The 144,179-nt window shown below is 42.2% G+C and overlaps 1 protein-coding gene across 1 annotated transcript; it reads right to left on the reverse strand.

The window, feature by feature from the left end:
* Positions 1-8,893: 8,893 nt before the first annotated feature.
* Slc7a11 (solute carrier family 7 member 11) lies at positions 8,894-74,368 on the reverse strand. Its single transcript, XM_070022098.1, has 12 exons — positions 73,865-74,368; positions 70,165-70,291; positions 67,703-67,818; positions 62,101-62,226; positions 57,988-58,087; positions 50,793-50,837; positions 29,220-29,343; positions 27,231-27,334; positions 26,358-26,454; positions 24,416-24,565; positions 23,080-23,257; positions 8,894-15,834 (listed from the first exon to the last, which is right to left on the reverse strand). The coding sequence occupies exons 1-12, from the start codon at positions 74,139-74,141 to the stop codon at positions 15,767-15,769; spliced, it is 1,512 nt and encodes a 503-aa protein (XP_069878199.1). The 5' UTR covers positions 74,142-74,368; the 3' UTR covers positions 8,894-15,766.
* Positions 74,369-144,179: the final 69,811 nt, after the last annotated feature.

Raw genomic sequence — 144,179 nt, forward strand, 5'->3', positions numbered from 1 at the left:
CATTAACAATTTATGGGCTGAGTCCAGCTTAATATTTTGGATATATTGTGCTAAATGAAAGGTTATTAAAATTCATTTCCCTATTCGTTTCTAGTTTGTAAAGGTGACTGTTAGAACACTTGAAATTACAGATGTGGTTTATGTTTTGTGGCTCTCACGAATGTTTTACTGGGCAGCACTGGTCTAAAGATATTCTACATCCAAAATGCTTGACCTATAGGAACTGAAAGCCTCTGTGATCTCTTCAGATTCTCAGACATTACATTTTCATGGCACTTTCTTCAAATATTTACTCTTCACCTACTGTGGCTGCTTTGCTCCAGATTAATGAAAAATTCAGAACCTCTATTAGTTACTTCAAAGAAAAGAATTTGCATGTGTAGAAATGTTAATGACAACATGTGAGTCTGGGCATTGCATCCTAAAACCTGCCTGCGCTTCTCCTCTGTCACCTGCCTTTCTTCTTTATTTATTCTTCTCTTCCCCTCATTTCTCCCCAGGAACAAAGCAATTTCTCTCTCCCTCCCTGTGGTGGACTGGTCAGCACCATCGTTTGAGCCTCCTATGGAGAGCTCTCTATCTTCAGAAGACAGACACTTCTCTCTTTAAGAGGAAGGTAGGGAATAAATTTCTCCTTAACTTTTTACTCTTGCAATACAAAGAAGAAAGTCTCTGGAGAGATTTTTTTTTCATGTGCTCAGTCTACACAAGGATTCAAAGAAGTTAAAACAAAACTGAAGTCAGAGCCTGGGATGCCCACCCCCTCCCCGCCGGGCACCACAGCAGCACCTCGCGGTGGCTGCAGCAGGGTGGGCATGTTGCTTATGTGTAATTGGGGAAACTGAGTCTCAGGATCAGTGGCTGCTTCCTATGGTGACATCCATAGGGCATGCCAGCCAGCCACCACAGACAGGGGTCATTTACCACACACCAAATCCTCTACTCAAGAAATTAAAAAAAATAAGTATAATTTCGATCACAAAACTTTATTTCATTACCCTAAAATCTATATTGATAACTCCAATAGGTCTGGGTATTGATGGTGCTCACCTGTCATCCTAACTACTCCAGAGGCTGAGGATCAGAGTTCAAAGCCGGACGGGGCAGACAAATCTGAAAGACAACACAGAGGCCTGGAAGACATAAGGAAGAGGCCACGAGCCAACGAATGCAGGAAAACTGAGAGAGGTAGCAGAACGGATTCTCCCCTAAAGCACCAAGACGAAATAAACATGCAAGGCTGATTCCCTAGGCCAAGTTCAGCATTATGATCTCCAGAACCGCAAGAGAATGTGCACATGGCAACTTACTATACCAGCAACAGGAAACGAACTCATCTCCTCTCCCACACCCACAGCCCTTGTTTGGGCTCGTTAGGTTTTGCCTAGAACAGCATCCTCCCGTTGTTTGAGCTTCACACAGCAGCAATCATATGGAGACTCCTCCTTAGGACCTCCACGGTCCCTGATGACATGGCTTTTGTCCTCTGAAGCAGCCGGTGTTTTCCTCCTGCCTCAGCCAGTGCACTGCACATGACTTCTTCCTCCTGGGCACATTGTCCCCTCTGGCTGGAAACCAGCTCATAATCCCAGCCCGCAAGGGGTGCTTTGCATGGTGAGCCTTGCTGGTCCCCATGGATTGGAATCTCTGCTCCTTTGGAATAAGGAGAGGCTATCAGACACCTCCCTAGCCCCCAGCCCAGCCTTTGCCTGGCCCTTTGACCACTTCTTACATCGTGGCTCCTTCTCATCACACGATTAATTGCCTGGAAAAAAACTTTGCTTTCTCTTTGAATGCACAGCCCACATCTTGGCATTTATTAGCTACTGCTTATTTGTTGAATGAGTTAAATCACTGAGTTAAACGATATTATTTTGTATGTATTTTTTAAAAAAGATCTGCTACTTGCAAAGGGAGTTACTTAACAGTAAATTGAAAGAATACCCAGAAATTGCTGGAAATACACCTGACCTGAGAAAGAAATTTTAAAATATGTTATAAAACATCATCATTCAGTTAATGATGTAAGAAAATAAACATTCATTTCTAGTTATGTATGTTTATGTAACAAATATTGAGAAAGAGAAGTCTATCCTTGATAGAAAATACATAAATGGAATGAGAGCTGTAATAGGTGACATCTAGATTAAAAGTTTAAATTATCAATGTGTTTGTGTGACTCAGCTAAATCCATGTGTGGTAAAGGAAGTAAAGTATTCTGTAGTACAATCCAGTGGTTTAAAATTCATATTCATATTGGAATTAAATGGAAGTCCCTATAACAATCTCCCATTTCTCCATTCATCATCTGGCGAAAAGGTTAATAGGCTCATCTTGAGGATTCTTTTTGTTGCTTCATTTACTGGCGAGTTAACGGTAAATTGTGGAGAATATCTTACTTGAAGATTATACCCCTTGCCTGGCCAGTCACAGCTGGCCAGATGATTGGATCACAGCTTCTAGCAAAGAAGACAGGAGTGCGAAGCTTTCCCGGGATCTGCAAGGCACAGGGGATTCCCTGCCCCGGGAGGCAGGGTCTCAGCACACGCCCCACGACACAGACGTTTCCTGCTGAAATAGCAGACCAGCTGCTCTAGCTCGGATCTTCATTCTTTCCTCTTACCTTCTTCGAAAAAGTTATGGAATTCTGCAATAGTGACAATTTTTTTTACTCAGGTGTACATTTCTAACAGAGGTCCTCAATAGCATTTTTATTTGCTGTTAAATACCTTACTTTCCTTCCAAAGCAAAATCCCTGATTTTGGTGAAGCACATTATTATTGCATTTATTTCATTCAAATCTATTGTCTTCAAAATAAGGAAATGGTTATGCAAACTATGTTTAACAATATGGCTCTGGGTCCTAATGACTTGGGAGACTGACATCTGCAGGATTATAGCTCAAGGCCTACTCCGACAAAAGGATCACAAGATTGTATCTGAACTAATCAAAAGTTGGGTGCGATGGTTTATTCCTGTCATCCCAGCTACATGAGAAGTGCAAATAGGAGGACTGCAGTCCAAACCAGTAGAAACTAACTTTGACCCAAAAACTAGCAAAACTCTAACAAAAGCAAAAAGGGTTAGAAGTCTGGCTCAAGTGCTAAAGTACAATTCAGTCCCCAGGACTGACATCCATTTTAAGCACCTCTTTGGCTCATAACACTATGTCTTGTAGAGTTCAGGTGCATTGCTGCATTGTTGTCTTCCCTGCCAATACCACCTCCATTGCCTCTGTGAACTGGTTTATCTGTAACTTAAAAATGCTAACTTGTGGGCTGGGAAGGTGGCTTCATGGTAGAGTGCTTGCCTAGCATGCATGAGGGTTTGATCCCTCAGCCACCACATAAGCAGAAAAAGCCAGAAGTGGCACTGTGGCTCAAGCGGTAGAGCACTAGCCTTGAGCTAATGAGCTGAGGGACAGTGCCCAGGCCCAGAGTCCTATAATCCTACCTACTCAGAGGCTGAGATCTGAATATCTTGCTTTGAAGCCAGCCCAGGCAGGAAATGTCCATGAGACTCTAATCTCCAATTAACCACCACAAAAACCCAGAAGTGGAGCTGTGGTTCAAAGTGGTAGAGTGCTAGCCTTGAGCAAAAGAGCTCAGGGACAGCACCCAAGCCCCAGGCTCTAAAACCGACAAAAAATAAAAATAAAAAAGCCAACTTAGGGCTGGGAAGGTGGCTCAGTGGTAGAGCGCTTACCTTGCATGCCTGAGGCCCTGGGTTCGATTCCTCAGCACTACATAAGCAAAAAGGAAATAGCCGGAAGTGGCGTTGTGGCTCAAGTGGTAGAGCACTAGCCTTGAGCTGAAGAGCTGAGGGACAGCGCCCAGGCCCAGAGTTCAGGCCCCACGACCGGACCAAAAAAAAAAAAAGCCAACTTACCATTTTCTATAGTATCACGTACTTCTAGGTATTTGGTAATTTTCTTTTGTCCATGGGTTCCATAAAATCTTCCAGCTATGTGTAATTCTGAACTATACTTTGTATTTGATTCCTAATTTTGCTATATTATGGACATCATCTCCATGACACTAGTTGTGTTAAAATCTCCAAATAAAATTGACTGTTCGGGGCTGGGAAGATGGCTCAGTGGTAGAGTGCTTGCCTCGCATGCATGAAGCCCTGGGTTTAATTCCTCAGCACCACATAAGCAGAAAAAGCCAGAAGTGGCACTGTGGCTCAAGTGGTAGAGTGCTAGCCTTGAGCTGAAGAGCTGAGGGACAGCGCCCAGGCCCAGAGTTCAGGCCCCATGATAGACAAAAAAAAAAAAAAATCTCCCTATTACTTTAGCCACTACTCACCTCTCTTCTTCTTTAATAGGAAAACTTCTGAAACCAAGGAACCAAGGGGAAGCAGGAATGTGAACTAAAAATAAAATCTTTTTTACTAGCTGTGACCTCCTGTCAGGACTAAAGAGTGACCCTGTGGTTTGACTTGAATTGACTCACTATTTGCTGAATTCTACAGAGGTCAGAACACCTCCCAAAATACACTTCCATTTTCAATGTCATGCCTTTGTGCAGATAAACACCAGCAGGTCCACAGCTCAGTGGCTATTCTGAGCAATGAGGAGTAGTAATCATCAATTCTTGCATGAACAGAGGTTTCTTCTGCTTTTATCCAAAACAAAAGATATTACAATATTCAAAACAGACTAAAAAAATCAATCATTTAATGGCAAGGGAATAGGAATTATTTTTAAAATGTTTTTAATTGAAGGCATCAAATTTACATATTTTATATTCTACTTATATAATAATATATATAACATATATGTTATATTCTTATATTCCGCCTACTTAAGCAGTGTCATTGGAGGCTCTACTGAATTCTATTTGGGGTTCAACTTGAATACTGTATTTATGACCAATGATTTGAGACTCTGAGCCCTTCTCATGCCTAGAAGCAATGTATGGCATCAAGCATTATACTGAGAGATGAAACCATGGAAGAATAGCAATGAATGAGATATCCGCACAGAGATAAAATGGAATCCATCTTCAGGTCAACCCCTTTGCCTGATACACAAGGCTGTCCCACACGAGGACATAAACAACCCAGCTCTCGGGTTTGTCACCTTCTGCTCTTCTTTGACCCAGCACTCTTTCATGCAGTAAAAGCATGGAACCCTTTTACTCGACAGCTTTATTCACACTATAAAGAACACGAACATCATCATCAACCCGAATCGTGTGCTATCCAATAGTTCATGCGGAGCCTAACATCTCCTGGCTTTTAACACGATTCTACACCTATTGCTGTTTCTCAGTCCACTACGTGCTGTAGTGCTATCGTGGCTCATTATAGCTTCATCTTTACACAGTGTGTCCTCATGGCTGAGGAGTCTCAGCCTGCTCCCACATCACAAAACTCTTTGGGAATCATATAGTGCCTGGAAACACCAATGAAAGACTAAGTAAGGCCACTGTCATTGCTTAAGAGATGATGGCTCAATTCAAGAATCTAAAATTCGAGTCAGGTGAAAACCGGAATTTCCACTCTGACCTCTTTGACTTTCCCTGTTTGCTCTAGGCAAGCTACTTTAGTGATTTTGGACTCATTTTCTTAATCCAAAAGAGAAAGTCAGGCCTGCCATCTGTCTTCTTCATGTGGAGTGAGGAGGAGTGCCGCAGTCAATGCGAAGAACACGGCTAATACAGAGTTTAATAAAAATGATAAATAACATCTATTACAAAACTGAGCCATTGTTCAATTCCCTCTGCCCTTTCAGGCCTTTGATTCAATATTCCCTCTCTGAAATTTGAGGACTTTAATTTGATGAACTGTTTTTCTAATAATCAGAGACTTTCCACATTAACCTTTTCTTTCATTAGGTACACATGGATGATATACAATTATTCTCTTAAGGAAATCAATATATCACTATAAGTGCATTAAAATAAAACACCTGATAAAGGACTTCAGGGGAGAGAAGTGTGACTCTGAGCAGGCTCTGAGAATCCTGTTTTCCATGTCCTAGCTCTTTAATCTCAAATAGTATTTTGTCTCTATCTCTCAAATTCCTTAGGCAAAACTCTTACTCTCTTGTAGTAAGAGTGAAGTCTCTTTCATTGTGAGTTACAGAGTGAAAAAAAGAACAGTAAGTTCATTCTTTTCACTTCTAAAAAAACAAAAGAAATAAGCAATATTAGTGTGTTGAAAATGTTGACAATACACTATCAGAGTCACTTGTAATGACATGCTATCTATCAGAGTTAGATAAAAAAATAAAAATGTTGGTCGTGAAGGTCAGATTTCAACAATTAAAGCACCAGAAAAAATATGTCTTAAAAAAAAAAGAATCAAAGCTGGGTGCTATTGGCTCACACCTATAATCCTAACTAAGCAGGAGGCTGAGATCCTGGGGACCATGGTCAAGGCCAGTCCAGGAAGAAAAGTGCAGGGCCTCTAGCACCAAAGCCACTCGCAAAGAGCCAGGCTAGCTGTGTGGCTCAAGGGTTAGAGCACTAGCTAATCACGTGCTAGGCACTGAGTTCAAACCCCAGTAGGCTACAAGAAAGAAAAAGAGAAAGAGAGAGAGAGTGTGTGTGTATGTGTGTGTGTGTATGTGTATGTGTATGTGTGTGTGTGTGTGTGTGTGTGTGTGTGTGAGAGAGAGAGAGAGAGAGAGAGAGAAGGAAATACAACTTTTACTTTAGCTCAGTGAGACTTTGGTTTGGAACCATCATTACATCTTTCAACTTGCTGGGATGAGTTCAGAAAGACTTCTCCAGGTAACAAAGGAAGAATGTAACAGATTACCAAAAGACTATGGCTGGTTGGGTGCTGTTGGCTCTCTAATCCTTGTTGCTCAGGACAGAGAGATCGCCAGCCCTAGAAACTCTTACCTCCAATTAACCAACAAAAAAGCCAGGAGCAGAGGCGTGGCTCAAAGGTAGGATGCTAGCCTGAGTGAAAACGCTAAGGGACTGTGCTCAGGCCCAGAGGTCAAGTTCCACTACTGACACACACACACGCAAAGGAAAGGGGAATAAGAGGTAAAATAGAGGAGTTTGAGGTAAAATGCAGAAGCTGTAAAAAAGGTTTATACTGTCATTAGATGTTAACAAATGGGACATGTGATAAAAATGATATGCAACGTAATGGCAATGTTAATCACTATAGTAAAAAGTAAGATAAGTATTTTTATTTTAAACAAAAACTTCATCAAAAGAAAAACACCTGCCCTGTTGCCTATTCCTTAAGGTTAAAGCTATTTATATTTATTATTTTATTGTAGCTGGAGGGTATTTTGATTTTTGTAGTGTTTGCCTTGCATTAACAAATCCTCTTTCATGCCATGTCAGAGATTAACAAATGTTAGAAGCTAAAAAGTTTAAGGACATTGAATCCTAATTATATTTCATTTTGGAATATTTCCAAACATCAAACATTTCTTAGATCATAGTTTTAGGCAGGGCCTGCTGGTGACCAGGTGTTCATTCTTGAGCTAAGACCATAAAAACAAGAGGCCTTCAAGAGCCTGGCCTTCAAAGTCAGATCTCCAGGGAGTCTGAAAATATAATCTCTAGGGCATGTGGAGGCCAAGCAATGGTACAGTTACCAGCTACAACCCACCCCATCCCAGAAAAATCCACTAATAACTTCATCAACTGGAGCTGGCCTCAGAGTTGAAGTAGAAATCACTGTATACTTTCCACTCGAAGGAGTTATCCTGAACCTATATCTGGCATGTTTAAAAGCAAATGATGATTCCAAAACAAAATACCAGACATCCTGTGATTTTACCAAAGACACGGTCAAGTCCTACACAGTAATTCAAAAACAAGCACAGCCACACATCATGCTATTTCTATTATTTCCTTTCAAAATGTGATACATTTTGCAGGTGTCACAGTCATTACTCTCCCTTTCCATTTGTTCTCCCAAAATGTGACAAGGAAAAGGCTGACTTCATCTCCCAGGCTGATTTTAAAATGAATTTGATCATTCAATATTTAAGACTTTCTTCTGCTCTATATTTAAGAATCAGACAATTTTTCAAGTTGTTTTTATTTAAAGTGTATGTTTGTCCTAATATATAAACAGAATACCTAAACCAAACCCCAATATCTTTTTGCAGGAAGAATTCATAACAGCTGAGACGGTGGAAGACAGAGAGACTCCCTTCTCAATCTTTGTTGAAGGTAAGAGTTTCATACTAATTTTGTCTCCTTAGAGGCCACACAAACTGCTTCTAAGCAAAGTGTATCAGGAAACAGTACAAATTCCTTCATTTTTATAAATTTCATAAATCTAACTGAATACCTATGCTTCCTTAGTCAATAAAAGACATAATGGGGAAATCCATAAAGAAGGGTCTGGCAGACCAGTTACAACAGTGTACAATGACTTGAACTAGAAGGTGTGTATGTGCGTGTGTGCATGCGTGCCCCAGATGATAAAGGACAGGGATCAGAAGTTTCCAGAAGGTGTGATCCTTAAAGTCCATTGTGCATGTTGGGTAGTTTGGATTTCACCCAGAAAGAAATCAATCAATATGTAAAGGTAAAACCATAGAAAAATCTGACCTCATTCGTGTTCGAGGGAGAGCATTTCAGGTAAGCAATTGAAGGTTGAACTAGAGAGAAGCAAGGGATGAGACTGCTCTCAAAGGCAAGAAGTGGAAGGATTCTGAATGAGCACACATGAAAAATAGAAAAGCTGTGCCAAGTAAGCCAGCCCTGCGGCCATGGATGGTAGCTGGAGGGAGAAGTTACAGAAGGCTGAATCCATCACCACTTTCAATTGCTTTTTGTTTTTTGCAGAAAAATAAATGTTTAAGACACAAACTCACAGAATCCAACCCCTAAAACCCAGATCTTTGACTTGAAGCAACAGACACGGCTTTAAAGAGAACACAACACATCATGTTTGATATGTAAACTATCAGAGGTTTATTGAAAAGTTCATTTAAAATATTTTCAAGTAAAAATATGTACAAAACAGTCATACAAAGATTGTTGCAACTGGAAGCATACAAGGCACACGTATACATAAATACCGCTCAGTTAAATGTGATTCAAAATGGAATGACATCACAGTACACCAGCATTGACTCCGTACAGAGCCCCGCACGGGCGCCGGCATCAGATGAAACACGTTTACTTCACTGCGTCTCACCACTTACACAAATAGCCCATAAACACCATCTGGCAGCCCGCTCACCGCACCAGAGCTCTCCCCGGAGGGAATCACTTCGTTGTAGACGAATCCATTTTATTTCACATATAACATACTAGCACTGGCGCCAGTGCTACCACTTCTAAGAAACACAACCCAATCCACAGGTGCAAGTCTCCCTGTGCCATTGACGTTTCCATAGCCTAAGATCTTAGTTACTAATGCGGCTGGAATGTAGATGCAGAAAAGCAATTTTCCTCTCTAGGAATTTATGACCGCCTCGAGTAAGACGTACGGAATGTACACAGAGATACACCATCACCTTTACCGAGTTTCAACCTCACCCCCCAGAGGGAAGGAATCCAGTACCTCCCAGGACATGGGTCTTTCTAGTCCTGTATTTTAGAGCATGGCACCAACCCCACAGAACTTGCAGGATGGGTAATGACACAAGGTCATGAGGCACATGTCCCACATCCCACAGGAAGATGACTGATCTATGCTCAAGACCTAAGCACAGATCAAAGGGACAGACTGCACCAGGGCCTCAAGGGTAGCTGGATTGCTTCTTTCCTGCCGTGTAAACCGCCTTCACTGACACAGGCTAGGGAGAAGTATATATACAGTACCTAATGCTATGTTAATATGAATAGAGCAATGCAAATAAGAATTTTTCTAGCCACCGACAAAGGAGGAAAAAAAAAAGAAGTTACTAGGAAAATTTTTAAACAAAGTTCTACAAAACCAAAAGAAATCTGGCTAAAGTAAATCCTCATATACTTAAAACATGCAAAATTCATCACGGAATGAATTCTAAATTCGTATCTAAAACCCCTTTACCAGTGCACCACTACCATGCATTCCATCCTATGGTAAGTTAGAACAAAGCTGTAATGGAACATCAAGTTCAATGCATGACAAAAAGATAAGACAAATCAGGCTTACCAAGCATTCAGTACAAGGGCCGCTTCCCTGGCCCTTTCTGACCTGTGATTATTATAAAACTACAGGCAGGCAACAATTCACCCTCAGCACAACACAACCACATGCTCATTCACCTGTTTGACACAGGGAGAAAACACACATGATGCATACATTTTGCAGAGCTCCAAATGTTGAAAAGTGGCATTGAAAACGTATTATTACTGAGCAGCTACTGAAGAGAGAGAGAGAGAGAGAGAGAGAGAGAGAGAGAGAGAGAGAGAGAGAGAGAGAGAGAGAGAGAGAGAGAGAAATTGGGGTGAATATCCTGTTTAAAATAAGCAATTTTTAAAGCAACATTTATCCTAATATTGCTATGGTTCCTGTCAGCTGTGGTAAAAGAATGAACTGTCAATTTTGTCTGAACATCTGAAGAAGCCAGTTTTCAAGATGCAAGTATTTAAAGCTTAGTTCCAGACATGTAACAGTAGTTGTAACAATTCAGAGGGGAAAATGATAGAGAACATATTTCTCCAAGCAGAAGATCAGATCCCTGCAAGTTGTTGGAGGATTCTGGTAGCTGCTGCATTAAGCATAGGTTTTTGTTGTTGGTTTGTTTTGTTTTCCATTTTGGTTTTGTTTTACTTTTCAGTTTCAGAGCAATAAGAAAAAGTGCTATGGAGTAGTGTTCAAATAATTACAAAACCTATAGAGTAGTGTTTGAAGCAGCTAACCTGCACAGCAGCTTCCTCGGGATCATTTCTCATTGGTTATCAACACACATGAATTTGAAATAATGTGTTTTATTTATCCAAAGTATTTTCTGCTTTAAACTCATATTTTGTGGTGTAAAGGAGCTGGTGTAGGGAGTAAATTAATCCAGGAATCACAAAGGAGCTGGTGTAGGGAGTAAATTAATCCAGGAATCCTTTGACATGGGGCCACTCACATCGGGAAGCAGGAAAGCACGTTTTATTGTCTCCCATGTAGCCGGCCCATCCTCCAGCTGGGAAGGAATAAGGCTCATTAGTAAGAATGTGTGAGGTCTGAGATGGACCACACGCAAGCTAACCATATAGCTATGGCACTCCAAGACCTAACACATTTTACCACAAGGTGCTATGCAAAATGCTCAGTTGCAAAAGCCCTCAAAATGTGGCCAGTACTGCAAGAGAGATAACTGTGCATTGGTGCATTTTCTTTTCCCTTCTGGCTTGTTAACACATCTTCAGCAGGAGGTACCAAAGACTTTCCTAGCAGGTCTTTAAACCAAGAAATCAATTCACCTGAAAACTATGCCTTTAAAAACAGCAGTAGTGTATGTGGTAAGGGGAAATAAGTTTCCTTTGAATGCGGGCCCCCAGGTGCCCAACGTTCATGGTGTCTTGGGAACTGTACAGCTGTGACATGTCCTGAAACTCAGCCTGCAGCACATAGACGGGAATCCACAGTTAGAGACTGGAGACCAGACGATCCCCTCTGTGTTTTCAACTGATAGGAACATAGAAGACAGAGGGGGAAATAGCTCAAGAAAGTAAACTCATATGATAGGGGTACATACATTAAGAAAAGCGAAAGAACTGTATAAAAGTAAATGGAGTTTCACCTCACTTCCATAATAATTGTATTGTAATATCAAAAACGAGCAAGGAGAATCATTCATCGACTGAAAAGAGACAGAGAAATGATCTGAAAGATCGAATTAAGATTGTCACCAGGTTGTAAGAGACAGACCAGTATCTCACAACATAAAGAAAATTGGCAGAATTTCTGTGAGCCCATGACAATTTTGTGGATCTGTATGTAACCTAAAAATAAATAAAGCATTTTCTTTTGATACCAATTCATTTGAAAATGCAATAAAACAAAGAAAGGATTGCTTCCAAAAATTAATTGTTAAATTCTTTTTTAAGTACAGTATTAATAAACTATGGCTTACTTCAGTATCATACTTTAGGTTGTTACATACATCAAAATAGACTTTTTAAAATACTAAGCTAAAATGCAGATATATATATGTAGATAATAATTACTTTACCTACATATATATATAATATAAACAGAAGCTATGAAAATGACTTATTCTATATTCTAATTTATACCCATAATGAATTTATCACCAGTTACGCACTGCCATCATCTAATTCCTGACTTTCATGGTTAGGAAAATGTAACTCTGTAAACATTGGCAACACCACACCCTGCATGGCATGTGGAGTAAAATGAAGACTATATTCAAGTTAAATGTCTTGAGTTAGCTTCACTCATATCCAAATCTATTCCTACCTACACTAAGAGAAAGAACTACAATTAAAATCCCACTCATTGATGTTCTAGCATTCAATAACCAACACATAAAGTGTGACAAAGGTGAAAATCTTTTCTTATATATCACATAAAAGACCAAATGAGAAAGCCACATATATACACATATATAATATACACTCAATTAATGCATAGCTTTAATAATTTTAACAATATATCCTATAATTGCCCCCATGTTTATGTAACAGAGAAAATAATAGAAATTATTTTACTCAATTCACAGATTTTGTGGAGCCGGAAGGATATCTCATTTTCCTGATCTGCTTCAAGAATCTTAAGATAAGATTCCTGATGCAAAGTGAAGTATGGGATCTTAGCAGGTGTCTCAATGAGCAGCTCTGAATCTTACATTTCCTTGCTTTCTTGTGGTATCTCCTTATGAACAGCAGGTGATTAATTCTTAATGTTTCTGTGACTACACTGCATAGCATCAAAATATGGCTATCTCTAACCACACAAGCCTGCTCACTTTCTAATATACTGACCTTCACTTTCCTGTCTTTTCATAACTTACACTGTGATCATAAGGCCAAAATCATGCCCTGTCTTGGAATTCCTGTCTTCAGTTGAGATCAAATAATGTGTTTTCTGGAGACGGAACACAGTGCATAAAGAATTCTGTTATGTAATTAGGCTCCTGTGAACCATCTGTTGATATAGCCAGTAGCAGTGGGAAATGAGCTTCAGCAAACACATAAGACAATTTGGGAATTGGCTTCTAGGTATATATTTTAGTGTTAGAGAAACTGCCATGCATTGTTAATGAAGCCCAGTAACTCCGTGCCAGCAGGAGTGTAAAGCATCCTGTAACTGTACAGGCGTGCAGTGACACACTCACAGCCATGCACGTGGAACTGGAACTGGCCATCTTTCCTAGAACAAACTTTTCACCTCATTAAGAAAGACAAGAATAGGACCCACAGCTGGCTCAGAAGCTGACCATCAACAACCTCTAATTGTATTCTTGTAGTCAAAGGGAAATAACCCAAAACTTTTAGAATCAAATTGTGTTTCAGCTTTGGAAGGTATTGATCTTTTAAAACCACTATTATTTGAGACTATTTACTAAAAGAAGAAATATATGAAAATAGCACAGAATTTATCTTATGGCCCCTTTTGCTGCTTGTGTTAGAGAAACTATGTACATTTAAACACTGGACTGTGAACACTGATTCAAGTATAGCCAGTGTCATTACATACACACCAATATCAATTTAAAATGTAAAGAAATTTCTACTCTGTATACAAATATACAGAGCAGGAGAAATGCTGCACTAGATTCTGATGGATACATTAGCCTTCTGGGTAAAAATAATGAATGTGGATTCTTTGTTTAAGGGATCCTCTCGTCACATATCCTGAGAATAAGCTGAAAGGCGATTCAATCTCCATCCAGTGAGACACTTACTAGCTTTCTGCCTGGTTAAAATTATATCAGAATGACATTATAAATTTAACAATGTAAAAATCACCTTGGTGAGGAGGAAGAATAAGGTATTGGAGTTAGCACACAGATACATTCAGAGAAACCTTTCAGATAAAAATAAATAAATAGATAGTAAAACCAATCAATCTACTGTTGTGGTTATAAACACAGTAACCTCAGAAATAAGCCAGAACCAAACAGGCAGCAACCAGCCAGGGAAATCCCAACACTTATCTGCCTGCTTACATCCTATGGGCTTAGACAGTGTAAAAATAAGAATATGAAATTACTTTTTTACCTCTAGCAATGCACACTAGAAAAAATGTGTATAGATACACAATATCTTTTTTGGAAAATGTAAGCGCCGATGAAATTTTGAAAACCCTGTGCTAAGAGTACACTAATGGAAATATTACAAATTTAGGCTGAGGTACTAGATTTGGCTAAAAACATGGGGAGGGGGAGTGCTATATTAAAAAATGCTATCAAGAATAAAACTGAATTGATGAATAGGAATTGGTCCTAATGATAAGTCATTATTCCTACTTTGGGCAATTTTGTCTATAAACTCCACTTGTCTTAGTGATTTTAAATGGTATAATTTTTGAAAATGTCTTATTTTCAAATAGATAAAAATTAAAGGATGACACTACCATGGTTATGACCGAGCATTTCAGAGTAGATGTACATAAATATGAATTGAAGTTTTGTCATTACAAGTATACAATATCGTCTAGTTCCTCCAGAGCAGCCCCTTCCTGAACACACACATTCAGGCAGTTTCCATTCACTCAATAAGCTTAATATCATTTTTGCATTTTGAATGATAATTAAGGTAAGAAAATTACTTTGAAATCCAAGGTTGAAAAATGGAAATCTTAAAAAAAGAACACACATTAGTTGCAATCTTATTTAGCAGTAACATTTCTTCCTCTATTTTATGTAAATTTGTGCCTTTAACCAATTGATCTGGACAATTTTGTCTGGAAAGATAGCTTCACAGACTATAGAGTATATAAAGGAGATACAAAAACTGTCAAAGTCCATCCCCATACCAAAACAACTGTAAAATAAAAGGACAAATATTCAGATTTACTAACGTTGCACATATGTTATATGACTGTAGAAGTGAGCCTAATATGTTGGTTATTTTGTCATTTCATTCATATTTATAGTGTAACTTGAATATTTTTAAGTTCATGTGTTTAAAGAATTAAATTATTAAAGAGGTGGACACAAATTTTTTATCATAATGACCTGAGGCGAAAATCCAATAACCATAGATATTCCTATCATCTGACATAATAAAGGATTTTTACTCAACCATGATCCCTGGAATTACCTCAGAGACAAACAACAGCTCCTAGAGAGTCTTTAACATATTGGCTAAGTTGGTAGAGGCCCCTCTGCGCCATGCATAGAAGCCATTGGAATATGAGTGATGCTCAGGTTGCTTTCTAAAGGAAGAAATGCATGGCAGCAGAAAGTAAGTTCCTTTCTTTCCACCTTGCCATAATCATCAGACCTGTGGTCTTTTTCTTTTCAGAAGAACAGAAAACATTTTTCACAGTACAGCCACCTACAGTAGGTAAACCACGTGTATAAAACCGTATATACAGAAAACATCTCAGTCTCCAATTTGAAGGCTCTTAGTCAGGACAAGATCTGTTAGAAGGAACAGCCGCCGAAGCTGTGGGCCACTCCCTGAGTCTTTTCCTAAAGCCCAACAGGAAAGCATGAGGCACGAAAGAGCGATGATGAACGGGAGTCACAATGTACATATTCAATTTCACGGAGTTATAGCTAAATTTCTCAGAAATTAGTTTGAATAAACTAGAAGACATGAAATAACCGATTCTTTCTGTCCATTGACAAAGTGGCGTTTATCTGGATTTCCAGAAAATGAAGTATAGATCCATATTGCCTTCCTGTCCTGGCAGATTGCTAAGATTTCAATGCATTAGTTCACAGTTTCTGACTATCTTCTTCTGGCACAACTTCCAGTATTATCTGTAATGTTCTGGTTATTCTGTCTACAAAGAGATAAAGAAGAGAAATTAAAATGTAGGGAAATCAGAAATGCATAAAAATAGCAAATGACGAAATCTTTGGAGTTGAACACACACACACACACACACACACACACACACACACACACACACACACACACACACACCACCTATTTCATAGAGCGCTATCAAGAATGACTGTGGGAATAGCATGATGCTCAAGGCATTGACTTGTCACTTCCATAGCTTCCCAGGATGGCTTCTGAGGGGGAATACATTAATATTTTGTATCTAAAATAAGAGCTTTTATTTATGAAGCAAGAGGCTGCAAACATGTTGAGAGAGTAGGATTGAGCTTTAAAAGACACTTCCTGTTGCATCTAAATCAGGATGTGGCCTTGCTCTTGTCAGGCCAGCGCCGCCTCCAAAAGCAGCCGCAGAACATCCTTTCTGCTTTCGAACGCCCGGCGTGTCCTCACGCAGGTAACTCGCAGGGTGTCTAGGAACAGACACTCTTGTTTCCCAGAGCCTCATTAGGAAAGGCTTGAACCAGTCGGCTGTCCCCACACCAGCAACACAAGCATCTCAGAGGCTCTAGAAAGGCGTTTTGTTCAAGCTCAGTCTGAAAGCTTACTGAATTGGGATGTGGCTGACAGAAACAAAAATGTAAGAACCTTCTGGAAATGATAGCTTCTGAGGTGATTTGCTCTCCACGGCCCAGGAACTCTACACCCCCTAGTTCTGTGGACGCTCTCACCCACCTCTTGTCATCAGTTCCTAAGAGAAGTCCTCACCAGCCTCGCCAGCCTCCACAGCCCATCCTCTCGGCGGCTCGGCCTCCACGGGCTCCACACGTGGCCCCTCTGCTCAGCCCTGACTCGCTACACGCAAGCAGGGTTTAATGACTCTAGAAAAGTCATTTTTCATCCTTTGCATCCATGTTCCCCCACCTTCTTGGCCCTAGCACATGACGCTTTTTTGTTTGTTTGTTTGTTCCATTAACTTTAAAAGACCTCGTACCGTGCTGGAAAACGACAGACTCGGCATGAATAAATGGTATGGTGCCTGCGCTCTTTACGGTGAGCAGAGGGAACCCTCGAGAGGAATCCAACCCCACACGAGCAGAAAGGGAGGCCGTAAGATTATTCCAAAGACAGAGTCTGGTGGGGGCTGTGAAATCTGCAAGTTAGGAAGGACCAGCGGCTCCCTGTAGGCAGGGCGGGGCTAGGACTCCTAGCAGAGCTAAAAGAACTGAAGAGTGGAGGGACAGAGGGGGACTGCGGGCAGCAGTGTCTCACAGGACACTATGTGGAAAAGGAACTCCACAGCCTGGAGAGCTGTGTACTTGTATGGGTGAGGAGAGGAGGGGAACACTGGGAGCGAGGGAAGAGGGACAGAAATGTGCTCATTACCTGACTTATGGAACTGTATCCCCAGTGTAAACACCTGTCCAAGAACAGCACAGTATATGTAAAAAATGAAAATAAGGGGATGAAGGAGTTTGAGACATGAACATTGTGTGAGCAAAGAATCATGACAGTGTCCGGCCCTCCTCCGTGGAGAGGCCCTGCCAGCCCTCGGCTCCCGAGCTCCTTCCTCTGCAACTCCACACCTCTGCTGAAGCTCCATACAGGGTGCATCCCTGCATTGCTGCATCCCTGTGCTCTGAATTCCCAGGCATCTTTCTCCCCCATATTGGAGCACGGCATCCATTTTAGACCAATGGGAAGCCACTTGGAGTGGAGAGTGCATGTGGCTCATCACTCAAAGGGCCGGCCTCTCCCCTGAGGTGCTGGCCGGAGGTCCTCTCTCTTCCTCCCTGGTGACAGGTCTGGTCACATTCTGGGAGCACTTGGCAGTGATTGATGTTGAGCTTGAGTACCTGTTAGAGTTGAGCAACTTGTCTTTCTAGGTTTTCTTACTCCACTGGGGTCAGAAAAATGCCTTGCCAAGGCCAGTCAGGCCTGGGGAAGCTTCTTGCTTGCCAGGAAGGCTAGAGATCATGTGATTTTCCTGTGACATGCATTTCTGCTGGTCCTTTATAGTTAATGTAAACAAAAATGGCACACATTTTCACTTGTATGAAAGTAGAACAATGAAACTTGTTGCGATTGCTTTAAGAAGTGGAAGGAGGGAGGGTGAGGGAGGAGGTGAATGTGAGCAGGGCACATTGTGTGCATGTATGGGACAATCAAAATGAAGCTCCTTATTCTATAATATACACTAACTAAAATGTCTAAGATGTAAAGTGAAATAAGATATATAGGCATAGAACAGGACTTTCTGAAAAGGTGTGAGCAAGAAATGACATTAATCAGAAAGCTTCTGCGCACAGATGAGACAATGTACAGAGCGTGGAGACAGCCTACTCACTTGCCAGCTACTCACTTGAAAATTTATTTATTTGCTAATATCCAAGATGTGAAGAATTTTTTTTAATTCAACATCAACACCTCAAAATAATGAATACATTGGCAAATGAATTGGACAAAGTAGAAGTTGCCAATAAATATACAAAAAAGCCCAGCATCCTTTACTGCGAAGGAAATGTAAATCCAAAGGTTTTCCATCTCATCTCCCTTCAGACAGCCATCATCAAGACAACACAGTTTCACCTCCTTTTATGACTTTGCTTTACTTTCAAGTAAATTTACTCTGCTTACCTTTAAAAAATAAAAGAAGACAACACACAAGAGCAACTACTGGCAAGGGGGTGGGGAAAAGGAGCCCTTACACACTGTTGGTGGAAGTGGAAAATATCCCAGTGAGTGTGGAATCATAGAAGTTTTTGGTAAACTGTGAATGGAACTATATATAGTTCTATAGGTAGCACTTTCATCACACTCATGAAACCAAAGCCAGCATGCCCTAGATACACCGGCACTCATGGGTATCGTCACACAATTCACAAGAGCTAGCTGTGCCATCCACCTCTGTGTTCATGAACAGGAGAATGGATATAGAAAGGGTAGTATCTGCCCGGCCATGAAGAAGAATGAAATATCATCTACAAGAAAATGAATGGAACTGGAGATCATCATGTTAAATGAAATAAGACAAACTCAGAAAGACAAACATTACCTATTTTTTTCTCGTGTGTGCAACCCAGAATTAAGAAGGAAAAACAAACAAAAACAAGACATGAAAGTCAAATGGCTCACACCTGTATTCCTAGCTACACAGGATGCTGAGCTCTGAAGACTGAAATTTGAAGCCAGCTTGTGGAGACAAATCTGTGAGAATCTTAAATCTATCAAAAAGCCAGAAGGGCAGCTGTGGCCCAATAAAAGAGTATTAGACTTGAGTAAAAAAAAAAAAAAGTCAGGGGAGAGCTCAAGGCCCTGAGTTCAAGCCCCAGTCCTGGCAGAAAAACAAAATTGTTACAATGAAATTCATTTGTTTTTTTTTAAAAAAAGACATCACTTTTTTTTCCTTCAGCAGTGTCACATACATGATCTCACTTTATGCCTGGAATGCAGGTCATCTGGGTCCCTAAGGTCAGGCTGAATTAATTGAGAAGGTTGCATTGCTTTCTTCAAGAAAAGACTGCAACTGAGCCAGCCCCCATTGAGGGATGTCTCATGGATTCTGCTGTCTGGACATTCTGTGGGCCGTGTGTCTGAGGATCCTGGTGTTTCAAAGTTAATGTCCACAAAAAGAGACTGCAGTCATTCTGCTGGTGCAAAGGCTTTGCTTTTAAGTACCCTGGTCTTCCAACTCCCTCCCTACAAGTGAGGGACCCACTTCCTGTCACCCCCTCTTAGGCTCAGCTGGGACGGGGGTGGGCCAATAAACAGAGGAAATCGTGGAGCAAGGCTGCTGCTAGCCCAGCCTAGGTCCCCGGGTCTTACTACCTCTAACTGTAGCTTCCTTTCCTGAGAAGCTCATGTATCTGTAAATAAGTAAATAATATAAACAACAAACCAGAAGAGCCAACCGCTGTGTCACAGATGGCAGGGAAAATGTTCTCAACTGTATCATAAGAGCACATTTTCTCCTTGCTCTGGAAATGGGAGCCCACGAGAAATGGTCCAACACTGGCATCCTGTGGCCGGAGAGCCTCATCAGATCTGGGGAAATCCCACAGACTTGGGCTCTGGGCATTGCTAACCAGCTGCCTGCCTGTCGCCGTCTTCTCGGAGCCGGGTGGTCACTCTCTCGTTTCACAGAAATGGCACAGGTAAGCTGTATTTTGATGAAGTGTGATTTCCTGAGAGCTAATCTACCCACCTCTTTGAGGGTAAAGAAATAAAAAGCCTGCTCACGTAAAAGCTAGCAGCGTTTGCCACACAAAACAAAATGCTATTCAATCTCTGAAGGGGCCCTGGTGGCTGTCTCCGGGGGCCAGAGCAGACATCCTGGGAGCAGGGAAGGTGGCAGTGTAGGAAGCTGGTGCTCTGTGCGTCGGTGTCTGCTTTGTTTGGGCCAAAGGCTAAGAACACACTTGCTATTGTAGCAATAAATATTATGAATTTTCTTTATCATGCTACAAGAATGCTGCCTAAAAGGAAAATCAAACGAAATTACAGAGGATTGTTGCTCTTTTTTGCTTCTCCCTTCCAAGGCGGCCATCAAGAGAGTTACGATGATCACAGTGTAAAGCAGAATGGCTGCGCTCCCTGGTCAGACCAAATGGCACTGGTGAGAACTAAATAACCATTCTGGGAGAGTCTCATTTCTGCTCATTTCACAAATGGCTGCTGTTGAGTGCGTGCAGGGGCCTTGAGGTTCAAGACAGAAAGACAGAAAAAACAAAAAACCCTCCAAAGTTACATAAGCATGGAAAGACCAGGAGGAATGAAGCATAAAAGTTATTGTTATGAACTGATCAAGACTTGGAACAGAGCACCGCACATCAGTGGGAATAGACTCAGATTTAGCTATGAACAGAAAGGGGGAAAACACTTCCTGTGGGAAAGGTCAAGGAGCTGGCTCCATCGTCTGCTCCCCCTCGGAGGCTCTCAGACCTTCCTTCCTCTCCAGGCTCTTGGTTCTCATCATGTTCCGGGCTCTTAAGAGTCTCTAGACCTGGGTCTCCATGGCGGGAACTCTCACCTCTCCTAAACCCTAGCGAGGAATCAAGTGATCCCAATTGCAAATGTTGTTGAACAAAACTTCTTTTCCTGTTCTAACCAGGCTCCGCAGTGGGTATCCACAACAGAGAAATCTAACCCAAGGCATTCTACAGAAAGTATGGTTTAATAAGAAATAGAGCTCAAATACATAGTTCAAGGGTCAGTGTGTCTGTGTCAGCCTTTAAGACCCAGCATGCATAGTAACACTTCTTTAGGGTATAGAATGGAAAATCCTGGTGGAAATACTGGAAGAAGGTCTAAAGACACCAAATGCCCACTAAAAACTAATGAAGAGCAGTAGCAAGATTGCTTTAAATCACTTTGTGTAACACATTTCGAGTGTGTGACACATTCAAAATTATATATATATACATATATATATATTCAACATATATAGATTTAACACACACATATATAAAGATATAGATTCTCTTTTGGCTAGCATTCTTACTATTTGTTAATAATTTCACTTGCAATCTTCCTAAGACATGCTATTTCTTTTGCACTACTGGGGTTTGAACTCAGGACCTTATGTTTGCTAGACAATCACCTTACCATATGAACTGTGCCTCTTGAGTCCTCTCCCTGAACACTTTACTGGGATTAAGTACATTAAAATATAAACCAAAGAAAAACTTGTATTCTACATGCACCAAACTCACCAGCCTGAACCCCTCTGTTCATCTGTCTACCGTTGATAGACTTAAGTTCCATTGCTCTATTTTCACAAGCACCCAAGTAAGCAAGGAAACCCACCTCACCAGACAGCTTCCAGTTCACAGCTAAATGGCTGCTGGAAGGAGGAGGTGGGCTGCTGGGGGAAGGGCCCTGGAGGCTGAGTCCTGTGCCCTAGCCTTTACAGGGGTATGCCTTGTACCCCATCTCTCTCTCCCCCCTTCTCCCTCTCCCCCCTTCTCCCTCTCCCCTGCTCTCCCCCTCCTCCTTCCCTCTCCCCCTCCCCTCTCTCTCCCCCCTCCCCCTGCCCTTCCCCCCACCTCTCTCTGCGTCCTGGCTGCAGCTTTGCTCTGTCACGTGCTCCATGGGTCAATAGAAATCCTGCCAGCTGACCACAAGCCCCTGGAAACCCTTTCCCCTCCCAAGTCGTTCTCACCAGACATTTTATCATAGCAAGGAAAAAGAACCACGCCCGACGTTGCACCCCGGCAGGCGTGTGCTCAGATCTTAACTCTATGGTTATTTTTTTTTTAATCGATACATTCAAACCTAAACTCTGCCTCCACGCTGGGCCTGGCTGCTCTGGCTGGGACAGAACGCCTCACCTGGATTTGCTCTGAGCAAGGACCAGCCCGTGGCTCAGAGGCCCAGGAGCACCCCCCACCCCACCTGCTTTCCGCAGAGGGGCCTCAGACGCCGTCTCTAGTCCCGTCTCTAGCCACGCTGAGCCGCTGAGCACCCCCTCCAGCCCAGCCGTCTCCCCGCCTCGTGGGGTCCACGTCCTCTCGGACGCGGCTGCCCATCGGCCTCAGCTCTCACCAGTCCTGCAGCAGAACCCAGCACTCTCCACCCCCAGTGGCCCCCTCTCCCAGCCATCCTCGCAGGGCCCAGAGGGGCCTGTCTGAAACACCAAACCCGCCTGCGTTCCAGCTCTGCCTGCTCAAATCCGTGCAAATCCTCCCAGGTCTGAGCCAGGACGGCATGCCTTCACCTCGGGAAGCTCTCGGAAGGCCTCGGTAAGGGCGTGCGTGTAGAAATCTCACCCTACACTGGGCTATGCCTCCTCTCTTGGTGGCTTTGGCTGCTACACAGTGAGCCTCTGTGACTCACCACACCTTTCAGAGTAATAATAGAACCCTGAGAGTTCAGACGTTTTCAGCTCCCACGCAAGTCCCCACCCAATCTCCCTCGCTCTCCTCAAAGTTATTGTGATGATAGGGAATCGCTAAACTGCATTCTGCTTCCATGAAAAGTAATTAGGTTCCTATGGGGTTGGGAAGAGCAATCACATGGTTTATAGAACTGCTGATAAAACTCTAAACACAAAAAGCTCTCCTCCTAGCAAGCGAATAGAGCCAGGAAAGCCAACACCCTGGAAGGGCAGGGTGGCTGCCCCCAAAGTCCTTCACTTGCTGGCCTCTCGGGCCTCCTGAGGAGGGGGAACGCCCTGCCCCACACAGCCATGCCAACTCCCCACTCCCCCACGCCTCACCAGGCCCCAACGGCTGAGCATCCTTACCTGAGGCTCTTCTAAACCACCTGGGCTTCTTGTCCCATATAATAAAGAGATAGTAGGCAGGCACGCCGGTGAGCGTGATCACACAGCCGATGCCCGTGCTGAACGGGTCAGAATAAAGGGAGAGGACCACCATGAAGAGGCAGGTGAAGGAGAACAGAGCGGGGATAAACAGCGGCACCTGGAACACAGCACAGAGAAAAGGCATCAGTACCACCATGGACGTGGGCCACCGTGAGCACAAGATGTGTGACATGCATTCGTCACGCGGCCAGACACCAGTCACCTGAGCCTCCAAGTCCCTGGTATGGGGCCCAGAGAGCACGTGAGACATACTTCCTTTAATTGCATTTTTACTTATGCTTCGATCTTTTCTCAAGGCTAGAAAAGAGTATTTCCTTGGAGCCAATCTCTTGGAATTGTTTGACCAGTGAAGTACCATTATCATTTGTGGTTTTGATTTTAAAAGATTGGTTTTTTGATAATGATGATTAGAATCCTCTCCGACGTGAAGTCGAGAGTGCCGGCAGCTCGCTCCATGACGAGGCCTTTCAGCGCGCATTGATTTTCTGTTGAGCTTCACAATGACAACTGACAGGGGCAAAGCAGCCAACTCCTATTCAACCACTAATAAAGATGCTGCGAGCATCAGGCAATGCATATAATTAGCAGCAACCTCTGACAGCGTGGCTGACAACATTATCTTTGCTATTTCTTAAAAGCGAGGAAACAGTAAGGTCAAATCCATCCGTGAACCGCCAAGGCCCCAGGAGGTGGCACGCACACCCTTCAGCCCACCCCGGAGGGAAGGCTGGCTCTGGGAAAGTCTTTTCTCTATGAAGCGACGAGCTCTCTCTCCTTCTGGCTTTCCCTTTCTTTCCCTCTTAGACACAGGCCCACGGGCCAGTCACCACGTACAAGTGCTTGAAGCTCCTATTTGGGAGTGCAGCATCTGTTTTAGAATTTTAATAAAATACCTGCCTCTCTGTGGCAGGGCTGGCCACCGATCTTCCACATGAAGATGGATAGAAGTTTTCCACCCTTTGAACATGAGATCATTGGGCCCATTCATGAAAAATCAGCCTAACCATCGCCCATTAAGACTACATCTTCTCAAACACATGACATACAATGTTCAGTCCATCATATTAAAAAAAAATACCAGACACCATGATTTCCCAAGTTAAAATAAATCCAATACAAAGGGCACTTCCTGCAATAGTTCAGCATTCTACCACAGCGCCGTCCCCTGCTCAGCCGCCCATCATCGAGAGATGACAGAGGGAAGACTGCGCGTTAGAGAGAGATTTATGTAAGCCATCCACACGGCTGAGGTTACCTTGAAAGGACGATGCATATCTGGGCGTTTGTATCGAAGATAAATCAACCCAGCAACTGCCAGCCCAATAAAAAGCCACCTGGCAAAACTGAGGAAATTCAAAAGACTGTAGAGGTCTCCAGAAAACAGCATTATTATTGTCAAAGGATGCTAGGGAGAAAAAAAGAGAGAAAATCGAAGTTTGATGACTTTAAAGATGACAAACAACTACACATTTATTATTATTATTATTATTATTATTATTATTATTATAACTGTTGTGGTTGGGCTAAATGTTATTTGAACTGCTAAAATGACATCATGATCAAAACTCAACATCAACAAGCTTCAACATTCTGTTCTTATAGTCTCTTTATACACGTCACACGAGCAGAAAGCCATCATGTGACAACCCTTTATCCAAGAGGAATTCTCCATGAAGGCATTATTTTGTTGGTGTTTGGTGTTTGCATTCAAGAGAAGAGGATGTGCTTTCAAAAAATGGAAGACAGGACACTCACTCCAAAGTTAAAGACCCAGAGATCCGAGGCAGTTTGCAAATAACCAATAATAAATATGGAGATGCATGCCCAACGGCAAGACTCAGAGCAAACTCTGTAAAGATTTTCTGATGAGCTCCTAGCCACCCAGACACAGGAAACACAAATTCAGGGTGAGTCCTAAATCTGTTGCTTTTGAAGAGCGAAGTGCTTTGCTTCTTCCACATTTACTGCACCCGCTGCTAGGCACATGTGACCCTCAGCCTCAGAGGAGAGCAGAGCAGGTCAGTGCCAAGGACAAATGACTGACAGCTGGTTTCAAAGGAAAGCTTCTGTCACGGAACAGCACAGCACACTCTGTTCCCACATTGACGTCAGCCCCCAGATTCCACACAGAGAGCATGTGACCCTCAAAACAAAAAACAGCAAACCTTCTTTCCAAGGAAACATTCTGAAACAAATTAAATGCATAGGGGAAGAAAATGTTCATCGCATTTCTATGGTGCTCCTGTCGACAGAATCCAGTGGAGAAGAATGCTACAAAACTCACAGGTAAAAATGGCTATAGCATCGCCAATGGGTACTTTTATACTTTTTATAGTCTTTTGTAGCCTACATTTTTATAGTCTTTTGTAACACTATGCCCTGCATAGAGAATTCTACAACCTCAATTTGTGTTTCAGGGCTTGTCTTTCTCTCCTGTAAAGTTGCTCTTAATTATCTTAGCTTTAATCAAAGAATCATTGGACTCTTCAGTTATTTAGGATATCATTTATCCTTGGAATCATTTTCTGTGCGTTTCATTATAAAGGAACTGTGGTTGAGTGCTGATGGCTGATATCTGTCATCCTAACTACTCAGGAGGCTGAGAACTGAGGACAGTGGTTCAAAGCCAGTCCAAGTAAAAAAAAAAAGTCTGCGGGACTCTTCACTGAACCAGCAAAATGCCAAAGTGGAAATGAGACTCCGACAGAGCACCAGCTTTGAACACAAAGCCAAGCAAGAGCATAAGGCTCTAAATTTAAGCCCTAGTCCTAGCACCAAAAACCACACACACACACAATAATAATAATAATAATAATAATAATAATAATAATAATAATAATAATAAAATAATTAAAAGCTAATCATCGGTATTTGGGTGTTTGGGGACAGTGGCTTTGAGCTGTACTTTCAGTATGAAGTGGGAACATTTTACACACTATCTTTCCTTAGGGATTTCTGAAAATGAGAGGGGCTACACTGTTCTCCTGAGACCTTGCAAATTCCCACAGGGGTGAAGGGAAGTGATATCATCTCTTTCCCTCAAGTATCAACTCCACATCAGAAATCCTGCCTGGGGGACGGGACGGGACGCGGCTGGCACGCAGGGCCAGGCCACAGGGAACAGGAAGGCCGCGTGCTCTGCTGCAGGCCTCTGGCTCATGCAGGTTTCCAGAGGTCACCCCCTTCACGTGCATTACCAGGATGATCACGGCTGGCAGAGGCGTGTGCTTCCGGATGTGAATCATGGAGAGGATCTCAGGAAGGTGACCCTCTCGCGACGCCACATAGAACAGCCTGGTGGGAGAGACACAGAGGTGGCGTGGAGGGTGACATTTCACAGGGAAAACCCGGAGTTCCCAGAGGAAAATGTGCATCGTTTTCACTTCAAACAGCTCGGCATTTCTGAGCTGATTAATTGGGTTGCATTTTCCAGATGCAGTAGAGAACATTACACAGAAGGCTGCCTTCGAGATAGACAAAAATCTGAGAACATCTTTTCTCTTGAAGAGAAACATCAGGGTTTAAGTAAGCACGGCACTTCTTACACGTGAATAGCTGGTGGTGAATTTATTTCTGGACCTTAAAGTATTGCTAACCCAGTCCAACATGGACACGCATACACACACACATACACACACACACACACACACACACACACACACACACACACACACATACACACACACATGCCCAATATTCATTAACTATCTGATTAAAACAAAACTATCTGATTGAAACAAAAAAGACTCTTGCATCATGCAAAAGCAACATGGGATGGTATTCTCTTACTTCACTCTTGTAAAATAAAAGATCTTATTGCCAGAAATAAAATGCTGGTGTTAGACTGTAGACACGCTATTTTTCTGCAAGGCCATGTCCTCAGTGTAGGCTATGTATAGACAGGCAGCGCCCTCTCCTGGTCAGAATCCAACATGCACCCACCGCAAACCTGCATGTCCCTTTAAAAACAACAGGTGTGAGGCTGGCTTGCTTTTCTTTTTAAAGTTATCCTTATCACATCCAATCTCAAACACTGAAATGTGTTTCTGGAAATAGGTGAACTCGCTCACCTGGAGACAGCAAACACACCGCCGTTCATGGAACCGAAGCAGGAGAGGGCAACAAAGATGGGCACTGCTAATGAGAAATTCCCCAGCAACCGCTCCGAAAAGGTCTAGGGAAAGAAAAGACCATGTGAATTCATGCCTTTCCCAAAAATGAATATATATATATATATATATATATATATATGCATACATATGAAACCATTTTAGCTAAACTCGCTGCGTGACTTTCTATCAGGCTGGCCAAACGTGTGTGTTTTAGAATCCTTCTTTGTGGCTAGGGTCAGCCTCCATCCACAGCGTAAGAGGAAGCAGCACCAGTGCAGATGCTGGGCTAAGGTCTCTGCAAGGCTCGCCCCCTCCGCCCCCCGCCCCGGCCTGGACCCTTCCTGAATGTGCGGCCGCTGTGCTGTGTGTCCTCACTGACTCTGATCATAGAAAAAAGCTCCCTTCAAGAAGGTTCTCCTGTAGGAGACAGAAATTCTTCTAGACAAAACCTTCTCTTCCATTTGGAAAGCCACATTTTTTAGAGCAAAGTCAGGCTATCCACTGAGACGTATTATTTAATCACCCATACAGCTGCTGGATGGCAACTAAAACACCCAGACGACTTGATTATTTATATCATATAAAGAAAAAAACAAAAGGGTTTTTTCCCCCCCCAGAAAAATTACACTGGCTAACCTACTGTGTAGGGAATCACTTGCCAGCCCTGCCCCTGGGGGCTTCCTTCCCTGATTTTCAGTAACAAAAAGTCAGAAACATAAATGCAGACTCAGCCAGCCACAAAAGGAAGCAAGAACAAAATACTAACATTTCCTAATATGCCATGCATGACACTGAATAGTTCCCATAAAGGATACATTTCCCACTCCCCTCAAAAATATAGGGGAATTTTTTTTATTAAATTGCCCATGGTGCAGCTGGTGCTCTGCAGATAGTGGGCCCCATTGTGCCCCCAAAGTCAGTCCTGCCCCTTGACAAGGGAGGGGTGAGGCCGGGGTGATGTCGGGCCTCCTGCCTGTCTGAGAGGAGGAACGGGGATGGATCACTGTCTTTTTCAGTGCAGTGAATTCAGACCCAGGTTCATACAAAATGACCTCATTTACTCCCTGTGGATGCTGCTGATAGGAGCAACACTGTTGTCAAAGGAACTGGCACTCGCTAATGGGGAGGTCACTAAATTTTCAATTCTTCAAACCCTCGTTGTTGGGAGTTGAGGAGTACATCCTCTCTCCTACGCTAAATTCGGCAGCAACATAAAAGTCTGTGTCAGAAGAAATAATCCTCTCTCACACGACCTCTGGGGACCAAGATGGCCCTCGGGTCACCTAAATTTTGAGAAATGTTGGAGGGATGAGGTGAATCCGCTTCTTAGGGAGGTAGAAATGTGCATTTGCATTTTTAATATTCTGAGAAGCATTCCAGCAGCAACATCTGTCTCACTTTTAATTACCTAGTATTTCCCAGATTTATTACTATCCCAAGGCGAGAATTCCAAGGATATATTAGGAAAAAAATGTATAATCATATTTAACCTGAAAGTTCTTATAGGATACTTTGGAGAAGGATTGTAACTCAGCATTAGAAAGGTCTGCAAGGCAGGAAGACTACTGAGTGAACTAAAATTTGCATTCCAAAACAACTATGTTCATTTCCACGCAGTTCCACCTGTCTTCCAGACATGTTGGGAAAGAACCAGCAACGCCTTCACTCTACAGCCCTGATGGATGCTCCAAGCAGGGGGAAGAGAGAAGGTTTTACAGAAAACTTCAAGAGAAACCACACAGCATTTTAGCCATGTCGGTTCCATGGAATATGCAAAGGGGTGCTCTAGAGGTGTTTTTATTTAAATATTCATTATCATTCGGTTCAAGAAAAGATTACTGAATTTCAAAACACTTTCTCCTGAAGGAAACTACCAGGAAATGGTGCCGAGTCACTAAGCTAAATTCAGCTGCGTGCTGTTGTGCTCTGTTTCCGACAGGGCCTTACCACGGCCACGGCCTTGGAGAGCAGCAGGTCCTCGGGGCTGAGCGTGGTGAAGTAGGCCACGTTGGTGAGCACGTAGCCCACGGTGACAATGCCCATGGAGATGCAGATGGCCAGGGGGATGGTTCTGAAAGGCACAGCGGAACCGAGTGTTAGTTGCCTGGGCTGGGCAGCCCGGGTTCCGAGACACAGCTCCCGCTCATCCGCGTGAGCACTGCAGGCCCAGCCACGCCTCTGTCACACAGGAGGGCCCTCGGTCAGTCCTGGCCCCTGCTGCGCCCCACGCCCGGCCGAGCATCCTCCTCCTTGTGTTCCAGGGAAAGCAGCAGCCGTGTTTCCAACATACGAGGACAGGTGGGATAAGGAGCGGGAAGCGAGATCCGTCCACGAGGCACCCCACGAGGCCTCGGCCACCCTGCTCCAGGTCGTGGTTCTCTCAGACGCAGCAGCACAGGTCAGGCCACCAAGGGACCCGATGGTGCCGACACCGGGTGACTTGGAGAGGGACTCACGCCCAGGCCGTGAGATGTCTACTTCTACTGTACCGAGAAAGCCAGGGAGCTACGCACCCTAACCGTGCAATCCCATGTCATCCGCACGCTCGCTTCTCATCATGGCCTCTGGTGACTCCGCTCTGTTCAGGCAGCTTAACCCTTCCACCCCCTGCACACGGGCTGCTCACTTCTCAGCCGGCCCGGGCAGGAGGGAGCAAGAGGGCAAAGGCTCAGTCTCCTCACATGCAAGCAGGGCGTGTCTGACACACTATGTGGAACAGACTACCCGCTGCGGAACAGCACTATCCCCAGCTAAGAACACACACACCAGCCAGTCGGCCACTGGCATTCATTAATTCAACAATTCATACATGCTGCTCTGAGCCTGGTGCTTTCCCTCAACCCCAAGGTCTCTAGCCTTGACGGGGAAGCGCCGTGACCTCTAAATCCCGGCCCTGGCCTCCAAACACAGCAGGAGCAGCTGTTCCCTGATTCTCCAATAAGAAGGGGGTCCTGGGGAATTTCTTGCTAACCCCGTGACAGACTGTGCTAGCGTTGATTGACAGGTACCTGGGAAACGCGAGGGACGGACATGCGCAGCGTGCATGGGGGATGACTTCTGTTCTTCTGGGGGAAAGAACCCAAGCAGATCCAAGTGAATGCAGACAGGGTTAGAAGGCAAAGCTGAAGGACAGGGTGCACACACAGCACAAGCCCCCACTGCGTTATTTTCAACTTGGATTCTTTAGGCTTTGATGATGTTCCCAATGGGGAATAAGAGGTTCTGTAGAGAAGACAGACAAGAGGGGGAGAGGAGAAGGAAGTCTCTGGTCCCTGCAGGCATATGATCAGGTCATTACTAAAAAGCTCAGAGCCATTGCTACATGCAGTGAGGTGATCTAACATCTCCAGAATGCTGAGCAACAGAAGGAGAAATATGTCTGCAACCTAGGACTGTCCCCTCCCTACCCCCCAACGTAGCACTGAGCCTCGAGGGCTCTCTGCCTGGTCCCCACCTACACGCTTCGGCCTCCCTGAGGGTGGCTTTCTGAACTAGATGCTAGAAAAATCCAGCCTCCGGATTGGCTTCCTTTCTTCCTTAGGTTGTCAATAACCAAAACACAGCGTGCCCCTGTCACCAGCTGCCCTCCGACTGACATTCTATTAGACACATTACCTTCGGTTGAGGAAGAAATGCAGGTAGTGAGAGATTACATAACGGTTCAGATATACAACTGGCACACAGAAAGCCAGAATTCAGCAGTTACAATGCTCAGGCATATCCTAGGAGTTAGGAAAACCTTATAAGGGGAGGGGTAGGGAGGAGTGGGGATCGGGTCACATAGACCAAGAAGCAATGTATTCATAAACTGACTTGTTGAATGGTAACGCCTTCATACCAGTACTTGGATATAATAAAGATAACATGTAGATTCTACTTTCAAATCGGTACGCTTCCACCAGCCAAGCTCCGTCTCTCCCCTGTGAGGTAGCGTCTACACTCTTCATTTCCAGGAAAATTATAGTTATTGGCTATAAAATATATTGGAAAGCTCTTGGCAACATTGTTTCTCATGGATTTACAATTTTCTTACTGTGAAAAAGTAAAAAAGGACTTAAAGCTAAGATTTTTATCGTGTTTCTGTAAAATATGAATTGTTAATGACAAGACAATATTTTCAAAATAGGTTCTTGTTCCTGAAAAGGAAACTGGTCCACAGGATAAATTTTCCCAGGCATGTTTTATAGAAGAGACAGAAATATAAGCACGCTGGAATGCATTAAGAGTTAACCGCATGAGATAAGACATTGAGAGGGACAATCGCAGGTTAGAGAGCACAAGCTGAGGTCTGAATGTGGCGCCATGCAAAAGCTAGCTAGGGTTCCCCTCTGATTACACACCGAGCAAGTGCAGCCACGTGAGCAGGGGAGGGCGTGGCACCAAAGGCCTGGCACTGGTCCTCCTGTTCCATTCACACCGAGGAAAGGGCGGACATGGGGAAGTTCTCAGGCGGCCTTGGCATAAACAGCCTCACTTACAGAAGAGGGCTGCTGACTTGTTCAGGGAAGGCACCACCCAGTGAACTAACTCCCCGTGGCAATCACAGAGCCTTGGAGACGCCCACAGAGCTGATAGAAGCTATTAGGCGGTACCTGAGCCAGCCTGCTGGGGACTGTAGATTCAGCAAGCAGACAAGCACCCAGGCTAACTCATGACGAAAGCAAATGGCAGGGAATCAATCAAGGAATCAATCAAAACCTCTGAGTTACTGCGTGGTCATTATGCTGAAAGAAAATAGCCACGCCCATGAGTTCCACACTTTCTGACACGCCTGAACACGTTGGCTGGGATAAACAAAACACAAGGGTATGGAGAGAAGTGACCCCAGCTATCAGAATTTTACGTGATTACATACATTCTTCCGGTGAGCAGGGGGTAAGCGTACGAATTTGGTATTTTTATTAACTGCTAACTGTCCTCCATCCATTTCTGGTTGTTTTTCTCACAGGTTGGCTTTGAACAGTCATCTGTAACTAGGCATCTGTGTGATACAGGGATGCACAACGGTGTGTGTGAGACTGTTCCTGAAAGTTCCTGAACTATCTCCATAGAAGCATTTCCATTCTGAAGGCAACCCCTTCCAGAATGGCTTCTCTAGCGACAGGCACTGGCTTTTCTTTATAAAATCTACAAAGCACTGAAAATACATTTCAGCTGCAAATACATGGCCCCCATGTCAAGTCTTTGTAGAAGGAAAGTGAGTATGAACGAATCCCAAACAAAATGGCCCCTGGAAACAGCAGGTGACAAACACAACGAAACAGTTCTCACAGAGGCTTACTGATATGACCAGTCATAAAAGTAGTAAGGGAAAAAAGCTGAAACCTGAACCCAGAACCTTCCATGAGATTCGGGCTTATCCAGCCTACTTTTATAATCCGTCATTATACAGCCTGCAGGATCCCAGGGACGCTGACAAAAAGCATCTCATTTCATTCAAATGACTCAATATCAGACCACTGACATGTTTCAAGCCAACTATATTTTTTATGTACCCAGCAGTCACAAAATAGTATAGGATGTAATTTTTCAATGTACTTTGCACATCTACACAAGCGTTTTGGAAAGGCCTGTGTTCACCGCTGGTGTCAGCAGAAGTGACTATTGCTGTCACACAGAATGCGAACGCCCAGCTTGATTCTCCAGATGGCCAAGAAGACTTGAGACTTAGTGGAATTTGGGATATTCCGGAATACACTAATCACTTAAAGTCTGGGGTATTCTGGTTTTGTTTTGTGACCTGTACAAAATCTCCAACCAGTCATGAAATCCCTTTATCAGAGATACCTAAGGGCCACTGACCCCTGAGCATCTCCAGTCATCATCCTGCCGTGTAATTGGTGTGATGGCAAGAAGTTCTGTGAGAACCTACTCTTATACTTTCTGGAAGCTTCTAAGAGGAGCTGATGCTTTGCTTTTCTACTACAAAAAGAAAAAAGGTATTAGCATTTAAACATGTTTTCAGTGCTAGAGGAAAAAGAAAAGATGCAAAAAGGAAGGATTAAGAAAGGCAGAAAATAACCAACATTTACAAGGTGAGATGCAAAAAACTAAAAGTGAAAATAAGGGATTTCATTTTAAGGATTTTAAGAACGTTCTCTTGACACATTGGGGACAATTTGCTTATGTAAAATTGAAATGCAACTGTGATTCATCTCCACATAAAGTATTAATTGCTATATTAAGTAACTTTTGATTCTAAGTATTTATCTCACATTCCATCAGTGTTTCACATTTTCTTCATAGTGCCTCTGGAGAGACCTTGAAAGGTTTTCTGTAGCTCTAACCTAGAAATAATTCTAACATCTTTTACTTCTCTCCTTTTCTTTTTCGATTCACAAATTTACTTTCTGTTGCATTACTGTGTGCTTTATCACCACAGCCTTTGCTACAGCCTAAAACAATAAATGAAGAGATGTCGAAGAAAATCTATCTGTAATTTTCATTCACGTCATTTTTTTTCCTTCCAGACAGTTTTGCTTACTTTTCCTAACTCTTGCTCATAATAACTCCCCAGCGACCTCTGGGTAGAGACCTGCCCAGTCTGGTAATTACCTCAGCAATAGCATTCTCCATATTTGAAATGTTAAACTAAGGATGACTGGAGTCCAATTTCTTTGTTTGTTGTTTTCAGTGTTTTTTTTTTCTCATTGCCATTTAGGGTGACATGTAAATCTCTTGATTCTATTCTGAGTGGGAAACTGTCCATTCAAAGGAGAGACACACTTGAATACACGTAGCCAGTGATTGAAGAGAAGATGTAGATTGTCACTGAAAGAAAAATAATGGCAGCAGGAGGAAGAAGCCACTCAGTAAACCTGCTTTTGAATAGGTCCTTTTCACAAAGGTCCGTCGTTCCAATTCTTATTCCTTAACCATCTTGGGCCAAGAGCAAAGATACACATTGTCACATGAGACACGGTGGCCCATGGTAAGGACATTGGTGGCTTGCCTGGGATATTGCACTCTTCAATATCTCCGATTTTTATTCTAAATCTCACCATTACTCCATTGTCCACAGGTGAAATCCACAAACAGAAAGAGAAGACAGAGACCTGCAAGGAGATGTAAGAAATGAACAGACACACATTAAAAGGCACAGGGCTGAAAAGCAATAGACAGGAAGATATAAAGGAGGAGAAAAAAGGCACACATAGAAAAATAGCCTAAAAGAATTTTAATTTTACCCACACCACATAGAAAATCAACTAAACTAGAAAGTTACAACTCAGAAACATAGGCTATAAATCAAGCAGAATCATGAATATTAATATCTTTATCCCTTATTTTATGCTACTTCCAGAATAAATCCCTAACTAAATAAAATTATTCAGTAAAGTATAGCTTGAACATAAATTTTCATTTGGCTTCATTTCATGTAATCTCAAAGAGTTTGCATTGTCTACCTCTCATTTTTCCTCATTTTCTGAAGGTACAGTTTGTGCCTTACATATATATTATAGTTATCTATATTTATCATGGATAAACACCAACATCTTTGTAGGAAAGTTCTAGTGGGCAAAGATAATATTGATTTCAAATTAACTGCTAGCAAAAAAATCATAAGATGAAATATTTTAATAATCATTGATAGAATTTCACAGTACCGTTCAATTCTTATTTTGTTATGAGGTCTTTCCAATATTTTTCTTAAAAATCTCGTGTTTATCTTAGGATTTATTCTAAAGTACAGGAAGACAAGGTGACATCTTAGTGAACTGCTTTTTAAAACAGTGTTTCTGAGATGCAGATTTATGAATGTGACAACTAGAACTTCCTACCAATCATTTATGTTTCTGTTTCTAAAGTGTAAGTTATTCCTGAGAAGCAGCTACCTGGAAAGAGAGCACATTTCCTGGAGTCTCCCACCTAGGAGGGGAACGTGACTCATCTTGACAACAGAGGCCAAGGTGTTTGGAGGGTGGACTGCTGTCATTCCTCCCTTGATGTGAAGAAGTCATGCTGTGGAAGGAATCTCCACCGCATGTCAGCACGAGTAAAGACAATCCAGGGACTCCAACAATGAACTCTTAGGTTTAAGAAGCAAAGTTGTAGTTGCCTACAGCTAGAATTCCGGGGTTTGTTTGTTACAGCCACTAACTTTAACCTAATGGGCAAAAGAACAAGGGGCCCCCATTATACTAAGACTTGTTTAGAGGTCGGGGAGGGGGTGATTTTATTTTTTTAATTTAATTTGTATTATCTTTAAGTAGTGCCATTTAACCAAGTCATTTATGAACACTGTGCATCTTGATCTGTGTCAACCTTGTTTATAGAGGTTTTAATATGTAGGTTTTTTAGGCTTTTTTGGAGAAGACCTGGATCCTTGTTGAATTTTGTTCCATATTGCTCACCTTATAAAAGATCAGTAAATGATATAAAATACTTAAAATAACGCCCCAAATGACAATCTCAAATTAAAATAGATTTTTCAGCTTATAGATCTAAGATAGAGAAAAACGCAATTGCTACTCAAACTTCTCAGAAACAGCAATTTCAAAATACAAACTCTCTTGTACTTTGGAAATTTTCCACCAGTCCAATCAAGATCAAAATATAATTTGCCCCAAGGACCCGTTGTAAAACATGAAGTGTTAAATCAACAGAATCTTATGTTTAGAATGGGGCCACAGGAACTAAATATACCCATGTTGGCATCACATATGGGAAGTTTTTGGCAAAACTCCCTCAGACTACAAATGCTATGCCATAAAAGGCACTGATAACATGGTACAGGGCCATGTCAACATGGTACCCATGTAGGCCAGGAGCACTCGGACTTCTGAAGACCGCTCAATAAGGAGAAATGGACCAAAAGAAGCGGGCAGGAGGGGCTCACACCTGTAATCCTAGCTACTTGGGAGGCTGAGGTCTGAGGATCGCATTGTGAAGTCAGCCTCTACAGAAAAGTGCGCAGAACTCTGACCTCCAATAACCAGCCAAAAGCTGGAAGCGGAGCTGTGGCTGAACTGGTGGAGCACTAGTCTTGAGGAAAAGAGCTGAGACAGCACCTAGGCCCTGAGTTCAAGCCCCAGGACTGGCAAGAAACGGAACTGATAAACATCCTAACAAGTTAAGCTACCATCCCCACCACCAAAAATTGCCTCCAACATCTCTGAGCAACAATGGCAGGTAGAACTAAGAGTCACCACTTTATTTTCTGAGCTGGTGGGCAAGAGACAACTGAGCTTCCAGCTGGGTCTTCTGGGAAACAGAACAGAAGGGAAAGAACAGAGCGCATTGCAGGCTTCCCTGACCTCACCTAGTTCTGCCAAAGTAGGCCTCTTTTATTAGTTTTATCAAAGTGACATGACCCAGAGCTTTGCAATCATTTTTGTTATGGTTCTAGGGGTTGAGAGCCAAGCATTGTCTTGGAACACATTTTGGTCTTAATTGTGGCTTCCTAATAAACAGTTTAAAAAATATATATATATATATATATATATATATGTAATATATATATATGAACCAGTTTTATAAAGTGCCTTACATGAACACACATATGTTCATACTTGCTCCTATAAAATAGAAAATAATGTTTAACTGAAACCCCTACTCAAAAGCCTGGGGTAACTGAGAAAAAAAATAATTGTAGCAAATAAAATTAATTTTAGAAGGAGCCGCATGCAGTTGGTGGAGAAACCAATACAGATGGCCTGGCTTCCACCAGCCCAGTGGCTCCCCGGACGGGGCCACTCAGAACACGAGACAGCAGCTCACTGGAGCAGAGGAAACACGGGGAAGAGAAAAACAAGTTGCTGGGCCAAGCACCCTGCCAGGCTAGAAGGACAGCACGTCCTTGTGAAGAAAGCGATGATGGAGACTCCGGGTCTGAAGCATTGATGGCTCCCTGCAAAGGCCGCAGAGCCCCACAGAGCGCAGACCCTCGGGGAACCAGCGCCCCTTCCCCTGCACGCCCATCTGCAGACTCCCATCCCAGTGCTGTGCCAGGCTCTGCTTTCTTTGAACTAAAAAGTAAAACCAGCAGAAACGTAAGCCTTTGTGCACTCAGTTCATATCCAGTGAGGTCCTTTCGAATACGGCAAAGATTCCTAGGGCAAACCTCTCAGGAATAATTTTCTAAGCCAAGCACACTGTAGAGCAGTTCAGGGGCCTCTGCCTGCGGGAATCGGGGGCTGTAGGCAACCATCCCTGTCTGTGTGTCTCCTTACTGGCTCAGGCGGCATCAGACTTGCTGTGGAGCTTAGACTAACCTGGAACTTGATTCTCTTGCTTCTGCAACTCCAGGTCTGGGATTAGAAACACACCCCACACTGCCTAGCTTGGCTCATCCATACATGAATGTCCTTTCTCTTCCCTATGTCCCTTCTCATCCACTCCCCAAAGCCTTAAATCCAGAACTTTACGTATATGCGCTACCTAATTTAAATAGTCTTTTGGTGACATCTTTTCCTCTCAAGTTTTACCCTGGATATTTGCCCTAACTTGATTTTACACAACTGCGGGAGCCTCCTGGGTCTCAACCGAGCCTGTGTGAGCTGACCACAGACCATGCCGGTCTCGCTAGAGTGACACTTCCTCGCCAGCTGGAGAGAGTGTGAACCTTACGAAGGCCATACACAATTTACCCTCTGGAAAGTTATTTCTTTGATTTGTGACCAAGGAAGCCAATCTACAGTTTTTAAGAGAATTCCTTAAGAACTCAGATATTTTCTCATATAACAGAGCATCCTACATATACTTCTGTCTTTACTCTGCTCTAGTTTTCAGGAGAGAATAAATGACCACTTTACAATCTCTTCCTGTCCTCTGAAGACATGATTCTGTCCTGGGCCAGCAATGCAGTACATCAGGGCACTGATGATCAGTACAACTTTGGAGTGTCAGCCTGGCTGGAAAAAGAAAAGATCAGTATAGAAGATAATTGAGAAGATAAGCCATCTGTCCTCTTTTCTGCATAATAAAAAGGCTGTCTGTGATTAAGCCAGAACTCCAGAGGGACAGAGACACTGACCATAGTAGACATGCAAGAAACACGCTCCTAAGTCATCATATTACATACTTTTGACTTCACCAAAACTATTGCGGGTTACTTTAGCATCTGAATTTTAGGAAAGCATCTGCAACATTAGAGTGATGCCAGTCAATTCTATCTATACCCATCAGTGACCCACAGGTCATTCAGACAACCAGGATCTGTCAAACATCTTGTCTAGGCTAGAAATTACGGCAAGTAAAGGGACAAAGGTATTAGCCACTTCAAAAATGCATCCTTTCACAGAAGGTAAAATCCAAAGAGGACAAGCAGGGCAGGTTTTTCTCCCTCCACACTGCTTCCTCTCCACATCCATCAACCAAAGGTCATGGGCTTCCCTCCGAGAAAAAGTCCTCACTTTTCTATACAGACTTCTGACCCCAAGACCCTCCATTCCCTACTGCCTTTACCATGAGGAGAAACAAAACATCTCTGCACACTGAACAACCTTTTTCCAGCATCATCCTTTATGCCTGCTCACCACATTCTACAAAGACATTAAGGCAGCTCACTGAGCACTGTGAAGCTCCCCAGAAGAATTCCCTCTAAATCCCTCGTGCAAACATCCCAGACAGCACTTGTCAAGACTGCTTATCATCCTCAAGGACAGCACGGAATCACACACAAAAAGGGTTCCTGGCCTATTTAATGTCTGTTGGTTTATTTTATTCACTTTATTTCTATCAACCTTTCTAAGACATCTCCTGAAAGTAACAGATTATTGAAACAGGGAGATATGATAACTGGGAAATATAAGTTTTAATTTAAAAATAGAAATCAATTAAATAAAAGCAGATTTCTATAGTGACTGGAAGACACAAACCGGGTAAAATTTATATGACTTCACCCTAGAAAATACACTATGACCTTAACTCCCCACATGTACATATTCCCCTAGCTGTGCACTGTATCTGTATCAATGTCCTAAAAGAAGACTTTAGAAGCAAGCAGTGAGCAGGGGAGGGGGGGAGGGAGGAAAGGTAAGAGGCAGCTCTAGCACAGACAGGAAATGTCTACTTCACCCAGTGCTCCTGTGAACTCTAAATTATTAAATCTCCAAGAACAGCTGATTTCTGAGCAGAATAATACTGCCCCTTCACCGGGATCACTTTTAATAAAAAAGCAGGAACCTGCTGAAGTTCATCTCAGATTTAATATCAAACACAGCAGTCACATGTGAACATTTCTCTGTAAAACCCAAAGCAGCAAGCAGACAGTAGTCACCCATGGGGAGTACGGTGTAGGGGGTGGGGGTGGGGACAAACACAAACACAGAGTATCAGAGCCAGGCATGGAGCCCTCATGTCTAGAGGATCACTCAGAACGAACCATAGCCCTACCACTGGGAATCCGGGAAGGGAGGTGCACAAGTACCAAGAACCAGCACAGAAATAGGTCAACACTATCATTCTTGTGTTATCAGAAAAGTAGGACACACCTAAGACAGTCCTAGAAAATAGGACTGATGTCTTTGCCTACACACGTTTGGTGCAAATAGAAAAAAGAGGTGAAGAAAGAAAACGTGTCTTATTTTTCCTAACGTATAGTAGAATTGGAGTTTCTGATTGGCTAGAAATTGTGTTGAATGTCGTTTTGATAACATGCACTACAAGGTGAGTTCTCTTAATTATCAATCAAATTGTTGGTACATAGAGCAAGGGCTATCACAACAGTTACAAGAATCAAAAACTATATTCTTCCATCTTCCCATGAGTAGTTTTGCTAATATGTTGACAGTTGTTATATAATATTCTGAATATAAAGAGTTGGTTTTTTGGAGGGCTGGGAAGGTGGCTCAGTGGTAGAGCACTTGCCTTGCATGCATGAGGCCCTGAGTTCAATTCCTCAACACCACGTAAGCAGAAAAAGCCAGAAGTGACACTGTGGCTCAAGTGGTAGAGCACTAGCCTTGAGCTGAAGAGCTGAGGGACAGTGCCCAGGCCCAGAGTTCAGGCCCCAGGACTGGAAAAAAAAAAAAAGTTTTGTTTTTTTAATGAGCTTCAGGGGTAAAAAGAAGACCAAAAGAAAAAGCAAAAGAAAAGCAAAGTGGGGTACTGCTGGCATCAGGAGGTACTTTGGAGGTTATTTTAATTAATCAACATTTTTTTAATCTGAGAGAAGAAAGAGAACCCAAGTTAACAATCACACAAAAAGAAATGAAGGACTCTTACAATCTCAGCTACACACATAGAATATATCTTATACTGATGTAGTTCAGGCCTTATTATAAGACAGAGCACCACCAAGAAAATTTGAAAAACCATGTGTTAAGTTTTAAAGCAGTATACAGATTATCTTCATATAGACAAATGGAAAGCTGAATAGAAACTACCTTCAGACAAATATAATCTATATTCAGTATGTGTTTAGTTAGAAAAGGAGAGTAATAATCAAGGCCTCTTTTTTTCTCTAAATTTGGAAAGGAAAATTCCAAATATTTAATGATAAAAATGTATAGTAATGAACTGATGTATCAGCATAACAATACACTGACAAGATTATTCTGAAATGTTCGTATATAAAGTGACATTTAATATGAAATATCATAACAAGTATCATAACTTATAGTAAAAGTGTCATAAACTAGGTATCTTAAACTAAGTGTAATAGGACTGCTCCAGAATGCTGAGTTAGAAAATGATTTAAAAAAAAAAAAAACAAAGTTGGGAGAAAATCAATTATTTGTCTCACATAATGGTAAAAAAAAAAATACATATCCCAGAGAAAGCACTATACAGAAATAAAAACATTCACTTCCGTAACATATAAATTCAAAGTTCTACAAGCTGAAATCATACAGAAAATCGAATGACCAGTAGAACACAGATTCTGAGTATAATCCTGCATCACAAAAGAGAAAGGGAGGAGGAAATAAACTTTTGCAATTAATATAGAAAATACATAATGGAACCTACTTACTGTTAGATATTCTAAGCTGTTGCTACAGGGAAAGAAGATTTGGCAAAATACAAGGGACTTGTAAAAAGTTCATTGCATTTGATATATTACGTATCATCTAGCAACCTACCCTAATTATATGCAAAGACATATAAAATATCCAATCCAGCATGACTTCATGAAGAAAAATTGAAAACATTTTCAATACATAACAAGAAAAGAGGATATCTACCCAAAGAATTAGTATATCACCATTAAAACTGGTATTTGCTAAAATTTGAATGAGACAAGAAGGTGGGAAAGGTAAAGAATTGGGGAGAGCTCCAGTCTCAGGAGAAGAAAGACATGACCTTTCTACAGCAGCAAGTCCTCGAGGCAGGACATACAGGGAGCAAGGACACAGCTAAGACCTTGGCCTGGTACCTTTTGTGGGGCTACAGATAGTAAAGCCATGCGAAGCACACGCATGATAGAATGCCTGGAGAGAAATGCATATGCACGTCTACCTCAAGCAGCATAACGCAGGGTAAACACACAGGCACGCGGATGGGAAGATCCCAGTGACAGCAGTGGATGCTTCCATTTGATCGGATGAAGAGACTATAGGTAATTTTAAGTTTCTTCTCTGTAGTTTTTATTTTGACCATCTATTACCATTCTGAGAGGATGCTTGTAACGTGTTACGCTGAAAAGCGTATAAAAATGATGCTTCATCTTATTGAAAATGTTTCTTTCGCCTCTTCTAGGAAGGAACAGAGTACACAGAACTTTTTCTTTCTGTCATTTGATTAAATGGACCACTGGACCACAACTACTACGAGGAGATCTGAGTCTCAGCTTATTAAAAATGAAATAGGTAATGTGTGTGTTAGGTGACTGCACCTGTGGGTGCCCTCCGGAGTCCACCCAGCCGTCCTTCGAGACACGGCAGCCTCTGCAGCAGAACTCGGTACAAGAAGCCCCGACTGGCTCTCGGTTGGAAAAGTACCTGCATGTCCACACCGAAGCTTCCAGTGGGATTCAGCTCCAAGTTCAAGTTGTGTCTTGGCATAAAGACCATCAGCCCCATGGCTAAGAGAACCAACCCTGAGCTCACCTTGTTCAGCTCTCTGAGAGGGGACCTCGTCTCCGGGGTGTGGAGAGCTAAACACATATGTGCATTGAACACCTGTGTCACTTCCCATCCCAAGTCCCCAAAGACCGACAAACCCCTACTTTAGAATCATGACTTCAACCCACTATCCATCTTGCTCTTTTCTTTTCCAATTTCCTGGCAGAAAACCAAAAGCCAGTCATGGTGTCTGGATCCATTTCCCTTTCTCTTGCCTCCAGCAAAAATGTAAGAAGTGAAAATTTAATTGTTTGAGCATATTAATAACAGAAAAGTAAATGTTTCTCCTCAACAAGCCTCTGTGTGAAGAGCCAGTGTATCCTTAGAGATATTAGCCATGATAAAAGCTGCTGTTTCTTATTAACACTCTGACTTCCTGGCAACTCTTAACTGGAGTGTTTCTGTGTTAAACTTCTAAGCAAATGACCTTCAGAAAGTGACTGGAAATAGGTTATTTACTTCCACCAGTCTCACTCTCTTTCTCTCTCTGTTAGAGCAACAGTGTTAGAAAGTTGAATGCAGGCACGGCTAATGCTTTTACACATTATTAAAAGCTGCAATATTATTCTATTCGTGAATGGCATACAAGTCACTCTTAATGATTATTCCATCCGCCTCCTCCCTAGCTGATTTCAAGGCCACGCTCCTGCCTTGTACATCTCTCTTAGACTTGCCTTCAACCTTGTGGAGTGTTTGGAAAAAAGGACTAGAAGCAAATCAAGAGTTTAAGTTGCAAACGTGGACAAATGAATCTCTCTCAATGGCTTCAAGCTCTTCTTTGCCATTAAAATGAGAAGGTGAGACATTGGATGAATTCTTTCCCGTCTCTTCTATCATCCCAGTCTTTTGTGATTGATTCTCTTCATGTCAGGTTTACTGTGGTGACAACCATGACAATGAGTTGAATAAACTAAGTCAAGCCAATGTGCACCCGGAAGGAAGGAAACGGGTGCAAAATGGTTTGCAAAAACAGGCCAGACGAGCACGGAATGGCCTCCGATTTGGAGGTTCAATCTTTTCTCCCATGTGTCCCTCACCAAAGCTCTGCAAAAGGCATCTGGGAGGAAACAGGTGCCGTGTGCTTCTGCACGTGCAGCGAGTTCCCCAGAAAACCTGAAAGCAGACTGGCAAGGTGTGCGCTACACAGACCCCCCCAGCAAGACCGCCTGCAGCCAACTCCCTCAAAGCATTTCTGGGTAAGATAGTGAACCTAAAACGACGTGATGAGAGTAGAAAGACAAACAATCCAACCACCATCTGCCAGCTCTGTGACTCTGTGACTCTGTGTGTGTGTGTGTGTGTGTGTGTGTGTGTGTGTGTGTGTGTGTGTGTGTACAATTACTTGGTTCAGAAAGAAAAACAGAAAAACTGCCAAGAAATGCCTCTTGGTGCTAGTGTAGGGGCGTACCCCGAGTACAGTTGGAGACTGAAAACTACAAAGCCATCTCATCAACACCTGGGCTTTCTAGCTACTAAAGATTGGGTCCTCTGCTGACCATGCAGAACTACTGCTCAAGCTGAAGAATGCATCATGTGACTAGAAAAGGAACCCTCTGCCCCCAGAAAAAATTGTGTTAAGTCTCTCGATTTTTCCAAGATTATGAGACTCTTCTAATCTTTGAACAATACAGGGGTTTGTGGGGTTCTTTGGTTTGTCTGCAGATGGTGTTTGTATGTCACTGTGGTCCTCATTAAACATTTTAGAATTTCTCCTATTTTTTCCTTACAACCCCAAGAGAACTATAAGGTAGAGATGATTACCTTTCATTTGAAAGTGTTGAGCAGAGATTCAGAAGCAATTTAGAAGGTCACTCCAAGGTCAAGCAGCTAGTTAAGAAGAGACAGGATTGGAATTTTAATCCTGAACCAGTGCCATTTCAGTCACTCAGCAAGCAAATAAGTTTATAGTTCATTTTTTTAAAGTGAAGGCAATCTTTTTCTCGTTTTGGTAGCACGAGGGTTTGGAAGTGAGGGCGTGGCCATTGTTACATAGACGCTCTACCCAAAACCTCCAGCCCTTGCTTTAGTTATTTCTGAGAAAAGATCTTCTTGTGCTCTTCTTTCATGTTGTTTGGGAATTTTTGTTTGAAATATTGCATTTATGACTCAGAGCTTGACACTGGCTGTACAAGTGAGTCATGCTCACAGGCATTCTTGCTTTAGTTCATTTTTTGTTCTTAATACATATTTTTTATTGTAAAGACACTGTACAGAGGGGTTACAGTTACATGCACAAGGTAATGAGTCCATTTCCTACTGAGCATTGTTACAACCTCCTTTTTGCCTTAGTTATTTTTCAAAGAGGGTTCCCTGTTTTAATTCCCATGCTGGCCTATGAACAATCCCTGCATAGCTGGCATGAGAGGCACATATCACCATACCTGTCTTTTTATTAGTTGAGATGGAATTCAAGCCCAGAGTTCAAGCTCCAGGACTGCCAAAAAAGAAAAAGAAATAAAAGATGTAGCCTTTTGAACTTTTGTCTGTGGCTGGGCTTAAACAAAAATGTCCAGATCTCAGCCTCCTGAGCAGGGAGCAATCCCCACCTGCTTAGTAGTAGCTGAGATAACAAATGTTGCCTAGCTTTGCTTATTGATGGGGGGGGAGGGGGGGTCTTTTTCCCCCAGTTGACTTCAGATTCTTAGAGTTCCAGTCCCCGCCTATGCTGTCACTGCGGCTACAGATGTGAGCCACTGTGCATAGCCTGTAATTCCTTTTAATTTTATTCATTTTTTAATGAGAAGTCTCAATGCCACTTGATGTATTTTATATATATTGGCAACAGAGTTTAACCAGTACCTATCCAAATGCAAATTGCTCATTTTTCCAAGGGACTGACAACCCAAGTCAACATTAGATTGATTAGAACAAAATTATTCAAACAACTTTAGGGCATGGCATGTGTAACTAGAATGACCTTTATACAGCTCACCTCTACCCAGAAAATTCCCAACACTTGACATTTTCTACTACAGTGAAAACCCAGAACAACAGTGATTCTGCACTAAGGCCTACCCAGCAGGGACACAGATCACATGGCAGAGGTTTAAGAAGCTTTTCACCACATTCGAGTGAGAATATAAAATCAACTCATGAGTCACACTTTAGGGAAAACCATCGGAGTCTCAAAGAGATACATCAGGGAGAGTGGAGGGTAACTTGATTTCATAAAGGAGAATATGGATAAGGGACACACTACAAAAGTATACCAATCAAACAAAAGCAGGAGACAGCCTCATAATTATATGGCACTTCCGGCTATAGGATCTATGGGGTTTCTTTGTAGAGAAGATTAGATCAGAAAGCTTAATCTGTGTTTGAAAAAGACTCCTACACCATCTGTTAGATTTCAGAAAAATTCTAACTCTGGCCTGACTCATTTGATTCTTCATTTGGTTATACCTACTGGTTATACATACCAATAATTTCAGCAGAAATGTGTGAAGTAATTAGAAGGCTTTTAGTCCAAGAAAAAAAAAACAGAGAGAGTATGCTAGTTCAAGGAAGTTATAGCCAGTTCCTCATCTTCTATGAATTACTGCTATTTAAAGACATAAGAGGTAGTTCTGCATGAGTTTAAAACTAGAATAGATGATTTTCAAGAGTCCCCTCCAGTTCTGACATTCTACTACTTATAATCTCTTATAACAGGAACCGAAACTCTTTTTTGCTCCTAAAGCACGTGGTTTGTGGCTTGTTTTTTTAATCTTAGACTTCAAATAAAAACCTCGGTAAGATTACAGCTAGAATTAAGGAACAACTAATAGGAAAGCAAATAAAACATTCAAAAGTATTGCCCTTCGATGTCTAGAATCCTTAAAATTGAAAAGAGAAAAATCTAAATGGCTCCCACAAAACTCCTGAAGTATTAATATCTGTCTTCTTTGGTTACCCCAGGATAAAAGGTCATAATATAATCCTATCATTTCTGTACCCCTCATCTGCCACTTCAGTCTCCCATGAACAAAGTGTACAGGAACCACGTGTCTGTCATGCCTATGTAAAGCTGAGAAATGAAAAAAATTGGATGCCCAAGTACGTCAACCACATGTCCCATTAGTGAGAACTTTTCAGACGGGCCACGTGGTACCTTGCTCTCCTCTCCGCCCGGCCCGGGCCACCTGGCTGAGTGCTGGCTCTGTGCTCTCTCTCAGAGGCCCCGCAAGGGCCATCACATTGCTCCCGTGCAGTACCTGGGTAAACGAATCCAGCCAGCCTCACGTATGTTTCCAGAGGAAACGCATATGGCGCGGAATGATTTTAACTTAGGTGCCCACAACGTCAACAACCGAAGTCAAGCAGTATATCTTGCTTTGTTGTCTTTTCTATCAGGGAAAGAGTTGTATGATGTAAGTAAGAGGCTGTGTACAATGGCCTAATAAGACATTAAACAGCAAATGAGCAGATTAATAAGCAGGTGATCACATACATTCCAAATGTTTAGGACTTGGGTATCAGAACCAAATGCACACAACAGAATTGTGTGGGAAACCAGTGGAGACCAATTAAATGTATCTACCCATGCTGCCTTAGACAAGCCTGGGCACTGTCCCCAAACCAAGTTTCTCTGTTTCTACATTATCCTTGGTACAAGGTGTGATGACAATGAGGTATCAATTAATATAAATTGGAAGTAGGCAAGGTATTAATTAAACATGACACTCTGATTACTTAAGCCTTCTACTAAAGTTGATTATTCAGAGCATGTTAAGCGCCTGTTCTTCAAAAATGACTGATGATATCAAGCTTTACCCACTTCCTCTAAGTCTACTTTTTCCAATTCTTCAGAACAGAAAGAATAAATGAAGTGAGAAGAGCAGGGGAACATGTCTCATAGACAAACTGACTAATCTCATACCCTGAAGGTCAAAGCAAAGCAATCCATTTGTTAGTTTTCATCAACCTGAGACATGATTTATCAATCCAAGCATAGGATTACAAACATTATACATCTCAATGATATGTTCTTTGTACTGTGAAACTTCCCAAGCAATGACAGATTGTATATTCTTTACGAAAGAAACAACAGAAGGCAAAACTCATATAGTTTCAAAAAACGTTATCAGTAATATACCAGCATTACCCATGCCATGTGGGGAGATGATAATATTTTTAAATTCTGGAATCCCTTCAGATTTCATGCCCTTCCCAGTCTAAAGTTCAGACACCTGTGTCCCTCAAAACACTATTTCAACTCTAATACATTTCTCTGTCAAGCCACTCACTGTGCTACAGGTATTCATGAAAGGCAACATTCTCACATGAAAGTTCAATGTTAATTATTATACTTGAAAGATTGCTACTTCAATCCATCTAAAGGTACTCGGAGACAAAAAAAAAAAAAAAGATACATATTATAAGAAAAGCCATGGAAAAATTTCTCAGCCTTCTATGAGTAATCCCATAGGCAGAGATTTTTGCCCAAGTCTTTCTTTTGCCCCAGTTACAAGACTGAAGAACTATAAGGCATGCTTACATAAGGCAGATCAGACAATTTTCATAGACTAATGTTATGTAATCCAAAACACTTCTCAAAATGAAATACCACATGAAGGGCAGTCAAGCGAGATGAGAAAACTGCTCTCTGCACGCTATCTTACTTCAGATCACATTACTATTCTCACCGACCTAAATTAATTATCACTTCTTCCATTAGATCACAACAGCAGGAAACTTTTACTGCCTCCATGGAGGAGGGTGGTAAGAGGTGTTGTATCTTTGGCTGGTGATTCATTTCACCAGCTGCCAAATAGTTGCCCGTTCTGGTACAGCTGGACACATGCCCGTGACTGATTGGGAAACACGTTCACCTTGGCACATCACAAGGAAGATGGAAACAAAATTATCCTCCCTTGTAACTATAGGTATTTTGGAACCTTGTCTGTCTACAAAATGACAAAAATGACACATCTTGACGGGATCTACATAATTGAACCATCTGTTCTTGATATGCAACTCTAAATGTTTCCCAAAGAATTCCTGTGTTTTACTAAAAAGACCTAACTTGATCATTAACGTGGCCAGGGGAAGTTATATTTCACAAAAAAACAAAGAATAATGAAGTTACTCAAAACTCTAAGTTACTTTTATGATAAATATATCACAACTACCTGTACTGTGCACTAAGGTGATGGTGTGACTTTTCTTATATTTTAATTTTGAGAAAATAAATGTGTTGAGTTAATTTTTACACCAAGTCTTTCATATGAGAACTGACTATCTGAAGAGCTGGGGTGAAGGATTTAAAGGTATCAAAACCTTTCTTCAACCTGTGTTTGCTATAGCTCATTACACCAGCCTCTAAAATCTGAAAGTTCTTGTCAGGCACCAGTGCCACACAACTTTAATCCTTGGCACTCAGAAGCTGAGATCTGAGGGTCACCCTTCCCTGCCAGCTTGGGATAAGAAAAGGACTTTTCTGCCCAGGCTGGCTTTGGACTACAATCCTCAGATCTCAGCCTCCTGAGCAGCTAGAATCATAGCTTTGAGCTATCAGCACCTACCTTCTAAATTCTCTATTGATATTAATTCATCCACACAATCAAGTGATGCCTGTGTGTTGCTATTTCCATCTTTTGAAATAAGAAAAATTATTTGCAACAGGAAAAAAAAAAACAAACCAATCACACCAAATCACTACATCACCATTATTCTTCCTTAATATGTATAGACTGTGAACCATTGGCATAATCAGTTTGAAAAAAGATGAAGAAATTAAATGCCCTGCCACTACCAAAATATACAAAGGGAGAGGGAAATAAATCTAGGAAATGGGAGTGAGGAGAGCCTAAGATGATTTAAGATGATTTTAGATTTAAAACTGATGGCCAGAAACCATAATTATGTTTTTTACATAATGGAAATTCAATAAAATTTTTATATAAAATGCCCTAAGAGTTGCCATATCTCTGTGTTGCCACTTCTACACTAATTATTCTAAAAGGCACAAAGCACAGGCCAGTCTGTCTGTCTTTATAATCAATGGGTTTACAGTCCTGCAGGAGCTTATCATTTCCAAGAAATGGGAGAGCTAGTTCCTGGTACATATGTGTTCTCTGCTCCAGTTCCAGTAACAGATATGACAATACTGTTATAGGTGGGTCATGTTTCTTAATAAAACAGCATTGTCCGTGTTGAAATTGCATATTGATTTGCAAAGCAGCTGAGCCAGGTACCATGAATCCTCATTTCCACATCCCTCTCCTGTGGCTGTGCTCTACCACGTGACACGCTGGCCCGCAAGGACAGGTGTGAGCAGCTCCTGCCTCCCAGACACACCCAGGCCAGGACACCTGACTCAGCTTCATTTGTTGTCAACCCTTAGGCATATTCTCCTACGTGCAGCCTACACCCACGCTTATGTGCTAGATCCTTTTCCTAGAAATCAAGTCAACCTCTTTCTCTCCTCCATCTCCTTCCTGCCCCTCTCCCTTTCCTCTGTCAATCTGCTAGGGGAACACTCACTCACCCACTCTTATTCAGCCAGGTGTAAGCAATGTCTTCCTAAATAGAGTCAAGTGCTTCTAATTTCTATTCTGCCCAGCTGACTAAGTCATCTGCTCTGGTGCTGATCATACTTTTACTTTTTTTCCCCCTCATCTGACAGAGGGTAGGACTCATTCATCATGCAAAATGCTCCTGACACAGTTGTTGGTATAGGGATGATGCTAAACAGAAATGAAATGAGTTGATAACCTTAGATGTTTTTCTTTTATATTGTAGGTGGTCAATGCCCCCTCCTAACCAGTGTATCTTAATGTTGCTTTTCTGTACAAAATCTACCATTTATGCCAAAGGCATAAAGAGTTTCATTTTTTTCTTAGTCCATTTTAGGAACATACACGTTATCAGCAAACAATCTAATTTTCAAATTGTTATTTAAGAAGAAACTACAAAATTGGTCATCCTTTAATTTTAAAAGTTCCTAGAACATTCTGTAGTTCTTTCCAAGCTTTTGTAACTAATATTTAACTGATTATTATTTTCTTTAGTCAAACTTTTAAATGTGCATGCATTATTTGGAATAATGCACTTCTGAGCTTCAAGTTGTACTGGAAACTGAGAATCTGCACATGTTTAGGTGAGACAATTTACTGAAAATACAACATTATTCTTGCTGGCTTTCAGGTTTTAAGCAATTTCATATGTAATAAAGAACATGCAATTAGTTATATATAATTTGTTATACAATCAAATACATCTTATCTTAAGAGAATAATAGTAATGACAATGATGATAAAGTTAACTGGCCCACAGTGAATTCCCTTTTTAACTCTGCGTGTTCCACCATGGAATCTCACATGGCTTTTCCTTGGGTCTTTCAAGTTTCGCAGGTAGCATGAGGCCATGGTGGGGACGGAACACTGGGGACAGAGTGGGCACTGACTGAAGGGTGACACTGGTCAAGATGCTTCGTGCTCATACCTGACAGGTCAAACCCCAGTGCAACTACGTAAAGATAATTCTACAAGATTCCAATTTTTTTAAAAAATTCAGGCTCAATATGTTTACTTACTTTTCAGGATTTTCTACTTCTTCAGTAACAAAATTGAGGTAAAACCTAAAAATATATAAATGGATGACCAATAAGTAACACATATTGATGACAGAAAACCAAAATTTCACATTATGGTATTTAATATTGAACTCAGAATACGTTAAAACACTTGTAATAAGAAGAAAACATCTCACAACTGAAAATGCCCACACATCATTTTCATTAAACCCTGTTCGTGCAGTGCCTAAGATCTACCAGAGCCCGGGGCTCTGTGCACAGGACGGAGCTCATGGGTCATGGAGTGGCACAGCATGGTGTGAAAAGGGGGTGCTTTCGCAGGTATGCAGTGGGGGTCAGGGGGGGTAGTCGGATGCCCTCCCTGCAGATGAAGGGGAGGTCTCCTGGGTGGCATCTCTCCCCGCTGGGGGCCTTTGAGATGCTGAGCACCCAGCAGGGGCCAGCAGCATGGAGTCATTCCAGGATGAGCCCCCAACAGTGCAGAAAAAAGGCAGAAAGATTATGCATGGGGAGAGGAGAAGAGGTTAGGGTTCTGCAAACTTTGCCTCCTGTGACTTCAGAAGTAGAGATAAACAGGTAAAAAGATGTAGTGGGGGGGTCAAAGGGAAGGAGGACAGACAGACAAAGCAAAGAGGAAATGAGAGCAAACACAGTCCTAAGAGTCAATGCAGACTTGGGGCGGGGGGGGGGGGGGGGGGGGGGGGAAGAGGGTGGCAGAGATGGGGAGAAGGATGGACATTGTAACACTCATCAAGACACACTGTACCTATGAGCTGACATGTGGAATCCAAGCTGCTTTGTACAACTATTGAAAGATAAGTTGTTTTCTTTTTATAAAATAAGAAAACTTATTGTAGTATAATGCCAGTTCCAGAGGCTCCTGCCTCTAATCCTGGCTACTCAGGTGGCTGAGAGTAGGAAAATTGAAGTCCAAAGCCAATTCAGACAGAAATGTCTGTTAAGACTCCATCTCTAAAATAACTGGCAGAGAGTAGCATTGAAGGCACGGCTCAAGGGGCAGAACACCAGCTAAACAAGCAAGCTAAGCAAGTGTGAGGCTCTGGCGGCAAAATAACCCCAAATCTTACAGTGCTATGATGTATGCAGCAGTGTTTCCCAATTTAAGGAGACTTACTGGTTTCTTAGACAAAAACACAGTATACAAGAAGAAGTAAAAATAAATGACATTAATAATGTACACTTCAAAATTACCAAGATTGAATTTCAAATCTTCTACCCACTAAGTGTTTCTGACAATGGATATTTTAAGAAGTTAAATTCTTCCACACTGTACTCGTAAATCACCACATCACTCTGGGAGCCCCTATAAATGTATTCAGCTCTAATTTATCTAATTATAACAAAAAATTTAAAAAGATGGTAAATGCTCAGTTCACACCTGTTCCTTTCAGGTCTCCATTCTCTGACATTCATCCTCAATAACTTCAACTCCCAAGACTAAGTAATCATTTCTCATTCCTGTCTATTGAGACTGTCAATTTTTGGCACATTGCACCATAAATGGATGATTAAAAACCACGACGACGTGGAGATTTCTCAGATCCACAGCACTTTACCCGTCTTTTACATGGCAGGAAACATTCTGGGCACAGAACATGGCCCATGGAATCAAAAGTCTCCTCTAATGTCAGGCAAGGTCTGGGCTCTGGGGAATTCTGGTTCCTCTCCTGAACTGGGGACTCGACTCCACCCCCATGGGGCTGGAGGCCCAGCGCCTTGCATCCCTTATCCAGTCTGAAGGGGACTCTGGAAGGCTAACATCTGTGTGGTTCTGACATGTCTCCACAATGCAAGGCTACTGCCAATTCCATCTTTAAAGAAGCATGGATCAATAAGTGGATCACAAAAATGAGAAAACCATGGGGCCATTATGGTAAAAGCTAAACATATCGAGAAAAAGGACTTGCTACTCCTGCATTTCATAGGCTTAGGAAATTTTCACACAATAAGCCACATTTTCACTAGGATTTCCTGTTGTTACTCCTTCAAAGGTCAAAGACAATACCATGGGGGTGTGGCGGGCTGTTGGTACTGGAGAAGCTTGAAATCAGAGCCTCACAATTTCACTTGGGTTTTTCCCTTAAGGCTAGCACTGTAACTATTTAAGTCATACTTCTACTTCCAGCTTTTTGCTGGTTAATTGGAGATAAGAGTCTCAAGAACTTCCCTGCCTGGGCTGGCTTCAAACCATGATCTCAACCTCCTGAGTAGCTAGGATGACAGGCGTGAGCCAGAGTGCTCAGCTATAATAACCGGTATAATAATACATGGGTAAACAGGAGCACACATGCACAGGAAGAATTTCTCCACACTCCAAAACCAAATGTCTAGAATATCAGCCCTTCAGCCTGTAATACATGTAAACGGGCTCACAGCCTCCAGGGGTGGTAAAGAATGAAGAGGTGGTTAAAAAATAACAGGTGCTCCTTCACCAGTATATCTGATGGTCAGGATTAAGAGGTCTACAATCTCAAGGGCTATGTTCATCTGAAATGCTGAAAACGCAGTATCCAGGAGGATAATATTAAAAGTTTGCAGCCAATGATTTCTTTTAATGACTAGAAAGTTAAGCTCCAAAAAAAAAAAACAAAAACAGAGATGATTGTTATTTAGAAGAGCAAGCAACAGTAGGTAACTATATGTGAGATGCATTCTTTGAGAAAGACTTGATGTGTTGGTTATAATCCTGAGGCAAATCAAAGTATAGGCAAATAGGAATAGGCAAATAAATAATCAGAAACTCCCATCAAAACCAAAACAAAGAGAGACCTTAAGAATATCTCTAGGCTTCTTATGCGTATTGCCAGTTCCTTCTTAACAGTTGTTTTAGAAATGAATCGTTTATAGCAAGTCTAAAACAAAAAGGGAAATAATTAATTTTTGTTGTTGTTGGTCATGGGGCTGAACTCTGGGCCTGGGTGCTGTCCCTCAGCTCTTCAGCTCAAGGCTAATGCTCTACCACTTGAGCACAGCACCACTTCCAGCCTTTTCTGCTTATGTGGTGCTGAGGAATCGAACCCAGGGCCTCATGCATGTGAGGTAAGCACTCTACCACTGAGCCACCTTCCCAGGCTTAATAATAATAATAATAAAATAACTTCAAATATGTCCCTGACCTCAGAGGCCAGAGGCCAGACCAGGGCCCGGGCAGTGGGGAGAGGAGGAGGAAGCGCTTGTTTTCTGCAGACGCTGGTGTCCTGTGGGAGGCCACCTCAGCCCTGGGCCTCTGGGCCTCCAGCACTGCGTCCCAGCCCCTCTGTGGAGCCCATTTCCACGAGGCCCTGAAGATCGTGCAGTGACCCAGCGTCTGCCTCTCCACCATTGTGCACGAAAAAAGGCCCTGCGATGCCTGCCGCGCCATGAGGCTGGCTTGAAAAAAGAAGCTTATTCTTTACATTTGGCACAAAGAAATGGTACAAAATAATCCCAGCAGGTCCTTTAGCAAGACTAAATCCGTGGAGGATAAGACTTCAAAGGGAGGGAAGAAAGACACTGAAAAACCATTGTCTCTATCACACAGGTTAAAATAAAAATCTCACCAAGCAGTAGTTAGCTTTGGGTCGGGCCATGGGACTGAGATTGGCTGTGGTCTCCCGGCCGCATCCAGGCTGGGCGGAACATGGGCAATCACATGAAAGCTGTGCTCACCTAACTAACTCTATGGTCTGGCTTGTCTAATGATGTCTTTTCCCCTAATTGTATCTCTGGGAAGGGGTTTCCATGGTTCTGGAAGGTCCTTCATTCCTCAGAGCCAAAAGCTGACAGTGCTCAGCATCCCCTGGTTCACTGCTTTTTTTTCCTGTTCAACCGTAGGAGTTGGGTTGTTCATGGAGCAATGTGTCCAAGACAATGGTGGTCCTGCTGCTTGCTTCTGGATGGACACCGCGAGCCCGTGAGCTCCGATCACGGCAGCTGCCTGGCTGCTGTCTCTCTCCCAGGCAGACCCCTCTGTTTCTGTTTCCTTCTTTATTTTTTGTCTCTGTCCTAGCAGCAGGTTGTCATTCTACAACCTAGTCCTCTAATGCCATCAGGAAAGATGGAGCAGTCAGAGACGCAAAGAAGGTAAGTTGACCCTCTCTTTGGGAATCGCTTTGGCCTCCACGATGGTCCATTCACATCCGGATGATAACTCATCCTCTGCACTCCAAATCAATCCACTCTGCTCCACACAGCTGCCCTGATCTAAGCCTGACAGGTGTGAATCCAGGAGCTCCCTCACAAGGGAGCACACAGGTAGCAAGGAGCCCTGCATAGCAGTTACACATCTGTCCCAGCATGCACTGCTCATGTCCATAGCATTCCATGTAAAACTGAGGACTCACATCCCACAGTGGAGATTGAACCCTCAAGGATGTGAGAAAATCAATGGCATCTTGCAGACATGACCATGACCAGGGTCCGTGCTCTCTCTCTCTCCCCTCTCTCTTTCTCCCTCTCTCTCTCTCTCCCCCCCCTCCACCTCTCTCTCTCTCTCTCTCTCTCTCTCTCTCTCTCTCTCTCACTTGCTCTTTCTCTCACACACATACACACACCTCATTCACCTTGTAAACAGTCACCTTCAAGGCTCAATATCAGTAAAATCCAATATTAACAAGATAATTCAGAATGAAAAGAGTCTTCATGCACGGTGGAATCTACCAGCCCTCCACAGCCTCCAAAGTGGAGAAACTTGTGGAGAAACAGGTGATGTAAATCCTCAGTGCTGGTGATGGAGAAGTGGAAAGGGTAGAAATATGTGCAGAGTCATGAGAACAGATGCATTGGTGCTCACAGGCAAAAAAAGAAAAAAGATTTAAGCAAAAAGCTTCATCCTACAGAATTACTCAAATCTCCCACTGCTGATGGAACTTCCAGGAGTTCTTGCTGGGCAGGTGTGGGGAGGGAGAGCCTTTGTCCCTCCCCCTCACGGATCCAGAACCCTGGCTCCAGGCCTTAGAGCCCTGACCCAAGCTGAAGAGACAGGAAGAGTTGAATCTGTTCTAACGTGTGATCACACACAGTGCTTTTCTCTGTCTAGCATTTCATTGTGCTTTGGACTGAAGTAAAAAGACTTCAAAAAAATTGAGTGATTCAAAGGCAATGCTTATACACAATGGCTGTAAAAATGTTCTGGGAATATACAAATATTCTGCACAGACCTTTTATAGAGGTATCATCTCCAAACATGATGCATCAAAACTTTATATTCTCTCCTAATTCTCTTGTAATTCTATATTTGCAAGATTCAGTGAGATTCATTAGGACACCAACTCCATTTATTTTGAAATATATCATTTCTTTTCTAAAAGAACCAAAGGAAATTATGCATTTCAGAAATGCATTTGAAGCAGGATAGATAGACAAGGAGACAAAGGAATTATATTATTTTAATATTTTTTATATTATCGAAAGGGGCCAGACTCAGAAGTGAAGAACAGGAAGTTAGCTGAAAAGGCCGATTCACTCTTCCCATCATCAGTTAGAAGACTGGAGCTACCGAGGGGTGAATCTGCCTTCAAAGAACTGCTCACTGATGGGTGAAGACGGAAAGACTGAAAGGTATGTCTGGAGAAAAGATGCCCTGAAGCGACCCGTGCTTTGGGTGGGCTTCACACACGCCTCAGCCAGACCCCATCCATCAGATGGTGGCTGGCACTACCGACTTGACCACCTGCCTTTCCCCAGTTCAGAAAGAGTAAGGGCAGAAAACACAGCAGCCATTTCCAATCTCTTCCTGTATTGGGGATCTAGAAATGCTCCTCTCTTTTCCCTTTCTCCCTACTTTAACCCTGTTATTCTAAAAGAAATCCTAGCTTTAAAAAATAAATCCACAAAAACAAAAACAAAAAGACTTACACCCACTAAGACTCTCCTTTTTGGTGTGACACCCTGAGATTCCTCCAGTAAGATGTTTATGTAAGTGTTGAGCTAGTGAAGTTTTCTGATGTTATTTTTTAGTCTCACACAGAACATTCTCACAGCTCAAGTTGTCCAAGTTTTAGAAACAATAAAAATAAATAAGACCATTTTTGACTCAAAATAAATGAATCTTATCACAAGGATTTTCATGGTTTAAGGAATACTTTTGCACCTACTGAACTAGAATTCAACTTACCCTCACAGAGCCAATAAAATTTAGCTAAGACAAGTTTAGCTATTATCTACAATTATTGCCCGTTAAGTACTTCAACAAAGTAAGGTGGAAATATGAAGTTCTGAGAACTTAACCAAGACAGAAAGGCTTCACAGATAGACATGCATGACAGGCAATGGATCAGCTTTGGGAACAGCTTTGGTACATATTTTTTATCTTCAGGTATGGGACAAGTTTCAAGGAACTTATTATTTCCTTTACAATGTAACATAACATGCCTATAATCCTAGCCACTCAGGAGACTGAGACCTGCAGATATCAGTTCAAAGCCAGCCCAGACAAGAAAGTCTGTGAGAATCTTATCTCCACTAAACTACCAAAAAAGCCAGACGCAGAGTAAAAAATTGACATATTGATAAAGATGAGTGTATTATCTTGGTTTCTTCTTTTCCACCTTTGAAGCATTATTTTAACCTCTCAGAAATATCTTATTTCTGTATGTGAATCACTTGCTTCTCACAGGAAAGTAGAAAAAAAAGTATTAATCATTGTGAGTACTCTCACCCAACTACTAATCTCTTGTATCTCCTAGCACTGTGTTGTTCACGCACAGTTTACCCTGGCTCCTTAGACCAAGCATGTTTGGGTTTTTTTCATGTGATAGTGGCCTATGTTGGGTTCACAGAAATGACCATCCCAACCGTGGGACCAGGTCATACAGAGTCCTGGGAATGGAAGGCCAGAGGAAGGCCTCAGAGGAGGGGTGGGTCTGACTTGTTCTACCTTCTTCATCTTGTACCCCTTCTCCACCCAAAGCGAGCCCTGGAAACCAAAACTGCTCTTCTCCGAGGAGCCCAATTGACCCTTCTTTCCCCCAAAGCAAGTCATAAAAACTAGAAATATTTACTGAACTTTCTCTGGCCTTTCTGCATAAGGATCTGGCCGTAAATTCTCTGATCTTCTTTGACAGACCATATGGTAGCAGCAGATAGCTGCGATACTTCTCACTCCATACCAGTGTCATACCTGAATTCCTTCAACAGAGATGGGTTAACAGGAGGAAGCCATAATTGTTTAAAGTCTCTGGAGCTGTCAACTTACCAGCCAGCATACGCATACATTCCATAATAAAAAGCCAGGGGCAAGCCCATGATGCTTGCATCTCGTCCTGAAAAGGCATCTTTGAAGTGCTGTGTGTGCCCTGCAATTAGAATAGAAAGATTTTACAGCTTTCCAGGGAACTACTTCTTATGTACTCCAATCATAAATATGAAAGTGGGGAGCCAGCCATGTTGTTTCATGTCTGGACTTCTTACTGTCAGCTCATAGCCAGTTTTATCTATGAATACTGGTCACTCTCTAGAGAGTTTCATCTGTTAATACTGGACCCCAAAAGTCCTCTGATCACCATCCACATTTATCACATTTCTCCTCAATAATATAGTGAAATCCAAGATGAAAGTGGCTTTTTAAAAGACACAATCTCTGGCTGGAGTGTGCTTCTCTTTTGAACATGAAAGAAGACTGAAGGATTTTCTGTAAACTGTAGTTTGAAAGAATGATAGAGTTCTTATAAGGGAAGAAAGTGTATGGCTTGCTTTAAAAAATACAAAAGATGCACACAAACATCAAGGGTCCACTTTTGATGAGGAAATACCAAAGACTCCAGAGCTAACTTCCAAAATTGTTTGTTTCTGCCTTCTGTTACAATAATCCCTTGTGTTGCATTAGGCCCCCGTCTCCTAGAGCAGGGATCTGAAAACCCTGCAGATCGAACTGAACCCCCAAATCCATAAGTCCCTTGGGAAGTAAAGTATCCCTGCATTGCAGCCATCTGCACATGGTGCTGGTGGCTGACCTCACCCAGGACCAGGGGACCACAGTGCCCACAGCGCTGGGAAATATTTACTAATGAGCCTCAACACAGAAGCCCTCTACCCTGTCATGATAAATGCCAGCATTCATTTGAATCCAAACCAAGATCCTGCTGAATTCCAAACCAAGTTTGGACAGATTTTGCATGGAGGGGATAGAACACTTTTATGCTTAACATTTCCCCCTATTTTGTGAAGGGAAGTATATGTGTGTGTGTGTGTGTGTGTATGTGTGTGTGTGTGTGTGTGTGTATGTGTGTGTGTGTGTGTGTGTATGTGTGTGTGGGTGTGTGTATATATCTATACTATATATACACATATATACAAATATAGCATATATAGTATATATATGTATATATAGGCATATATAGTGTATACATATGTTATGTATATATACACATATATACTTATATAGATATATACTATATAGTACATGTATATACATATATATACTATATATACATATATATACTATATATTGCATATATAGTATATGTTTTGGATAGTTTAAAAAGCTAGAAATTAAGATTTGCTTTAGGCAGTATTTATAATCAAACTTTTTAAAAATCACTTTTTCCCAAAGAAAACAGCAAATAAAAATATCCAAACCAGAAATGATTTTGCTTCAAAGTCTGTCTTGTGTAAATAAAGGAGGCGGACGAGGGAAATCCTCCCCAGACCCGCCTGCCAGGCACAGCGCTCCGTGACGGAGTCCGCAAATGGCTGCTCAACATAGAGAACATTCAGCTTTACATGGAATGAATTTTCCTTCAAGTACCCGGTACTTTTCAAGCGTAGTTCATTGTTAAAAAGTGGTGGGGTGATTTAGAAATGTCCACGTTACTAAAACATCTCCACATCTTCATAGAAGGAAAACACAAATACTGGGATCCAGATGAAAACGCATCTGGGCATGCTTTTATCATGACCTGGGGTTTCCTTAGACTCCGGAGACAATGTTCCTCAGAGTGCAATTATGAATAATCAATGAAAACAATCTATAAAGCCTGAGTCATAAGCACAGAACTTCAAAAGTGCTCTTTTGAGGGTGTTACAAAAAGAGGTGCTTTGTTTCTAAACTTAAGGAATATTTTGGCTGCAACATAGATGTCTCAGAAGATGAAAGTTTCAACATTCAAAGGAAAGTTCAACAACTCCTCACACGTGAATACACTGTCTGAATGGAGTAGAGATAAATGCGCATTGTGCATTACTGAAGGCGTTAGCCTTCCAGAGTCTCAGATTCACATGGAAAATAGGTGATTGTGTCACAATTAAGGAAAATGATGATTTTGTTATCAATAAAGCAAATAGATCCACTAAGAATGCTCTCCAAGATATTCAAACTACTTTAAATGCAATCTCATTTCCAGGGCACCATTTTATTAGATGAGAAGTAAGAAACCTGGTCATGTTAACCATTGAGGTCAATAATACTAAATATCACTCTTCTGTAACTGACAAGAAGAATCTAAGCACTCTATCATGAACTCTACTCTCAAAGAACTCAGAAGAAAGCAACGTCTGAGTAAACAAACCCTACCTCACACACACATTGTGTTAGTGACATAAAATGGCTATGGACTATAAATCTACCTATCGTACTATGTCTGATTATACCAGAAAGAGGAGCCAGGAAAATGAATCTTAGCTTAAAGGAATAGTATAGATTCTCAAAACTAGGAACATAAATCAAGAGCAGAGACGGGCCAGTGGTTCCGAGACCCTATACTCTGGAAGTCCTCTTCAAAGACAAGAGGGCTGGGAAAAGGAGGGTACCAACAAAACAGATTGGTTTGGCCTGTATTTGCAATAGAAGAAGAGATCAAAGGTGAGCAGGCCAGGTCTGTGGAGAAGAACAAGTTTGCTTCTCGTCACTGTAAGCTTAATGTTCAAAGATCTTCATTGTGTTTTCCAGAGCTGGCTGAGGTTGCCGGATTTGATGAAAGCACTTGGCAGGCAGGGCTCCAAGAGCTCCCTCGGGCTTATGAAATGGACGACGGCAGCTCCGTTCCAGCTGCAGAGTGACCAGGCTCTCCTTGTCTGTTATTGTTTCATGCCTCAACCAATAGGAATGATTTCGTTGAACACTGGCATTCTCTTTTGCCTTGTTATAATTCTTCTCCAGCAACGTCATTACATTTCTCTATAAATTACCCTTCTTGGAACAGACACTATCAATGTAAACATTAAATACTTAACATGCTCAAGTTATATGGCACCTCTTCACAGTTTTGTCTTTTATTTTCTGCTCCAGTGCCTGGCACAGGTTAAATAACCCTGGTGTACCATCTTCTCTTCCAACCATTTCCACAGAATCGAAACAACTGATGTACCTTCCTCTCTAAAACAATTGAAATTCTAACTGACAAACCCCCAGACTTCTTTTCTTATTACATAGCAGATGAAGGCAAGTCATGTCAGAAATTATTTCCTTTCGAAATGCACATTTTACATGGAAAATCATGTAAAAATAAAAAGTGAAGTTTGGAGAACTATTTCAATGATCATACAAGTATTTTTAGAAATGCTGTTTCTAGATCTAATGTCTTTCCCTGGGATCCTCTCTCTCAAGAAAAAAGAAATTCTCCAACTCTCTTCTCTCTCTCTCTCTGTTTTTTGTTTTTGTTTTTGTTAATGCCAGTACTGGGGCTTAAAGTCAGGGCCTTGTGCTCTTCCTCAGCTTTTTCACTCAGGGCTGGCACTCTACCACTTGAGCCATACCAATACTTCCAGCTTTTTGATAACTACTTGGGAATTTTTCTGCCCAAGCTCCCTTCAAACCACAATCCTCAGATGCGAGCTTCCTGAGTAGCTAGGATTACAAGACTTGTGGTACCAGTGCCCAGGAAGTTAACATTAATTCTAATTCAAAAACTAGTATTATGAGTCATCCTTTATTATTTTCTAGAAATCGATTTGATTTTTTTTACTATTATTGAGGAAGCTCAAAGTAACGCCTAAAAGGATATGCTCATAGGAAGCTAACACTAAACTTCAGATTATTTTTTCTTTTCACTTTGGGCTTCCCGCCAAGCAATCTTACGCCTAAAGAATTCACCGATGCCATCTTGTCTTGCTTGAGCTGGCCTGGTCCTCTTGTCACCATTCCACTGTAAATACCAACTCACGCCAGTGTGGCAGCCTTTCAGATCAATTAGGTGACAGTCTCCAGTTTAAGTCCCACATGGTGAGACTAATTAAGTAATCTGCTGCACCAGCAAAACTGAGTGGTACAATAGGCCAAATGCAGATCTGTATTTTTAAGGACATTTCCTTTTCACTCCTTACCTTTAATTAACTGCGTCACTCCGGTGACTATAATGACCAGAGTCCTTACCTTTAATTAACTGCACCACTCCGGGGACTATAATGATCAGAATAGCCATGAGCTTGCAGAAGGTGAGGAGAATCTGGATCCGAGCACTCCAGCTGACGCTCGTGCTGTTGAGAACCATCACCACCGCTGCGATCAAGAGGAGGGAGTTATATCATACCTCCTAAAGTTCTCCCAGCCAATGGGTGACACAACCAACTCATCTTCTCCCCCAAGAGTGAGAATCAAAGGTTTTGTTATATCCGAGCATACCAGAAGGCTGCTCATTACACACATCCCAGCTGAGCTGTGCCTCGATGAGCCCAAAGGTACAGCTTACCAAGAAACGGGGAAGCCCACACCCAAGCACAGGGCAGCCTGCACCCAAGATGGGCAGCTTCTCCCGGGGCTGGAACTCCAGCTCATCACTGGTCTGCACAGCGGATTTTACGCTGACTATGTCACTTGGTCAACAATATGGAAAAGGGATTTGGGATCCACTAAATGCAAGAGCTTTCTTGAGTTTCTGAAATAAACAATATCTACCTTTTTAAGATGTCTGTGTGTGTGTGTGTGTGTGTGTGTGTGTGTGTGTGCGTGTACACCTCAGATAACATCAGTACCCAGACTGTAACAATAAAAGCCCTCTGAGACCACTCTTCAGGTCTTAGTTTTACTTCCTTTGAGTAATTGCTAATTTCACACATGAGGAACTAATTACGTCCATTCAGGCTACTTATTTATTTTGCTTGCCTCAAATTTTTACCAAGATGAAAATACGAGGACACAGAGTCTTTATTCAGCTTATTTATGATACACTTTCCTGAGAACTGAAATGCAGCAATGAAAACTATATCTATAAATCCCGGAGATAAGAAATACACATGTGAAGGGAGCTGTACTCAAGGTGGATGTTTGGGGGCCTGTGAGGGGCGATTCTGTGATTTAAAGACTGGAGAGCATTTCCTTCTGCACTCTCCATATTTCAAGTCCATCTTTGGTTTTGAAGAGAGAGATTACAGAGTCTAGATATATTGGGTTTTCTCTCCGGTGCAGGGTCCTTTGGCTTCTGGCTTCTGACTGCTTCATGCTAACGTGATAAATGATAGACACTCCCTACGCATGTCTGAGCTGCGATAGAAGGAATGGTTCCACCACTTTTTGTAATATTTGCTAGGTTCCCTTTATCTCTCCGCTAGCATTTCTTCCCTGGATTTATTCATCTTAGAGAGGATGTGTACAAATAAACACCTTTAAGAAGCAGCCTGTATCTACAATCTCACTAGTGGGAATAAAAATGGTAGGCATTAAATAAGCACAAACTATTATTTTTGTGGCAGTTGTTGTGCAAATACTTAACATGGATAATGTTACTTAATCCTCCTATCTCTGTGACATGCTTACTATTATTGGCCTTAGTTTTCAGATAAGCAGCTGTAACTCCAGGCAGTATTTAACTTGCTTATGTACACACAGGCTATAAATGGAAAGATAAGATTGGGACCTAGGTAAGAGAATGCTGAGCACATTCTCTCACCGGTGATACGAGGGGCCAGCTCCAAAGATGCAGAAACGATCCCGTGGCAAATCCAGTGGTTTGCAATGTGTGCTGCTCCTCTCTCTCTGTAAAGGCCTGTGATTATCTTAGCTGGGATGGAGGAACACTTTACTTCCACATTTGATTGATTATCCTCTTGTAGACTATGACTGTTCTACCAAATTTGTACATGACACTACTATATGTATCTACCTATGAGTTGGTTGGGTTGGTATTTAAGTATGATAGAATAAGTATACAAAAACTTCAGACTTAGAGCTAATCCATATCCACATACAGTATTTGAAAAACCTGGCTTTCAAAAAGAAAATGGAGTAGTGTAGCACAAGCTGTTTTTCACCATGCGATACAACCGTTATTTGTTTGTTCCTCATGATGACTCCCAAAAGGTTTAAGAAGTTGTATGCAGCTCTTAACTTACCTACACAAAATAAACTAGCAAAGGAATGGAGACTCAGGGAATCTCCATTAAAAAAAGGAAGTATTCTTATGATAATATTGTACCATGAAAGGTATGTTTCCAGAGGGCCTAGATTCAGGAGACCAGAACAACAGGCTAGATGTTTTAAATATGAACCTGTTTCAATATTCACCAAAACTATGCAAGCAGAGGAAATCCATGCACCTGTCCGGGAAGGAGAGGATCGGGGCAGGGTCAGAGCCGCTACGTGTGAGTGGACACACCAGATTTTCCATTAAAACTCCACCTGCTGGTGTTCTTACGGAAACAGGGGGATTTGGGATAAGCAGAATCATTTAATCTTGATTATTTGGCTGAAGTGGAGTACTTAAAAAATGAGGATAAATTAGCATTTAGATAACTTTTCACCCCTTCATCACTTCTCCAATGGCTGGTTAATATCTCACAAGTTTGCAACTCACTTTTCCTGTGATGTAGGAAGACCCTGGGGTTTGACCTTTTTCCACACTTAACTAGAGATGTGAAATTCCCCAGCTCCCTCCAGGAGCACAGGGAAGCAATTCATGCAATTAAACTGTTTTCTACATCTCAGTACCCTTCCATCCCTAGCAGGTGGAAAATCACCTATAGTCACTTTGAAAAATAAAGTATGTGAGGGATTTGCCCCCCAGGTAGACTTCTCTCTCTTCCTTTATCTCTACCTCTCACTCCTGGCGCCTCCATTAAAGCTAAATTCTTCTTAAAGACAGGTTGACTTTGCCAATTAGGCCATTGATTTAAATTACTACCCACTGAGTTATAAGAATACTCTCTTTTTTTGTCTGTCAGTGCTTCTGATTCTGAGATTTCCTTACCAGAATCTCAAGCTTATAAAAGAAACCTCCAAATGCATAAGCTAATATTATAACTAGTGACAAAAATGGATGGAAATATTCTCACAGGGGCTCTTTGTCAATCTTTCCTGAAGATGTTTTGGAGAGCCCAATCACTTGTCCACATCACTTTAAAGTTTGCCTTGAAGAAATTCCATGTAATCCTCTAAATATATGGTTTCCCTTTAAGATGCTTAATGGAATTGGAATGAATAAGAAAATCATTGCCAGGAACCATTGGATCGTGCCTAGCTACTCAAGAGGATGAGAACTGAGGAATGTGGTTGAGAGCCACTTCTTATCTTCAACTAACCAGCAAAAAGCCAAAAGTGAAGATTTGGCTCAAGCAGTAGAGCATCAACCTTGGGCAGAAAAAGACAAGGAACAATGCGAAGCCCTGAATTCAATTCCCAGTACTGCCACAGAAAAAAAGAAGGAAGAGGAGGAGGAGGAGGAGGAGGAGGAGGAGGAGGAGGAGGAGGAGGAGGAGGAGGAGGAGGAGGAGGAGGAGGAGGAGGAAGAGAAGGAGGAGGAGGAAGAGGAGGAGAAGGAGGAAAGGTAGGAGGAAGAAGAGGAAGAAGAAGAGGAAGAGAAAAAGGAAAAGGAGAAAGAAGATGAAGAAATCAGGAGGTTGGGAGGAAAAGGAGAAGTAAGAAAAGGAGGAGGGGGAAAAGGAAGAGGAAAGAAGGAGGAGGAGGAACAAAAAGAAAGTTATCTAGACTCGCAAAATTAAGAAATCCACTATAATGACTCATGTAATTTCACAAAATTGGTGGATTTTCAAACATCCAGATAGGATTTGCTTAAAGACTTCTGGTTATAGCATAATAACTCCCGCTAGTAATTTAGAGTTCTTAAAATTTTTACACCTTAGCTGGGCCCCAGTGCTCACACCTATCATCCTAGCTACTCAGGAGGCTGAGATCTGAGGATCGAGGTTCAAAGCCAGCCCAGGCAGAAAAGTCCGTGAGACTCTTATCTCCAATAAGCCACTGGAAAACCAGAAGTGGCTCTGTGGCTCAAGCGGTAGAGCACTCACCTTGAGCTTAAGAGCTGAGGGACAGCGCCCAGGCCCAGAGTTCAAACCCCACCACCAACCCCCCAAAAAATTCTATGCCTTTCTCTTCTCAAATTTAATGCCTCATTCACTCAAGGGAAACATATATATATGTCTATAAATACACATATATATAGACATATATATATGTATGTATGTATGTCCCTATATATGGCTGTTAGTCCAGTCCTTCAGCAGGACAAGAACTTTCTATGAGCTAGACACTGTTAAACATCTTTAAAATCATATTTAATTATATATTTCTATAGTCATCCAGCTAAATTGTCTTTTCATAGACCTCTTATACAGTAAATAAAACTGAGGCTTGAAGAGGCTTAACTAGCCCAAGATCACATAACTGAGTCACTTAGTTCCAGTCCTCACTGGTTCTCTCCAGGGGAATATGACCCACTATGGGCCCATAACATAATGGGTTCCTAACCACATCTGTTCTAAGCGAAATTCTTAGTGTTAGGCCTAAGGAGCAGATGGAGCAAGTTCTATTGCATTGTCATTTCCTTTATCTTTTCAGACATCTCACAGAATGATTGTGTGCATCCATTTGATGAATCACATTTGAGATGGGCCTGTTTCAATGCAGATTTATGTCCCCGGTTGCAGGGCTCTTGTTGCTTTTCTGCGGGCAGCCACAGTGCCTGCGTCTGGCTGAAAGTGCTTTGCTCCCTCGTTCCTCCCAGGGAAGGTGGGATAGCATCCTAAACGCCGCTGTGACGGTGAAACCAGGTGTGCCTGCCTCGTGCTTTCTTTTGGAGTTGTTAGAACTTAAAACGGCGATTACATGGCCATCTAGAATTGGAACCCTCTCTGGTGACGTTCTGCAATCTTGTAGGAAGTGACCATCGCATTTAGTTTCACCTCATGGTATCTTGCACATATTTCTGTTGTTACTTCCTCTTTCTGCAAAAAGTTATTCAAAAATAACTAATTTTCTAATTTGTTGCCCATAGTCACTTGTAGCTGTGCACAACATGGCTTATGTCTCCCTGCTTTGGAAGGAGGGGGCCATGACTGGAGGTTAACCAAGACAGAAAAGTCCATGAGATTCTATCTATAAAATAACCAGCAACAAGCAAGACTGGAGGCATGGCTCAAGTGGTAGAGGAAAGGCTAAACCAAGCAAGCCGAACAAGGGCAAGGCCCTGAGTTTAAGCTCCAATACAGTAAAATGATCATATTAATTAATTCACTAATGTCCTGCTTGAGAAATGCTACTAATGGTGAAATCTTGAAAGAAGATTCTAATCAAGGCCAAAAAAGGACAGTAAAAACACTATCAATGATCACTGTAGCTACTAACACTTGGAATTGGGTGACCATCTCATACCCAATACACAAGTGTAACTCCTCGGTCACATATGAGTCACAGGCAACGTATGACCAAGAAAGGATACATTTCAAACAGGAATTCCATAAAAACAGCTGAATTTTCCTCCTTAAGATTCTCCTTTTATGTATAATCGACTTAATATTTTGCTGACAAGGTGGTTTTACCTACTGTGGAGGCTTTGTGTATCAGGCAGCCACAGTATTTTTTGACTCAGTGAAACACTGGCAGCACCCACCACTCCAAGTCTGAGTTTTGTCTGTATTTCCCAGCACAAAGTTGGAGTTGTAAACCAAAAGAACACAGGTTGGGGCGATCACTGCGTCCTGAGGAGCCTCCTCCCCGAGCTTCTGTTTGTACCTCTGGTACTCACTTAGTCCCACCGCCGTTATGAGCTTGATTGCAAGTTCAGGAATCTCACAATGAATAAAAAAGGGTTCCAGGATGTAGCGTCCAAATGCCAGAGATATCACAGCGGTCGCTGCAGGCCTAAAATACAAAGCAGACCAGGTGGCTAAGTTCTGGGAAAAAAAATAAAGATCATTTTTGATATGTTTTTCCATTGTGAATCATGCTACTTGGCTTATAGAACACATTTACCGTGAGAGTCTACAATTTTCAGAAGACCGTGTATAAGTAGGCTTGCAAAGACACAGGAAGGACTGCGTACAGCACCACGGGCCACTTTTTAAATAATCGTGGAACAAGGCTGTGATGGCCAGCATTGCCTGTGTTCTCCCAGTATTTGACTTTTTCCCCTTAAAAGTTTAGTTTTTCACCCCCAGTGTTTTACTCAGCATCAGCCACATAGTAGAAAACTAGTTTATACTGAACCTAATGAGAATTTGTGTGTTCAATTTAATGATCCCACCTGTGTACTGGTAGTGATTTGTTTTCTTTTCTGGAAAGTGCTATATAGGTATTTCTGGCAAAACTGACTGTAATCTGATGGTATGATTTTAATGAAAGTACTAGGTATCCTGGGTATTAATAATAGATGATAAATCTTTAAGTACTTGTTAGTACTGAGGTAGCTTACCTCTCCTAAGTTTCTTTAGTACTCTGCTTATTTACAAATCAGTTCAGAAACCTGAGTCCAATATGACAAAAGGATATAGGACACCTTTAAAAGCTTCTAGAATTTAAGGCTGGCACCCATGGCTCTGCCTATAAGCCTAGCTACTCAGGGGCTGAGATCTGAGGATCACAGTTTGAAGCCAACCTGAGCAGAAAAATTCTTGTGAGACTCTTTATCTCTAGTTAACCACTCAAAAACCAGAAATGGCTCATAGTGGTTGAGCACTGGCCATGAGTGCAGACCCCACAACTGACAAAAAAAAAAGCTTCTAGAATTTTCTGTTCACACACACACACACACACACACACACACACACACACACACACACACACACACCATGGGGAAGTTCTTTCAGAAGTAAGGCAACAGCTATGTGGGAGCAGAATTGTGTCAGGTTCCAGTTGCGCTCTCCTTATCTTACTGTTCACTGTTCACCAGCAGAGTGTGGGATAAGTAAGTGAATGAACAAGTACGTGTCTCTGTCACCGCTAATGCAATGATCATACTCATGATGATGACAAGCAATTAATCACACAACAAATACATGGATAAAACGGATTCACGTCTAACTCTAGCAGACCCCAGGTCTCCATAGTCTATCAGCACTGTAAATAAGGAGTACACTCATTTGAATTCTGACTCCATTGCATTCATAGCAGGATAACTATAACCTTCTATCATTTACCAAAAATCACCTTTACCCAGAATAACACAGGACACTCATCTAGGTAGGAAAGGGTTATGGGACGTGTAAGACCTAGTTATTAGCACATGAAATGCTTATACTTCCAATGTATACAGACACCTAAAATATTGAGTAAAAACACAAGGTATCAAATTCAATGTCAAATGAAAAAGGATTGCATGTTCTAATAATTAAAAACTACCATAAGTTAGAATAAATAGGAAATTAGCTGGAAGATATAACTGAAACTTTGAAGTATATTTTCAGATAATTGAAAGCAGCAGAGGGTATACCCTAGGTAAAGGGATCTTTGAGAAACTCTTTTATCATGATTTAATTATAGTCTTGAATGAATGCAGACTTTGTAAAAATGAGAACAGACTTAATAATGAAGTATATACTTCTCTGGAGCTCTTTGCTAAAAAGGAAATTCTTTAAAAAAAAATTACTGTGACTGAACAAATAATTTCTCTGCTTTAAATGACAGAATGAAAGTTTACCTAACCTTTCAGCAGTGTATGCCTGAGAAGTTTCCAGAAGGAGCAAGTACCCCTAGTAATGGCTCTTAAACTCTGTAATCAGAAAGTGCAAGTCACCACTGGAGAACAGGTCAGGCAAGAAGAGCGGGGGCTCAGGTGACGCTGTAAGTTCTACTCAAAGTGGAAGGAAATTTGCTGTTCAGAGTGACTTGGCACAATTTGCTGCCAAGAAAGTCAGGAGAGGAAATACATTCTTCAACAATAAAATCAAAAGGTTTTCACAGCTGTAGTTCCCTGATTTGCTTCATGTCAGGAAGTGAGTCATGGGTCGTATGCAAACAATTTTATACATCTTAAGACCGGTGACACACTTAAGTTGTTTGGCCCAGACGTTTCTTAGTCACAAAAATGGAGTAAAGTTAAATGACTTAATAACCTCCCCTACAACAAAGGGAAGTTCTGGTCCCTCGCTGGCTTCCGTGTGTCTGGGCAGTCAGAGGTACACTGTCCTATGTGGCTGTCAAGAACGTGGACTCAGAAGAGTGATTAAAGGAAGAGGCTTACTGTGTCTTAGTTTGATTCCATGTTCTTACCGTATGATGAGCAGTTCTACCCAGACTCGCACAAAAGCCAGTAAAGGGCCAAAGACCTCCAGAATATATGTGTAATGGCCACCAGATTTCTTTATGCTTGTTCCCAGCTCTGCATAGGACAAGGCCCCTGTGAAATGGTTACAAGGACAAGGTGTCAGTTGAACACAGAATCAACCCCCTGGGTGAGAGGATCAACACAACAGTGTTTGTGCTGCATCTGAGCTAGCACTTCCTCAGACCTGAAAGGCATCCTGTTTTCAAAACAACTGTCATCTAATGCGTGAGACAGGCCAAGTTCCTCCCGTAACTTCTTCATGTGTGAGGCGTAGCTCATTCTACGTGGAAAGTCCCGTTTTACTTAAATTGGTATGCATACATTTTTATTTTTATCTCCAAGACAGGGATTAGAACTTGAAATCTATCCTTTTCATCTGTTGGCTAGTGCTCTACCCTCTGAGCCACTCCTCCAACCCCAACATTTCTAAAACCAGAGTTGGAATCCTTGGCACAAAAGAGGAAATAAGACCAGCTGAGATCTCAACTACACTTGACGTCTGCAGCTGGAGGCCATCCCCGGTGAAAGTTGTGATGCCCCATCTTCACCAATGAAAAGTTGGCTATCGCGGTCCGCACCTCTAATCCCAGCTAGACTGGAGGCCACAAGTAGGAAGATCACCGTCTATCTAGGCTGGCCAGAGAAAAATGTGAGCCCCTATTTGAGAAACAAGTAAAATTTGCAAAAGGAACTGGAGGTATGGTTCAAGTGGTAGAGTCTGCCTAGAAAGTTCCTTCCCTTCAAACCTTATTGCCACCAAAAGAAAAAACGAGAAAGAAATATAACTATACTTATAATCTGAGCAATTAATTAACAAGAAAGTGAAAAAATAGATCTGAATGTAATATGAAACACTCTGTGAACACTGCTCAGCACTCACACATGACTACACAATTTCACTCAAGTGACTTCACAGATAATTGTCCTTACTCATCAGACATAAGTTATGTAGAACTGTCCAGCACAAATATAATTCAGATATTTAGTGAAATCTAACTATGCTTGACCTGATTTCCAAGTCTGGCACTACATCAGAGGAACCTTAATTTTTTTATGTTTTAAACTCAAAACCAGTCAAATGAAAAGCAGATTCAAGACCAAATTCTAGATCTACTCTCCAAGCAAGAGTCCAGACTCTCCAAGAATGTCTACATTTCTTCAACTCCCACAGATGACTCTGAAGTAAGTATGCTATACAGGGATGTTTGGGGTCCATGGATACATGTTTTCTATTTGGAACTAATTACGACTAACTGCAATTCACCCACTTCTGGGAAATAGTCGCCATATTGGCAAGTTGTGCAGAAAAGCATCCAGCATAAAATGTTATTGGAAAGAGTCTTAAGTACCTCTGAATTTAATGTCAGAGAATCAATACCTAGACCTCTATATGCTCTGCTGAAACTCCAGGATGATTGCTCTAGGTTTAAATTGAGTGCTGGGGAAATGAGATTTTCATAAAGGCTTCAGCTCCATAGCCACTTTGCTCAGATGAAAGAAGTACAAAACAGGATATAAAACGCAAGTATTGACCTGGGATTTGAAAAAAAATTATAAATCAAATACAGATTTTCTTCCATTTACAGAGGAGTTTCCCCTCTTTCCCCACACCCCTAGAAAAACCACACTGTAAGTTGAAAACATTATATGAAAAATGTGTTCAATGCTCAGAACGCATATTTGCCTATAGTTGGGCAAATTATGGAACTGAATTTATTTCATAATAAAGTGGTGAAGATTTCATATCACTTGTCAATAAGTAAATTATTACACACTATGGCAAGGTTAAAAAATCCATTTTAAGTTGAGGAATCATCTATCTATAAATTCTTAAGTTGCTCCCAGAGTTTCAAAAGAAGAAGGCTTTTTCTCCCCTCGTTTTGCTTTGTCATCAAAAATCTGCTAAAAATCCAAGTGACAAATGGAATGCAAATGCAGGTCTGTTGGTCAGTACGTGCACGAGCACACTCCCCAGTGTGCACCATCAGAAGCACCACTCCAGTGTGACCTACCTTACACTCCCTGCTCTGCTCTTTCCTTCTTTTGTGAAGCTCTCCATGTGGCATACTGGAGAATAAGCGCACTTTCATCATGTCACTTTAGTCCAATTCCCAAAGTGATTTATTTCATTACATCTGCATAATCTTTTATGGCATATGAAAATGGAAAATCACAGTGGGAACTGTGTGTGTGAGAGTTTGCAATGCCCAGAACACTGGCTATCGTTTATCTCATTAGATATTGATTTATTCTAAACATACCGAGTAATGTAGGAAGATTAAAGGCTGATGCTGCACAAAGTTATTTAAGACCAACAATTAAGTTCATCTGTGCCTGCACATGCCAGAACCACTTTAACACAAATGATGGCTCAAGGTTCTGGGGAGAGCTCCTATCATCACACTGTCTCATAATAGTCTGCAAGGATAAGGGTCACCACTAGGAAAACAAACATCATCACACAACTGTCACTAAGCATCAGCCATCCGCGTAAGCAACACTACAAACTAAGTCCTAAAAAGAAGTCCTCTGTAGTCCTCTCTATAGGAGGACTTGGCTTTAACTAACAAGTTTTATTTAAAGCACCTCCTTCAAAAAAAATGTTTTAATGGAACTCTGAGTCGTCTAGGTACCTGCACCAACCAGCGGATGAAAACATGGATGACTTAAGTACAAAGCATGAATGGACTGGTGTACTTGAGGCGGAGGGTTAGCTTTGGGTAACCTAAGGTAGAGCAAAGGGTTCATCATTTTAAAGTATAGTCTTCTGGAATCAAACCACTATGTTCTAGAAAAGAGCAAAAATCAAAATTATACATAGCTATGTCTATATATCGGGCAAAGTCATCCCTCATCTGCCCACCTCAGAGCATTTCTTTTCCTTTAACTCTCAACTCTATAGAAGAAACATTACTCTGCCAGTTGTATTCCAGAACTCGGCTGAACAGGTGGAAAAGTTATCTGTTTCCCTAGAGACCCAGCGAAGCAAACACATCTGGGCAAGGAGAGGAAGCGAACACCCCACTGAAGTTTGAAAAAGTCACGTTTTAAAAGCAGGATTCATTAAGGAAATGCAAGCGCAGAAACTGAGGTGCGCCCAGCGGGGGCTGAGCCCGCGTGGAGGGGCGCTGTGCTACGCCCTTCCCATCCCCTCCCCAGGAGTGCCCTCTCCAGGCCTGCTGGGACCCAGGCCCCACAGGCAGCTGGGCAGGACGGGGGCAGGGGGCTGGTCGCCACCCCCCCTTGCTTCTCAAGGCAAGGCCAGGGGACCCAACAGGCCACGGGCCCTGCCTCTCACAGGTGTGTCATTGGGATGCCAGCTGCCAGAACACGGGAGCACGGGCACGAGCGCCCCGTCCCAGGAAGCTGGCACAGGCATGTTGTGGCTCACCAAAGTGAACCTCCAAAGCAATCACCTGCTGGACCCCGGGGAAGGGAGAGGGAGGGGGGTAAGCAGACTTCAGGAAGGGATTTGGGGGCGGGGGACCCCCGCAGGGGACACGTTGTTTTGGTCAGTCACACACCTCCAGGAAACAGCCAAACACCCCTAGGACACCCCCCTCCCCCAGCCTTCCCAAATAACCCTTTCTACTCCGGGAGACCCGGCCCCCAGCCCCAGGGCCGGCCACGGCTCCCCCCACTCACCGAAGAGCGACAGCAGCCCGCAGACGGTCCACACGGTGAGGGACAGGCCCACGCTGCCCGTGTTCTGCAGCACGCCGCGGGGCGAGATGAAGATGCCGGCCCCGATGATGGTGCCGATGATGATGGACACCCCCCGCAGCAGGGTGATCTTCTTCTTCAGGACCACCCTCTCCCTGCCGGGGGCCGCCCGGGCCCCTGTGGACGGCAGCCGTCCGCTCGCGCTGCCCGGCAGGTAACCGCCTTTGGAGATGGTGGCCACGGCCGGCTTCCGGACCATGGTGGCAGAGGCGCGGCCCCGGGGCAGGGGGGACACGGGGAGGGAAGGAGGAGGCACGAGGACAGAAAGAAAGCCTTCCCTCGAGGGCGTCCCGCGGGCTGGCCTCTCCCGCGCCCTGTGCGCTCAGAAGGTCCTTCTGGGCATGGCTGTGCTGGGCAGGTGGAGAGAGCAGGGGTGCGCGCGCGCCCCGCGCTGTGGTGCGTCCCGGGGACACCTGTGCGCCCGGGCCCCGCTCCCCCGCATCTCACAGCCGCTCAGCCTCCTCGGGGCTGGTATTTAAGCTCCCGCCTGTCACACTAACTTACTCCAACTTCATGATGATGCAAATTCTCCAGGTTTGCATCAGCCGCGCCACAGGCGCAGCCAGCATTACTCAGCTTTTTTTGTTCTTTTTTTTTTTTTTAACAGTTAGCTGCAAGTTGCTAACTGACCTCAGCTTTCCCCAGAACAAAGCACACACACAGACGCCAGCGCCAATCCCAAGAAGGAAATGCCGAACAGACTTTCCCAGAGACTTGAAACAACGCTGAGGAGAAGAAAACTTTTTCTTTTTTTTTCTTTTCCGAGAGGAAAAGAAAACATTAAAGAAGAAAAAAATAATAATAAAAGAAAGAAAAGGAAAGAAAGAAAAAGAAATCATTACTTCATGGTGAGAAGTTTCTTTCTCTTTTACGAGTGAATTACATTTCACAGACGTTTGTTTTGACAAGAGAGAGTACCTCAAAGATTCGTTTGTTTATAACAGGATTTAGACTTCATCAGTTTCTCTCATGCCTATATAAACTTTGTTTTTAATTTTGTGTTTCCTAGCAACACAGGCAAATCTAATATTTACAAAGCAGAAAGTTTTTACAACCCACCATACAAATAACTAAGTTTTACTCAACAGTAAGAGATAAAATTATTTCTTGTGACCCATAATAAACCCCACTTAAAATCATCTGAGTGTGAGAAATTTAAAAATCACAGTGACTGCAGAAAATAGTGGTTTTCTGATTCTTTTTGGCACGGGTGACTTGCTAAAGTATAAGATGTGTTTCCCGTGCATTATGCTTGAATGGAATATACATATACATATATATAATTATGATTATATATATCTTAATTAGGCAAGGCTTGATCATCTAGCTCAAAGGAGCCACCATTTTGAATCTTTAACTCCCATTCTTTGCAAAGGGAACACAAAATGCTGTTCTCTCTTCCATTTTCCCCTATTTTAACCCTGTCATTCTAAAATACATCCTTGATAAAACGCTCTTGTTGTGAAACTACTTTTTGTGAGACACCCTGAAATGCTTGTCACAAGTGGATCTCAAGCACCTGAGATTTCGTGTGGAAACTAGGAAGGAAGCGGGGGTGGGGGGAACCTTTCTTCTATCTCCAGAAACACATACACACACACACACAAATCTACTTTCAAATGTAAGCCATATTTCCAATTACATAACATACAGTGAGCAAAAGATTTCAAAGGAATGTATAGAAAAAAGGATATACATAAAAAGGAATAAAAATAAATAATACTGATTTTTATGTCCACCTATGAACTGTGACTGTGAGCATGGATTGAAAATGCATAAGTAGGAAGTTCTGGTGTGTTACCGCACGGGGCAGGGAGTGGGGGGGAGGGGGGAGGGGGGACAAAGATGTACCAACATGATGTGACAATAATGCACCATGCACTTCAAGAGGCCACCAGACAGTTGTCATCATGAAGAAGTGATGTGTTTGAGGAGAAGGTGACAAAAATGTGCCACGTGAAGGGTTGATTCCTACCTTATCCCCTCAGGTCAAGCAAGACACCAGGTGCACGGGAAGAGGCTTGGCCACATGCCTGTCCCTGGACAGGCTAGTCCAACCTAAGCCTGGCTGGAAGTCCCCTCATCCCAGACTGAGCCTTCTAATCCAGGCCTTGCCAAAGCCAAAGCCCTAGGCCCCCAAGAGGCCATAGCCCGTTTTATATTTTCTGCTTCCTTGTTCAGCCCTCCCCAGAATCCAGTCCCTCACACAACCTCCAAACCCACAGGAAGCTCTGTGCCCTTCACTGGCAATAAACAGTCCTGGCCCAGGCCTGTCCCTTTTCCATTCTCCATCTTGCTAACACTATCCATTCCAAAAGGCCACAAGAAAGCTCTCACTTAGAAGACGCCACGCACTTGGTTTAAACATTGTACACTCTTTCCGTGCATTGACGCATTGAATGGCACCCTAGTATTGTGTATAATCACTACATTTTTATGTATCCATTAAAACAAAACTTTTTAAAACTACAAAAAAAAGTGAAAAAATAAAGCTCCTTTAAGGTGTAAGCTCCTTTAAGGTGTAAGCTCCTTTAAGGTGTAAGCTAAGACGATGCTGACAAAGGTAAACACTTTTGAACATCTAACTCACCCAACCAAGTATCTATAAGAAGTAAATGTTGGGGTGAGGTTGGGGGGATGTAGGAGAAAAATGAGGGAGAGGGTAACAAGTTTGACAAGAAATGTTCTCACCACCTCTGTACATCACCTTGACAATACAGTATTTTTTAGAAAATTAAAAATAAAGAAGTAAATGTTAATACACACACACACACACACACACACACACACACACAACCTAGGCACCCCGGGAAGCTTTTTCCAGCTGTGATCATCCATGGGTTGGAATCTAGGGAGAGGAACCAGGTGTTACCAGGACAGCAGCTGTAGCTGGAGTGAGAGCCACCACTGAGGAGCCACTGGACCCCTGGGGACAACAGAACGCTGCCCATGCTGGGGCTGGGGGAGACCAGGGTCCTGGGGGGCTGGGGGAGACCAGGGTCCTGGAGGCCTGGGGGTGATACCAGCGAAAAGCGAAAAGCATGGTGAGGAAGATGACACGAAATGTCAGAACCATCTTCTGCCGGGTGATGGCTGACAGAACGAGACCACTTTTTTGGTTTACACTTTCTATCTAAATTCTATTTTTTGCTTTGGCTATACCAAGTTGGACATTTTTTTAAGACAAAATTAATACCTTTTCTCAGCTGGTGTGTTTGCCAATAAAGCTAAATAAAGTGGGACGTTTCCCTCATTCAATCTCGATGTAACTCCTAGAAAAGAAAGCCAATGAAGGATTTTCCTTCCCCAGCACCCTCTGTTCCTTCCGTGTCCCTCCAGCCCTACAACCTTGATTGATGCACCTCAGAGGGAGGGAAGAGCTTTTGTTTCCCAAGAAGGAAATGTATTAGCTCTGAAGAAATATGAGATAGAAGTGGAACACCATGGGGAGCAACTTTCTGTCTCTAACTACCAATGGGCCAACTTGCGACTTTCAATTTTGCTATAAATGACTAGAGCCTAAGTTAGGCAAATTCTAGATGGAGAAAAAAATGTTCTCTAAATACTAAATGTCACTCTCTTTCTTTGCAGTATTTTTTTTAAAAATCTATAAAAAGTGTATTTAAAACTGAAATGCTGGAGTTAGATTAATGGCCAAAGTAAGACAGTCATAATCAAAAGTTCCACAAAACACAGCTAACAAAGCAACAGGACAAACTACGTAGAAATTTTCAAAAGGAAAAAAAAAGCAGTTACAATCAATTACAAAGAAAACGTTGCAATTCTTTTAATGTTAACAAACTTTTATGGTCACTAGTCCTAAATGTATAAGCTAAGAACTTGGAGGGTCTTTAAATATGTGTGTATCATACAAATCAATTCAAAGCAAATGTAGTAATCTTCTTTTTTCCTACTTTTGACCTCGTTTTGAGTATGCCTTTCAAAGGATGGGCTTGCCACCTTTATTTTGTGTCTCCTCTGTCCAGGAACTAGCTGGAGGTTGCTGAAAGCACTCTAAGATGAAGTCAGAAGAGCTGCTGTGGTTTGAGACTAACAATTTCCACCCCGTGATGATGTACAAAGACACATAATACAGCCCGGCACCAACTTTTCTCTCTCTGGCTACACTGACATGGATGGGACCTGAACTGGGGTATTTCTAAAGGAAATGAGAATTCCCTTTACTTATCTGTTGCAAGCTGTAAACACACGATTTCCAGAATAACAGGCAGTCCTGTTGCCAGTGACATTGCCCAGTCTTCATGGAACCAAAAGAGAACATGCAGAGATTTCCCATGCTTCCCTGCTTTATCTCCTTAAGAGCAAGATCACCTTGAGACCCTGAATGACATCCTTTGTCTCTATCAGGCAACTGCCCACACACTTATCAGTTACACACCGATGATGGACGAGTGGAAATTCATGGAAGTCCCTTCAGCCAGGTCCCCACCTGACAGTCATTCACCCTCTGAGATTATGGGCCATGGAATTCCACAGAATCACTTGGTCTCACAAAGGGAGGATTTCTCTCATGAAGACTTGGTGGTTCTCAGATGGGGCCTAGTTCAGATTTGCTTCCTTTACATCAAGGCTGGTCTTACCCTTTTCTCAGAGGGAAGCTAGTGCAGAAGTTAGCAGACATTTTGCACAAAGCCAGGCAGTAAATATCTGAAGTTTAGGTCCATACCTGATCTGTGCTCAGTATTCCTCACATACGAACATATGCATATGCATGTTACACACCTCCCAGAAGTGTAGAAATGACTTGGAGTGCCGGCATGGTTGGCCAGGCCCTATCTAGTGGTATCATGATTGTAATTAGGATTGAGCAAGTAATGAATGTAAGGCTTATAACAAGGGGCTTTTTACAAATGAAGTTCTATTAGACCACAGCCACGCCCCCTCATCCATTCTTGGTCTGTGGCTGATTTCAGATTATCCAATCAGAGCTCTGTCTTGCATAAGAGAATGACTTTGCCTCGTCCCAGAAGAAGTCTGCTCACCTTGGCTGAAGAGGACATGCAGGACTGAGAACCATTTCCACACTGATTTTCTGTCTTCCTAGTCATTGTCCTCATATGCCCTTGGGCTTGCTCATCCTACAAACCTTGAAGTCAGTGTTCCCTCTGCACAAATCCCCTTCCCCTCACCTCTACACCCTTTCTTTTTTCATCTCTCACACCAACATCTAGAACATTAACAATCGTGTCAAAAGGCAAGTTATTTATTAACTTTATCTATCCCTCATTAAATTATTGGCTTCCTGACCAAAGATTAAAATTAAAGTTCTGCATACTGAAATGCCTAGTTCATTCTCTGATACTGAGAAAGAAACTTTGGATGTATTCTATAATTACCAATTACTAATAATATAAGCAACATTATTACTGGCAAGTGAAAGGTTAAGAACTTGGGGGCAGAAAGGATAAAAGACTTAGTCATCATTTGTCATAAAGAAAACTGATATATACCATGAGACTGTCACCATCAAATAACAAAAGGAGCCTGTGATTTAGAGATTTGGAGCCAAAAACAGGAGAAAAATCAGTTCAGAGAGGAAAGTGGTGCCACGCCGAATCTCCTGGAGGGATATTTATAAACAGGGGCATCAGCTCATATCCTAAATTTGCAGAATAACCATGTTCTTGTTATTTAATGAAAATAAAACAAAGTTTAAACAGCATATGCCGGTTAAAACATAAAAGTAAAAAGGAGATTGCAATGAGATGTCGAAGGTCCTTTTTATATGGGGAGAGCAGGGTAGGAACATTCATTCATTACGTTATATAAAGGCACTCCTTCATGCTAGTAATTTAAGGGTAATCACAAATAAGAGAAAACAAAAGACGTGGAGAGAGGGACAATTGGAAGGAATGGGAAAGGAAGGAAAGGAACAAGGAGGAAATGGACAGGGAAACTGAATAAGAGAATGAGAACAAAAAATGTTTGACTTCTATACCAGAGGCAAGAAAAAAACTTTTTAATCCAAATTGTAATCAAGAAAAGGGAAAAGGCAACTAATTAAAATGTCTAAATATGAAAAAAGTCTATCAATACTATCGCCAAATTAAGTGAATTAAAACCATCAGACATAGATAAAGTTGGGGTTATGTTTTTCTTAAACATTCAGTTATGTAGCTTGCAAAAAGCACCTAAAGTTAAATTAAAATAGGGCAAAAAGTATTACACATGAAGAATGTCATTTTTATGCACCTGAACATCAAGGCCCCAACAGATATGAAGGAAACGCAAGAGAGTTACAAGAACGTTTGATTCACAGTCACTGCTGGGGATTCCACATTCTCTCAGTGTTCCTAAATCAACAACTATTAGCAATGATAGCATTTTTATGTTGCCACTTCCTCTCTCAGTATCACTTTTCCTATTCCCTTCCTGTGCCTGGCTGTGGCTGCACTTGGTACAGACACCTGTGACCCTCCAAGGCTGCTCTGCACCACCAGAATGCCTTTCCCATGGGAGGGACAACCAGACTGCCTTCAAGGGCTCACCTCTGATTTCCAGGTCCTACATACTTTCCTGGAGTTGAAACAAACCCCGAGGTAGGATTTGCCTTCCAGAGTTCTTCCTTCAAGATTAGCTGGGGAATTTACCTGGGATTATAGGTTAGTGTCTCTTCCCACTTGCTCTGCTTCCTGCATTCCTGCAGAAGCTGCTCTTCCTGAAAAAGATTTGCACATGCTTCTTCGTCTTGTCCGATTAAGGGATGAGACTAAGGTAATGCTGCAGGTAGACTTTCACAAGGGATCTAGTGCTTACTCACCTGCCTGCCAGATGGCAGTCAGGCCACCATGGTACAGGGAACTTGTCTGGGTAGCTCCTGGCTCTTGTCAGTCTGCTACATTGCCAGGCCTGAGATTCCCTGGAGTCTGAACTGAGAAAGGGTGGAGGTGGAAAGGGACACACACAGTCTCATGCAGTCACTGGTGGTGTTGAATAACACTGTAAGGAAACCTCTTTGGGTTGGTTTGGTTGTTTTCATGGCCATACTGAAGTTTGAACACAAGACTCTGCCCCTTTCTAGGTGTGAGCGCTACCATTTGAGCCACACCTCTACCCCAAAGCTAGGGCTCTTGAGGACATGAGTAAGCAAAATAAATCTATTGTCAATGTTATCGTTTAGCACGGTGTATGTTATACCTCAACCAGCTATTGCGCAGGTGAGAAAAGAAGCCTGCTCATGGAAACATAAAAGGAAACCCCAAAACACTCATTATTTTATGATAAATCACCTGGAAAGAAAATAGTGCATTCAACTGCAGCTGCAATGAAAATTTCAAACAACTGTGAATTACAAATAATAGCAATGATTTAAAAAATAACCAAGATAAATAAATATAACTGGGTGTGGTGGTTCATTCCAGTAATCTCAGCTACTTAGAAGATAGAGAGAGGGCAGGTCACTGTTCACAACAAGCCAGAGATGGTAGCACCTTTTCCCAATTCCAGCTACCTGAAAGGCATAGGTAGAGAATCATCGTCAAAGGCAAACCACAGAGCAAAAATGTAAGACCTTACCTGAAAAATAACTAAATAAAAAAGGGCTAGGTATGACTCCAGTGGTAAAGCAACTACCTTGCAAGTTTGGGGCCCAAGTTCAAACCCTATTAATGTCTAAATAAATAGCTAAACAAACAATGAAACCCATATTGTATTTATATATATGAACAATAAATTCAGTGAAATAACAAAAATCACCTTGCCATTGCAGTAGCAACAAATTATTTAAATCCTAAGAATAAAAATAATAGTAAGCTTGAAAGGTACATATTTTACAACTCTGCTTGGCCAAATGGAAAGTTATCATGCTTTAGTTAACTTATACATGAAACATGATACAGATAAACATACTATTTTTAAATAGAAAAATTCTGTAGTTATATGAAAACATTTTAAAATCTAAAAAGAAATCATTAGGGGAAAATTAGATTAGCAGAATACACTACAATTCTCCAAAAATTAACGATGAACAAAATGCAAAGCCCAGAAATTGATTCAAATAAATTGAAGGTTTCATCAAATGTTAACTGTCATCTCAGAATGAACTGTTCCATAAAGATGTACAGAAATACACATAAACTTTTAGAAAAACATAAAGTCATGTCAACTGTATCCACCATATATCCAGAATGAAACAATAATAGACTAAAGATTTAAATGTAAAAATGAAATCTACAGTGCAAAAGGTTTATCTTATACAAACTGCAGATGCCAGAAAAATCAACCTTCACATGATAACAAAAATTTTAAATCTGTGTGACAAAGCATAGATCTTAAAGTTGGCCAGACATGCGGATACAGAGACAAGCCTTAGCCTATAATCCTGCCAAATCTCTGCCTCTCAAGTTTGAAGTCCTGCTTACATTCACCATGTCCTACTTCAGTAGGTTAAACACGGAAGTTCTGAGTAAATGAGCTGATATTTCAAGGCTAAATAAAAATATAACAGTCAAGGTCAACCTTAAATTCATATGTGTGATGGTTAATCTTGATAGTCAAGCTGATTGGATGGAGAAACACTAAGAAGATTAGGAAAGCAAACTTCTAGATGAGTCTGTGAGGGTGTTTCCAGAGATGATGATTGGCACGTTAGAGAGCCAATGAGAGGGTAAATCTGACCCTGACTGTGGATGACACCATCTAATAGTCTGACAACCTAGGTGGAACAAAAGCCAAAAGCAGGAAGTCCCTCCACAGAAGGGTGCTTTTCCTCTTCCCACTTCCTGGCTGCCAGGAGACGAGCAACCTCCTTCACCTCTTCCACCATGATGTTTCCCCTGCCTGAGGCCCAGAGCTGGGGACACCATGTTCTGACACCATGGGTCTTCCCCCTTTATAGTCATTTCTAGCAACTATGCTATCATAGCAACGGAGTCTGACTAACATTACATGCCAGCATACAAAGCAGGAATAGCTCCAAGAAGGGGAGAAATGATAAGAGGAGGACGTATTACAAACCCATAGTAATTAAATCTGGGAGATATTGATACAGAAACAAAAATAACAATGGCACAGAATTAAAAGGCTATTTAAAAAACTCAACTACCTAAGGAACCAGTGGTATAAAACAGACAAGATGTCAAAACATAGGAATCAAGTGGCTCATTTAATACACAGATTAGATGAGTTGAGTATCCAGATAGAAAAATCTGAAATTAGATTCTTACTTCACAGTATACCACAAAAGGTATTTCACAGGGTTGTAAATCATCAGCATAGTGAACAGTTTAAGAGCAGTGTCTACAGGGCTTTCTCCCTCGTGAAACAAGTACTCTGATCGAGCGTGGTCTATTCACAAAACGCTTTCCTTTGGCCACCAGATATAAAGTAATGGCCCCACCCATGCTGCTCCATGCCAGGCTCTCTGTCATTACCCAGCTCTACTTTACATCCTACAATAATTACCACTGCTTTGATCAGAGAAGGAACTTTGTTTACTGTGTTTTCTGCTGTATGTTCTAGGATCTAAAACCTGGCACATAGAATAGAATTTGAAAAGTCATGAAACTATAAAGGAAAGTATTTATAAATTTATGATATTACACTAAAATTTCTTTGTACATGAAAAAAATCACTTTAAACATAGAATCAGGCCATATCTGAGAACGCATATAGTTTTTGCCCATAAGAAGTCCAGACTATATAAAGGTATACTTACAAATGTATAGGAAGAGAAAAACTCAGAAAAAGACAAAGGATTTAAGCAGATGATTCACAGAAGATAAAAATGTCTAATTATTCCTTAGTACATAACCACTTCATTATCATTGGTCAGTTATACACATTGACCAGAACAGTAGTAGTAATGCTTAAGAAAACCAAATACAGGTCACCTACCTACAGCACAGAGGTCTCAGCCACCTAGCCACCATTAAGCCCAGACGGCGACTCACTCTGCAGCTAGAGCCTGTAGTACATGAATAAGATGAGTGAAGTCTTCCCTGCCTTCTGCTAGCATGGCACAGTCTTTCTAGATCTCGCCTGACAGTCTGAAGGAGTGTACAGGTATGCTAACCAATATGCCAATATCAGCTCATCTGCAGGGGTAGCTCTTCCATTTTAGAAGTGCACAATCAACATTTTGGTTACAGGTTATCCTACTTTGTATCTTGTGATCAAAACTTCTATTATGTCTTACCACTTCTCACCATGAGCATACCCTCACCTCTGAATTTAAAAAAAAGCCACTTTTCAATCAGATACAGTTTTAACATGTAGCTCGGTGAATACCTGAAACAAACAAGAAGGGACACCAGAAATCACATCCTCTGATCACAGCACCATTTAAAAGCTAGGAATGGGATGACTAAAATCCCCACTAAAAAGCTTGTGGTCAGATGTGGTCAGAAAGAGTAAGAAATGTTAACATTCTTAGAGGTGAATAAAAAAGCAACATTCTGCCTAAGGTTAGGGGTACTAGTTAAGGCCATACTGAAGAGAAGTCCAGTCTTAACTGTTTCCATTCGAAATCACCACTGATTAAAAATTAAAGTGTTTAGTGTCTTATTTTTTTAAAAAAGACAGAAAACAGATGAAATAGAGAAGTTTAACAAAGTCCAGTTCTTTGAAAAGTGACAACACCTAAGTAAATCAATGATAGTAATATTAACCACAGAGGACATAACATTATGAACAATAAAAGAAATTCATATTCAATGGGATTGAAAATAACAAGTAACTATTGTCCACAGTTTTGTTTAGTCAGATTGAAAACCTAGGCAGGATGAGAGATGAGCAAACTACTGAAAGTGAACCTAACAAAACTGACTTGTAAGCATACAGGACGGCTGGAAAGTAGACTGTAGAAAGTTGGAAGAGATTAACACACAGTCCAAATGACTTTATGGGAGAGTTGTACAAGTATTTCCAAAGATCCACACAGTGAAAATCTGCTTACCTAAATCCAACAATTCTACTTAATAATAATTTAAGCCTTTATGTGTGTGTAGTAGAAGATGTTGCCAAGCTTAATCAGAAAAAAAAAAAGGACACATGGTCCAATTCCCTTTCATTGAGAGAATGAGAATGTTAAGTGCTTGTGTTGTATTCACTCAGCAGAGCGGGGAACATGCCTGCATCTAAAAGCCTGGTGTGGCCACATACATCACATTACACTGAATGAAGTCCCCATGGCTAGTTAATGTTACCTTGTTCATGAAACAAGCAAAAGCAAGACTCTTAGACGTGCTCACACACACACACACACACACACACACACACACACACACACACACAATCTTTAAAGGGCAGGGGAGTGATAAGCACTTTAAAATTCAGGGTGATAGGATGCAAAGAGTGGGCACTTGGAAGTTTGTTCATGGGTATCCGTGGCATTTGTGAGCACACATGGACTAGTGGTGAGGTTGTCATGAGCTAGGAATATAATGATATATTATATTTCCTTCTGTCAGAGAGCTTAGGCAATGACAGGTGATTATTTTTTTCTGGTTTCACAACCATAATTCTTTCTGTAGTGGCGAACCAAACTCAGGGCCCTCTATATGCTAGGCAAGCATCTACCCCTGAGTCCAACTCCCAAGGCTACTTTATGCAAGGAAATAAAAAATAATAGCTGCACCTTTTCAAGGTTGACACCTATGTCTTGATATGGAGTATGAAGAACAGAGAACTTAAGAACAGATCCAGGAGTGTAAATATTGCTAGGACTTTAGTGGATAATATGGAGAGATGTAGAAAAACTAAAATTGCATGCACACCTGAGTTAGAAATTTTCACCAGACGACTCCCTTGCCGAAATTCCCATACACTGCTCACAAGGCAAGAATTGCTCAATGCAATCATGTCTCTAACAGCAAGCTTGTAAATCATCATAGAGCAACACACTTTCTGAAGTGTCTGGAACTGAATTTGCATCTATTAACACCTGAAAGGCATCAAGTTAAGTTAAAGAAGCAAGTTGCATGCCTCTGTGACCCCATTTCTGTAGTTTCAGGTACAAAACTGTGATGATTATCAGTCTATTTCAATGTTTAAAAGAACAACCCCTCCTTCCCCCCAGGATTTACCAACCCCTAGACAGTGGTTCCCTTTAAGGAGGGAGGAGAGGGGTGAGGTCCAGGGACAAGATTGGGCTGGGATTCCAAGTTTTATTTCTTTCAAATGAAGTGAGATATGAACTCCAGGAAATGTGGCAAAATAAGTCCATGTGTCATTTGTGTGACATTGTTTTCCAGTTTGTTTGTTTTTTTTCTGCTCTAGGGTTGAATTAGTTCATTAATAAAATGGATGAGCTGATGTGCTTGCCTGGATATCTCAAACGCTGTCACACCTGAAAGATGAGATTGTAGTTCCGTGATAGAGAGCTTGTCTACCACACACAGGGTTCTGGGTCCATCCACAACACCAAAATGAACAAATAAAGCAAACAAGTAAAGTTGAAGGGAACTCTACAACAAACTAGACTGACATCTCAACCTCTTCCAAAACCCTAGTGAGCACATCTCCTCAGGAAGCCCCAGGGAATTGGGATCCCACTGGGATGCACAGAATCCTTCCTCAGCAGATGTGGCAGCAGGTCTGGCCTTGTCTGTGATTACTTCCCAACAGCTAAGCCTAAATTCTGAGGTGGAAGAAGAAAAGAGATTTGCCCAGCAGTCCTTAACCTTCCTTAACCATTAGGAACTAGATTTCTTTCAGCTGTTGGCTGAGGTTATATTAAACAAGCTGAAAGTATTTGCAAATAAGAGTTTTCAAAACACTGAGTAGAACAGGAGGTGTGGCTCAAGTGGTAAAGCCCCAGCTGATCCTCAGATGGAACATGAGACCCTGAGTTCCAGCTCCAGTAACAGAAAACAAAACAAAACAAAACAAAAATTCCTCACAGCCAAAACACTCTGAGTATACTGAATAACAAAATCCTGGGATCTTTTGTGCTGTGACTTTTAAGAGCCACGTGAACTTCATAGAACATAGAGCGAGAGACAGTGAGGGAAGGGACAGGTGTAGGTATCATGGTGAGCTGTGCAGACATGCACAATACATCCTCCTGGTGGTGTTCCCAATGCAAAATCCAAACCATTAGGAATTGTGGGCCTGGATTTCAATCAAAACATATTGAGTCATTGCCACACGAGCAGAAACAAGTCTCAACTTGGATTTGCGATCTTTGTTCTTTTGAGAAGCAGGAAATCTTATAATCTCTGGAAAGATACGCCCTTCGTTACCACACTGGCCTGTGTACATGATGACTAATGCTAACTTCTCCTGGAATGTTACAGAGGTGCCATACTTCATACTTTGTGCTGGCGAACTACTTATTAAAGACACATACCAGAGGAAGTAACTAAGGATAAAAGTATTATTGGAAATGGGAGGGATGGGGAACTTCAGTCTCTAATATAAATGCATACAATTTATCCACTAAACATGAATACTTATGAGTTCAAACCCAGTTAAATTCAGTCATAAGTTATAAATAACAAAATTAAACCTAACATGAACTTCAGGACCAGAATTGACAAAAACCATGTCTTATAAAAGTACTGGCTCTCTATCACAGGTGTTTCAAGGAACTATAAGTACATTACAAAATAAAAAGGAAAGTTGAATTAATTAAAAATGTTTGTGGTAATACCTTCTTAAACTCATTTTGTGAAACAGATTCTCCTTCCATTTGCATCTCTCAATAGTATATACAGTCCTGACTACCTGCCTGACACCTTGTTCTCAGCGGCAACATTTTCTTTGAATGAGCCTGGGTAACCTTTGCTCCCCTTCAGTCTCTGCTTCTCCTCCATGCATTGGCCTATTTATTGTTTAACCCCTATTCACTACATGCTAGGCATTGTATAGGTGGGACATCATGACACAGTGGTGTGTGTGTGTGTGTGCGCGTGCATGGTGGGTGGTTCATTAGAATATAACAGTAATGTAGTATGCTTGACATTGCACAAGAATTTTGTAGTCCCTGCTCTATGAAGTTTTGTAATCCAGTAACGAAGAAACAACTAACAAAGGAAGCTTCAAGGAGTTAAAATAGCAGACAGAGGTCCAGGAAGAGAAGACCTATGTCCCTCACTGAGCATGCGAACACAGCAAGCCCCACGGGTCCCACTTCCTGTCCCCACCCCCCTCCACCCCTCCCCCATCTGCCCATTGATGCTTCTCTCTATGGGCCAATCCCAAGGGACTTTGCATAGCTGTCTCCTTCTTTCTCTCCCATGTCCTGGCTTGTTTTCCCCTTTGGAACTCATACTCATCCTACACATGTCGGTCACACTACCCCCATCCAATAGACTGACTCACGAAGCCTCCTGGGCGTGTTTACCAACACAAGCAGTACAACAAGCAGTGAAGGCAGGTGCTCCCCTTCCTGCAGGAAAGACCCCTCCCAGAGAAATGCACTCCTCTTCTACCCCACCTGCCCTCTTCCCTGGCTAGGAAGGAAGTGAAAACAGGAGGGCAGGAAAGACGAGGGGGTGAGAGAAGAGGAGAAAGGAGAAGAGAGAGAGAGCGAGAGAGAGAAAGAGAGCGAGAGAGCGAGCGAGAGAGAGAGCGAGAGAGAGAGCAAGCGAGAAAGAGAGAGACAGCACAGCCAGAGAAAGAGAGAGTAAAAAAGAGAGAGCGCATGTGGGAGAGAGAGGGAAAGAGAGAGAGAAAGAGAGAGTGAGAGAGTAAAAAAGAGAGACAGTAAAGAGAGAGAGAGCGCAGGCAAGGGGTGGAGGATGAAGAGCAGGGGCCTGGCCAGAAAGTTCATGTCCTTCACCAAGTGAGAACTTTGTTTCTCCTCTTCCTCTTCCTCTTCTTCCTCTTCCCTTTCACCTGCCCATTGTGTGTTTCTTATCTTGCTATTACACATGAATGTACTATTTAAAACTGATGGCATCAGAGTCCCTTCCAAAACACAGGTTATATTCTAGTGCAAATATTGACACTATCATACTGAAGTCATTTTAAGTAAACAAGAGGTACTTCGTTTCTCCTGTGTGGCAGATTGGAACAAGGAAGAGGAGAACACTTATTTCTGCCTGCCACAATGGCATGACACTGCATTTTTGTGTGTGTGTGTGTGTGTGTGTGTGTGTGTGTGTGTGTGTGTGTGTGTGTGTGTGTGTGAATACTCAAACTTGCTAGTCAGGTGCTCTACCTGTTATTCACAATCCATACTTTTCCTGAATTTTATATCAGTACTTTGCCTTTGTTTGCTTGTGATTTGATAACTACTCCAAATTATCTGTGTACAAGTACCCAGAAGATTCTGATGAAGTTTTGGTGCAGAGGTGTTTCATATCAGAGCAATACAGTTCACATGGAAAATTATATATGTATGTGGTCTTAGTCCATTTGCTATCATTAAAGACCCAGGGCTGGGCCATGTATAAACTACAGAAGCTGATTTGTTCTAGCAGCTGGAGAGTCCATGAAGCACTGTACCTGTGTCCTGGAGAGGCCTCTGGGTCGCAGCAAATACAACATGAAAGCCAAAAGGAAAGGCCATGTAGAAGAGACACAGAGTAAGCAAGAAGAGAGAACGTGAACCAGAGCCAGGCTCTTGCTTTCCTAAACCTCCTCTCTTAGGAACAGACCCCTTCCTAGGAGGCCAGCACCAGTCACTCAGTCTACCTCTCACAAAACTCAACTCTTCACAGGCTCCAGCCCACGGGTCCAGCCCCTCCCGGGACCCAGCTCTTGGCGCGTGATTCTGTGGTGCAGCCATGACTTCCATGCCAACACCACCTCCGCAGGCCTCTTGGTGGAGACTAGCCTGCCGATCTCCTTCCATTTTTTTTTTAGGCCATCCCCGGGCCCCAATGTCTGGCATCTCTTTCTTCACCTACCTCCATCTTCTTTCTCATTCCCAGGTTTCCCAGAAAATCTCTGAATTCTTATTCCTGAGTGGGAAGTTTGTGTGTCTGTTCCTACAATGAAAACCATGTGTTCCCCCAAACAAACAGCCTCCCGGGGTGCTGGCTTCAGGAGACCCACTATTCTTCCCTGGCTATCAGAGTCACAGGTTCCATTTGTCCCTTTTATTACAATTTTAAAAGCATAACTGTGAAATTAAAATAAAGCCAAATCATTCAGAACAAACTCTACCCTGATACCAAGGGGTAAAATAGTCTATAATAAATCACTCAGAAATCCTGACCAGCACCACACAATGACAGTGCTTTATTCAAACTACTGTAATGGAAAGACCTTGTCCAGTCCGTATGTGTCCATCATTTTCGAAAATAGTAGTAGAAAAATGTGATCAACAGTACAACGCAATGTGAGGACACGGGAAGAGAATGTGAACACGTAGGTCAACAGGCAAACAGCAGCAGCCGCCTGAGAGGAGCAGACACGGCCAGGGGCCAGGGGCCGGTGCCAAGAAGCCGGCACATGTCGGTGCACGTGTGCGGGGCCTGGCGTGGACAGAGCCTGGGCAGCAGGGATGGTGATGGGTAAGGACAGGGAACTCTGAAGCCTCCACTCAAAGGACAAAACCCATCCACGGAGAATTTGTCCTGCCTTCCACGAAGACACTGAGCTGATCAATCCACCATGGAAATGCGCAAACTGAGACCCAGCAGTGTGTGCCAGCCAGTGCCACAGGAGGAAACCTACAGCAGCTTGTGAAGGAACAACAACAACAAAAACCCATAAGAATAAAAAAGGAAAGCCAGACGGGAGCCAACTCACCACGTAACTCATGTGCGGGAAATGCCAATAGATGAGTAGATACGGAAGCCACAGTTTTAGGAAGGAGAAGGGGGAAAAGATTGGATTTCTTTCAGGGTATGGCTGAGAATGGAGGAAGATGAGGAGGGAATTCTGCTGAGGGAGAACAGAGTAAAGATGTCTAGGCACCGAAGAAAGGTCTAGGCCCTGCACGTTTGCTGGGGATAATAGGCCCAATGACAGCAAAACCAACAACAACCTGAATTTCGCAAACCTCCAACTCCATTGTTACTTCTCCTGGGGCAGCAGCCATTCCCTTGTGCTAACACCACGTCAGCTGAGCGGAATGCCCACGGTGGTCTTCAAGGCTTTGCCACTGCTACGTCTGGGGCTTCGATGTCTGGATAAGCAGATAGATAGTACATCGGATTGGTAACCACTCTGAAATCTTGGTTTTCAACATACCAGGGAACATAAGGATCTGACTGACCCTATGAAGGCCACATGTCTTTTTCTGGCAAAGGTTGTCAAGACAGGTTTTTCAGTTTAAGGAAAGGAAGAAGGAAGAAGCCATGTAATGGAAGGGAAGAGGAGACAGGAAGAAAGAAAGAAAACCATTCTCCCAAAACATGCGCCTATTCAATCCCCAGGAATGCTCCCCAAATATCTCTATTACAGGGTGTTTTGTGGCCAATTTGTGGCTCCCTGAGTTTCAGATTGCACGCCGACAGTGCGCCACAGCCTTCTGGAGTTTACATGTTCAGAACCCAGTCCACAAGGTTATAGAAGGAAGCGGAGTCCTTGTAAATGCGATGATGAGCTCTGGCACAGCTGACAGGACTGGAGGTACCCCTACCTCTCCACCCTGACCCGGCCAGTCCCCCTGCCTCTCCACCCTGACCAGGCCAGTCCCCCTGCCTCTCCACCCTGACCCGGCCAGTCCCCCTGCCTCTCCACCCTGACCAGGCCAGTCCCCCTGCCTCTCCACCCTGACCAGGCCAGTCCCCCTGCCTGCCTCTCCACCCTGACCAGGCCAGTCCCCCTGCCTGCCTCTCCACCCTGACCCGGCCAGTCCCCCTGCCTCTCCACCCTGACCAGGCCAGTCCCCCTGCCTGCCTCTCCACCCTGACCAGGCCAGTCCCCCTGCCTCTCCACCCTGACCAGGCCAGTCCCCCTGCCTCTCCAGGCCCAGACAGCATAACATGGGAAGATGCTATCAGGAGCACTCCAAATAGGCTCACTGCTTCCCAGCTACCAGAAGAGTGAGAACTAAGTTCTTCTGGTGATAGGTACTAAGTCTATGGCATTGCCTTATAGTGGCCCAAATAGACTAACACAGTACCAAAAGCAGGCATCCAACGCAATAACTCAGGCTTGTACGGCACATCTTTAAGTATGAGAAAAAGAAATTTGGAGCCAGACATTTTTATAGGTTTGAGAAAGAGCGAGAGCAAGAGCAAGAGAGAGAGAGAGAGACAGACAGACAGAGAGAGACAGAGAGAGAGACAGAGAGAGAGAGAAAGAGAGAGAGAGAAGAACATGTTTGCCCTTTTAAAAGATGGTATATGGGCAATCTGTGACATGAAAAGTCTTCCAAGGAGAAAATTTAATGGCACACTTAAGAAAATAGAATATTGAGACAAAAATCATCATTGGCATCATTTGATCCAGGTGAATATTTTTGTTGCACATTGAACTATTCAACATCCATCAGCTAAACTCCCCAAGTGTCCTCAAAACAAAAAATAATCTCTCTAGTTATATCTATAACAAGAAAAATAAAATTTTATTGTAGAAAATCATGAGTATGAATGCCTGATAAGTGAATCATTTCAACATATAATATTTAAAAGATGATTAAGAGTACATTAATTAATTAATGGTACATTTTGCTTACTTGTTCTAATTTATTAATTTTGATAGAGAATCATCGTTCAAAGGCACATTCTCTCCATGTGACTCACAAGTTCAGTGATCTTAGACAAGCGACTTGAACTCTCTAAACTCATTTTTCTCTATGTGAACTTTATGACCATCTCCTATATTGGTTATGAGAATTAAACAAGGTATTGCAACATTAAATTGAAGCAGGGTTTGGCATCTAGTAAAACTTGCAATTTGCTATGTTTTGAACATATCTTTCCCCAGATAACCTTGTAACCAGTGAGAAATCCTTAGGTCATGAAGTCTCCACCCTCATAATTGGAAGCATGCCAATTATAAAAGACTTGGAGGCTTCGGTTTGGATCTTTTGCTATACCTTTTACACCTGCTTTCTTCCCTTCCCTCCTTCCAGCATGGACTGAAGCAGCAAGATGCTTGTGCCAGGTTTAGACACTAGACCTTGGGTCTCTCAACTGTTAAGATGGAAAGAAAGAGACTTCTGTGCCTCACAAACCACCCCAACTGTGGTGGAGCTATGATAGTTATCATACACAGTAAGTTGACTAAGACAGACATCTGCCCCAGTCACCGGGTTGGTGGTTCCTTTCACAAAGCCCCAACAGTGTGGAAATGTCTTACCCTGAGTAAAGGCTGGAGGAATGTGGAGACACAGGCCATGCAAACCTGAACTGTTGTCAACGGAACCGCAGGCCGCTCGGGGATGTGTCCGGAGGCAGGAGCTCTGAGAGCCAAGGTCTTCTTTGAGGCTTCTTACATGGCTGCATACGAATGTGGTTACCGGATGGAGTGTCTCAGACGGGAAAAGCGCATTGGAAAGTCCCGGATGGAACAAGATACTGGAAACAGAGCGTATTTCTTGGCCTTTGATCGCAAAGAACCTGACGCGCTTGCAGCCGTGTTTTTGAGTCTGTGTTCCATCGATTTCTGTCCTATGTCTTTGTCGTTTCTTTCCATCGACCGGTTTGGGGGCTGGCTCACTCCTGTCTTCTGGAAGGGTCTGTGGCACATCATTACAATGTTGTCGAGGTGTCTTTTTTTTTATTGCACAGACTTTCTTCTCGAAGGCCGTGGTAGGTCGTGTTTGCGATTTCATTGGATTCCAGGGACGTTTGGTCATCCTTTCTCATCTCTGTTGACGCACCGGTCCTTCGGGAATGGCTTGGGAGGTTTCCACCGTTTTTTCGTATTTTCTGTCGTGCCTCTCTGCTGGCAGCGTTTGCTCCCGCTCCTCCCCACATAGCTTCCGGGCTGTTCTTGCGGGATGTCACTTCCTTTCTCCGCAGGGCAGGGCAGGTGCTCAGCCCCGCTTGGTTCAGAGGGAGGAACTCTTCAGCCTCAGAAATCTGCTCACCTCTCGCCTCTTTCTTCTGTTTCCAGCACTCGGGACTGAACCCAGGGCCTGCACAAGCTCTCCACGGCAAGCCCTCCGTGTTGTGAGCAATGAAGCCGTCCCTCGCACCATGCCAGCTGACCGTGACCACGACCACAGGCCAGCCCCGACCTCGCCAACTAAAATAGCCCTCTACTCCACAGAGCACCCCACTTACTTTCTGCTCGATTTTTTTCTTCTACCTTCATACTCTTTTGGTCACGTCATCAATGATCTATTTGTTGTGTCCATTATCTTTCTTTCCTACTCATAAATAAGCTGTAAGGAACCAGGTCATTCTGTCTCTTTCATTCGCTGCCCTGTCCCCTCAGCCTCAAACGGCACCACGGAGAGGTAAGAGACCTCGGAGCCTTGTTTACACAGATACGTTCACTCGATTTCTGTGGAGAAAGATCCAGACCGGGACCCATGGTTCACTGCAAGGCTCTTGCATTGCCCTTCAAAGGACACATTTCCATCCATTATCCTCATGGTCAGAAACAAGTATTTCATGGCCCTCCCTTTTAAGACTTCTTACACATCCCTGGTTCATATATTTTACCTCTCAGTTTTCACAGGGAAAGACCCTGAATGACTGGAAACTACGCTTCATGGGAACATCTCTAAACTTCTCATTGAACTGTGATTTAATTTCTTTTCCTCTCCCTTACAACAGCTGAGTCCTGCAGGTGATGTTTCCCTCACATATTCTCCCTCACAATATTCATGACAGCCTTGTGGCATAAACTGTAGTCCACATTTTATAGACGAAGAAACAGAGCTTCAGGAAATGGGCAGATGGAGCCCCTGTCTAAGGTCCACGTGGGCCTTGTCTCTGAACGATGGAGAATCAGTTTCAAAGACTTGAAATCTTAGAACCAGCATTTTTTTTTCTGTATCCCTAGATAAAAATTAGGAGATGAAGTTTATATGGAAATAGCTCTACTGTGTATGAATTCCTATAAAGACCAATGGTCTCCTTTGAAATGTCTTCTGTGCAAACTCCAAAGGCGGCCCTGAGTGAACATCCTGTCTGTGGGAGGCAGTCACTGCTTCTGCGGATGGAAGGACGGCCGGGAACCGTCAGGACGCCCATTTGAGGTTCCCAGCAGACCCCGGAAGAGCCTCAGCTCTAACACCATGAGCCACTCTCAACAGAACATGGTTCCCAAAACAAAAGGAAGAGGGACAAAAACCTAAGCATTTGAATCAAGAGAGGCTCTTTGTGCTAAGAAGGACATTAAAATAAAACCAAGAAAGCATTCTGTGTGTGTATAATAAGAACAAAGCTAAAGTCTCTGTGCTGAGTATCAGAGCATAATGTTCTTCAAGGTCCTGGAGGGACTCCTTTCCTGATGTATCAATGTGGCCGCACACTGGAAGAGCAGTGCACAGTTGGCTGAGGTTAATCTGTTTATGGAAACACAACCTACACTTTATTCCTGCATTTTTACTGACACCCTTAAAATACATTTGGCTTCTACTTTTTCTTCTTTTCTAGTGAATATTTTTCAAAATCTACTCTACCTCTTTTTTGCGTGAGAGAAACTAACTAAAAAGTTAGCAGAGAATACTTCCCTTACTTTTATGATATGCTTGTCAGTGTAGCGTGTATCTTTAACAATAATATATAAAAGCTGCAATCTAATCATAATAGAAAATCACCAACATGGTTAGGAAAATGTATTCCATAAGTCGCTTTCAGTGACCTGTCATTAACAAGTATCCTTCTCCCATTGTTTTAACAACACAATCTAAAAATATATCTCTAGGGTTGACAACGTGGCTCACGTGGTACAGCAAGCATGAGGTCCTGCGTTCAAACCCCAGGACCGCCAAATGAAACGAACAAAAGGGAAAATAAAGTCTAATAGGCTTCTGGGGAAGGGCAACCACGTGCCTAATTACTTCATGATTTATTTTATGTTGGCCTTATAAATTGTAACTCCTTTAATTGACTAAATTATACTATATGAATATAATATTTGAAAACTATGCAAAGCTAAAGATTACAGTTTCACACTAATCAGAACGCCCACATCTAATAGAAGTGTAACTGACTACTTCTCATTACTCAGGGGGGCTCCAGGAGGGAAATCTTTTGACCTTTTCTCCAGTCGCAGCTGGGCCGGGCACCAGTAGGGGAGTCAGTATACCACACTTATCTAACTCAGTTGCTCTGAATCACAGACCAGGGAAACCTGGGGGTAAGCCTAAGCCAAAGTCATTAATTTTCAGTCCACTAGAATCATGAGTAGAGACTGTGGGCTGCACTATTTCTTTTCTTTCATTCTCTTTCTCTTTGTGTGAATTGAGATGGAATCTCACCCTGTAGCCCAGGAAGGACTCACACTCCTGATCTTCCTAAGTGCTGGCTGGGACTGTCGCCATGCATCACCTCTTTCTCCAAAGCTCTACCAGAGAGCGGGCGGAGGGCGGGATTGTGGTCATCCTCACCCCACTGAGAAATGTTTTCAAAATTATTGTGGAGATGCTTGCAGGGCCCGCCACATTTATAACCAGAATCTGACACTGTGTACATTCGTGGATAGTCTTCATTTGCATCTATTTTAGCAGAACTGACTAGACCATTGTGTTTTTGAGACACTTGGTGTTCATCAGCTGACACAATGCTGAAGATAAATTCATTTAAAAGGAGAACAGTTATTCGGGACCGTGGCTTTGGGGTCTCGGTCCTTGATGGCCTGACGCTATGCCAACTCGGCGCCCGATGACAGAGGCTGCGTCAGTGCATGAGGGCCCTTCCCCTGGAGGCCAGGATGAAGAGGAAGAAGAGGCCTAGAGGCTCCTTTGATGGCTCATGCCAATGGTCCAGTGCCTCACACTAGGTCACCTGGGCTCTCAGGGATAATCCGCATCCAAACTACAGCCCCCATCGAGGTCAGCACATGCCAGCCTCTCCCCAAAGACCAATGAAAGTAGGCCTGCATTAAAAGTGAGGCTTGACTTGCAAAATAACTTCAGTTGTAACTGTCTATTGATTCTCCTGACACTGGTCATGGGACTGCAAGCAATGGGTACCTGGATGTGGAGTCGGTTGGACTTGAAGAGCATCTCGTGAGGATGACGCTAGCCACTGAAGCTCACGAGCGCTCACTCTGCCAAGTCCACAGCCTTCGTTGGCCCCTTGACTGTCCCGGTAAGAGCATTACAAAGGATCTCAGGGGATTACACTGGCTGTTATTGAGTTGATTTATGCAAAGAGCTTGGTTCCTGGCACATGATAAGGAACTGATAAACGCTAACCATATGGAAGTAAAATTACCCAACTTACCAGTGAAGAACTTTAAATTGCGTTCTTGCCCACAATTCGGGGGTGAGTTTTGACTTTATGAAGCTGGAGACGATTTGCATTTTCTTCCACTTCCTGTGTCCCCCCTGACCCCCCTGCAGGGATTGTACTTTCCTGTTTCACAGTGGCTCTTGGTTTCAATGCAAGCAATTTCTAATTCTGGAGCAACGCCCTTGAAAGTATATTTCATCTTATGTGTTAACTGTGCATGTTGAGCTCTACCTATTTTCTGAAGTTTTCTTGGGTTTATTCCATCTATTTTCAATTCCTAATATAATATCCTTACCCTGACCACTCATTATTTTTCTTCATTTTGAGAGGTATATCTAGGAACACCCGCGTGTCCTCATTATTGGATTCCTGGAATGTAGAGCCCTTTATCTGAAATCTTCATTGGTTTTTGGTATGATGCCCGATTTATTATGCTGAAGTCTGCACCAACGAGACAATCTGTCTATACAAAAGAATGATGTTCTCACCAGAAAAATTACAAATCATTTTGATTATAAAATTAAGCTTCCTAAGTGTATTAATTATTGCATAATTGCGAAGTACATTACTACACTCAGTTCTTCATTTCTGCCTTTCTTCAAGTCTGAAGATAAAAAATATAACCTTCTCTCCATTGATAAATTGTACTGTGTGTGTCTCATAGCAAACATTGAGTGTAAAATTGTACAAGGAGCCCACATCACTCAAATAATAAATTTTTAAGAGGGGGTTACAAAGTATAGTTCCAGGATTCAATACCCCTGTTTGAATCATCGGGTATTTATTTACATGGCATTGGCATAACTGTGACATACTGCACAAGTTTTCAGCAGGAAGTTATATATGTTTCCTGGTACATATTTTCACTGAATATATTTCATTATTGTATTTCTTATTTAAGTTTTCTTGTGAAGGTGATGTACAGAGGGGTTGCAGTTACAGAACTCATTGGGTGTGTTTTATTGAGAAGTCTTATATTCAGTGGAGGTGTCTCACAAGAGTATAAGAGGTTAAAAATATTGCTGACTTAAAAATGGCTTCCATACCCACTCTGGACCAACAGTTTAAAGGCACACTAGGCACATGGTTCATCTTGTCTAAGTCCCAGTGTTGTCACCTGCACGGTGGATGGGTTGGTTTAATCCTAACTTAGCCCAAACTTTTTTTCAAAAATTCCTAAATATTCCATGTGTGTTTGAAGACTGGAATAATATGTGCCTGAGGGATTTAATTCAATCACCACACTTTATATTCAACACCTATAGCATTCCTACTCATAACTGAAAGATTAATTCTACTACACTGCTGATAGAATTAGAAGCTACGCTACTCTGAGCAGTTTCATAACTCACCCACTTGGTTTGCTTCTATGATATTTCTTGTATGAATAAAAATAACCTCCATAAAGAAAGCTTTAGAAGGAAAACTGATAATAGGCAAATATTGCACTTAAGTTCTGGTTGAATACTTTTTTTTTTTTAACATACTAGCTAGTTCTTTGTACATATACCTTCAGAGAGCAGGAGTAAAGATGGTGTTATTTTAGGGTGGTTTGTACCATTCTTTGGAGATGGATATTCCTCCCCAGCTCTCTTTCTTTCCCTTATCTTCCGGTCCTCTCTTTTTCTACTCTCAACTTAAACATGCTAAGTGAACTGAGAGACCTATCAGAGAGCAAAAACAAACAGACCATCTTAGTAAATGGCACCCATTTTCCAAGCATCAACATTGGTAGTTCTTATGAAGAGTGGCCTTCTTCATAATAATTTCTGTCCACATCAAATCTGATTATCGTGGTTGTAGAAAATATATTCAGACAGGGGAGAGATTCACCACGGAAGGCCACAATGGCAGAGACAAATAATGACCTATTACAGATAGTCTATCTGGGGTGATACAGGAGACTTATTTGGACAGACAGCTGGTGCAGTGCAGAACTGGCAGCCTGTTACCACTGCATGGCAGTCACAATAAGAGCTTTTAAACATTTTAGTTTAGGTGGCATTTTGCAAGGGAAAGGAAAAACATCAGGGAGAGTGGAAATCAAATTATTTCTTGCTCCTCCCTTCTAAGCACTTTAAAAGAAATGCCTACGTTGACTTGCTGAAGAATTTGCCAGCAATATACAAATAACTGTTTTCCAAGTAAGATGATCGAGAGTGGCGTACCTATAAACACATCAGCTACTTCTCCGTATTTTTCCTGGTTTGTCTCATCATTCACTGATTTACTTGACATAAGCTTGATAATTCCTGTTAAAATATATTGAAGGAAAATGTTATTTGAAAGGGAAAGTTAGAACAAAGATCCAAGAGATGGAACAAAAGAAGAACAAAAAAAGGCTCCTTTTTTCTGCGTAGCTTTTCTTTTTATGATGCTGATCATTTTTATTGCTTCTTCATAGACTTTCAGTACTAGAAAGAAATGACACACTTTAAAGTAAAAGGACTTTTGCTTCATTAATGAAATGCAAAAATCCTGACTATACTACAAAATACAATACCCTATCATGAATGTACCTTGATTCTGTCTCTAATACTATTTTTCCCCAACCACCTTTTTTTTTATCAAAGTAAGAATTTTAAATTGCATAGCAATTGAATACTTCATTTTCAAATTTATTTCCAAGTAATTCGGCAAACTTTGAAGCTCTAGACCCAAGGACAGCTGTGCAAAGTTTTGAAATTTACCCGGTAACCTTCGGACAGATCCCACCCCATCAAGCTGGTTATATTACGTGCTATTCGGTGTCTGGTCTGCTGAATCAATTAGAAAAGACATAAACTGGAGCATGGGTAGGACTTGCTTGAATGAAAAATCAGATGTTAGGTCTGTTTTTTAGTTTCATACTCACCCTTGATCCTCAGCTGTCCGTGCAACCCTGGGTGTTATGTATTTTTATAGTGTTGAAAATATTTACAGGTGTGAGCCCACAAATTCTTTACATAATCTCTTCAAAATCATTTCCTTCAAAAATTTATTTCTTGGGGGGGCAGGGGAGAGCGGGGACGGGGGGGGAGATGGGAAGGGATGGGAAGGGGAAACAAAGGAGGAGGCAACAATGTTTGATAAGAAATGTACTCATTACCTTGCCCATGTAATTGTAACCCCTCTGTACGGTATTTTCACAATAAAAAATGTATTTCTTCATATAATCTAATTAAACTAAATATATTGTCTATAATCCTATTACCATCACTGGCATATCCCCTCATGAAACAGAAATACGGAGATCTAATGTTTTATGATCCTATGCTGAAAATAACATGCATACACATGTACATGTATAAGATTAATTATTGTGTGTTGCAACTATCCACTATACTTGAATGCATATTATAAATCATGTAACTAAAAATTACTACATTGTATTTCACTTAAAGTTATTCTCTATCTTAAGAATTCTCTGTGTACCCCATCCCCAACACGTCAACCTAGCATGGAACAGTAAAACAAAGCACGTGAGTTCTTATGTGTTCCTATGAGGGTATAAGAAATTCATTTGCAATGCACCACTGTCCTAAATCATGGGGGAACAAACAGCACTCTAACCTTGACCACTATCAGACATATTTGAACACTAATATGACCCATGATGAGAAAAAACCACTCACTGAGGTTAGAGAGATATCAGTTTTGTTTAAATGTTTAAAAATTTGAATAATTCACAGGCATTTCATATATATAGATATATATAGATATATATATATGTGTAGAGATGTGATCATTATTTAAATTATAGATCCAAAAGGATAAACTAAATGGCATTCAAATTCAATGTGATGAGGAACATTTTATTGCCATACTCAAAAAGAGGGCTATTTTGACTTTGGTATGATGAATAAAAACAAGTATCTTAGTCTAAATTTTATCCAGTGCTGGCTGCATTTAAAGTCACACGTGTAACCCGGGTAGAGTAGAGCATTTCTGTAATCCCAGCTACTTAGAAGCAGCAAACACATTAAGGTTGATGGTATGGCTCAGAAGATCAACCACTTGCCTAGCAATCTGAACTGCTCAAGGCCCAGGGTTCAAGCCTCAGTCCCACAAGAGACAGGAAAGTAAATAAATAAATAAATATTACAAGCAGTATGGGTCATTCAAGTGCCTTGACAAATAAGGTTGTCCGTAGTCCTGGAGTAACTGTGATATGTAATTTTTCTGTACACAAATTGAGCTAAAGAGAATCCTCTCCCGTGCACGTGTGGTTTTTCAGCCAGTGTTGTTCTCACAGACAGGACTTGAGCCTGGTCTGTCCGAGGGGGAAGGGAGTCCTCACAGAGCAGCCAGCCCCAGGTTCCAGGCAGTGCATAGGGATTTAGGAGGAAGCCAGATGTCCTGAGGACTGAAGGAGACAGGAAAGAGGAAGAGAGCTGAGCAGGGAAGGGGAAGCTGGCTTCCACAGGACAGACAGCAATCCAGGCTTCGTGGGGGGAAGGCTGCAGGGCCGCTTGGGACAGCCATGGCTCTGGCCTGGGCCTGGCTCTTCTGTCCAGGAGCCCTTTCAGGACCACCTGAGCGTGGCTCATTGCTGCCCCGAGCCCCAGATCTTCACCTCCTCCACCACTGGTCCACACACACCTCTTTAGCCGCTCACTCCCAGGGCTAGTGCACAGACGGCAACCTTCAGCTGGGCTCGGCGGAGCATCTGTTAATGAGGAGGAATTTCCTACACGTGCGTTGAGCATTTAACGGATTCATGGGGCTGGCAAGGATCTAGCTTGATGGTGCTCTTCCTTCCTCTGCCCAGGAAAGGCCCCACGTCCCTGGCTCCCTGGGCTGATACTTTGAAGATGGGAGTCCATGGCTCCTAGCTACTCAGGAGGCTGAGAGCTGAGGACCACAGTTCAAAGCCAGCCGAGGTAGAAAAGTCTCCGAGACTCTTATTTCCAACTAACCAGAAAGAAAAAATACACACAGAAATGGAGCTGAGGCTCAAGTGATAGAGGACTAGCATGCACAAAATAGCTCAAGGACAGTGCCTAGGCCCTGAGTTCAAGCCCCAGGACCAACCAAAAAAACAAAAATAAGTACATTGAAGCCTAGAGCACCATTACCAAGTGAGAAGAGAAATCCCCATTCAGGCACACTAGCATGGTGACGTGCCTGGTCACGTGGGCCTTCACCGTCTTCTTCACAGTTCAGCCCTGCCAGCCCCAGCCTGCAGCATGCGAGTGAATGTGTATGCAGTCACTGTGACTGTTTAGTGGTAATGGGAAGCACATTTCTGTTTTGTTTTGATTTTTTGTTTCAGATATGTCCTGTTCTTTCACATAAATTATTCAACGTCACAAGATTATAATAAGTACTTTTAAAAAGCTTTAGCATTGATACATACTTAGTAATAACATATTTTATGGGATCCTTTTTGTCCTTTAAGGGATAATTTCTCACAAAATTAGCATTTTGACTCACATATGCAGAATCTGTTATATTTTCAGACCATTTAACTGTGCGACAAAACATATTTATTTGATGCTGAGATTCTACTTTCTAAACATACTCCTGTTATAAGTGTATTTTGGGAGAAGGATGGATGGAGTGACTGAGCCAATATCACTGGACGCTTAGATGCATACACTAAATTGTAAGCCCTTTGAACAAGCCCTTTGTAGTTCATGGAAAAGGAGAAGAATTTTAATGTAAGTAGAAGTAAGAAGTAGTCAAGATTTTAATACATATTATATGATCACTGAACTAAAAATAGTTTCTCAGTGATAGTCCACATAAAGCACTATGCTTTATGGAAGATTCAGGCACACATGATAAGGTGTTTAGTTTTAGAACATTTGTAGATTGTAAACTTACAGAAATAACTATAGCAAAAGATAGAAAAGAATGAATTATGGTAGCTACACATAAAACACAGACTTGCTTGATAAGAAACAAGCATAAACATATAAATCATTTTTAAGAAAAAAAGTAGCTGGATAATATAAACTATTGAACTGTACTTGCAAGGAATCAAAAAGAAAATATCTTTATGATACCAATTTTAGCCTTTGGAATTTGCAAAGTATTAATTTTAATTCCCAGTGGTACATAAACACTATGCTCATTGACTTGCTGTGCTGTGGAGGAGGGGGAAAAAGAAGCATGCTCATTTAAAGCATGTTCTGATTTCTATGGTTTGAACACGCTCTCTATGTCTGCTTAGAAGCCATTTGACACTGGGTGGGGAAGAAAATCTCACCTCCAACTGCGTCCACTCTCTGTAGAATCCAATTTTTGGAAACAATATGGCGTATGCTTCATTAGTCTTCAAACTATTTATACCACAGAACTCCATAATTTCATTTCTGCGCTCTATCCTGAATGGTTTCAAATATATTCTTCACTTATGCAAAAAGTCATCATAATAATTATTACAGTGATACTAATTAAATACTGATTGAATTGTAACAAAACTATGTTGTAACCGCAATCACTGAAGTATGTTTATAAAAAGTTAAGAGGAGCTGAGTGCTGGTGGCTCACGCCTGTCATCCTAGCTACTCAGAAGACTGACATCTGAGGATTGCGGTTCAAAGCCAGCCTAGGCAGGAAAGTCCATGAAACTCTTATCTCCAATAAGCCACCAGAAAACCAGGAGTGGCGCTGTGGCTCACGTGGTAGAGCACTAGCCTTGACCTGAAAAGCTGAGGGGCAGTGCCCAGGCCCAGAGTTCAAGCCCCACAACCGACCAAAAAAGAAAAAAGAAAAAGAAAAAAATGTTAAGAGGTAACAGGACTTATGCACTTTCATTATGTAAAATCAAAAAGAAGAAACGTGATCCTGTTTGGTTTGAGCACAAGTACTACTTAAACCTATATGGAGAAGAAAGGAGTAATAGCATATTGAAATGTTCATAGTAGGTATCTGGAATGAATTTTCTGTACATGCATAACCCAGCACATAAAAATATTGGCTAAGGATGGGAAGGGGAAACAAAGGAGGAGGCAACAATGCTTGAAAAGAAATGCACTCATTACCTTGCCCATGGAATTATAACCCCTCTGTAGGGTATTTTCACAATAAAAGAAGAAAAAAAAATCCAAGAGACTTACCAGAGCTAACATTTTACCAAAACAAAAAAATATTGGCTAAATACTTCCAGCTCATTATACTTTCTTATACTTTGTTGTATTTCCCAGATTTTCTCAAAGGAACGTAATCTACTTATATAATGAAAATGAAGCCACTCACAGAGACGCTGGAGCAATCGGAAGAAGAGGGACGGCCCAGAGAGGGGAGAGGGAGCACGGTGGGGGAGGTCGCGATAAGTCACATTTTCTTAACCAAAATGTAGGTTTCATGTGAAAGACTGTGTTTAAGGGCTGAAGAGAAGAGGAAGAGGACTAGGTCGGAACAGGCAGCGATGATTCAGCCAGCGATGAACCCAGAGGTCCATGAAGGGAGGGAGAGGGTGGGAGGCCACAGCCCACCCACTGCCTGGTTTTGTAATGGAGCTCCAGGGTGTCCATCCATTCTTGCTCTGAGTGGCTGGCACCGTGCTGGTGTTGTGGCCCCAACGCCTGAGGAGAACACTGCCTGGCCCGTACCAGAACAGGCTTGGCAAGCCTTGGTCCAGAAAAGGAAGCCACCAATATAAGTCGTCCAGGAAATGCAGGGGAGAATCCCAATGGCGTTATCCCTCCAAACATGTAACTTACAGTCCAATGAAATGGGTGCCTAGAAGCAGAGTGTGGGGCAGAGGGCCTGCGACCAAGGGGGAGGATGAGGAGGGGATGGAAGGCAGGGCGGGAGCAGGCAGGCATGACATTCAAAGCTCAGATGTGAACTCAGAATTAGGAAAGCCAAGCGGGGTTGGGAGCGCTGGGGGGGCGGGGCAGACAGGCAGGGTGACCTGCTCTCACAGGTGACACGAATCGAAACCCTTTGTATAACCACTTGAAAATCATCTTTTAAACTTTCTTGTCAAGGTGATGTACAGAGGAGTTACAGTTACAGAAGTAAGGTAATAAGTACGTTTCTTGTTGAACTTGTTAGTCCCTCCTTCTCATGTGTCTCCTACTTTCCTTCCCTCTCCACAAGTTGTACAGTTCCTTTCCAAGATGCTGTCTTGTGAGCACCGCTGTTGTGCTGGTTCCCCGTTTGCTTTATCCTTTGTCCCACCATTTTCTGTTCCTCTTCCCTTCCCTAATTCAGATACACACACACACACACACATACACATATATACACATATATGTATTACCCAGGATACAAAAAATCAAATACAGTGACCACAGGGGATAAACCATAAGGGGAAAAAAGACACAAAAGAAAAAAGAAATCATATAGTACATTAAAAACAACCACAACAAAGAAGAACCTCTTGCGTCCATCTCTTGGAGTTCATTTGGCTTAGCCTCATCTTATAGGGTCATGTGGACATAGCTATTTTTTTAAAATACAAATGGAAAATAAATTCTTTGAAATGAGGTGATTGTTAGGAAATATCTTCTAGAAACCCACAGTGACTAACTTTACTTCTCATCTCCCTAGTCCTGTGTGTGTTTGTGGATGTGTGGATGTACATGGTCAGTGGTAAAACCAGTTAAAAATGTAAGGCTTTATTATTAAGTTAGGATTTGAACTAGAAACATAAAATATCGCCACTGAAATAGAGATTAATTACAAATTGAAATGTGCTAACATTGTGCGAATGGTCTATTAAATAGCTAATTGTCTTGAGGAATAAACTGCATGCTTAGGTGGATGACCACACCCACCACATACCCATCTCAGCCCACACAGGTGCCCCTGGCCCCTCCACTGCTCAGCTGACTTTGTGTTCCTGCTGAAGGACTAAACAGCTGGGGACAGGCTTTTACATATTTAATTTTCATGTAGTATTTTAGGAGAGAAGCATATTCGCAGAAACAAACGAAAGTTGTAAAGATTAGAGTCACGGTGAATGAGGTATCTCTAGCTCCATTTTCATTTTAACTGAACATCTTTTTAAAATAATATGATCATTTAATATGATTCAGTTTTAATTTGTTCATGAATACCAAACACTCATATCCAATGATCTGCCATTTTAGTTTGTTACATTCTTGGGCTGGGTTGTTCTGGATTATTCTCCTACCTCAGGGTCTGGCACTGGAGATTCCCTCATCAAGACATCTACTTTCTTGGGTATCAAGTCACATATTTTCGTACTTCTTCCTGTGCATTCTTAGACAAGAATCACTTTTGTTTTTGCTGTTGTTGTTTTTGGTAAATCTAAAACCATTTTAACAGTCTCTCTCTCTCTCTCTCTCTCTCTCTCTCTCTCTCTCTCTCTCTCTCTCTCTCTCTCACTCTCTCTCTCTGTCTTCCTCCCTCCCTCTCTCTTGCCCTCCTCCCTCCCTCTTGGACAAAGAAAAAAAGATGCAAAGAGGACCTACTTCCCTTTCTGTTAGACCCTGAGGATATTCAACCTAGAACTACCATGAGGATAGCAGTTTATCTTGGAAGACTGGAGATGGTCCCCTTGGCTAAGCAGAAGAGTGACTGGAGAGCACAATTACCTGCATGAAAGGTTTTGGCTTTTCTAATTTCAGGGCTGGATGAGAGCATCACAATCTCAGCTGAGCATTGGCTAAACAGGGCAGCTTTCTATGCATGAGAAAAGACTCATTAAGGATCTCTGTTACTTGAAGTGAAATGCAGAAGGGCCTGGTTTGGAGTTAGTATGAGTAGACGCCAAAGAGGGGAGCAAAGGGGTAGTAAACCGCCAGAGACCCCTGGTGCACAGGGCAGGAAAGTGACATGCCCAGTGGAGTGTGGTAGAGGGGCCCCAGGGTGTGGAACTCACCGCCGGCCTCCACAGTGGTGTCTGTGGCCCCCCGTGTGCACTGTGGCCTTGGGTTGATGGGGATTTGCTGTTGCTAATTAAATCTCTCTCCAAACCCATATGAAGGGCATTTACTACTTAGGATATTCATACATATATATTGCATTATATATGTGCGTATGTATATACAAATTCTCCTCTGAGATAAGCCGGTGGATTTTTATCCTCTCATAATGTGAACCTGGGGACTCTATCTGAGATTACTCAGGTGTGACTCTTGATTTGAGAGATGTTGGCAATGAGAGGCATAGGACACAGCAGCACGGGAGCCCTGCTTTGATTATTTTGTGTCTCCTACCATATCTATATTGATCTGAAGAAGTAAAAAAAATGTTTAAAAACAAGGTTTTTGTTGTTGTTATTGTTGCCTTGAAAATGAGATCTGTCTTTCTGAAAAAGAACCAAAAGAGACATACATTCAGGTGAAATAAAAAGTCCATTCCTTTCTCCCAGGCTCTGACCACTTACTGCTCTTGTATATGATGGCTTTCCCCAGTGTGATAATGTATCGGCCATTAGTCCCTGCTCTCTCTGGCTGCATGGGCGACTCCATTAGTCGTAATGAACCATGTCATAGGTAATCACACCATTCAGCCCCATCTACCTTAGGTCCCAAAGCTTGAAAGCTCAGCTCTCAGTCCCAGAGAGAGAAAAAGAGCCAATGACCTGCCCAAACAGAGACCTGATCACCTGTGGAGATATTAGGTGTACGCTTAATAAGTGAGTCATTAATAAATAAGATGCACTATAATTATCAATATGAAGCACATTTAATAATTAATGCCTTGCAAAGACAAGAGAAATGAAATACCAGGTGAAATTAGACAGGGGTTATATTTGGCTCCCCTTGAAGATCCTACTTGGAAGGAGAATTCACAAACTGTTTAAAATTATGAAAGAGCCATTTCCTCAGAGTTCCAGTCCAGAGCCACTTCATGAAAGGAACCTGAGCTCATCTTACTCGGGTCTGACAAAATGCACCCATGCTCCATTCGCAAGATACAACTCCTCCTTTGAACAGTCGCCTCTGACCTTTCACCAAGAACTAGAAGGTTTGGGCAGATGTGTGTGATGAATAAAAAAGGAAAACTTGAAATAAGGCACTTGTCATCGGCCCTTTTTATTATCTGAGGTTGTGAGGCTCTTGTTGGCTGGTAGTAACTTACAGGCTGCACTAACAATCTCACCCTTCCTGTCTCGTTGAGTGTGAAGGTAACTGATCACTTCCTGACCATTTACCTAGGTAGTGGGATTGTTGCTCTAGTTATCTCATGGTGTTCCCTAAACAAGCCTATGTGACCGAGTTTCCTAACCTCAATGAACACACCAGAATGGCATCCTGCAAGAAACGATCCCAAATCAAAAGCAGTAGATTAGAAATTTTGTTCCAGATCTTTCTGATGCCTTAGCCTGACTTTTTTTTTACATTCTGACTCCTGTTTTGTGATTGACTCTACCTGAAGAATAAGCCCCTTTACATAGCAGTTAGGTGGTCAGTACTGGGGAGATAGAGGACCCTGGTTCTCCACACGTGGCTGTGCGTGAGGTCATGGCCCCTGACCTGCTCTGGTCTTCAGCGGGTACTCTCACCGTCTCCCGGAGCTGGAGCACAGCAGGTCTCCCAGGCACGTGACATTGAATTCTGATGTGGCACTCCTTCTGCAGACATAATTTCAGCGATGACATCTCATCCTTAAATGTGATTCCTGGCCCTCTGCTTTACCTTGTTGGTATATGTTTACAGCTCATACTGTTCAAAGTGTGTATGGGTTCTCACATTACCAAAATCATATAGTCAAATTGTGCCACAAACACATGCTAAGATAACAATGACACGTTATAAAAATAAAATCTCCTGGAAATTGTTCTGCAGTAATCAAGACATTCAAACCCAAGGGGTAACATTGGTAAAGAAGCATTGTCTTCATAAATTCATGCTCTGTTAAATGGCAACTCCTTCATACAACTAAACATAATTTAAAATAATGACATTCAAACCTTAGGGTTTAGACACCAGAGATCTGACCTAGTCTCTCTTACTAAAATGTGTGCCTTGGAGACCAGAAACTAGAATGGATTTTGACCTAACAGGGGTATATCTGGTGGTATCTGGACCTTTCTCAAAGGTCCTATTGTAATCGTTTAAAAATGAAAATAAAAAAGGCTAAATAAATAACCTTAGAGCTGATACTCATCTTAAACAAGTTCCATTACTTAACATGTTCATTCTTAAATGAGTGTTTTTATGAAGGTCACGATGCTTTTATCACCAGTGACTCCTCTGTAGTTAAGTCAAACAATTCAAGGAAGTCTTAGACTTCTAAAATTCCCCTGCCCAGAAGGCCAGACCAGAGTTGGCTGGGTGAACTAAGACCGCAAAGAAAATGAAAGAGAAAGGAAATCCATCAAGGGAAATAAGAACAAACGGGGCCCACACTTGTCACAAGAAGTGACCCATTCAAGCAAAATCAAGGTGATCTCCTGCGTACATAGACTGGCACTGGAAGGGCCACCAAATCGCACGTTCTACCAACGCCAAGAAACGTTGTCCTGCTCTCTGGGTTCCGTTTGACTTTTAGCCGTCATGACATCAATTCTTACTCTGCTGTTTTCTCTATTTCCCACATTCTACAAAATGTCTGGGCTTTCATTTCATTAAATCCACCCTTAATTCCTGCCTCTTACAGAAAGTCCCTCTGATGTGGCACCCCTCGGCAGACATAATTTCTGTGGTGCCATCTCATCCTTAAGTGTGAGTTCCTGGCCCTCTGCTCCATCTGGTCTACTGTACAGGTCACCTTCCCAGGATAACCAGCTCCCTGAAAGGCAAGCCAGCTCCCTCCTGCTTTTCCCGTGGCCTCCACCATTACTGACAGTCAGTCTCAGGGAATATGGACTGGTATGGTTTCTGGTTTATGTCCCTACCACATCTTATGATCTCTTCCATTACTAGCTGAGCTATCACGAGCTTTATTTTTCCTCCAACGAGTGATTTGTTTTTACTTTACAATTTAACCATACGGAGATATCCTTAATGAATCACATTACTTAAAAGGTGCCAGTCATTTCTCTGAGATTTACAATAAAAATGTTTTTTAACAAGTTTCTAGTGTCACAGCATGTGAAAGTATTTCTTTAAAAACTTCTCATTCCAAGCCGGACGCTGGTGGCTCACGCCTGTCATCCTAGCTACTTAGGAGGCTGAACTATGAGGTTCACAGTTCAAAGCCAGCCTGGGCAGGAAAGTTCATGAGACTCTTTTCTCCAGTGAACCACCAGAAAAACAGAAGTAATGCTATGGCTCAAGTGGTAGAGTGCTAGCCTTGAGCTGAAGAGCGTAGGGACAGTGCTCAAGCACCATGACTGAATCACTGACAAAACACACACACACACACACACACACACACACACACACACACACACACACATACACACACACACACACACACACACACACACACACACACACACACACACAATTTCTCACTCCAGATCTTTTTCTAGCATTTAGATTTAGCAACAATTCCCTTTTCTCAAATCAAGAAAACCAATTCTTTGTTATTTCCTCATGATAGACAACATACATAAACAGGTTTCATTATATGGTGGGAACTGGGTATGCGGAGTGTTGTATTCTTTCCTGGCTGCTTATTAGATGCACCCCACCCCATGTCTGTGGGAGAAGGCCTCTTCCTGACAGAATCACAATCAGAGTTCTTATTCATATATGATCCCATTTTACAGATCTGGACAGCTATGACTACTGTAAGTATATTTTTATTTCTAAAATTTCTTATTTGCAGATAAAAAAAAACCTCTGAACTCAGTAACATTATTAAAATGAGATAATAACTAAAGGTTGTATTTTGTTGGATTTATCTTAAAGAGACTCCTAAAATAACCTTGTCAAAAAATACAGAATCCTCATATTAAAATCAAGGTGAGAAAGAATGGAGTAGGTGTCAATGCTGCAGGGAGAATTTCATCAGAAAATGTTTATACTTTTCCAGCATATGGCATGAAAGTATCATGTGTGACATGTTCAGATTTTCACAAAGTATATGACTGTCTGGTTCTTCATCTTGACAAGTAAACATTAATTTATTAAATTAAGACCTGATGATAAACAAACACCTCTTTCACCTGATCCCTTGGTCAAAATGACACATCTTTTACCATCAATACAGTAGTTTATAGATTTATGAGTTTACCATGGTTTTGATGGTACTGACTTTGTAAATAATACATCGTTGCCTCAAAGCAATTACAACTCCAAAAGAAAACCTGTGGTTATTCTCTGTTTAGAAAAACAGAGAACAAATAGAATTTAGAAAACTAGAAGAAAATAATGAAAAGAATACACATTGGAAAAACTATTCATTTTATAATCAGCTATATGCAATATATGTTTTTAAAAATTCTTTATGAGCCAGTTGTAATGGGCTGCCATGTATCTGTACCCCTGCACTCCTCATGAATATCACCTCTTGTAAGCCCCTCTCAATAACTTATCTCTTAGTTTCATGAGTTATAATTAATTTGATGAGAATAATAAATTACTCTTTGGCCAGCAATGCAACTGAAAAAGACAAGCATCATTAGAACTTAATTGAACAAATTAATGTTTGACATTTCTGACCCTAAGCAATCAAATATCCTGTGTCTGAAATCTGGCAGTGCCAGATTGCTTTATATTGTTCTATTGAATTCTCTCTCTCTGTTTTTTGGTTTGTTTTTTTTTAATACCTATCTTGGAGCTTCAAGTCAAGGCTTGGATGCTGTCCCTGAGCTTCTTTTGCTCAAGGCTAGTGCTCTACCACTAGAGTCACAGCTCCACTTCCAGCTTTTTGGTGATAAAGTGGAGATAGGAGTCTCATAGACTTTCCTGCCCAGGCTTGTTTTCAACCATGATCCTCAAATCTCAGCTATCTGAGTCGCTAGTATGACAGGCCGGAGCCACGGGTGCCAGCTGTGAATTTTCTTCTCACCCGCACACCTTCCCGTGCATTCCAGGGCTACATTGCTCTGTGTTTTCCACACACCAAGATACATTTGAAAAGTAAGTGATATTTCATCAGAATATTAGAGAATCTCTCCATGACTCATCCATAAGATTTATCTTAAAAGCACTGCTTTTTATGTCCCGACTCAAACCCTTGTTTGTGTTCTTTCCTTTCCTCCCGTTTCTCCCTCAGACTCACCTGAAGTGTACCAAGACGACTTGGCTGAACATCTCAGGAGGTACTGGACAGCCTGCCCCGCCTCTGTGCTCCTGGGGTCCAGCGTTCACAGCACCAGCGACTGCTCTGTCATTGCTGACTTCCTCATCTGTCTTTCAAACAATTCTGTCATTCCTTCACCCTGAGAATTTCTTCTCAGCGGAGAGCATGTCTTTAACCTCTGTGCCCACACTAGATATCATGCTACCTGAATGATAAAGTGAAGTGAGTGTGTGATGCATGAATGAATGATTGTCGTCATGGCCTATCTGCATGAGCAAATGGCTGTCTTGGTGAACAGCCCCTTATTCTTCTATGATGCCTAACTGTGCTCGCCCACTCTCAGATTTGCCCGCTTCCTTCCTGTCTCATTGCTCAGACTCTTCTTGAGCTGTCTGCTCGCCACGTAGGACTCCATCCTGTTTCACGTGGACACTAGTGTACACCACAGGCCCACCAGGGTCATTGCAACTGAAGCACATGCTAGTTTGCAGGCAGCGGATATTAAGAATGGCCATACGCATTGCTGTTTCTATGCTCCTGGAGCTCTTGATTGTCACAGTAATACAGTGCAAATCACATTGCACCATGGTTCAAGGCACGTCCTTCCCTCCTGCCACACTGGACTCTGGTACACGCATGAGCTTGATGGTCTGCCTTTGTACCTTCCAAAGATGATAAACCATGTTGTAGACGCTGAAGAACACCAGCACAGAACACACACCAGACCTGGCATTCTGCCTTCAAGTCCAGTCCTCTGAACGTATTATTTCTTAAGAACTTCCCTGTACCTTTTCACAAAGCTCAGGAACCTTATGATTATTGCTTACCAATACCAGAACTAACAGTAAATGTGCACATCTTATGTTTCACGTTTTCTTAATTAGAGTATGTCCCCAAAAACTCAGGAAAGTAGCATAAGTGTGGGTGGTAAACCAGAGGCCCTGTCAGGACAAGTCCTCAGTGCCAGCCATGTAGACCTCTGTAATATTACCACCAGCATCCCCAGCTCCTTCCTGCCCACGCTTCCTTCTGTGGGTACAAAGATGAAGGCTGATGAAGGCTGACTAAATTGCCTTAATATCCCTACATGACACGGGAAAGCCTTCTGAAACACCTTCATGTGAAAACCAATTTTGGAGGAGAAACTGCCTGTTAAGTTATAATGCAGCCTGACCACAAACCAATGCTGGCTCCATTTCCAGGCTGTCTCCCGGCCTCTTCCGCAGTACGGGCAGCAGCTCTGATACCACGCAGAAGGCTTCAGGGGCCGGGGGAGGAAGGGAGGGCTTACTTTAAGTAGGCCAAGCCGGCTTGGAATAAGTGCAGTCTGAGCAGAGGTCTTGGCATCTGAGGCTTTCTGAACTGTAATCCTAGCTCAGACACTGATCCCTCTTGCAACCAAGGATAAATTACTCAACCTTTTTTGCCTTGGCATCCGGATCCCCTAAATAGGGTAATAATCCTGACCTCGGAAGGCCAGCACATGAATTAAACATCTGCAAGACCTCGTCTCAGAAGCAGCAGCAGGTAGCATCTGGCTTATTGCAGACTCAGTAACTCTTTCAACTCACGTCAACAAGAACTTTTCCTGCTCAAGGAGCAGAAGATGATGGATTTGGGCACTGGGGTGCAGAGTCAGAAAGAAGACAAACTCATGAGTCCGGACGCTGAAAACAAATGTAAGCCATTCCAATAATCACTTCCTCCTGAACCCCCTGGCAAGGCCCAGGGCTGAATCCTCAGCATAACACAGCACAGCCCAAAAGTGAAACATGGATTTTTACTCATTCTTATCCAGAAGGTGAGACTGAGGCTGGACTAAAAGGCACGTGACCCCCCTTTCAAGTTTATATAAAATATGAACTATAACCACCCTCTAACTCTCTGGCTAAGTATGAGAATGCATTTGAGGAAATTAGGCCTGTATTCCATAGTCTCTATACGAAAGGTTTCTGAAGCCTGACCTGTGCCTCAAAGCTAACTCATGTGCTGGACTCTGGCGTGAGTTACCTATTTTGGAAAGAAAAAAAAAATGTTGCTAAAAGTATTATTCTACTCTGAGCTTGTGACAGATATACTTGTGTATCGCATACATATTATGACTGTATAAAGAATGTGGCGAGTTGGGGAGAGAGTATTTATTACCACCCTTAGGTAAACAACTCAATACATAGTACAAAGGGCCAATGTGGTAATGCATGTAGAGTGTTTCTTGGCTACTGTAATAATTTCCTTAGAAAGATAATCCAGACCTCAGAATACCCATTCCACTTTCACTTTGATGTTGCTGAATACATATTTAATTACGAGTCTTACTTATTAACTGAAAGAGACCATTACCTTCCAGCAGATTCTTTTCATCACCAACACCTTTGCTTTTAAAAAAAAAAAAACCTTCCTCTATTTTCAAATGTTTCACACTTGTGTTTTCCAAACATATGGCTATTTGGATTGCCTTCAGCTGAAGTGATCTGAGACAAGATGTATCTTAGCAGACGCATTGGTATTTCTACGCGTTGGTATTTCTACATCATCTAAGAGAAAATGGAGAAAAATAGGAAGTTCATTTTTTTCTCCATCCCAACTTTGTATCTATGATGAATTAGCTGTTGACTTTACAGAGAAAAATTCCCTTCCACGTGGGTTTCAAAGGATCATCTGTGCATCTGAAAGGTGTCAGGAGCTCATTCTAACTCCATTCAACTTCTAGTGTGTTAATTGAGGAACCGTAACCAGGGGAAAAACTGAGAAAAATACCCAATCTTCTTTTGTGTTTACTTGTCAGACCGGATCTCTCCAGCCTCGCCCCAGACTTCCAGGGGGTGTTGCTGCACTGGCCTGCCAGCCTGGGTGGCCTAAACAATGAAATGTACTGACTCAGTTCTGGTGATATCCAAGGCCTTGCGGGAGCCGGCAGAGAAGCGGGGGGTTCCAGGTCTCTCTCCCAGGCTCCCAATGGCTCACCCTGTGTCTCCACATTGCCTCTCCTTTATGCACGTCAGCATCTACATTTCTCTTTCTATAATGGTATCAGCCATGCTGGATTACGCTCTACTCTAATACCCTAGTGAATATTGATTACTTGTCTAAATACCTGGTTATGAAATAAAGCCACATTCTGCAGTACTAGGGGTCAGGACTCTAATCTCACAAATTTAGGTGGAAATATAATCAATCTACATCATCATCTTAATCTATGCACACTGCTGTGCTGTAATGAAATGCCAAGGAATTCACTTCTCCCAACTCTGGAGTTTGGGAAGTACACAATCAAGATGATGCTGGTTAATTTAGTGTCTGGTGAGAATTCTTCTCCTGGGCTTTACATTCGATCCTCACATGTCAGAGGGAAAAAAGCCCTTGTTCCTGCATTGTCCTTTACAAGGCACTAATCTCACTTGTGCAAGAAGCATTTTTATAATATTTCACCTAACAACTTTCAAATTTTTGAAGGCCAGGATTGCAAAAGACGAGCCAGATTTTGCTGGGATGTTCTAAAAGATGAAATTATCATGACTATGAAAGTTAGGGAAATAAAAATTTCCACTACATATAGAGCAGTGTAGTCTTTGGGGACCTGTAGACACTCCTATAGAAAGGCTTTGGATTGTTCAGTCCTTGAGACAATGTCAGATCTCATCACAAGCAACTGCTAGAAGGGAACCTACACTCGCATTGTTATTGTTACAGCTGTAGCTGTAGTGGTGTTTTTATTTTCTCTTGGGTTTGGCTATTATCCTCTAGTAAAAACCTAGATACATAATTTACACTTCCCTCCTTTTAGTAAGCACAGGTTAGAACCTCAGGAAAGGCAATTGATATCATTGTTACTACTGTTGGCAACTTTCTGATTATTGCCAAGTAATATCTGCTTCACAGATACTATAGAAACTCTTATGGTCTTTGGAAGTTGGAGAGGGTATTCTTAAGATAAGTTGTCAATGAGCATTTTCTAACTCTAGAAGTAGATGATAAGTTTGTCATAAATTCAGTAGCCCGGGTTTTATATCATCCCCTTAAACAAACCCAGAACTTTGCTTGCTTGAACTGTACAACTCCTCAGACACTTAATTTCACAACCTGGAGTGATATTTTCCCTTGCCAGGTGTTTGATTAATGTTGAAAAATATCTATACAAACAACAACATCAATTTTAATTTCATCTTCAATGTCAAATATTATCACCAAAAAAATGGTGCTGAAGAACATATTCAGAATTGGATACACATCTCTAAATGCAAGTCCCTTGTGGGTTTGTTGGAATCAGTATAAATTAACCTCTTCCTCATGTGAAGAAATATAGAGAAGATATCATCCATTCATTGATTTCAAGTCAGTTGAAATACCTTCCAGGCACTCAGTTATTTGTGTAGAGAGCTCTGGGAATTGAGAAGTAACAAGATAGGTATTCTTCTATCTTGAGAGCGCTTTGGGGAGCTATCAGTTTCATGGTGAAAATACCCAAGCAGAAATTTATTTGCTAAAGTGAGAGAGGCACAATGGGTGAAGCAGAGAGGATGGCCGAGGGGGTGAGGATGAGTATCGAGCCACAGATTTGGTGCAAAGGACTTGGCTGAGAAAGTGCTTCTAAGGGTTAGTAGAAGCTTACAGATGGCAGGGAGAGGGAAAGGGAATTCTCAAAAACAATATATGTGTGATGCTCAGAGTCAAGAAAGGCTAGGGATAAATGAGAATCTCCAGAATTGACCTGGATTCAGAGGGAATGCCGTATGCTGAAAAAAAAATCTCGTGAGCCCGGGGGTCACACGTTGGTACCCCTAAATTATACCCATGAACGGGATAGGACACAGGCAGCCCTCTTTGGAGCCCCTGTATTACTCAAGATCTTTTATGTGAACCCATAAATCCACAAAAGATTGTGGTCCACTTGCAACAAGCTATAGAAAGATGAATGTGAATTTCTAGATATTAAGATTCTAAAAAACCTAATCTTCTTTTTTTCCTCCATCATCTTTGCAGTCATTCAGGGTGCCTAGTAGCACTGGGAAAATATGCAGAACTGAGCCAAGAGATACTTCTCTCAAAAAAGGAGTTGAGGACGGTGTCAAATGGACTGGGATTTCCAGTAGAGAAGTGAAAGCAAGTGGACTTGCTTCATGAGGGGGAAAAATGAGCTCTCTGTGGTGCTCTGGAGAGCATCCCAGAAGGAAGCGTGGGAAGCTGACACACTCAGATTTTTCTGACAGATCCAAGTCCATACCCTTCCCTTCTGGTCCTGCCTTCCCTGTACTTCCAACATTTTACTACCCTCACCGCGAAGCCCCCCAAACACACCAGTTCATTTCGTGTCCCATGTGTTTGTTTTCAACACTCCCTGTCTTGAAATGTGTTTGCCTTTGAAATACAGTCTCCTGTTTCCCAGGTAACTGCTCACACATATTTCAAGGTCATCTCTTTTAAATTTCTCCCATGCCCCCTTTGTTCAGACTTGACGACGCTCACCACTCATTCCTCGATGTGCTACTTTAACCCTTCCCTGTAATCTCCCACACTTTCCTGTACTGACTCTAACACTTCTTTCTAGCCCATTACAGTATTTGATATAATAAGCACTCCATCCTTTTATTTTAACACTTGAATAGGTGAGATGCACTAGAGATGTATATATGTATGTCTTATAGATGTATTATAGGACAGCACCCCAAAGCATGAATTCTGCAGTCTGACAGTAAGCAAGAAGCTTCTGCCCTGACAAATCAGCATATTCAAATGCCTTGGTATAATGATAAAAATACAAATTTTAAAGTATGTGAGATCAAAACATGAAAACAGAATAATTTGAAGTGAATGCAGTTCTAACCCTTTGTAAGGAACTAAAAAGAGTTTGTGAAACACAGTGCCATCAGTATAAAACACATGAGCATACCAGCACGGTGGTGGTGAGTGACTGAGTTTAGTTCTCCAAACAGTAGAGAGTTTTGCAAGATGTGAGGAGAGAGAAATGATGAATTTGACGATTGAGGAAGGAGAAGTTGACTCAGTCCCAGATTCCGTTACAGGTCATGAGAGGGAGTGAGCAAGCTTCTTTCCTTAATTCATTATTTCGAATAACCAAAGAAGCTGGAAAATCAAAGAGGGCCTCATTTTGAAGGATGGAACACAATTTCACCAGGAAAGAGGGAGTTGATGCTTTGGAAGCACTAATGTGTGTGACTAATGTGTGTGAATAGTAGAAATGCAGAATATCTTTTCTTCTGCTCCAGAATCACATCCAAGAGACATGATTCTGAGTCTTTCAATCTCCTTAGACTCCTCATGAGTATGAGAGTTTCTCACATTTTTCTGATTTTTTCCACTTACCTAAACTTTTGTACCACCATAAACTTCATGCCTTAAAACAGCATGCAGGGCTGAAGTCAGCAGTCCAATACAAGTCACCCAGCAAAACGTTGGAGTTCCTATGCCAATGGTGCTCATATGAATGAACATAAGCCCCATTTGCTAAAGAAAAATTAAAAACTCACCTTTTAAACCATGATGGAATAAAAAAATATCACAGTGTAGACCTCAGTCACTGCAACATTATACCCATTGACCTACCTTTTCCCTTTCCCCTTTTCCCTTGCTCACAGCCCTGTAAACGCTCTTCTACCCTCTACTCCTTTGAGATCAACTGTTTTGATCTATCTTGTTTCAATTTGTTTGTGTTGATACACGTATAACTTTCAGGGAACAAGGTTTCTTCTAGAGCTCTCCAATGACGCAGTGTAAGCATGACCAATATCTTCTCATCATATTTACTTTCACATCCAGCATTATTGCCTTTCATTCCATTGCTCCTCTTTCGTCCTTTGCACAATTCCCTCTTTCAAAAGTCCCTTTTATAAAATGTCACATGAGCTTCATCACAGGGAGACATGGAGGCAACACCGTCCCCTGTTTTGGTCTCTGCGGTTTAATGAGACAGCAGCTTTACAGTAAGTACACCAAGGCAATTGCCACATCTGTTGTTTGCACAGTGATTTCTGAATTGGAGTGCTAGCAGGGAAGTTTGTCCTTCTTTATCTCAAGGTGTTACATTCCCAGTGCATTCTACAGTTATTCTTGAGAGCTAACTGTAAGTGGCAGAGGAGGAAAAAACTAGGTCAGTCCAAGGCCACCCAGAAAATCATCCTGTACTTGTCCTCATCTTTCCTCTTCCCTTCTTCTCTCCTCTTCATATCCATCTTCCCCTCTCCCTCTTTGTTCGGTTTCTTTCTCTTCTTCTTTTCTCCCTGTATATCTATCTGTTTTCCTTGCAGAATCAGTACATTCTGGTAGAGCTTCAATGTGACTGATGCCGGTAGGACTAGCTTGCATTCTGATTAGAGAATGATGGCAACAAAGGACCCATGTTGTTTTCTGTGTTTATTCCCCACTATGAGTAAGAATAAGGAAAACACAAATGGGACATGAAGCTACGCAGAGCATATGTACAAAGTGCGCATCCCATACAAAGTAAACATACAAGTCGCATGGCACTGACATTGAAAACTGAGGGCTGGAAATTATGGATTTCATCTTCCTAACATCACAGGTTATGAACACCTCAGAATGAAAACTGGAAGTGTTGGGATATACATCTCTAGCTACGTTTTTTTACTGTAAATTAGCAAAATGTCAGGACTCTGAAATGATTATAGACCATCACTATGATGAATGATATGTGTATCTGGAGTCCTATACATGGAAAGATAAGCGCAGAAATTAACTTTATTGCATTCCTAATCACCTAAGTAAACAAACATACTATATAAAGTTTTTTTAATTAAGAGATACAGGAAGCGAATACAACTAATATGCTTTAAATACCCATGCAAGCCTGATATATACCTATGTGACTTACAAGTTCCAAGGAGTTTCATTAATGCAATCACCACATGCCATGTGTGCCTCTTGATTAGCCTGGCATCCCTGTGCAGTATAAAAACAAATGCCTCTGCGAGATCATAAAAGTCTAGTAATCTCTTCGGGTGTGATTGGAGCCATGTCAGCTGGCACAACATACCTCATCGTGGCATGAAGCTACCTTTAAAGCCCTAAATTTATCAAATACAAAATTTCAAGAGTACATTAAGGGACTAACCTACACCAGATGCCTTAGTTCACAACATACTGCTTCAAAGACAGAGAAGCTATATTTTTACATGAAATTCAGCTATTTACAAGCCACCAAGGTCATGACCTAAGTCAACTGTTAACAGAATTGATGACCTTTTGGGTCCCTGACTTAGAACCCTAGAATGCAGCTAAACTATTTCTATTTAATTTTTACCAGGATCCCAATATTTTCCAGGCAATTTTGAGGCTGTTGTGACAAGATCATAGAAACAAAGATACTCTAATTCCCTTTAGGGCTGTCCTCGATCAGGACAGTTTCCAAGCCGAGCAAACCACTGGAACCCTGACAAGATGGGAATGGATTTTTTTCCCCTTCCTTCTCTAAGCAGAAGAATCCAGGACTTTCTGAATCCAAGACTTTGTAGGAGCAGTTCATCTGGTTCAACACTGCTAAGAATACTCCCAGAAAGCCCCACATTGTTTCATAACCCCAAGATCATGCATAGTTTTCTATCAAGAAGGAAAAGAGATGCATGCGTGCACATGCATGCACACAGGCAAAATGATTACGGGCTGAATTTGTATATCCAGGAGCTCAGATTTATTTCTGAACAAATACTCAGATTCATCCAGCCTCCTTCAGGTTTAAGTTGCAGAGAGACACCAGCCTTTATTGGCCAACCAGTAAGCCTGACCAGAGGCTCATAATATATCATTACTTTGATGGGGACAAGGGTGCCTTCCATCTTGCATGGATTTTTTTACCCCTCTTAACACTTTCTTTTATCTATTTCTTCACCATCATACTTCCAAAATATATGACCATAATAAGACTACCACCCAGATTGGTTAGGGCATTTGTTCATTAAAAAGCCAACTCACAGCTAAATGAAGAGCCAAAGATCATTAGAGGTGACAGAGCATGGAATTTTTTTAATGAGTACCTCCCATAAGGCCTCAAATATCACCTTGGCCATTTATGACTCTCTTGGTGTGTATTTTATACACCATTTATTTAAAACAGCTTTGAGAGAAGGTCATTCAGGTATTTGGCTGTGGGTTAACATCCAAAATGAGCCATGGTTTATTATTCTTCTTATTGTCCACTTACTAAGGATAGTATAGTAGATGGTTGAAGTCTATGGCCTCATTTGAAAAGTGCAAAAACTGCACTTTTGCTATAATGATATTAGGATGAATAACTTGGTATTTAAGGCTCTAGCCCTTTAGGAATGAGAGGTGATTTTGTGCATGCAGCACACCTGTACCACCTCCTTCTAATTCTTGAACATAATATTCTAACTCAGGCACAGAAGTGCTGCAGCAGAAGGACATTCGTGTTGGCACCAATGTTCTGTTTAAATGAATTGGATCTGTAAGACAATCTTATCAGGCTTGTTTTAGTATAAGTGGCAGCTTTATGTGAAGCACCAGAGGAGGTACTGAAGGATACCGTGATGCATCATAAACCTGCAGGAATTTTACAAGCCCAGATAGATGTTGAGATAATGAGAACAGATTCACTTGTCAAAGGCTCTGATGTCAACACCCCAGTTTTCCATGATTCTCAAAAAGGCTTATCCATGAAATGTTCTTTTTTTTTTTTTAGCACATTCACGACACAACAGCACTCAACAGCATTTGATGATCCACAGAAAGGTGTGTAAATTAATACAAAAGCGAAACAGCCACCCCTGCTCCTCAGGAACGCCCGTGGGTAAAGGACTGTCACTGTAACTACTGATATTTTTTAACGTTAACTTTTGCAAGCTCATGTCAAGTTTGCTCTCGTTATTCTGGAACTAATTGAAGGGTAATACATGGAAAAGCTAAAAGAAATTCGCTGGAGACTGGGAGCCATATTTTTATATCAAAGGGCAAAAAGATGAAGCGCCATCATTAAAACATCTTCGAGATGAACTGAGAAGAATTAAATGGTTAAGGCTCAAAATGCAAATAGGTTAATAGCAGGATGCCCCCAGAGGACAGCTTAACTTTGTTAATGTTCAATGGATTTATTAACCTAGGAAAAGAATGGGTTTGAATTTGAAAGTGTGCTAATGTGCCAGACGTGTTAAGAGAATTCAGGGATGCAATTCCAAAGACTTTGTAGTGCCTTTCCATGGTGTCCTCCACGCCCTGGGTGAAGTTGAGCATCCGTGGTGGTGTAGAATATGTCTGTGATATTTAATTCAGTGTGATTGCATTTCCAAACAAGGACCAAAGGAAGAATTCTGGATTCTGAAAGGATATAGGGTGAGGAGTAAGGGAGACAAATAAGCAAGCAAGTCAGAATTATACAAGAAAAAAATAAAGATCAACAAATTGTTGCTCACTGATAAGCAATCCCTGGGCTGGGAGGAAACAAATCTATTTGGGAATGTTCGCAGTCCTAAAGAGTTAGAGAAGTTCCAACTGGCTGAAACGGACACTGTAGAAGAAATATGGAGAGTTTGTTGGAGTACAGAAGGCACTGGTGCAGGCATGAGGTACACACCATTTTTTATTTTTATTTTTATTTTTTATTATGAAAATGCCGTACAGAGGGGTTATCATTTTTTAATTTGATGAGAAAAGTTACTTAGAATTTCATTTTAAAATATAAAGGGTTTTGAGCATCGAGTCCTATTACTTCTCCTATGACCACTCCCCCAGCATGTGCTGCAAATGGAGTGGAAATGAATTACCCTACTCCCTTGGAAGACTGTGGTTCAGCATCAGGGACTTGTTAATTCTTCTTCTCTGGGGCTTCCAAGTGAGGCCCGAGAGCTCAGCAGGGAGGCAGAGTGAAAAGAGGAATTAACAAGATTTCTAAAGTATTGCTGCCCCTGCTTCTTCCCTGGGAATTGGTTAATTTCGCTCTGTAACTCCATTCAAATCAGCTCAAGTTGGAAGAAAGCTCCAATTAAACAGAGAGAAGGAAGACAAAGGCAACTGGGTAGGAAAGGGAAGGGATGAGCAGAATGTAAATCAGTGACCTCAATCCAAGGCTCCCCTCCACAAATACTCAAGCATTAAGTGTTGATTTAAAAAATAATCTAGCCAGTGTCTGTTATTGTTAGTTTTCTTGAGAACGGTCATTCTGATGAGGGTGTTGTTCTGAGATGCCACTTCCTTTATGGCCAGAGGTGCTGAGCATTTCTTTATGTCTTTGTTGGCCATTTTTACTTCTGAGACTTTCTTCAGCTCATTAGCCCACTTATTAATTGGGTTTGGGGTTTTGAAGGGTTTAATTTGTTAAACTTTCTACCTATTCTGGATATTAGGCCATTGTCTGATGTGTAGCTGGCAAAAAAAAAAGTCATCTCCCCTTTTTACCATTCATAAAGAAATGGAAAGACTTGGGAAAAAATTGTGTTAAGTAAAATAAGTCAGGCCCAGGGAAACAAAGGAGGTATATTTCCATTAGAGGTGGAAGCTAGATTTAGCTTACAAACTCATAAGAAAAGATGTTGGGTGGTATGCAAGTGTACACACATGCATTAACTGAAATACAGTATATTCAAGGGAGATCTCAAACCGTGTAATTCCTCAGAAGCCAAAATCAAGTTCAGCCAAATGAAACACCAGCAACACATATTCCACAGGGATGGGATGGGGCCAAGGGAAAGGGGTAGAAGGAAGAAGGAAGAGGAGAAGAGGGGGAGAATGCAGTCAAGAATCCAATATATATCCTACAAAATGAAGAGGAGTGAAGGAAGTGGTGTGAGGAGGAGGGATGGATAGGAATGCAGAAAGGGGTAACATCAACCAAGATATGTTGTAATTATATTCATAAATCGCTTTGTAAAATGGCAACTCCTTTGTGCAACTACTTAAACATAAAAAATAATCTAGCCAGGACATACATAAAGCATTCATTTTAATTAATTTTGTCTTTGAATCTGTGTAGAACTTATGGAATTTAAAGACTTTCTGTATTGTGAGACTCACAGGATTAAGGGATATTTATTCATGTCTGATAGGTCTAGCAATCTCTCTTCCCATCTGGATAGTATGAGGGTTTGTACCCATTCGAGGGCTATAAAGTTAAAAATGAGAAATAAGCATCCAGAAGGCACTTTAAAGCACCGCCACCTGGAATTATAACAAAAGGCAAAATTATAAAGGAATTAAAGAAACTAAGAGACTAGAGTATAAGTGGCTGGAAGGGAAGAGACAGAAGACTAAGTACATAAAACTGACCTTAAGGACATGTGGTGGTATTATGAAAGGAATGAATTAACATATGCATTTAATGTGTATCAACAGATAATCGCAAAATTCTCACTCAAGATCTTCTAGAATGTCAATAAAATTTAAAAAAATGTGCAAGTAAACACAAGGAAGGAGTAGACACATAATTTTTTTTATCTTATCTGTAGAATACTTCTGATCTCTCTTTCACATAATTTATAAAACCCTTATGTAAAAGCCTCGGATGTATAGAGTAGTCTTTTACCACTACCTTAAAAGCACCATGTTGATGCAAGATTCTAAACAAAGTCTCAGCATCATTTTCCGGTGGACCTTGCATGTGGTCTTAGAAAAAGTACTAAGCCCGCAAAAACCAAAAGCAAGGTCAGCTTCCTTTCAGAAGATGAAGGTAAGAGGACTCTGCTAGGGATGATGGTGTCACCTCACTGCCTGGCATTGGTCAAGATGGAGTCTCCTGAACTTCCCTGATCTCTGCCTCCCAAATAGCTACCATTATAAGTTTATCTACCATTCTTGGTGATATACTTATGCTTCTAAACAGTACAGAGTAACAAGGGCCAGATTTTTTACTTTACTTTCTTGTTTGAAACAACTGAAATCCTAGACAGAATAGGTAAAACAGACAGACAGACAGACAGCATCAGTGCTAATGGCTTGGGGCCTCAGGCATGGAAGAACAGTACACTCTGAGCGGTGCGAAAGGCACTACCTCTGGGGTGCCATCTGCTTCCTCAGGAGTTTCCAGGACTGACAGAGACTAAGTAGGGTTCCCATCATCTTGAGTATCTTCTCCGGCCAAGATTGAATTAGAAATTAAATTAGAAATCAACCACAGAAAGATGCCTGGAAAATCCCCATATATTTGGAAACAAAGCAGTCTTCTACTAAATAAACCATGGGTCAAAGAAGAAATCCAACATCTAGAGGTGTGACCTCTCCATACCGCAGGTCACAGAAGCCCAGATCTGTAGCCTCACAATTGCATGAAGCCATCCGCGCTTCGCGCTCAGCGGCCAGCGAGGGAGGGCTTTGACACAGATGTGAGTTCTTCTCCAACTGCTCCCAGGACAGCTTCCTGCACCCCATGCTTCTGCCCTGAGTGTTCCAGCCCCACAGCCCAGGCCACAAGGCCCAGCAACCAGGGTCTGAGACCTTGTCAACTCAAGACAGAATGAATCTTCTTCCCTTGAAGCTGATTTTCTCGACTATATTGTCACAGTGATAGAAAGCTTGATTCACATGAACTGAATACATATCCTGACCCATACCAACCCCACACTGGTGCCCACCCTTCAATTCTCCAGGAGAGAAGCCAGCTCCTGCCTCAATGTCTCTCTATCTCTCTGGACTGCTCAAGCCCCGCTCACTTCATCTGAGGTGAGAGGAAAACATTACCTCCTATCCAACACCCATTCTCTCAAGTCCCAACAGACTCACCCATCTCCGTGCCCAACACGGCTGCATGTAGCATCTGTTATGGGGATGTCAGTCAACACTGAATCTGAAGTAACATCATGGAATTATCAATATGGTTTAAGCACACTCTCGTGCACACTGACTCCTCACAAATGTATCTGCAGTCAGAAATGCCACCTTTAACGTATGAAATAGAGGTGCTACCTTGCCCACATAAGAGTGTCCATCTTCTTTTTCTGTTTGCTCAATAGGGGAAACCAGATCATCTTTATTGCCAAAGCACACAGCATTATTGGCTCATAAATATGTAGCATGATCTTGAGTAATGAACCCAAAGGTCCAGTAACTGAAATGACTAAACCATGCAGAAGACTAAAATTAGCCTGTGGCCTATAGATGACTGTTGTTAAATAAGCAGTAAATTAAGCTAATTTTATGTGTTTTATCTAATTGGCTTATAGGTAAAGTTCAGATAAGAATAAAACAGCCAAAAACCAGTTTTTAAAAAGCCATAAGGGAAGGTAGAATCTGAAACGATGGGAATAATTAATATTCAATCATTATTTCTAGGTAATATTGAGTATATGTAAAATAACAAAAGCTGAAGAGGAGAAAGGTAGGACCTCTGTTTCTTTTTTGATACTGGAGCTTGTTTACAGGGCTCTGAACTTGTTTGGCCTGCCTGCCCAGCTGGTCTCTACCACTGGAGACACATCATTTGGTCCTGTTTTGTGTTGTTGTTGCTGTTGTTGTTGTTTCTAGTTATTTGGAGGTGGAATAATGAGAATTTTTCTGCCTGGGCAGATTTGGAACCCTGATCCTGCAAATCTCAGCCTCCTGAGTAGCTAGGATTGATTCCTGGCATGAGGCACTGGCTCTTGGCTTTGCAATCGTCAGTGTGGCACAGGATACTCAAGATTATAAACTTGTAGCACGCACTCTGTTCACAGTATAGCTCAAAGCCCATAATTCTCTTCTAAGGACCAAGAGCTGTACAAACTCAACATGAGAGAGAGACTGATACTCATCCTCTATAAATTACACCAGATAGTACCTTTCATATTTTTCTGTCGATATAAACTACGTCGGTACTTACAATCGCATACGTCCAAAATATAACATGTAGTCAACCACCTACTTTGAACCTTTGGATGTGTTTGCATTTCCATGCAGTAGCCCTCCTCCTCCGTCTCACCCCCTCCAGGTACACGCATGATTTAAACCAATTCCCAAGGGCATGCTCTATTCAACCACCTCCACCCCAGGCCCTGCGTGGGGTCTCTGAGCAACTCCAGTCAGCGTCAGCGTCAGTGACTCCCTGTAGCATGTGTATTTGGAGTCACCTGGACTATTTTTGAGAAAATCCATTGTGACCCCCTCCTCCTCCCTCAGTTCACCCCCTCTTGCCTCTGGCCCTTTGCTATTCTCCATTCTTTCATGGAATCTCTTACCAACAGGCTCCGTGGCGTTCCCTTTCTATGGATTTGTTACCCAATCCTGACTGGAGCTCCAGCTCTATTTTTCTAAATTTCTCTGTCTCTTAATGGACCTTCAGACCATATGCATCATTTGAGGCAGAAACACTCCAAGCAATTTGGGTTCCATTGTGCAGAGCTAAGAGAAGGAACATTAGGAATTCCGGGGAGGGATGCAGCTTTCACTCTGGTCTGCCTGCATCCACCCTTTCTGAGCATCATTCTCTTCCCTTCTCATCTTCTTTTCATCACAGCAAGAGTGCCCTCTCCCCAGCCTCTGAGATGGACATGAAGCTCAAGGTGACACAGATGTGTCAAGGCACAAACACAACAAGGGCTGTGATCTCATATGTGACCCAGGACGGGGATTTACACTTCTAAATAATACCACATGAAGGGAGGATGCTCTTGGGGGGAAAAACACTGAATTTGAGAACTGAAATGATCTCAGTTCCTTCTTCCCTGGGTTTGATTGCGTTTGACTAATTCGGTTGGTTGTTTAACACATTTGTGTTGTTTCTTCTTTTCTCTGTTCTATTTTCTCTGCCTGATGAGCGAGGTAAGCATGCTAACAGGAGCCAAACCACTGCACTACTCTACAGGCACTTTATGCAACGAAGATGGTTTTAAAAGCAAATGTAGATTTTCATGAACTCTGTTCTGTCTCCGTTAGTTCTGGACCAGTGTTGGCTGCACATCTGTTTAGCTTCGGTTTCATGAACGAATTCCTTTCAGGAGGAAATCATTACATACATCGTACTCAATTAAATATTTATAGAACTGAACTTAGCCCCACCCACTTTCTGATTTTACAGTAAGTAAACAAGAGGCTGGAATATGAGGGACTTTTCCAATGTCAGTGAAAAACACCAAGCAAGCCATTAGGTCTAGACATCAATGGGAAAACTATTTTTTGACTAATATTAATCTTTCAACAATACTACATCAGCACGCACCTCACTATCCCAGCTAGCTGAAAGAATGCTCTGCTTGGGAAGCTCATCTAGGGCACAAACAGACAGTTACAAGATCCAGGCATCTAACGCACAGCACAGGCCTATCACTAGCAGTGCTGCCTGGCTCACTTAGAGCTGGCTAAGAGAGAAGACCTTAATTGTCCTCCCACCTAGACATACCACTGCAAGCTGGGAAACTGTGTGGTGATGGACACATCAATTAATTTGACTGTGGTCATCACTATTTAATGTCTATCAGTTAACATTTCCTATCTTCAATGTCATTTTTATTTTTAATGATACTTCAATAAAGCCAAAGAGGGACTTTCAACAACAGAATTACTAAAATACATTTGGACTTTATAATAGAAAGAAAGAAAGAAAGAAAGAAAGAAAGAAAGAAAGAAAGAAAGAAAGAAAGAAAGAAAGAAAGAAAGAAAGAAAGAAAGAGAAAGAAAGGAAGGAAGGAAGGAAGGAAGGAAGGAAGGAAGGAAGGAGAGAGAAAGAAAGATGGAGGGAGGGAGAGAAAGAGGGAGGGAGGGAGAGAAAGAGGAAGGGAGGGAAGGAGGGGAAAGGAGAGGAAAGGAAAAAAGGAAAGGGAAAGGGAAAGGGGAAAGACATCTGATTTAAATTAGGGTCATCTCTGCCTTCCTTCTCTGTTTTCTTGTAAGTCCTCTGCTCTCTCTCCTGCTGACTCATGGCTGTAGGATGGGCAGGGGTGGCAGGGGCACCCCCTGCACTGGAAGGTCATGTTCTTTGAAATGTTAGAAACCTAGAAGGACAGGAAGAGGCCAGCCAGAAGCAGCTGGCAGGAGGAAAGCACAGTTGTCTGGAAAATGACTAGAGAAATGGTGTATGTTGGGCTTCAAATGAGATTTGGGGAGGGCTCATAAATGCTATTTTAGAACCTCAGAAGAGATAAAATGTGAAAAATGAACAAATTACTTGTACATGTCTTTGGAGACAATAAGGAAACAAAGCTGAAGCAAGGAGAAAACCGCTACCACCAGGGTGCGGATGATTTTGCCCTCTGAGCGATCACATGCTCTTAGGCCAGGCCTCTCCCTATTGAAGCCCTCTAGGTGTTCAAACTTATTTCGATAAGTTTCAAATGCCAATCAATAACAAAAACATTCAACCCTGGCCAATTCAAATCTTCTCCTTCCCCCTAAATCTGGGCTTGGCTCTGAACTGAGTGGCCAAATCTCTCTTCACTCACTTACTCACCTGCTACTCAGGTTACGCCAAGGTAGAGAAAGAGGGCTAGAAGGAAATGTCTCCGTGGTGCGGGGATGGTGGAGCTACAGTGGGAGGATGTAGGAGGAGGTTCTCCTTACTGACGTCATTTCCTCAGAGTTCTCCTAAGAACCACAACGGTAAGCCAACATGAGCAAGGCTGCTTCTCCGTCTGGTGCAAATGACTCCTGTCACTCACAGGGCATCCTCTCCTGGCATCTCTTGTCCTGTTAGGCAGGGCTGAGGGTGAAGAGGAGAGGACGAGAGGAAGCCCCCAGGCTGCAGTGGAATTCTAATCCAGATACCCACAAGGACATGTGTTTGTCTAGTTGGAGCAAGTGCAGTTCATTTTCAGGGCTGAGAGAGAGACAAAGAGACAGAGACAGAGACAGAGACAGAGAGACAGAGAGAGAAAGAGATCCAGCCACAATTTTACCATCAGACAATGTAGAAAGGAGTTAAACACCACATTTTCAGATGTCCTATGCTTGACCAATATACATGTCAGGTACTGTTTTTCACTTTTTAATTACATTTATTTGAAGTGATATATTAGACCATAAAAATTATGCACACTATTAGGGTACGATGTTTCATGATGTGATATCTAAATTAGGTTAAGTATATTTATCACCTCAAATATGTATCATTTCTGCCTGATAAAACATCTTTTAAAATCCTTTCCTCTAGCTTTTGAAAGTACACAACAACAAAATAATACACAGGAACTCCGTACTCTCATCTGCCCGCACCGTGACTCTCAGTGGTCAGCTTCGCTGTCCACCAGCCCGCCTCCTTCTTCCCAGCCTCTGATGGCCACCGGTCTACTCTCCACGTCTAGGAGCGGAACTGTTTTAATCCGCAGGCGTAGAGAACAGGATGCCCTCCCTCATCTTCCTCTGGTCAGGTGATTCCAGCCAAGGGCGGTGCCACCCATCCCCATTCATGTTGCTGCGAAGAACACGACCTCATCCTCCCGTGGCTGGGTGATATTCCTTGTGATCTGCCCCATGTTTCACATATCCACCCATCGCTGGATGGATAGTCAGGTTGTTTCCATCTCTTGGCTATTCTGAATAATGCTTCAATAAACATGGGGGTCATGATGTGTCTTTGATGAATGGATCGCATGTCCTTGCATAAACGCCCAGTCAGGGAATTTATTTTTTATGTGTATTTTTATTTTTTGAGGGAGTTCCTTACCATGCCCCACCAGGACTGGGGGAGCCACGTCTCCCAGCCCCCCCCACCCCCCTCCTCCATGTACACACCACAACATGGCATTTCTTGATAATAGACATATCACTGAGCCAAGGTAATATTGTGTTGTATTTCTGATATGCACGTCACTGATTGCTAGTTATGCTAAGCATTTTTTTTTCATATACTCCTTGACAATTTACAGGTTTTCTTTGGAGAAATGGCCATTTAGTGCAATTGCCCACTTCAAAATCAGAATTCTTCTTTAGTTATGTATTTTTTTAATGTTCTTCTTTGCTGTTGAGCTTTTCTGACATTCCTTTTGTAGTCTGAATATTAACTTCTCAGCTAGAGAGTCTGCAGATGTGTTCTCCAACTATATCCTCTCTTTACTATGATAATTTTTTTTTGCTGTGCAGAAGCCTCTTATTTTGATGCAGAATCATTGTCTACTTTTTCCTGTTTTTGGTTTCCGGAATAGTTGGGGGCTGTCTAAAAAATTTCAGGCCCCTTCTGATATCCTGAAAAAGTTTTCTCATGTTTTATTCCAGTAGTTTCATAGATTCAGGTCTTACACTTAAGCCTGTGATCGATTTTGAGTTTATTTTGTATCTGATGAGAGACGGTTTCATTTTCTGTCTGTGCATACTCAATTCTTCCTGCAGCATTTATGGAGAAGGCTGTCCTTTCTCCAATGTGAGTTTTCAGCACCTTTGCTGAATACCAGTTGGCCACTTTCATAAGAGCAGTTCCACACTGCTTTGGTGTGAACTGACTCAACTTACAATCGCCTTCTTTGCATGTCCAGCTTGTTGGTTTAAAGTGTTCTGCTCTCTAATTTTGACATCGCCAGAGATAACAGAAAAAAAGAAGTCATCAAGTATCCTGTAGTGAAAATAACTTATTTCTGTAATTTGGAGCATCTTAAGGAATGGAACTTGAACTCCTAGAGTTCAAGCAAAGGCTACACCATTGGTATTGGCTGTTGAGGACAGAGAGGAAGCCCCAGTACCACTGGGGAGCTTCCATCTCTGCAAGCCCCAGCTGACCATGTTCACAGCTGGACTGTGAGGCTTCCCTTAGTGTTCAAGGACCAAGAGAGGAAGACCAACAGAGAGAGAGAAAGAAGACAACACAGTTCAATAAACAACCCCACGTATCCTACTTCGCTGTGATTTATTTGATCTCTTCTCATTTTGTTGGAGTTGGCACAACATGATAGCACCAAGCTTGCTGTCTCAACACTCATATAAACACTCCACAGGGATAAGAGGAGAGCTCTGAGCTCAGATATGTCAGCATTCAGATAACCAAAAGAAGCTTAAAATATGTACGTGGCAATATTAGAACAGTGAAGCAAGGAGGAACTACTTAACTCTCGTTCCATTGAAAATAGTAACTAATAATTACAATAATAGCAATTAACTCCATTTCAATCTTCCTTCCTCTCCTTCTAGCACTTTCATTTTAATTGCATGTTGGTATTTTCTTCTGAGACCAGACATCACGAAACATTGTTGGGTTCTACCTGCATGCCTACCCCCAGCATGCTTCTTCTGTAACTGAAAGACATATTCATTTTCCCCTAATCAGCTCAGTTCTGAGTTTATCACATGAACTTTCTTTTCTCTCTCAGTAAATCTGGATGCAGAACATATTTCTTCTTTCAATCCCCTGAGTATTTTTCTCTCCAGTTTTCTATCTTCTCTCTCTCTCACTTTCCCTCTCTCCACTCTTCTTTCTCTATCACGGTCTCTCTCACATGCACACACATGAATGCATATGCATACATACACAAACTGTATAGATTTTTCTCATATTTGCATAAGAAAGTGGAAAAAACCTCTGCATGTACACCTTACACCAGACAACATAAACAGATAGTCTTGCCTCTAACACTCTTCCTAATGCTAACCTCCATGGAAAGTTTTTTTCCCTCCAATTTTTGAATTTTCCCTTCTTTATTGCAATACAATACCAGGACTCTGGGTCTTTTTCTATTGTCTCCCAGATTTTTCATTAGAAAATTCTCCTTTCCTTTGCATGTAGAATAAATCCACTTACTTCTGCATCTGCTGCTTTGCATAACAAAGAACATCTGAGAGGATCTACAAACAAAAGGAAAAAGGCCCTGCAACACCTCCTGTCTGCCTGTCCTGAACACCTTACCACCACCACCTGCCATTACTGGCACAAGCTAACATAGCCCACTCTCTCCTCTTCAAGTCTATTTACATAGGCTTCTGCATTGATGTTCTCCTTTATTTCCATAGGCAACCTCATGAATAATATAAGTTTTTGTTGTTGTTGTTGTTGTTGTTGTTTTAACCGAAGGCCTCAAGTATACAAAGCCAGGCTCCTACCATTTGCATTAAGCCTATCCCCAAATTTTCTTTAAGATTGTTTCTCTGTCCTGTTCACTGAATGCACAATCCAGATATAATTTTCATCAAACGCCACAGCACTCACACTCAACCATGAGGCATAACTATAGGACAAAGCCATGCTAGAAGACGAAACAGATGGTGATACCAATGCCTGTGTCTCATGAGTCAACTAACTCCCTGAGATCATGGTGGGCAGGATGCCTTTCCCACCACAGCCCCACTGCTGCGGGCACTGAGGACTGCATCCCACAACACTATTTCTATGTCCAACCACAGATCTACAAACTTGTCTGGATGAAAACTATGGCCATATGATCCAGCTGATTATACCTTGTGTCTAAAAAGCACTTTGTGAAGTAACTTGGACTTTGTCTCAGCATCCAACCCTCCCCGTCACCTTCCTCCCTAAGGAAGTCCTTCCTCCTGTACAGGAAGTCCTTCACCATCAGTAAAAGGCATGATTGTACTCATAGCTGAGTACATTCTAGGAGTTCAATACTTTCTCATGGGTTGGCTCTAAATACAGAGTTCTGGCACACTAGACCTGTACCCGCCTCCAGGAATGACAGAATTGGAGACTGGCAGGCAGCATTGGTACCTGCAGTGGTTGTAGAGTGGTTTACATGAAGATGAACATCAGGTGCAGTCAGAGAAGGCGCCCAGCAACTGTGGGCCTCATGATGATCACGGGGCATGATTTCTCTTCCCATGTGGTCTCCACGCTCCAGCCTCGCACCCCTGTTCTATCAGTGCTAGAGAGCTGAACCTGAAGGCCCTGTCCACTGCTCATCTGAGGTCAGGGACGGCCCTGTGGCTTTTCTGTAGAACATACACACTCAAATACTCTGTATCATCACCCAGAAAAGTCTACAGGGAAAGAAATAAGTGCACAGCAGACTGTGATTGCCCAGTCTTCCTCCTTGATTGTGTGTGTGTGTGTGTGTGTGTGCGCGCGCGCGCGTGTGTGTGTGTGTGTGTGTGTGTGAGAGAGAGAGAGAGAGAGAGAGAGAGAGAGAGGGTTGGGGAGGAGAGAGGGGTAATACTTCACTGTGAACCTTTACATCAACTTGGAAAGGGACGAATGGAAGGCAGGGAAGTGACTCAGAGCCATCTCTGCCAAGCCACGGAATGACTGTCTTTGGGCAAGCCGCAGTGACACGCACGAGGAGCATCCGCACGCAACACTCATCACGGCTCCATTAATTCCAATCAACGTTTTTCACAAGGAACACACATGACCACCTCTGTGAAGAACTTTTATCAACATTCCATAAATACTGGGGAAGGACAGGTCTTCGTGTAGCCAAGGGACCGTAATTTTAGCCCAGCCATGCTGCTCTTGATGGCAGAAAAATGAAAGATAGCTCTGGTCCCATGTGTTCATTCCCTCCGCAGACAGAGGACACAGCCACTCAGTTTCCTGCACACTACAAGCCCCACCTTAGAGACATGAATCGAAGGATGTTCTCCCCTCCCAGCCTGCTATTTGCTCAGATCCCAGAAGCCTCCAGTCTTCAGTGTCAATACCATCTCCTTCAGAGATGTCTGAGCATTAAAGCGGAACCTTCCAGTCAACATGGGGATAGGTAAAGGACTCGGCTGCTTTGGCCTAGTGCGATTGGATTACTTACATGAGTGTATCAGAACACCCTGAAGTGCCACTTTGGGTCTGATGGGTACCACTTCTTTAGACAAGTGTGGCTCATGCAAACAATGTGTCTCCCCAAAACACATTTGTCCCGAGGCACATGTCAGTGTGTGGGAAAGCCCACTGTCTTTCTCTTGTTTCTCAGCCCAGGTTTCTAATGACACTTTGTTTATCTCCAGTTCCTGTGGGTGGGGGTGGGGGGGGGAGGTGTTTTTTCCTACTACATTTTGGGCTTACAACTGTGTGGCTCTGGGGTTAGTTGGGATACTTTTATTATTTTCAAGTTTTGTCTACAGGCAATCTGTCTGATCAAAGAATCATATCCTGACATCATCCTTTTTCATGTTCCAGTCAGACCTGGGCTGCAGTGGAATCCTGTAGTTATTTTGTTTAACATTAGAAATGATTTCATTTTCCTGCCAGAAGCTGGTCTTACTGATTGTGTTGCTGCCTAGAAGCCCGGAGAATCATGGCTCTCACCTAACTCTCAGTCGTGGGAGATGGCAGATAATCCTAATTAAGAAAGAAATGTGGACAGGGAGAAGGTGACAACACAGCTCTGCTGTAGTCATTATTTCTATGATCCCAAAAAGGCAGGGGGATTGTGGAGGCAGCGGGGATTGTTTTACAGAGCGTCGAGACTCAGCCAAGGGGTGGAGGGACTGGCTGAGAGATCTCCCACTTTCTTCTTTAGTTCAGTTGAAGATTTTAGTTTAATCCAGTGCCCAAAAACTCTCAGTAGAAACTTAATAGATAACATCACAAATCCTGAAGGTATAAATCATTTTCCTATTGCATTCACTATGTTAGCATTCAGCCTAACTTAAGATGTTTTTTTCCTATTCTTTGTTTTGGTGACTTCTAGCTGAGAGTTAAAGTCTTCTGAGGACTTGGTGCTGATATCGGGGTGCTGTGAAGACAGCCCGCTCAGTTGACTCTGGGTAACACTGGGTAACTCTGGGTTACCCAGTTGACACTGGGTAACACTGACAGTGTTACCCAGTGGTTGAGCACATATTGACCACAGGGTGAATGTTAAAATGAACACAGATAGAGAAAATTCAAGGTTCTCAACAGGCCAGAACATATTTTTTAAATTTAATTTTATTTTATTTGTGAACATACTGTACAGAGGAGTTACAATTACATGGGCAGGATAATGCGTACATTTCTTACCAAGCATTGCAGCCTCCTCCTTTGTTTACCCTTCACATCCCTTCCCAGCCTCCCCCCTCCCCCCCAATCCCAATCCTTCTCCTTACCCCCCCTTTCTTCCCCCCAACACCGACATTGTAAAGCTCGTTTTGGACATGACAACTTGTACTTCTCATTGTTGCAACAGGTCCACCTGTATCCTTAAACAACTGGTTTTTCCCCATCTCCTCCACAAGTTATACTGACATCAAATATAGTGAAAGCAGGGGTTATACTGTGGGGGAGGGACGTACAAAGCAACAAAGAGATAATCTTATAAATGCGTAAGAAACACATGCATGAAAGAAAAAAAAACATTAAAATACACATCTAAGGGTTGATTTTCCTGACATCACATTATCTGACCTTTTCCGCTTGACTCATACATATACTAGATATTACAAATAAGGGAAACCATGGGACCTATGTTTCTTTGGGCCTGGCTTACTTCACTTAATATAATTTTTTCCAAGTTTTTCCATTTCCTAACAAATGGGGCAATGTCATTCTTTCTGATGGAGGCATAGAATTCCATTGTGTATATATACCACATTTTCTTGATCCATTCATCTACTGAGGGGCATCTGGGTTGAAGAAACTTCTCTGAAGAAGAAAGAAGGATGGCCAATAGACACATGAAGAAATGTTCAACATCCCTAGCCATAAAAGAAATGCAAATCAAAACAACATTGAGATATCACCTCACTCCAGTTAGAACGGCAAAACTCAAGAACTCTAACAACAACAGATGCTGGAGGGGATGTGGACAGAAAGGAACCTTACTTCATTGTTGGTGGGAATGTAAACTTGTTCAACCACTTTGGAAAGCAGTATGGAGGTTCCTCAAAAGACTTCACATAGAACTCCCCTATGACCCAGCAATCCCACTTTTGGGCATTTACCCAAATGTTTACAAACAAGACCACACTAAAGCTATCAGCACAACTATGTTTATTGCAGCATTATTTACCAGAACATATTTTTATACCTAGCTCCCAGAGCAGATGATTCAATATTCTCTACATAAGCATTAGAATGAACAAGAAAAGGAATCCTGTCTTCAGAATTCAGCTGAAAGGCCAGGCATTAGCCCCAGCACAAGCTAACGACATAAACACATGAAGAAACAACCTGTCTGCTAGAAACTTCATAATGTTCAAATATGAAGGGTTTCTAACTGGAGTTAACTCAACAACCCACAAAAGTAGCAACTGTAGAAAAAAATCCTCACCAAAGAAACATCGAATACTAAGAATCTCTCATTCAGCATTGAAACTTCATGCAAGTAGTCTTTGAAATTAAGAAGCTAGAAAAGGATAGGGAAGTAATTCCAATTGAGTGCCAATGGCACAGCAGACATTATCTCCATCTTGCAGAGAAACAAACTGAGAGTAAGACAATGGCTAGAACACCCACAATAATGGGGTTTTAAAAAATCACCTTATAGATAACGTTTGTTGGATTAATACATCAGTTTCTGTTTTCGGTGCTTTAAATGTATTAACTGTCCAGAAATGACAAGTATTTTTATTCTGATTTTAATAGTTGAAGAAACTGGGGTGTGCAGATTTTATTCTCATGAGACCCATTTCAGAATTCTCCCCTTCAGAACTGTAAGGTGTTAGGTCTGCATTGGTCTAAGCTACTTGGTTTGTGGGAATTTGCTATGGCCATCCTAGGAAAAATGCACACTTAACAGTCAGTTACCCTTTCCTAGCAAGTTCCTGCCTCAGATTCACCTACATTCCTAATCTGTTTACCATTCACTAATGTTTTATAGTTTTCTTTTTTGACAGAAAACTATTCCTCCTCTTTATTTTTTAAATGTCATTTGCTTGTATAGATGCTGTACAGAGGGGTTACAGTTACATCAGTAAAGTAATGAGTATATTTCTTGTACAGCATTGTTATCCCCTCCTTTGCTTTTCCCCTGCTTTATAGTTTTCCTAATTCACTATTTCCAATTTATACAGGTAGTATCTATAAGCTAGTTGCAATATGCCTACTGCTTTGTAATTACCACTGTAGTGAGTTAAACCACCAGATATATTCCCTGGGAACAGCAAGGCCCAAAGCCCATCAAATAGTGCCAATACAAGTATGAATAAAAAGAACACTTTGTGATATGTTTTCCCACTCTTACAGTCTCTCCCTTTCTTTCTCTCCCTCTCTTTCTTTCTTATTCTCTCTCTCTCCCCTCTCTTTCAAACTTACCTAATTATTATTCAACTAAAGTATTCCTCTACTCATAAATACTTTAGATATAAAATGTAAGTAGCTTTTTGTCACAAGATATAATATTTATTTTGCTGTTGAATTAATTGTTTGGAAAACACCATGTAAATGTTAGCTTTTCTCCTGTACTTATTTATAATAAGTACATAACCTCAAATTTAATTCCATGCAATAGAAACCACTGTGAAATAGAAGTGGCCACGGTGGATATGCACCTATTATTGTATCCATAACCTACATCTATATTCAGAACTTGAAATGATGACGATAGCATCTCCTAAACCTAGCTTGGCCCTACGCAAGTGAAACATTTATATGAATGATTTTGGATGGTAGACTCAAAAAGAACTGAAGCTACTACAACTTTTGTGTAACTTTAAAATCGGGGGAGAGGAAGTGAGATAATTCAAATTATGTCTTTGGGACAAAGAGAATAGTAGACATATTCATTTCAGATACAAAATGTATGTCCAAGTGGAGACAAAGACTAATTCTGCCATAAGAATTAAACAACCTAACACTGGACTTACAGGTTTGTATCACGGTTCAGTCCCTGAAAAGATGAGTCATAATTTGAAGAGTACTTTACAGTCCCTCTGCCGCTATCAAATATTCCTAGAGGTGGACAGAAAAGTGCAATGTCATTTCCAGCGACAACAACTATAGCCTATTCTTTGTAGGATTTGGAATGTTATGTTTGTCCATAAAATGGCAGCAAGCCAGATGGGCAGGTGAGCAGAGAAGTAGGCCTTTGGGTTATCATTACTTATGACCGCTGCCTAGGACAGAAGAGTGAAAATGTATCAAGAAGAAATGTTCGAGTTCTGTACGTAAAGAAACAGAAGCTTCTGTCTAGGCACAAAGCAAGCTGGAGACACTTGTCTAGATTATGGCTCAAGTCCATGGTGTTAAAGCACAAAAGCACAGCAGCCTTCTGTATGGAAAATGATACTAAGAGCTGTAATTTGATTAAGGTTGAAACAGTATCATTATATTCTGGACAGAATAATAACTATCTGGAATTTGTTTTTTATTTTTTAGAATTAAGCCATGTGACATAAATCTCACAATGCAGGGTAAGCAGAGTCTCTGTGGCAACTCTGTTATGTCTGAGTCTCTCTAGAGGAGGAAGGTGAAATCTGTAACCACTGTGTCCCTGAGGAAGCTCTATCGCATACAACTCCATACCATGATGTTTGCAACACCAGAGGCACGGTATTTTTTCTCTCAGAAACAAAGTGTGCATTTCTGGGTTATTACTGTATTTTTCTAACACAAATGCTCAAAAATGCTTCCGTAATGATAGAAACAAGTGAAAAAATATGGAGTTTCACCTTTTGTCCACAATGTGATTTTACTGAACTTTTTAAATACTGTCACCAAAGTGCTACTGTGTCTGGATGCACCATGAATCCTGGGTGGGACTGATTATTCCAATGTGCTCTGTAATAAGTGAATATCGTAAAAGATACCAGCTTTCTGTGTACATCGTCCGCCTTCCTCAAACACTGAAACCAAAGTAGCTCATGGTATATTCAAAAGTTGTATCTTTATGCAGATCTATGCATACCCATAGAGACTTTTGTGCAATGCCAGATACTCAGACACTTCTGTGAAAGAAGCTCTACTTTCTACTTTCGCTCCTTTCTACTTCATTAAATGGAGAATAGATGGTTTGTCCCCGAGTTTCTCTGGGTGACTTTATACCAAGCATCATCAAGACTGTTTGATTTCTGCCCTTTATCTTAGTAAATAAGAGCTGCAGAGCCAAGTAACTGGCATGGAGCCAAGCTTACACATGTCTGTCTCTGAAGTAAGCTGACAACTCCAGTGGATAACGGCATGACCCAAATCCTTCTCTACCCTCCAAACAATATAGCAAAGGCCTCAGGATGACCCATGAGTGCTGAGGACCATCTGTCTTTCTGTTGGCCACTCAAAAATCACTACGACCACTGCAAGATGATGGGACTCTATTTTGCCTAAATGGACTCCGAGCTGCTTTAGAATCAGTGGCAGAGAACTCAGGTGTGTAGAATCCTCATTCAGGGTCAGTAGTTATGCAGAAGAACAGCTGCCTTTGCTACTTTTGAGCAGCACGGACCAAAATATTGGAGAGAACACCACCGAGGGGCAAAGATTCACTTGGGCTCATGATGTCAGAGGCTTGACCCATCCCTGGGGAAAGACACAGCAGAGCAGCTTACGTTATGATGGAGCAGTGCCTGGAAAGGGCTAGACAGGCCCCCAGGACGCATGCCAGGGGGGCACTCACCCCCACCTCATTCCACCCTCCCCACAGTCCACCAAGATTCAGATCTGTCAGTGGAGTCACCTGTTCATTTGGTCAGCACCCTCAGGTCTCTGAACATCCTCATGAGCATCCCCACATCTAAATCCAATCAACAGTCAAGATGGCGCTAAGCACAATGAACCCCAAGATATGGACACAAGAGGTCTTTCTTCATTATTATTGTTTTTAATGTACTATGTGATTCTGTGTTCTTCCCCCTATGGTATATCCCTGTTGTCACTGAATTTGATTCTGGTACCCTGCATCTTGTATATACATTTATCTGATTTGGGGAGTGGAAGGGGAATAACACAACGCTGAAACAAGGACACAGGACAACCCATTGCAACAGTGATACCCACAAAACAGTAGGTTGGAAATGAACCTTACAGCTTGGGGGTCGGGGAAGGAGTGGGGGAGGTGGGGGAGGGAAGGGCTAGTGGGAGAACAACAAGGGAGGGGTAACAGTGCTCCACAGGAAACGTATTTGCTGCCTTACTCGTGTAAATGTAACCCCTCTGTGCAGCATCTTTACAATAAAATTATATTAAAAAAAAGATTCACCAGCACGGGAGCCTTTCAAGGAGCAGGGCTTGGACAGGAAGGAGGGAGAGGGCGCGGCTGCCGGCCCCATCTCGCAGTCTGCACGGTGCAGGTGTCGCGGGCAGCAGGCGACTCTCCGTTCCCTTTGGCCTCCCACCCTTTTAGCATCACTATACAATAAGGTCACCCACTATGCATCTGGCATAATTAAGAACAAAGCTCTGTAACTATATCAGAATTCGTTCCCACAAAACTAGCCCATGAGCTTCTCTGGTGGCGGGCGAAGTCTCTGAGGGCAGGAAGTACTCATGTTCGCATGTGTGAAGCTAGCATGGTATTTGGCAGGCGGCACATGCCGAGGAGGGCCTATGAATTAGGATTATCTTTTTAAATGTCCCACAAGTACTCAGTGTCTATGTCTTCCTTACCATGGACATTGCCTTGTGCTAAAAATGTTGAGCAACGAAGTATAAAACCAGTATCTATGTTAACATCACACAGAGTACCACAAGACTAATCAGAGTATATCTTTATTCTGCACATTTTATTTTCCTTCTAAACAATTGTGAGTGAAAATCATAAAGACAAACACGCATAAGGGCTTTGAGAACACAGAAATCCTCATCAGCCCAAGATCGTTCACCACAGTGTGGGAGCATCATGAAATACTGGAATTGTTCATGAGTATCAATCAACGGCATGTTCACACTGGCACTCAATAAATGTTAAGGAGCTGACACTTAAATGACTGGCACTTGGTGGAAATAAAAGCTGAATTAATGATGAAAATAAATTTCTGACCAATTCAGAGAAGCACCTGTACCATTAAAGACTGGATAGCTAACCAGCTAATCTGGATGGAGCCCAGAGCACATTTCCTCAGCTCCACTGCGCAGATCCCAAAGCAGATCCATGTGAAAAGAGTGTGATGTGCCTCTCAGAGGACAATTTTCTTCAGTTCTTTCCTTTCAGATATCATAAAAGAAAACTACCAGAATCCAGTTGTGATCTCAGCTACTTGGGAAGTGAAAGTCAGGGGATCACAGTTCAAAGCCAACTTGGGCATAAAAGCTCACAGAATTCCATCTCAAGCAATGGCTAGGCACAGTGGCCTGGTGTCCTACCAAAGAGGTAAGCACAAGTACAAAACCCATAGCCCAGACTAGCTCTAGTATAGAGCAAGACCTACCCTGGAAGCATGACTCGAGTGGCACAGTATTTACCCAGTATGCATGAGGCCCCGAGTTCTTTTTTAAGAAAAGAAAGGAGCCACGAAGATGCTAGATCTTGATTTTTTCTTCATCAATTCCCTCTCCTCCACCCAGATTCCCTTCCCTAGTTCTTCCTGTCCATCAGTGCAGAGCTGGGGACACAGGGAGGAGGAGGAAGTCTAAGGAAGAGGCCTCTTTGCTTCCTGCTCACTCCGGCAGCTGTGTGCCAGGGCTCAGTGGTCCAGAGCTGTGCCATCGTGATCAGAAGTTTCCAGCCCTGCTAGCAGACCCCTTCTCTGCAGGTGCTGGCGATTTCTGTGTGGTGTGCAGGGTACTGTCAAGTTCATTCTGAAAACCCACTCTGCTTGACCTCGCATCTCTCTCCTGTCATCGCCACGGTACCTCCTAGCCTTAGTCAAGGTGAAAACTGGAAAAATTACTTAAGAAAGCACCTCATGTTGCCCTGAGTCTTGGTCCAGGTAAGGTGCTTGAGCCTAGGTCAAGTGAGCCTTCCACAGCCCTGGAGAGCACGAAGCTGGGCAGCAGAGAGGAGCTTCTTCTTGTGCTACAGAGAATGTGGATCTCCTGGTGCTTTTCTGTTCACAGGATTTTCCTATCTCAGACAGGGCAGCTGAGGGCACGGCCGCACCGTATGCCCTGTACTACCATGCACTCATGCAGGGGGAGCACAGTAACCCACCAAGAAAACTAAAAAAAAATAAAACCCTGTTGGCACCAAAGCATTGCACAGATTCTCTGGCACAAAGAAGAAATTCATTAGCATGTTCATCTTTGTGCTCAGCCAAGGCCAGGGCCAGCCTCTGTGGGTTCGAGGCCCAGGCTGGCTGCGGGGCATCAATGCTGGCTTGGGATCCCAGCTCTTCTACTGAGTAGTTCCGTCGCTCCGTGAAAATCGCCTGACCCCTCGGGGCTCACTGTCATCTCCACGGCGGGACGCATCTACCCACGTGATTCAGACAGGAATGAGAGGGAAACATGATAGACAATCGCAGGGAGGCCCGCGGTCTTGAGAAGCCAGAAAGTACATTTGAAAATGATGTTTAAAAAGTAGAAGAAACACAAAACCTTCGTGATACAGTGCGATGAAATTAAACGTGTTTTCTCATAAACATTTAAAAATGTCTGCATATGAACCAGCCAACCATTACATTTTAAATGAATGTCCTGAACAGAAGAGAGATAGCCACCTAGGCAACTAGAGAGTTTTAAAATAGAACTTTAATTTGATTTTCACTGTTAATCTTTCTACATATGATTAACAGAAATAGCTTCAAAGTCAAATAGCCTGAATAAAACAAATTTTTTATTTGTGCAGATGTTGGTACTGGTATTTAAACTCAGGGCCTAGGCACTGTCCCTGAGCTATATTTTTGCTCAAGGCTAGAGCTCTACTTGAATCACAGCTCTTCCTCTAGCTTTTCAATGATTACTTGGAGATAAGAGTCTCATGGACTTTCCTTCCTGCCTAAGCTGGCTTTGAACCACGATCCTCAGATCTCAGCCTCAGGTTATACCAGCATGAGTCACCAGCACCTGGCAAATAAATACTTTGCGCAACATATTTATACTTAGATTCTGAATGAGTCAAGTAGTAGACATACAATAGTTTATTGCTTGCATTTATAAGTGTATCAAAGTACTTACTCCAAAGGGAAAAAAGCAAAACAGAACCAAAGAAAGTACTTGCACTACCATGCCTGACTTGGTTGGGATAAACTCTCTCTAACTTTTTGCCTGTCTTACCACAAATCATAGTTCTCCCAAACTACGGACTGAGGGTAGGGATACAGACTTGAGCCACTGCGCCCTGCCAAGACTCACTTTGTAAATGCCCCTGGAGATGGCAGTCATGCTAGTTGCTCCTTTGGGATTTATTTTATGAATGATAGAAACAGATGAT

The sequence above is a fragment of the Dipodomys merriami genome, unplaced genomic scaffold, assembly GCF_024711535.1.
Source record: "Dipodomys merriami isolate MVZ:Mamm:240054 unplaced genomic scaffold, mDipMer1.0.p SCAF_15, whole genome shotgun sequence".
Classification (NCBI taxonomy): Eukaryota; Metazoa; Chordata; class Mammalia; order Rodentia; family Heteromyidae; genus Dipodomys; species Dipodomys merriami.

What these genes read in the sequence shown, in the direction of transcription:
- Slc7a11 (XM_070022098.1), bottom strand. Translation starts at nt 74,141, where the DNA reads ATGGTCCGGAAGCCGGCCGTGGCCACCATCTCCAAAGGCGGTTACCTG. An exon ending in CGGGCTGCTGTCGCTCTTCG is followed by an intron (nt 70,292 to 73,864) that starts GTGAGTGGGGGG and finishes ACCATTTCACAG; the next exon opens with GGGCCTTGTCCTATGCAGAG. An exon ending in GTGGTTTAGAAGAGCCTCAG is followed by an intron (nt 15,835 to 23,079) that starts GTAAGGATGCTC and finishes ATCTCTTTGTAG; the next exon opens with ACAGAATAACCAGAACATTA.